Genomic DNA, 142982 nt, shown 5'->3' with positions numbered 1-142982 from the left:
GATCCCCGAGGGGGAAATTTGGGTAAATTATAGGAGGGCTGCGGTGGAAATTATAAATTTAAAGTTTTTGAGAGCGTTTTTTTGGTGCAAATTCGGGAGGCTCATCCCGCCGCACAGCACGGAGACCCGTCTGTGGAGAGAGCGAGCTCAAATCCATCAGAGGAGTGAAATCGTGGAAGATGATGAGATGGAAGACGTGCGGGACAGGGCGTTTTTCAAAAACACTGTTTTTAACACACAGGTGAATGGGGTTCAAAATTTGACTTTCAGATATCACTATAAAAATTCACCAGTTGATTACACACACAAAGACAAGAAAAAAAGTCAATTACAAGTTCTTTGAATGATTCTGTTTACACATGCATATCACACATTATCTGATTTGATATGCGCTAATAGGAATAAATGCCAGAACAGATATTTAAACAGTGAATTAAAAGGTTACTATATATATAGTAACCTTTTAATTCACTGTTTAAATATCTGTTCTGGCATTTGTTCCTTATATTCCTTATTAGCGCATATCAAATCAGATAATGTGTGATATGCATGTGTAAACAGAATAATTCAAAGAACTTGTAATTGACTTTTTTCCTTGTCTTTGTGTGTGTAATCAACTTGTGAATTTTTATAGTGATATCTGAAAGTAAAATTTTGAACCCCTTTCCCCTGTGTGTTAAAAACAATGTTTTTTGGTAATATGTGGTCATAAATAGGTGATTTTCAAAACTTTCCACCAATAGGATTTCTTGGGACTTTTTTTCCCTCACTCAGGACAAACTGAGGATCCAAAATCAGTTGAGTTTGCTTCTCTTGTAATTTGTCCTAGGTTGACCCCAATTTTGGCCTAAAATTACTGGACTAATGCAGCAAAGAGTCGGGGCCGGATTTGAACCCGGTCCACTGCAGCCTAGACTTAATATTACGTGGTACGTGCTCTACAAGGTGGGACCTTCGGGACATTTTCAATCATATCCGGCGGGATAAAGTCAGTAAATCTGAGTAAAATTCAGACTTTAGTTGCAAACGTGCCGCACAAAACACAGACAGGAGGGGAATTTCTAAATCACATGGGGTCCCCAGGTAATACCAGCCCGTTCCGAATAGAGCTTAAGAGTGAATCATACATAATGAATTACATCATCCTAAAATTTGGGTACCATTTTGGATGATCACCTTAAATTTGATGTGAGCGCTGAGGCTGGGGCAACAGAGAGTTCATCTCCTCCTCCGCAAACTGACTTCCTCTCCTGTCGTTTTTATCAATCTTTTATCGAGAGTCTCTCGAGTTTGTCTTTCATCTGCCGCTTTCACAGCCGCACGGTAAGAGACAGAAACAGCCCGAACGGCTTTGTTAAAATCTCCGTGCTAAGATCACCGGGGCGAAACAAAGAGATCACAATTTTTTTTTTTTTTTTTTTTTTGCAACCAACAAAAACCTCCGGAAAGCGAAAAGTATTTCGGCGTCTTCCGGATGTGCTTTTGCAAGCGACTTTTTGATAGATCATGTAGCTCCCTGGTGTTTCTTTCTGTTTTCTGTAATATTTATTTGTTTTGTTTGTGTGTCACAGTCTTTTATGTACAACAAGCTGCTCCACACAAATTGAGCCTAGTGGGATTAATAAACTTGTTTGCACTGTGTTGTATTGCGTTGCGTTCATGCAGGACAACACGTTCACTCGACTGTGAACACACACGGTCCCGCATGAATGACACGTTCACCGTCACGGCCAATCAGAAGCCAATATGTCATCTGATTGTGATCTGTGATCGTCGTGCAGAAAGAGAAAGAGAAAATTAAACGCTAGAATGCATGAATACCCTGACAAGTCATTCAGTTTAATATTGAGTATTTTTTTTTTATTTTTTTTTTTTTACCCCAAACAAATTAAAAAAATCCTCCACTTGAACGAGATCATTTCTCTTGTTTCCAATTCAGTTTCACTTGTTTCAGGATTTTTCTCTTTATTTATTTCACTTCTTTTTTTTTTTTTTTTTCTTTTTATGTTGACACAAGGCTGAATATGGCAGATCAGCACAAGCAGCACAAGCAAGTGTGGGAACTTAATTCAAGACAATTCTGGATTCAAGCTGCATAGCATTTGGAAACAAGTGGGATTATGCCTTTCATACATATCTATATCTATATATCTATCTATATCTATATATATAGATATAGATAGATAGATAGATAGATAGATATTTAAGACTGAATTAAATGACTTGTTATATGTTCTTTTTTTGCAGTGCTCTAACTTTACATATTTATACTGTAATGTCGTGTAGAAAAAGGTAGAAAAGTAGTAGAAAAAGGTGACCTGGTATCTAGTGGAGACAACATAATTGGAAAAAACAAACAAAAAACAAAAAGCTCAATGTTTCGTGTAAATGAGATTGGCTAAATGTCCCAGGAACTGACCCCTGCCTTGCATTTAAAGGCAATAATGACGACATACTTGGCAGCACAAACCGCATCACTACTGCACGGAAAATCACTCACGCAAATTACTTGTTAAACTATCTTTTCCCAAAACCTGATGGGCGAGACACATCGTCATCTCCCGAAGCTCCACCGAGACCCGATCAGCTGTTTCTGATGTGTTATGTGTGATGTATGCACGGATGAACTGAACGATGTGGCGTTCCTCTTTGGTCGATCGATGTGTCATTCCAAAAATGCCGAAAAGCGGCAGTGAGGTGCATCATTTGCCACACTTTCATTAAACTCCACTCATCAGTTTGTGAGATGTTTGACAGACGAGCGATCGAACGGAGAGACGCTCCGAGCACAGTCCTGCTCCCCCAGTTTCATGGTGTGTGTGTGTGTGTGTGTGTGTGTGTGTGTGTGTGTCGGTGTCGGTGTGTGTGTGTGTGTGTGTGCATGCTGCAGTACCATGTTTAAGACGGATCTGGGTTGCGGTGTATCTGACCCCGATATCCTCCGCTGCAGAAGGACTATCAGCAGTTTTACATGCATGAAAAGAAAAGAAAAAAAAAAAAAAACTACACTACTTTCTGTTCTTTCTCTGCTTCTTTCTCTCCTTTTCCAGTTTGGCTTTTCTCCCACAAGTCGTGTTTCTCTCCTGCTGTCATTCCAATTTCACGCAAACATTTGACATGTAATCAAAAAAAAAAAAAAAAAAAAAGAAATGTAACTCAAATGTAACTGTTTCCATCTGCCGGGTTAAAACGAATGCCTCCTGAATGTCAGAAGTCAGAGCCACAAAAATCAAGTTGTTATTGCTCTTTGGCTATTGTTTTAATAAAAAAATTAATGTTGGTATGATTCATGCTTCCAGCAATATCTAAGGCACCAACTAATGATACATAAAAGAGGCTTCTACCTATTAGAAACAACACATATGACCAGTGCAAGTTCGTGAAAATTAATAATGAGTTACAGTTATGAGTTAATTCATTCAAAAGTAATTAATTACTTCACCAATTACTGCATATAACAAATAATTAGTTAACCCTTTATAGGGCACTCGTTGAAATACTTTGAAATTCAAAAAAATAACCCTAGACTGTTATTAGTGAACATGACAGGACTTTATTACTTTTATAAATTTTTTCTAAAATTTTCATTTTGTAATAGAAAATCAAAGCCAATGAGATTGGTCAAATGCCTCAATCATGTGACCTGGGATGTAGAGCGATCTTTGCTGATTGGCTGGGTGAAGACCAAATGATTATTGAACTAACTGAGACAGAGGATGGGCCTGATATGTAAAATTTTTGAAATTACCAAAAATAGTCACTTGCCCGATAAAGTTAAGAGGGAAGGTAACTTTTGTGTTACTTTTAAATGTGTGCTCCACTTTGCTTATCAGTACCCACCGTATATTATTTGAGTGCATGTTGCTTTCATTCTGTTTGCTCTGCATGGCTCACAGACCGTGCAGACGAATTCTTGGGTTTGAAATCCAAAAAATGTTTGGAGAGAGAGCGGCTCCTCCTTGGTCGGCCGAGTCAGCACCGTGAGTCTTTTGTGATTCGCTTTGTGGGAGCGTGTTGTTTGTCGAGGTGCCTCAGAAAAGTCGAAATCCTGTCCTCTGATGTGGATGAAGATCTCACACCTGTGCATCCACTGCAGCTCGCCGCTATATTGTTGTTCTTGATCTGGAGGAGGGAGAAGTAACGTCCATGTCTCTGGGACAGAAAGCTCGCGTTGCCTGAACCGTCGGCCGCTGTGTGCAGTCTCATTATGAAGTCTAAGTACAATGCTGATTGATTGATTCACTCATTCATTGTGCCGCTGTGAGGTTGGGTGACTTTAGATTGTACACCGGATTATCTGGGGAATAGGCTGCGTTCGTCGGCTGTAAAGACAAAAGCAGCGAGTAATGGGCCCCATTCAAATGTCAGTAATTGTAATTGCACTATTTAATTTGAAAAAGTAATTGGAATTACAGTGACATGGTGTTTCCAACGCCGCATGGAAAGTCACTTTTGACCCGTTCTTGCTAACCCTCTGGTTTGCCATTATTTATTTGATAATTGCTCCTCCGCCACGATGTACATAGCACGTATTCTCCACCTTGAGTTGAAATGTTGAGGAAATTTTCTTTAATTTTTGCCATTTTAATTGAGCTTTTCGAGTTCAAATCATCATTTGCAAAAATTTCTGCCTTTATTCTGTTCTCTCATACTCACTTTTTGTTGTCTCTGTACCTCTTAGTCTCTCTTTTTCTTTTTCTCTGTGCTTCTGTCTCTCTCATGTACACACACACAAACACACACACACACACACACACACACACACACACACACACACACACACACACATTTTCTCTCCCTTTTCTCTCTCTCTCTCTCATGCAAACACCTTTTCTTTTCCTCTCCCATCCACACTTTGCCCTTTGCTGCCTTTTCAGAAAATGGCAAACATATGCACACAGCACACACAGCACCACAATGACAGATATGCATGCATGCATGCGTGTAAACACAGACAATACGAACACACACACACACACACACACACACACACACATGGACACAGCATGAGTTGTGTGTCAGTAGAAATGGGAGCGAGCTGCAGCCTGAAGGCAGAGGCAGGATGTGAATATGAGGAGAGGGGTCAGTGTGTGTGTGTGTGTGTGTGTGGGGGGGTGTGTATGTGGGTCTTAGGGGTGAGGGGGGTGTTGGGGGTTTATCTTTACAAACCTCACAGACTGTCCCTTTACTTCTGCTCAGGAATGTGTTGCTGTGTGGAGTTAACAGGAGTTTGTATCTCGAGGGCTGTCAGCTGATGTTCTGCTCCCTCTGGCAGCCATATTGGAGGACATGGACTCTCAACAACAGTGGCTGCTTTTCTAAATGGACAACTAATGATGGCTCAGTCACATTAGTCCCACTTACTCATACCGAGTTGAAAACACATGCAAATGGCAAATAAAATCACATCCAGTAACAGAGTATTTTTTGCACTGAATGCTGGCGTGTACGACAACCTGAGATCACTTTTGTTGGAATTCAAATTTCAATTAACAACAACAAGCGGCCTGGTTGGCAGTCAGGTGTTAGACGGCTCAACAATTGGATTCATTTTGTGTGGCTTCTGTTCTGCATCCCGCTGGTTGCACGTCAGTGTCAGGTTAGCAAACCAGGAAAGTTCCCATCCACGCTACCCGCTCATGTCAGGTCCTGATTTGATGCCTTGAGAAGGTAAAATTCATGGATTGATCAGTTTTGTCTTAGATAATGTCAGTTTTTTGGCTGTAACTGCAGTGTCTGGCAGTGTTCATTTCGTTGACAAAGACTATGACAAAAAATATTCGTCAATGAACCTTTTTCACTGACGAAAACTAAATAAAAACTAAATACAGTGGTCCCTCGTTTATCGCAGGAGTTACGTTCTAAAAATAACCCGCAATAGGCGAAATCTGCAAAGTAGTCAGCTTTACTTTTTACAATTATTCTAGATGTTTTAAGGCTGTAAAACCCCTCACTACACACTTTATACACTTTTCTCAGACAGGCATTAACATTTTCTTACTTTTCTCTCTTGTTTAAACTCTCAAAGTTCAAACCTTTGTATAAAAATAAGTCCAGTATTATAGAATGAACGCATTCTGCACTGCACAGGAGACACGGCACGGAGGAGATTGATTGACAATGGTCTACAGTCCTTTAGCCAATCAGGACGCAGAACACAATGCGCTATAAAAATAAATAAATAAATAAAAAAAAAGCATGCAAAATTGCACTAAAAAAAATCCGCGGAACTGCGAGGCCGCGAAAGGTGACCCGCGTTATAGTGAGGGACAACTGTAATCAGTCAGATATGATGACGAAGACTGCGACGAAATATAACTGACACTTTAGTCAAATAATAAAAACGAGAGGAAAATGTTAGGGAGGGACGAACGGAGAAGAGATCCAGTCAGAACTCCCCTTTTTGTGGCACGAGTTCGGAAGAAATCCGATCAGAGCGAATCTTTTGAGGGCAGGTTGATCTATGCAGAGCAACAGCCAAGATCCACAGTCACAGGAGGAGGAGAAAGACGAGTTTGCAGAACTTCGCATAATTTTGATGTCACATGCATTGCATATCATTCAGGGAGAATGCATATCTTTTTCAGGGAGTATGTATATTTTTCAGAGCAGGCCTTATGCTTATTTTATGTGAGATTATCTTTGGTGAAAAAGCCACGGTCATGTCATTACAACCATTAAATCTGTGTCTGTGTTGCATATTCAAACCTTAACACCATTCCATAACAGACTGATGGAGACTTCCAATGACTGGAAACTCTGTAGAAAAATTGAATCGACTAAAATCTGCTAATATTTGGTCCACTAAAACTAGACTAAGACTAAAAGACTTAAGACTAGACTAAGACAAAACTCTTACGATATTTAGTCAACTAAAACTAGACTAAGACGAAAAGATTTCAGATGACTAAAATATGACTAAAACTAAATGGTGTGTTATTCTAAAGACTAAGACTAAGACTAAATCAGAATTTGCAGTCAAAGTTAACCCTGGTGTCTGGTCAGCTAACCTTCATGACCTGTGGTGAACAGGTGGGATTTGCACAATGGCATCTAGAGCAGTGGTTCTCTAACTTTGACCAAATTCCCGACGAGAAATGGTGATGGTGCGAAACATCATGTAATGCAGTGTTTCTCAACCACTGGGCCGGGGCCCATTGGTGGGCCGCGAAGCACCATCCGGTGGGCCACAAAAATGTTTCAAGTTGAAGCTAACAATCTATACAATCATGCATATACTTCAGCGCCATCTGTATATTGTCATACTCATTCCATATGTATATTTTCACATCTCGTATCTCCTTTCCTTAGGTTTCCTTTCCTTGTATTTTTTGAGTCTTTAGCCTTTATAGTCTCTATTGTATATTTTTAGCCTTTATTCTTTTTTTAGTTAACTTTATTGTATGTTTCTACTGTTGCTGCTGGAACACCAGAATTTCCCTGGTTGGGATCAATAAAGTATATCTATCTATCTATCTATCTATCTAATTTCCCAGCAAGAACTGATTTTAGTAGAGAACAATATTGATAAAACGTATGCTTGAAATTCAATGTTTTAAACACAAACTACAGATCATGAGCTTTTCAACATCATCAGTTTGAAGTACTAAGATAATAGCCTGATTAGAATGCAATATAGATTATATAAAATAAACGGGTGTTGGGCCCCACCCTGTTGAAAATACGAATAGGTGGGCCTTGGAGTAGAAAAGGTTGAGAGCCCCTGATCTAATGTGTCCGACAGTGGACCCTCTCTGTTTTGGGAGAACGGACACAGTCACTCAGGATTTAATCTGTGCTTTTCTGCAGAGTTTAATTGAAACTTGACTCTTTCATGGAGCGGTTCAGTTTTCCACCAGTGCAGAAAGATGAACGCTCAAACAGACGTACACAGCCACACCACGGCAGTGCGGCGCAAACCTGCAGTAAAGAGGCAACATGCAAACAGCTTGACAGCATCCTCCTAAACCCCGCAAATCTCTCCTCTGCTGGCATCCTAATCTACCATATTTTGAAAACTGTGTGATTTTATATTGTATGGCTTTGCAGGTAGATATGTTTTTCTTTCCTACGGTTGTACTTTGAACTGCTTTTTCTAAACACCTTAACTTAAATCTGTGTATCTCTCATGGCTTTACTGTACTTGAGCTTCTTCCAGCGTGAAGGGACTGGCAGCGCGTAAAACTGCACTTTCACAATCGCCGATACGATGGTGTGAAAATATAGTAGCAATCAAGCAAGTTAAATTTATTTGTGGCACCACATGCAAGCCACTCTGTATAAGAATGTGAGCAAATTCATATATATATGTGTGTGTGTGTGTGTGTGTGTGTGTGTGTATGCATAGTTGTTGGTTGTTTAGATTGCTCTGAGCCCTCCAGTTGAAGCCAGCGCACTGATGGCAGCAAGAGCACAAACAAAGTGAATGAAGGATATTAAGGATAATATGTCTGGACACTGGGGCTGTTATTGGGAAGCTCTCTCTATCGTACCATTGGGTCATTATGCAATATGAGCGAGAGAGGGAGGGAGGGAGGGAGAGAGAGAGTGAGAGATGAGAGAGGAGAAGAGAGGGGCCGAGAAGGATGTGTGTCCTCAGATCTACCTAACTTTACCCCTCAGGGTAAAGAGCCGGCGAGGGAGGAAAAGACGGAGAGAGGGAGAGACAGGAGGAGAGAGAGTGAGTGAGGGAATGGGAAGAAAGCAAGTTAAGGAAATGGCAAGAGAAGGGGGAGAAAGAAAAGGAAGGAGGGAGGGGGGGAAAGGGAAGGAAGAGGAAGAAAGGGAAGGGAGATCTAGAGAGACAAAACGAGGGAGGAGGAGGTGGGCGGGGGGAGGAGGGGGTATGTATCCCGTAGGGTTAATTACATCTCTGTTCTCTGTCAGCGCAGCTCTCTCCTCCGTGATCTGAGTCCCTGCTGCAGGCTGACAGGCCACACACACACACACACATACACACACACACACGCACATGCACACACTCAGAAACACGTATACACACATGCATGTGCACACAAACATACAGACACACACAAACACAATCTTAAATGTTCTCCATCTTTCTCCCCCTCTATGTGTCTGTCTCTCCTCTGTCTCGTTCTGTCTGTCTCTCTCCACACACACACACACACACACACACACACACACACACTGTCTGTCCCAAGGGAATATGCGTTCTGTTTTGTTATACACAAAGGGGTCCACAGCCGAACTTGTAATAGCTGCTAATTTTGCATAAATCATGCATAACATGACCCACATGTGAATCACTCTTGTCAGCAGGATATCACGTCCCACCAGCTGATTTCTTCCTCTCTGCAGGAAACCGTTGCAACTTGTGTTTTCTCTGTTTCAACTCTCCCTCCGTATGGCTCCGACTTCAAAAAGTGAAAGCGACACTGGAAAAGCCTGAAATGTGCACGATCGCTCTCATATCTGAGTTTCAGGCCATGAAAAAGGCTGACGTTGTCGTGTTTTGGCTTGATCAAGGTTCTTCAACTTAACATGAAGCAAAAAAAAAAAAAAAATGCTTTGGCTTAATATCGTCACTTAATATATGAAGAAATATTGCAGATCCGCATTAAAAGTGCTACCATTTCATCAGCAAAGGACTCGGATGACTTATTAATCATTAAGTAATTAAAATTAATCTTGCGCTGGCATTTTGTAATAGAACACACATCCCTTTTTTGAAGTAAATATTTCATTTTGAACCAAATAATTCATACTGTATGCATGCATATACTATATTGACATGACATTGAATATAAATCCTGTGATATTCAGTGCGTTCCAGTAGTCATTTTAATTTTTTAAACTTAACTTGTCTTAATTTAAACTACTTCATTTAGTTTCTGCCTCTTCTGTGATGGACTTCTCGCTGTGATTGTGGAATGTATGCGTCAAATTGCAAGACAACCATGAAGTCGTTGCACTTTAACCTTTAGAGAATGACACCAAAACATGTATTATTGATGTATTTTAAAGGAACACACCATTTTGGGGGGGAGATTAGCTTTTTGTCTATCATCTCCACAGTCGGACAAGCAGAATGATCCCAAACTCCTCCCTGTGGGGGGTGAGTTTGGTATCGACCACAATGAATGGCATCTAATCTCCCAAAAAGTGACACATTCCCTTAGGTCACTGCACAGTTTTTGCCACTAAACTCTGCTGAAGCTGCACGGACAATAAACTGATGTGATGTCACACTGTTTTTGTTTGGCCAGTGATCTATGGGATAAGAAAAATCCAAGAACCAGGAAATGCAAATTACACCATGAATAGCATTTTTAGCAGTGTTAACGTGTATCGTCCCTTTAAAAACAGAGCATCTGCCATCAACACATACTCATCAAAGTTGTCTTGATGATTTTATGTGGAAATGGAAAGGTGATAAAACATCAAAGTCCAGGGTGTCCTGTGAAGGCTGGGGATTTCTGACTTCAGGAAAAGAGCCCCCCGCTCCAATAAGATGACAGGTCTCGTAATCCTCCTGACAAATCAGGAAATCTCCCTGTTGTTTGCTCCTTTGTGGTTGAATCCCCATGAGACGTCTCCCTCGAAGCCACGGCCTGCTTTATTAACCAGTTTTGCCTTAATTAGCTAATAGGATTGTTTTAACCATGATCCAAGAAAAGAATAGCCTCCGGGAAGACAAACACCAACTCTGTGGAAGAGTGTGTGCGTGTGTGTGTGTGTGTGTGTGTGTGCGTGCCTGCATGCATGCTCAGCTGCGTGACTCAGTGTGCAACTGCATGTGTGTCAGTGACTCATTGCATTTGTGTGTGAGTGCATGCATGCTTAGCAGTGTAAATTGTGTGTGACTCAATGTGCTCATGTGTAGCAATTTCTGCTTGTGTGTGTGTGTGTCCATGCACATGTGTGTGCATGTGTCATCTAAGGCGCTTCAGTCTCGTTCTCTGCCTTAATTAACGTGCCCTCTTGCAAGAGTTTCACTGGAATATGAAACAATTTTACCTGATGATGCAAACGGCTGAAAACAGAGCTGAGTTAATACTTTGCCTCCTCACCTGACACGTTCTCTTTGTGCGAGAGCGGTAATGCGCACTCGAAGTTTTTTTTTTTTTTTTTTTTTTTTTTTTTTGCATCCATGTATTTTAGCGGTTCTACACTAGCCAAAAGGCTTTTTTTTCACCGGAGGAAATGTATGTGTAAGCAAATTCCTTTGTACTGCACCATGAAAAAAAGCAGGCGGTATCACCGTTTGCCATGTTTTTTTTTTTTTTTTTTTTTTTTTTTTTTTTCAATACAGGCACGCACACACACCTCAGCCCTAATAAAATCCAGGGGAACCTCAAAAAAATGCATGAAACAGAGAAAGGAGACCAAGAATGACAATCATGCAAATTGGAACGACTGAGCTGAGTGCAGTTAAACGCAGTAAGGACTAACATGAACCAAATAAAAAATAAAAAAAAACAACAAAATATATATAAAGTGAAAACTAGAAATACAATCTGTAAACATATCTATGCCTTGCCGTGCATGTGTGCAGAACTGCAGGCAAATGCAATTCAATCCAAAACTTTACTGTCCCCTAAGAGGAATTTCATTTGCAGACCGGGTTCATAATAAAAGAAAACACAATAAAAACACACAATAAAACACATAATAAAAACACTATCACCATAAACAATAAAAGCACATAACAAATCACCACAGCCTCTGCCATACGGGAAAACTGGAGTCGATGAGGGGCTCAATACGGTGCAGTAAAAGATGGCAGCCCATGGTCAGAATAAGCACGGCTTTAAATTGATCTTCCCCTCCTTCCTCTCCTCTTTCTGTTCCAGTGTCGTGCGTTCGCTTCTCCCAGGAGCCTGCGGACCAGTCGGTGGTGCTGGGAGAGCGCGTGGTGCTGTCCTGCGTCGTCTTCAACTACACCGGCATCGTCCAGTGGACCAAGGATGGACTGGCGCTGGGCATCGGGGAGGGCCTTCGAGGTGAGAGGGAGGGTAAATGAAACACTGTGGTGGGATAAGACATTAAAAAAAAAAAAAAAAAAAAAAAACTGTCGCAGGCTTGCAGCTCTAATGAAGTGCATCAAGTGAACCGCAAAAGGGGAAATAATTCAGCCACAGCTTCAGTTCAGTTTCGGCTCTAACAGTAAGAAGAACCCTAACAAAGGCTGTGTCAGTTTTTAACATTAAGGGAACCACTGGGCCTCATCACCATTATCTTCTAAGTTTTTATTTAAATTTGCTCCTAAGAGAAGTCCATGCCAGATCCACGGTGTGTTTTTAAACCGCAGAGTGGTTCACACCTGTGTTCTCATAATGATGAATCCCACTGTCCTTGTAAATTGAAAGCAAATGCCCGTTGATCCTAATTGGCATAGGTAAATGCCCCGCTAATCCCCAGAAAAGGGCATGAGACTTCAGGGCCGTGTGGGCGCCCAGAAACACACACAGACACGGATCGAGTTGAGAGAAGTCAAGAATACCCAAACGAAAGTCTGAAGAGGGTGGAGCACCGGACTTTAGATGTAAAAAAAAAAAAAAAAAAAACAACGACAAACAAACAAAAAACAAAACTTGAGTAGTTGTGAAGTGGAGGTCCAGACCAGTTGTCATATTAGAGGATATAAAGTAAAAGAAGATGCTTGAGATGCTATTTCTTGCTCAGTGAACTCTGTGTCCAGAGAAAGGCTCACAATGGATGACCAAAAAAAAAAAAAAATCTGAGAGGAAAAAATTAAGTGGTTCCCAATTCACATTACTGATGTACACTGAAGTGTTAGTGTAGTGTTTATTTATGTTAAAAGACCTTAATGCTTATAATTATCAATTATATGCGATTGTAATTTAAATCTAATGATAATATACAACTGTGAAACTGAAGAAAACGCAGTAATCAATTATTTTGCACGAACATGTCGGCACTCAAATGTGTGTAATTGTGCTCTCGAGCGTGCATGGATTCTGCTCCTACCTAAGAACAAATCCCAAATAAGAAAACGCTGAATGCTAGAATCTCCTTGAAAAATGTGTAAGTGGGTTTAAAAACCAAATTTCTTATTAAGAGCGGATGGTGAATGAGGCCCATCGATGTAATCTGTATTGTCCTGCAGGAAATTTGTTTCCACCGCCTGTACACACCTCCATTCCCCACCTGTGTCCCAGCACATACACATGTATCACACACACACACACACACACACACACACAGACAAGTCTGGCTCTGTTTTAGGTCAGCGAGTGTGTGGTGTGTTTATTGCTGCTATGGTGCAACTTCTGCTAAATTCCTGTGTGTACGGCCTGACGGCAGCAGAGCGACGTGTGGATTGAGGGTGTGATCGGTGTCATTCATTATTGTGAGTGCACGGCGGGAGTGAATACTGTACACACACAAAGCGAGAGTTTGAAGCCAAGAAGCGTGTGAGTGACATTTTGGGCAAATATGAATCCTGTATATCATGCTGAATTAGAGTAAATCCCTTACACTGCTGACAAAAGCAGACACACATTTACATTTACATTTTAAGCTGACACGCACATCCAGAGTGACTTGCCAGTGTAAGCTGCACTTCTTGGATTGTCAAACATCACAAGTAACCAGCATGAGGAGTTGAAAGGGTCAAAGGCAGAACCAGCCCGCGGGAAGAAACAGGATTTCCGTCCCGTTTCCATCCTTAGAACGACCACGGGTGACCAAGATGTTCCAAAGAAAAACAATAAAAGCAGTTTTTTTTTTTTTTTTTTTTTTAAATGACGTTATCTTTTAGCATAAATAGACTTCTCTTCAAACAATGGACATTAAGAACATGCGCTAAAACATAAAAGAAGCAAAAATAGAAAAGCAAAAGTAGGATTTATTTTAAAATTGATGTTCCTCTCCATGGCCACACCAAGAGTTTGAAAATATATTCCACCATTGCAGGTTTGTAGGGCAGATACCAGCACTGGTGTTTTTAGACTGAAGTCACTGATAGCTGGTATTTTACTTCATGGAAGAGAAAAAAAGTTTATCTGTTGCATGTCTGAAAAGCATCAGAAACAGCATGTAGACTGTGGGACACAAACACCTCCCACTATAAACAGGATAACAATGACACTATAAATGAAAAAAACAATAAACATGCATGCATTGTGAAATACTGCATTAAAATCAGCTCATAGACAATCAGTGGACTACTGATTCACCTCTGCAATAAATGTGTAATCAAATAAATTGATTCATATTCATCATATTAGTGATAGATGATGATCACTGATGATCACTTTTTTTTTTTTTTTTTAGTCAAAGGCCAATATTTGCTGGATATAAGCTGCTGTTTTCTGCAAAATGTTTGGTCTAATCCTAGTTCAGACATATTTCTGAGTCTGGGATTGGTTAGTAAAACAAGGAGCAGATTATTCGCTCCTGCCAGCTGATACAATCACAAACCTCACACTCCTCGTTTGATGGATATTTTGGTTTCTATTTCTATTTTGGTGGATATAATGATCTAACTAAGCTCCTGTGTTCGATCTCCCTCGGTCCAAAGGGTCTGACAGTCTCACAGTTTGATACTGTGACCTTTTTTTTTCTTCTGACTTTCTCTTGATGAGTCGATTTTCTGTAGGTGGCGCTCTTTTCTTTATCTGCTCCCAGCATCTGAGTGTTGATCTCCATTACAGCTGTTCACTGTGATATCCCACACTCTGTCTATTAACTCATCTCCATTCTCTGTGCTTGGCAGGATGGCGGTCTTTGTTGTATTTTGCATTATGTTCTGTATATTTATGGTAATCACTGTCACTGACCTATATTTCCTGCGGCTCACTGTCCTATTGGCTAATTACCTGCTAGATGAATTTGATGAATCTATAAGCTGCAGGTGTGTGCAGTCGGCTTTTCAGAGCTGAATTTGGTGTGAATCTGAAACATTTTTTTTCACAATAGCTTGCTTTTTGTTTTTTGCACATGTAAATTAATACATGTTTTTGCACTGGTAGATCTCGTTTGAGACTGTATCTTTATTTTCAGAGCAGTGTGCAGGTTTCTGTCATTTTTCCTGCAAGTTCTTCTGCAACCAACACACCTACAATCTGCTTCTTCAGGATTATGTGAAGAGCGTAAACTACTCATATGGAAATTTCCATATGGAAATATGGTACATACATGGATCAAACAAACACTTACAGACACCCAGACACCAGTGGTGTGCGTGTGCATGTACACACACACACACACACACACACACACAGAGTCACACAAGTGATAATCTGACATGTGATGTGAAGCCCGTGTTCAACTCAATTTAATTCACAGGTTTAGTAAAGGTCAACATCTCTGTCTCTCTCTCTCTCTCTCTCTCTCTCTCTCTCTTTCTCTCTCTGTCTCTCATCCTCTCTTTCTCTCGCTCTCCTTCGTCTCTCAAATTCCTATCCTCCCACTGCATCATGTTTTATTACCACCTATCTCTTCCCTCCGATCTCCCCTGTTGCTTTCCCCCTTCTTTCCTCTCCTCTCTCTGTTCTCTCATCCCTTTCCTCCTCCCTCACTCTTTCTCCCTCTCCTTCTCTGTCGATAACGCTCTCTTTGTCCTTGCAGCCCCTCACGAGTGCCGTTTCACTGACGAACATAGCAGTGTTTTTGATAAACATGTTGTCCTCCCTGTCTTTCTCCTCCTTTTCCCTCCATCCATCACCCTCTCCCATCTATTTTTTATTCCTGCGTTCCCCTCGTCTCCCCTCCTCCATCGATTCACATGATATTCTCTCTGTTCTTTGTTTTTCCGTGTTGCTACCCCTTACCATGTCAGCATGCGTGTAATGTGAAACTCCAAGTTTTCGACATGTACCAATAAAAAAATCCTGTCGGTTTAATGTGCAATTATGCAAATTCGCATATAACAAGGTGTTGCTGGCCTCTGACGTATAGGAGGTTTCTGCTCTGTGACCATGTATGATGATTTTATGCAACTGTTGGTGAATTTGTAGGTGTGCAGATTGTGTGGTAAATGCATACCTGCAGTACACACACACACACACAAGGTCTGCATTTACTCTCAGTCAAAAAAAAACAAACACACATTTTAAACCACATTGTGTGCAGATATTTACATAAAAAATCCTCTATGGGCTCGAGATGGAAATTAGCTTACGCCATAATGCCGTATGATGCAACCCAACTCACATGTTTATCCATGTTTATGCATCAGTTTCATACAATCAAATGTGATGCAATGTGCTTCACAGTTTACTGAGAGGGAGAAAGAGAGAGACCAAGAGGGAAAAAAAACAAAAAAAAAAACACAGCAAAACACAAGTAGAGGAACCATTCGACATATTTTTGTCATACTCCAGCAGAGGAACAATCTTCTGTACAAAAAAAAAAACAAAAAACGATTGGATGAGGGTGTCGATATGCAAATAGTAATAATGAGACTTTATTCAGGTATACACAGTATGACATCACTGCATACTTTCATGTGTACGCACAAACACAGGTAAACAAAGGATGTGAGACAAACACACACCTCCCCTCCATTCACTACCTGCAGGCATCAGCGGTGGGTGCTCCTCCTCCTCCTCTTCCTCCTCGTCTTCCTCCTCCTTCTCCCTCTCCTTCTCCCCGGGGTGCTTTCACCTCTGTGGTTGCTATGCTGCGAGGTGCTGGAGTGGATGATGTAATCTCCACTAATACTTTTGTACCCCCCCTCCTCCTCTTCCTCCCGCCCCAACTGCCTGCCTGCCTGCCTGCCTGCCTGCCTGCCTGCCTTTGCCATCTGAATCCATGATGTCATGTTGGGATCGGGCACAGAGGATCAATGAGTGCCCCCTAGTGGGACGTCACGCTCAATTATGTCTTTGTCTGGAATGCGAGGGCTCAAACAGAGAGAAAAGGGCTTGTTGTCCGGCGTTGCCTCTAGTTCTGCAGTTTCTGTATCATGCACAAATTGATGTGGCGCGTGTTTGTGCAATGATGCTGGATTGATGTTTGTGCAAAGCCCTTGAGCTATTGGTTTGCCTGTCTGTGCTACTGGTGTGTGTGTGTGTGTGTGTGTGTGCTTCTGCATCCACTACCTATCTCTGCCTTGTTTGTGTACAAGCACACACTATTATGTTCACCGGATGCATGCTTTTATGTAATCCTGTGCGAACCCATTAAACAGTGTTACCTGAAATTAATGTCTCCTAGAGTGTAGATTAGATATCAGAAATTTTCCCAGATAAAAATGTTGGTTCTGCTTCTCCGATTGATGAAGCACAACAGGGATTCGGCCTCAGTTCATGACAGTTTTTATTTATTTATTTATTTATTTTTTTAACATTTGCTATTTTTTCTAAACATGTCAGGTCATTCTTTCCCTGGAAAAATCCTCTGCCGCACAGGAAATGATGTGTTTTATGTTCCCACCAGTAGCAGCAACAGCGTTTTGCAGAGAATAAACAGAGGAAGAAGAAGAAGGAGAAGAAGTACTGCGTAGTTGGCACCATCGGCTGGTGCTGGACTGAGGAGATAAAGAAAAGAGCGCCACCTACAGAGAGCCAAACTCGACAAGAAAACAGAAAATAAAAAGAAAATAGATATCACAGATACACCGCCCACGCTGTTTGATTGACAGCTGATCCCTGAGAGCTGCAGTGCAGAAACACCACAGAAACGACTGCTCGGCACTACAAAAAAAAAAAAAAAAAAAAAAAATCATCTTACAGATTACCACGTAAACACATTAACATTTCATTAATGTTTTAAATTACAAGCACACATTAGATGCATGTGTCCTGTTTGCCACAAATCCAGTGTGAGGACTAATATGGAAATCTCACCGAGACAGCTGTTATGTGTTGCAGAGCAGGTGGACCCGAAAGCAGGGGAAAGCAAGCAAACAGGAACTGAAAAGTAGTGATTTATTACAAACTGAAGGCAGGAACGACGCAGGAACACGGCACAAAGAGGACAGGCAGGCAAGACTAACAAATGATCCGGCAAAAACTGAAAAAAAAAAAAACAAAAAAAAAACAGCAGGCTTTAAATACAACTGAACCAATGAGAGAGCAAGGAACAGGTGGCAAGGCAGGAGAGCAGGCGAGGAGCTGATTGGCTGGGGAGAACAATGGGAACAGGGCAGGGCTGGCAAGACCGACGCAGGGCAGGTGTGGAAGGAAACGAAAAATACAGAAAACACACCGTCCAAACTGCATCGCGACAACATGTGTGGAAAGTTGAGTGTGTTGATGGTGCAAAGATTTTCACGCCTGAAGGAAAATATGTGTGAAGGCTCTAAAACACTGCCGGGTTAGATTGAAATAGCGAGACATACTTTTTTTGAGACATTGCCAGTTGAATTTAAATCACAAAGTTTCTATCGATTTTCCAGCTCAGCATTCCAGGGTTTTCCCAGGCCCACATTTCTTTGCTGAGCTGATAGCAGCTGGATAGTATGAGTGTCTTCAAAGCTGTGTGTCACTATGTGCTGTCGCTGAAGACAACAAAGAGGTGTCACAACACAGTGTGTGAGAGAATGTCAGCTCTACATCGTGCATGAAACATGTGGCCGGGACAACACAAGTTTTTCATCTTTGCCCGGTTCTCAGACTTTTTCAGTATCTGGAAAAAGCTTCATCCCAAAATGCCAGATATTCATTTTTTTCAGTTTCTGTTCACTTTCTAAAACAAAGACAACTTTATGCTGAGAAACAAAAGTATTGTGAAAGCAGCAGTCTTATGATGACTCATGACTTGAATAGCAGCTCGTAATAAGTTTCAGATGGACGTCCCGTTTTGAAATAAAACTCCAAATGGTGGTGTTCATTTCTCATGCTCGGCAGTCTTCCCACTCTTGCAGCGGTTCCTGCTATGATGCATGGTTTACTGTAGAAATTCTGCAGAAATTTCAACAAACAAACTGGAAGCCCACAATGTTTTGTAAGGGCTTTGTGTGCACTGATTTAACCCGAACCCCCGGTCTGTATCTCCCCCAGCCTGGCCGAGGTATCGTGTGCTTCGAGTTCTGGACATCGGCCAGTACAACCTGGAGATCTCCAACGCTGAGCTGTCGGACGACTCCCTGTACGAGTGTCAGGCCACCGAGGCTGCCCTGCGCTCCAGGAGGGCCAAACTCAACGTGCTCAGTGAGTCGATGTGCCGGGGGCCCCACCACCTACAGTGCTGTCTGTATCGGGCTTTTTAAACATGAACTCATAAAGCTTTGTTAACCAGACACAAAGGGAGGGAGACCTGAGGTGGTTATTAAACTCAGGAGAGCAATCTTAAAACAGAGAGCGAATCACATGATAAATTAGGGATCATACACGTTCATTTTCCCGGCTGATTGAATTGATTCATCTACCGACCGAGCTATAGTGGTGTGTGGATGTGATGCATCGCTCTTCTAGTGAATCCGCCGAGTCATCGTCTGATGGAGACTTGAAATGTTCCAGGATCCTTGGCGTTCTTTGGTTTTAGAGTTGTGTTTGGCTGTTACACATGTACAAGAATGTACAAGAACACATTGAAAAAGACAAGTCAAGACAACAGCAGCGAATCTACTTACAGACAGAATTACAAAAAATTGATTTCATCAGTTGTAAGAGGAGCAGAAAGTGAGTGAAGTGAACGGTTAGAGCCTGGAGATCGGGGAGGCAAACCAGAAGGTGTAAAATCAAAAGGTGTTTGAATGCTTTGACTCGTTGGGCGAAAAATGCGGCAGGGGGAGTTCACTAACAACTACCATTGAGGAGCCCTTGAGCAAGGAATTTATTTCACTGGTTTTTAGTCTTGCTCCTTGGCATCCACACACCTGCTGGTTTTCACTCCAGGCATATAATCAAGTAGTGATTTACACTCAGGATGCACAGCAAACACAGTCAGTGAACTACCTGCTTACTTGGATAGAAACCAGGATGCACTGTGAAGCCGGGTGTTGCTTACAAAAGTACCTGCATGCTCAGTTGACTTTCTCTAGCTAAATAAATGTAATGCATAAATAAATCCATATATTTAATATTTATGTTTGATTTGCCCTTGAAAGTCTACTTGGGATGAATGACAAGTGAGAGAAAGAAGATGAAATTATACAAGTTAAACGTTTACATTTAGGATGTTTTTCTGTAAGCCAGTCTTAACACAGTCACCTAACTTAGAGTGACGGCAACAGTAAATTAAGCATTATTTCCCAAATTGTCCACATTTTAAGCAACCATTAGTTAGGAGGCCAGAGGTTAGATCCACTCTGTGCTGGGGAAAAGGTTGGACAACAGCTCAGGATGTCACATCATAGTGTCAGGCTTTAGTAAAACCCCTCAGGGCTGTGTGGTGTGCATGTCTATGCATATGCTTGTCTGTATGTATGAGTGCACATATTCATGAATGTTTTTTTTTTTTTTACAGTATGTGTATGCGTGTGTGTGTCTCTAACATTCTCTGTGTGTATCCCGCCTCCAGTCCCCCCTGAAGACCCGGTGGTTGACGGTTCCCCTGAGCTGCTGCTGATGGCCGGGACGCCCTACAACCTGACCTGTGTGACCCGCGGGGCCAAGCCGGCAGCACACATCCAGTGGACTAAGGATGGAGTCACTCTGGAGGGAGCCCACCAGTCTACAGTGAGTCACGTACACACACAAACACACTCACAAATACAAGTGCACACACATGCAGAAGATAATAAAGCATGCAAGATACAAAAAACACATTAAACCGTAAAGAGCTTGGCTGCAAAATGAGATATCCGCCATTTAACAAAGCTGACGCCTACTCCTTCCAAATAATTGGAGCAGTTTTAGCAGTTAAGTACTAAAAGTTGCAATGCTTTTTGACATCTGCACTGCTCAAGGGTTTTACAACATGCACTGTTTAGACCGCACAGAACCCTAAGAGCCTATATTTCAACTCGTATCTAACATGTATCTTTGCATGAGGCAAATATAATGCGCGCTGTGTACAAAAGGCAATATGGGAGAGGTCAGACGAGCGTGAGTGATTCTCTAATTGCAGCGGCTAGTTTAACGCATGAATTAAATATTTTGTTCAGCAATTCTGTCGGTTGCAACAACGCTGTGCTGCCGCAGCACTTTGGAGTTAAAAAGTGGAGTTTTTAAAGTCAACATAGGCTCACTCAGTCCAATCATGCACACACACTCCACCCCGCCGCTCTACCTGCGCACCCACAAACAGCCGGTGCACCTTTTTACAACACAGAGCTTACGTTCTTGGTTTAGAGTGATCGAACTGTGTCAGACTGTGTTTCTGTGGTGGGCCGTTAACACAGCCGTATGCTTTAAAGCAGCTCATTCTGATCTACCCGCCTGCAAACGTGCCCTGTTAGACATGGATAAGGAGTGGATATCTGGTAGGAAGCATTCAGAGTGTGTTGCCCAATTAACATGTGTTTTGAGGAGTGTCAGTGGTACAGCTCGGAAATGGAGGCCATAATTGAAATTGATCACTCAATCCATCGATTTACTAAACCAAAACGCGTCAATTTCAGCACTAATTGCCCTTGGTATTTAACGCTCCGAGGCAGCACTTTCTCTCACTCTGAGAAAGCAATAGCTGTTGTGTTGTTTGTTAAAAGTCACAACAGGCAGAGAGGAAGTCTTTGCAGTCCTCCATTTGAGAATTACTCCCTTTGATATGTCAGACTGTAGGATGTAAACAAATTATAGGTTGCCAAGGCATACTCTCTGCAGTAGAAATAATAAAAATGTTATTATTTTACTATTGCTTGATGAAATAAAAACCAAACCGCAACCTCAGACCAAGAGAAATCAAGATGAAGAGAGGGAGCTGCATTCCTTAAGTCGGAATTGAGCACACCAAATATGGCCTTGAATCTTTGTTTTGGAGAAATAATATGAGAAATTATATTTAGTTAATAGTTACAGGTGACATAATTTTGTATTTGAGTGAATCAGTTCACATTTACATGCATGGTGTTGTTTCCTGTGCAGAAACTGTATTTTTGGATTACAGCTCTAAACCAAATGCCATATATAAAAATACAGGGGTGTGTTCAGAAATGCACAGATGCACAGGAACGTACACATGGATACACACACACACACACATACATCACCACACACACCAGTGACTTCCTACCCTTTACATGCTGCACACCTTGATGCCAAAATATACCAAGAAGAGCTTAACTGACACATAACACTCTTCATAGAGGAATGCAAACATGCAGACACACACACACACACACACACACACACACACACACACACACACAGATAATGTTTACTATTGTGTGTCTGCAACAACATGCAGAATAATATACAGAGGCATGAAATACATATACACACAAACACGGAAATACATTATGCACTCATATTCCCTCAGGCTGCTATACACTCTCCCACACACATGAAATTATGCCCGTGAGCACACTCTCTCTCTCTCTCTCTCTCTCTCTCTCTCTCTCTCTCTCACACACACACACACACACACACACACACACACACGCTTGCATATGCACACTCACGCTCTCGTATGCACACATACATCAGCAAACACTGAGTCACACACTCAAACACAGATGTTTTAGAGTCTCATGCAGCCAGCCCACCCCCCCCACACACACACTCATACATATTACATAGGGCTCTTATGTTACCGTGTTACTGACCACGCATTTACACAACAGTGAATGCTGTACACACTTTTCTTGCCAGATTTTTTAGCTGCATTGCGAAAAAAATAAAAAAATAAATAACACTCTACCCTCTCTTTCGGTCAAGCATAAAGTGGGAAATCCAAACCCAAACTGACTTTTAGGCTGGCATTCTGCAGAAGTTGAATTTTCCCATGATTTTTATGGTTTTATACAACTTTTAAGCTCTCAAGCTCAAGGCCAAGTCCGATGACATTATAAAACTGCATTGCCTGAGATAATTTAGAGAACATTTTGTGGACGGTAACTTTGCCATAGCTATATTAAGCAAGATTAAGTTGGAGGTGACTAATATAAGCACAGGAATATGGATGTCCATAAAAATTCTACTTTAAAGTCAATTTCGGTGTAATTCTCTTTAAACATTCCCTTTCATCCACTCTGCCTCTATTTTTTTTGGCTTATTTCTGCGTCTCTGTTGGCTTTTTGATTGATGTTTTTTATGGGTTTTTTCCCTCCTACGCCCCTTCTTTTTGCTCTACTCCCTCCATTTTCCCCGCTGCTCCTCTCTCTCCTCCTGCTTCTCATCCGCTTTAATCTCCCTCTACCTACCCGCTCCCTTACTGCCAATCACCCCTTAACTCTACCTCACCTCTAACAGGAAGTGTTACCGGACAGAAAGAGGGTGACCACCAGGAGCTACCTGCCCATCACGCCGGTCGACACCGACACCGGCCGCAACTTCACCTGCGTGGCCAGCAACCCGGCCGTGCCGCTGGGCAAACGAGCCACCGTCACCCTCAACGTTCACCGTATGTCGACATCGGCTCAGCGCTGACACAAAACCACACCTATCAGGGCTCATTTAACACTTCTGACAGCTCTGAGCTCCCGCCAACGAGGCCACATCCCCTCCACGAGGCAAACACAACAACTCAAACTACTGAATATCAACAGTAGTTTGACACCTGGCTCATTTTCATCCTCTAAATAGGATCCAATCCGTGCCTGAACAGGAGGAATTGGAGTTGTTGGGGTTTACACTGATCGGTGCCAGGGGTTGGGGTTTTCAGTTCAATTCAGGATGTGGATTTTCTTCAGCATCTGGAAAATTGGAAAACCTTTTGTGGTAAAAAAAACAAAAAAACAACAAAAAAAGGTTCTTCAGTCCCATTCTTGCAAAAAATTGTTTTAAGTAGCCGTAGCAAGGAATAAGAGCAACACTGTGGTTTTATTATGTGTTGTTTTTAAGTCAGTGTAAGTGTAATGGGTCTATCTGTGGAAAAGTTTGATCAAGGAATGGCACAAGTTTCTGAGGAATTGATGGTTTGAATGGTATGGGAATCAGCTCCAATTCAACTTGACACTGTTGAATCACACCATTTTTTATTTATTTATTTTTTTTCTTACATTTTTGGTGGCTGCAGTGTATTCCCTTTATGTAAGGCTTCACTGTCCTGTTTGTGTCTCCCCCTTTCCAGACCCTCCTACAGTAACTCTGTCCATCGAGCCTCGCTCCGTCCTGGAGGGGGAGAGAGTCACCTTCACCTGCCAGGCCACCGCCAACCCTCCCATCATGGGCTACAGGTCGGCGGACTCTTTGATGAGATTAATCTTGTTTGTCACAGAGCCAAGAGCCAAGAGAGAGTTCTGAAATTAATATCTGAAAATCATAGATACGGCCACAACGCGACGGCGAATAAGAAACACCATCAAGCAATGTCCTTACCTCGCTGACTGGGACAGTTTTGTGGCGTCTTTTGCTCCGTCAGTTGTCATGTTTTTGTCTTTCTCTCTCTTGGCAGCAGTTCTGTCAGCCAGTCTAGTTTGGACTGGGATCCAGTTCAAGACATAGTGGACTGTTTGACGCTGTTGCCATGTTTTCAGCTGTTTGACCCCCGACAGCTGCAGCCTGCTGACGAATTTCAGGCTGTGGCTCTGTCTTTTCCAATAGTAATAGTGTTTTTATTTTATTATTTTATTTAAATCCAGGTGCATCTGTTGTCTGGAGGTGACGCTGAAACAAAGTTTTTTACGTGCAAAACACATTTGGAGAAAGTATCGAACATTGTTAAAACTCAGGTCTGAATTTAGCATTTCTCAAGAGCAGCACTGGAATTGCCGGAGTTAGGGGTTCAATCCCCAGCGGGCCCGTTCGCCTTGCTTTTTGGTCTTAAACTCTGGAGAACTTATGATATCTGACAGTACCTGGGTGACTGTGACTTCAAAGCACACAGAGCGCGCGAACCTCCGCCAATGCTGAACAATTCCCCCGACTTCCTGCTTCACCCAAAGACATCCTCCCTGTCACTTAAAATTTTTAAGTTAAACTGATTTCTTGAGCTTGCAAAAATACCCCTTAGGATTTGGAATCGAGTCCCTATCTCTGTTAGTTTTATAGCTGTGACTACGATAAGTCTACTCCGGTGGAAATCGCAGATCTGGATGCCCACCAGTAACTAATCAGCTGTTCTTTTGCCTTTTGGTCCAGCAAATTTAATAAAAATCCAGAGGTAGTAATGGATTGTGAAGTTTGAAGATATAGCTGTTAAATGGTTTGTTTTTGTTGGGCAGGTGGGCTAAAGGTGGTGTGCTGCTGGAGGGGGCGAGGGAAAGTGTGTTTGTCACCACGGCGGATCACTCCTTCTTCACCGAGCCGGTTTCCTGTCAGGTGTTCAACGCCGTGGGAAGCACCAATGTCAGCATCCTGGTTGACGTACACTGTGAGTCGCACGGATGCGCCGGAGAGCCGCTTGTATTTCTGTTGATGTCTGCGGGCCTCTCCTAACAGTAAATCAGACAATGTATTTGTCTGAATGGTACTTTGCTGCCTCGCCAATATGAATGCATTATTCAGAATGAGCTTGGAGTAGATGTGATGAATCATGTTCTCTACTCTCTCTCTCACACACACACACACTCACACAAACACGCATACTCACTTTCACTCTGTCTCTGTCTCCGTCTCTCTCGCTCTTTCTCTCTCCCTCAGTCGGTCCCATCCTGGTGGTGGAGCCCCGGCCGGTGACGGTGGACGTGGACTCGGATGTGACGTTGAACTGCAAGTGGTCCGGAAACCCTCCGCTCACGCTCACCTGGACCAAGAAAGGCTCCAGCATGGTGAGAGCAAACCATCAAAACTGACCTTTTGACCTCTGAGCCTCAACCTTAAAAAAAAAAAAAAAAAAAATCCCAGCACTGCTTCATGCTATAAATTTGTTGAATACCTGACAGTTTAAATATCTGTTTTAAATGTCATTTTTTAGTCTATTTTAATTGAATCCACTGCTCTGTTTTGCATCATTGTGTACTTATGCACTTGTTAGATGTGGGTTTATGTGGTTATTCTTGTTTTCATGGTCTAGGAAAATGAATTTCTCCTGGAGAGATAATAAAGATGACCTTAACACTGAACACTGATTTTGGAGAGATGAGCAGCACTTAACACTGGCACAAACGGCACGGGGACTGCATGCGGCGCTTTGGCCCACTGAGTTAGGCAAATTAGCCGTCGCACTGCCCTAAATTTCCTGCAAAAATAATTCATGATTATACTTATAAAATTCACATTACAGTGCAGCTGAATGATCACCTGCCCATGAGGGTGAATTGTGGCCTTGCATACGACTCGATTGCTTTTTATGGAACAGAATATCGTTTCGTATTGCGGCGGTTGTTTAGGTAAGATACCACATTCAGAAATGATTTAAGAGGACGTCTTAAGTCAACGCTGCAAAAAAAAAAAAAAATTGAAAATCTGTGATGTATTTAGTGTACGTTTGTAGATAAGCAAGGCAACGTTACACTGCCAGATTTTCGCATGTTGTTTGGCATCCTCTCCCGTTGAAAGAGAGCGAAAAAGAAAAAGCAGCTCAAACAGGGATAAACCCCTTCCCCTCGGAGTAAAAGCAAACATACTAGAAAACCCCAATCCCAACCTTTATGAATGCCTAAGACCCAGACTCCATAAATGTTTCCTTAGTTGTGAAGCAGACAGTTAGAAGTGAGACATCGTCTTCGTATCCTAAATCTTTAATTCATGCTTAACGAGTTAAGAAAGGCTCCAGGAAAAACTAATGGAGCCTGCTGTGAAAATCAACATGTTTTATGAATTAAATATAGATCTCCCTCCCTCTTTTTAACATCTCTCCTCTCCTCTCTCTAATGTCTGTCTGCCTCCCCCTCTCTACCTCGGAAACCTACTACCGTGTTTGTTTTTTTCATGGGTGTCTGGCTGGAATTGGTGTGTGTATTTATGTGTGCCTGTGCGCTTGTGTATGTGTGCATTTCTGTGTATGTGTGTGTGTGTGTGTGTGTGTGTGCATCCAGGTGCTCAGCAACAACAACCAGCTCTACTTGAAGTCGGTGAGCCAGGCGGATGCAGGCCAGTACGTCTGCAAAGCCATCGTCCCCAGGATCGGCGTGGGAGAGACCGAGGTCATGCTCACTGTGAACGGTCAGCTAATATCCACTGACTCTACCAGCAGTAACAATACTGACGTTAGCCATAATGATGCCACTATATTCACACTGAACACTAGTAATATAGTAAAGTGATTAGGGGTGTCAAAGTGGGGTCCCTCAGGGGTCCTTAAGGAGCTTCCATGTTTAATTAACAGTTTCATTTCCCTATAATTCACTAGAAATTATTAATGATGTACAAAAAAAAAAAAGGATTATTTTAACATTATGCTTTAATCTCACTTTGAGTCTCTTTGTCACATCTGAACAATTCATACTTAACACAAAGGAAAATATCTTGACAAATCAGTGTGTCCTCATGTCGTGGTGTTTTCTGGCCCATGTGAGTGTAACACACACCGGGTTTGCTCCCTTTTGGTCCCTATTAGGATTTGCTTACTTTTCTCTGTTCATATCATTATAAGATTAGTACTTTATTTTTTTGTTTGTTTTTTTTTTGCTTTATTTTTTATGTTTATCATTATTTTTGACCCTCTATAGACCAAATGATTAATCAATTAAAAAAAAAAAAAAAAATGTATTGAGTGAAAATTATTATTACTTGGTGCCCAACACTTTGCCTGAAAAGGGGTTGTAGTATCTGTTTTCTTTAAAGGTGCCCCATGTTGGATTTTTAAACATCAGCGTACTGTGGTCAGAGTAATGGTGATTGTCTTGATATAATTATTGTAAACAAATGAGACGATGTTGTAGATGATCGTTCGCTTCTCTCTCATGCCGTTGGGATTGCCAAGACTACATTTCCCATGAGCGCCGCTGCTTCCTGTCACAAAGTGTCACAAAGAGGATGTTGCGTCCTCATTTTGAAGTTTTCTCTTTGGTTTTGCTGTTGGAAGTGATTTTTCCTTCGTATTTTCTCTGTCTGCCACTGCGACAAAACCCTGAAAGCTTCTCTGAAAATTTGCAATGGAAGAACAGCGCCCTCTTCCTGTTCTGTGCTGTAAAGCAATCCGTAACACAGATTTCACGCCAAATCCGACCTGGTGTCTCACAATGTAAAATGCAATGTTTGATTTTTTGCATTGAAATAATCAAACTTTTTGGTTCATTTTGGTTCATAACCCTCCCTACCTCCCTGCTCTCTCTCTCTCTCTCTCTCTCTCTCTCTCTCTCGCCCCCCACAGGCCCTCCCATCATCTCCAGTGATCCGGTCCAGTACGCTGTCAGAGGCGAGAGAGGAGAGATCAAGTGTTACATCGCCAGCACCCCTCCACCCGACAAAATTGTGAGTCCACCCTCTGAAGTTTGCACTTTTTAATCTCCTGCAGTGTCATGTTTTTTTTTCTTTTTTCTTTTCTTTTTTCGTCACAGCACCAAAGACAAAGTGGTGCCTATTCACCTCCTATAGGCTTAGGTGTAAACACGCATAATGATCAGCTTTGAACTCCTGCGATGGTTTTATTTTCCATTTTCATGCTCTTTTACCTGCTTAATTACTGCAAATTGCCTAGAGCGGCATTCTCCAACCATGTGCCACTGAGAGCCGTGTGCATGTAGACTTTCATTCCAGCCAAATAAAACTCAGTTCCTCCTCTCTGCTTGAGACTGTGCTGATCAGTGAAATCAGCTGGTATCGTCTGTGGTGGGAACGAAAACCTGTGTACAAAAAGGAGAGACATGTTGTTCAAATATCCCAACGAAAATTTTTAGCAGGTGCTGGGAGCGTAGTAGCTTGTAAGGATTCAAGAAAAGGATGAACACTACACACCGCTTCCGATGTTCCCAACATTTCAATTTTTTTCCAGAGGAAACATAACATAGTTGAAGAAAAATGTCGAAATGTTTCATGCAATGTGTAGCTTCCTCCATTTTTAGGATTCGTGGATTGAAAACCTGCCAGTGCTTAGCATCGATGGCAAGTGGTTTGGGATCTTCTTCTGGGCTAAAGGTCAAACATATTTACTATTTTACAAAACCAATGCATTTATTATGAGCCTTAGAAAACATATTTTTTTTTGTCAGAAATAGATTTTTTTTTTCACTCACACCCACTCAGCTTTAAAATCACTCACCTAATGTGCCAAATATCTGTCTGTAAAAATATAAACAGGGACAGAGAATTGGAAACAAAGTCTTATCCTGCCTGAGATGCCCTTGAGCAAGGCACTGTTCTACTGGGCAGCTGTCAGGGTCGAACAGGGTCGAGGAGTAACGACGTTGTGAATCAAATTGCAAAATAATGTTCTTAATGAAAATGTTGAAAATAAAGGAATTCCTAGTAGATCGCCCACAACTAACAGTAAAATGTTAAATATAACTGAAAAAAAAAATTAAAATTAAAAAGTCTTTAATTGTCCTTTAAAATCAAAACATCACAAGCCTAATGCGTTTGACATTTGAAGAACTTTAATCACCGCCTGGGTTAATTATTTAGGACCGTTCAGTTGAAAACATTTGTTTAAAAAGTAAGCAAATGTCAAAAGTTCAGTGAAGTTGCTTTGGTGAAGTTATTTTAGTAGTTGCGTTGCTTATTACATTATTGAAAGGATAACTTGTAATATCCAGCCGATTATATTTCAAAAGTAGCCGTTCCCACGCGGGGCGTCAGGGTGTGTTGTGTGAATGTGAAGCGAGGCTCTGATGAAACACAGCAGTGAAACCTTACCGGGCTAAATAAAGGTTTGGGTGGAAAAAAGCAGATCTGCGTTAGTCCTCCCGGTTTATTTTGAGCCCCAGCAGCGTGAAAATATTCCTAATTCTCATGCATGACTTCTATCATTCATCCACTCAGTGATACAGTATGTTGAGTTTCATGGATACAAATGAATAACTGGCTGCAGGTTTGTTCATTACTATAGATTAACTTTTCATGTATCTCCGTCCGTGGTTTGAAAGTGAGGTTTGGGGTCACCCGGGGGTCCTTCAGGGGCTTCCAAAGGGTCCTCCGCAAAATGGGAAATAGTTTAATTTCCCTAAACCTTAATTCATTAGATGCTATTATAATGCAACAAAAATGTATAAGTGATTATATTAACATTATGGTGTTAATCTGACTACTTTGAATCTATTTGTTACTACATTTTAACCCCTTACCATCCCTCCTCTTTCTTTAAACCCATTTTAGAGGAGGGGATGGGATCCTCAGGGGGGAATAAAATGTCAAGAAGAAGACGAAGTGGTGAACATCCTTTGAAAGCTGGGAACCTGAAGATTAATTTGAGATTTTTTGAGGCGACAGGTCAAGGGACCCCTTTGAAAATGACCATGCCAGGTTTTCTGTCTACAAACTTTGGAGCAACATTTCACCCCCCTTGCCCACAACTGAGAATTACATGCTTGGGATCAATGGATTCCTTAGGTTCTCCAATTCCTTATGATATCTTCACTCTAGCTTTAAAACCCCTAGCTTCTAAAAGACAGCATGTTAGCCAGGGCGTCTGACAGGCCATTGAAACATTAAGGGGCTAAACCAAAACATCTTTTCATATCAGGGTCTCCAAGCCCAAACCAGTTCAAATGGGGGTCCAGAGCTGAATGAAAGTCAGTTTGGGGGCTCTAAGCTTGGAAAAGTTTGAAAACCTGTGATGTAAGAGACAAAATGGACCAAAAACAGCACGGGTCGCAAACAACAGGAAGGAGTCGGAAAATGGAAATACCACTTTTGGATTTTGGTTTGAAAGCTCGAGTGAGACAAAAAGTGTTGGGGGTAGGGTAGGGATCAGGTGGGGAGGGGGGTTGAAATGAGACTGAAATGAGAGAGAGAGAGAGAGAGAGAGAGAGGGGGAGAGAGAGAGATGGAGGGAGAGTAAAATTCTGTACCTTTCAGCGTCAATTATCCAATTGTGGAGCGCCGACATGACAGAAATCAGAGCTTTTAGAAAGCCTCAGCCCCCTGCCGCACTCGCCCAGAGCTCCGAGCGTATAATGTGATACGACATTATAGTCCCGGCTTAATGCAGAGACACAAGGACTTATCAAATATGAAGCATGATGCTGTGTGTGAGAGAGAGAGAGAGTGTGTGTGTGTGTGTGTGTGTCTAAAGGCTGTAATGAAAGAGCAAGAGGGACTGAGAAAGAGAATCTGAAAAAGGGAGCAATTTCTGTGAGAAAGAGTGATATTTGGGCAAAAAAAAAAGACACATTGTGATGGATTAAAGTGAGACAAATAATAAAAATCTATAATATGTAAACAAATCAGGACTTATTTTCTTCTATCTGACCTCTTCTTCATCAGGTTTGCCATTTTGATTTTTTTTCCCATCCAGGTTAAAAGGTACATTAACACAACATATGGGTCTATGTATATTTGATATTGTCCTGCTTCATATTTAATAACTTCAAATTTCTACTGCAGCAGATTTTAAGTAGAAAGACCTGCCTGACTCTATTGCTCGTGTGTGTGTGTGTTCCTTGTGATGTCCAATCTTCCTGTGACTGTAAACAAAATGGAATTTTTTTAGTTTGATATTTTCAAAAATATTTTAAAAAAGTCATTTAATTTACTGTTTAAACTATATTTCCTTTTCAAACCCGCTTTAGTGTGCTTTAACCTTTCTTAACACCAGTTTATATGTTTACTGAATGTTTACGTGTGTGTGTGTGTGTGTGTGTGTGTGTGTGCGTTTGAGTCTGCTGCGGCCATTACCATATTAGATAAGATAAGGTGAAATTAACATTATTGATCCCTGAGGGGAAATCGGGTCGTTGCAGCAGTTAAGAATCGGATATAGATAAAAATCCAACAAATTAAACGTATGGAAGATTAAAGCCGTCTCCCTCACAGCGCGGTGACACACACATTTCCCATCTTGTGAGACGTCTCGCTGCGCTGACCACTCACAGATGTTTGCAGTGCGCTGATGTACAAATTTACCGTCAATTAATGCTCAAATAGCTGAAATACTTTGTTGTGTGAACTGGATTGGAGGATTAATGCTGGAGACAGTGGCCAGGGTTATCTATGTCTGATAGCCAGTGTTGAATTGATTACTTGATTAATTTCTCGGTGACTTGACAAAAAAAAATGAATCGATCACATGCTTTTTACACAGATGCTATGATTCACTTGCTTTTTCTGGGTCATATCATAAACACTTTGGGTTTTTCTTGGCTGCTGGTCAGACTCAGGAGGCAATTTTAAGACACCGGTAACTTGTGATGGGCATTTATTGTTATTTTGAATGTTTTGTGGATGAAGTGATTAAGCAGCTAATTGAAAAAATAATGATTTGATTAATCGACAAGGAGGATAATCGTTTGTTGCAGCCCTGATGGCGGGGCAGCCCCACGTGGCGGAGCCGCTTTCCTCTGTCAGTGTTAGTATTCACCTCGGCGCAGGAAGTGTATTATTAGTCCCGCCCTCCGCCCCCTCTCTTAATAAAGCTCCCGCCCCGCCACCTGTCACTCCTCTTGACGAGCTGTCTGTCCTGACACCGAGCTAAAGCCGAAACACCGGAGGCAAACGCTGAACTCTGTGATGAAACAAAAAGCAGCACTGTGGTTTGAAACAAACCTTGTCTGCTGCACTTTTTTTGTCTTTTCTTGCTGCTTTGTTGTGGCCTCACCTCGATGGCCACAGACACGCCCACCATGAACCCCAGTTTCATGCCAGTGGGGGAAATAATCAAGGCGTGAACCAAACAGTCACAGATAGAAAGAGATTGATAATTTAGGGAAGTGGGGGTTTCAATACCTGAAGCCGATGATGATATTAAGAGAGCAGGGCGGCCAATGGTTGATATATAATGGTGATAGCATCATATCATGTTGTTGTTGTTGCTGTTATATTGGCATCTGATAAAATAAAGCAATTTCATAATAATAATGTATGAGACACCGAATTGGCTGAAAGCAATGAGCATTTCTTTAACACTAATGTCACTGTCTGCTTTGTCTCTGTTGCCTTAAGTAGATCTGCACTCTGTCTGCAACTCAACTTTGTAAAGAAGAAAAAAAAACCCTTATGAATGACAAATAAAATAAAGCTTTAGTGCACTTATCGGCACATAGCAGCATCTCTTTGTTTCCGCGTTTCTGAGAGAGAATGAAAACTTGTAAACTTACATAAATAAATGAAAAAATAAATAAACAATGCTAGTGCACACAGTAACAGCCGGCAGCATCTTTTTTGTTTTCGCTTCCAATGAACATTTATTGTACACCGTTATTCACCTGAACACAGAAAAAACATCTGAAAAAAAATGTGCATTGTCTCTGTTTGCTCGAGCAGATCTGCACTCTGCAATCTGTTTATTATTTTTAATACATTTTCAAAAAATGGCAACATGAGCGCAGACGTCGACCGATGCCGATTATCTCAAATTGCCAGATATCGGCCTAATTAAGCAGCGGCTGATTAATCGGTCGACCACTAAGTGCCATATCCTATTTATTCACTGGTATTTTAAAGTAAAAAAAATATATATGTTGTAGTTGAACCTCTGGAATATTTGACTTTTACACACCTTTAAATTCAACTTATTCAATTGAAATATGTTTATGCGTATGTGTACATGTATTAGGATCTCTCTCATCCTCTCTTTCTTTTTTCCTCACGTTCACTCCTTTGCTTTTTCACTGAATGCGTCCTCCCATACATCATGCTGTGTCATGTTATTTCCAAGAACAATGAGGCAGTGATAATGAGGTTGATCGAGAAGGCCAGACAGAAGCAGTGTAAAAAGGATAATACAAGGCGCGGTAACAAAAACCAAACAAAACATAACATACATAGTGTTCAGCGTCTTTGCATCGGCACCTTGCAGTAATGAGGAATGGCAAGGTAAGAAGTCCATTGTGAAGAAACTGAAGTTCAGATTGGCATTGAGACATTTTGCATTTATGAATGAAAAACTTATTCCCTCCATGTCTCATTCTACTATTTTCCATTTCAGTGAGGCATGTGGCGGCGGTGTACCTGCCCAAATAAATGAGATTAATGCATATTTATGTGTTACGGCAAACTGCTGTGTGACGCTCCCTGCACGCTTCTTCTTTGCTTTGTCATCTCTTTACATTTTAGTTATTTATGTGAAGACAGAGATCAGTGATTTGTAACAAGCGCAACAGCAGAATAAGCTCCAGTGTCTCCATCACCAACGTTACGTGCAACAAATAGAAACAAGTGCAAAGTTCACAGCTGTAGAGCCCTGGTAATATTTCTGTGAGCCTAGACTCATCGTATATGCGAGATGTACATGATGAGGAAAATAATAAGACAGAGAAGAGCTCAGATATTGCTGACTGATTTCAGTGAAACTTAAGGGAATAATGCATCTCATCATTATGTTTTGACATTTTCAAAATTACACGTTTGGCTGAAATGGGGAGCTGTATTATTTGTTTGCTCATCCGTGTGTCAAGCATAATATGTCAAACAACACTAATGAAATTTTGACAAATCTTGGAGGAAGTGAGTGCACCTCGCCACTTTCCTCTGCCATTTCCAGTTTTTGTGTGTGTGTGTGTGTGTGTGTTTGTTTTGCACAAGTTGTCTCAAAGGAGCGCTGCAGTTGCATGTCAAAATAAGGTGGCATGTTTGTTACTGATTGGTGCGCAGATTGACTGCATCACTCATGTGGGGTGACATGTTTACCGTTGCCTTGTTCAAAATCAGAGCAAATTAGAGTGAGTCGAGCAGGAGGCTGCGGCGGGGAGGGTGTGACTCAGAGGGGAGGAGGTGATGTGAGGTACTTCTGGAGGAGATGGAGCAGAGATGGTTGTAGGGTCAGAAATTAACAAACGCCTTGAGGAAAAACGCAGCTTGAATGTTTATTAAATGCCTGTTAAATTAAAACCAAGGGTCAAAAAATGTCTCAGATAATTAGGAGTCCCTTTTTGCAGTTCACCCTGTTCACATTTTCGGAGTTGAGTTGTCAATTATTCCCGCGCGAGTGTGGCAACAGTCCCCTCAGGGCCACCATAGGTGACTCGTCGGAGCCTGTCACTCGGCTTCTGGGTGAGAGAAATGGAACGGTTATTGATCAGAAAACAGCCGAGCACACAGCCTCAGGCGGGAGAAAATGCCTCTGAATCTTCGTGGTAACAAATTGAGTGTTTATTTGCCAGTACGCAAAGTAAATGTGTTATTTTATGGGTATAAAATTGCCCGAGAAAAAAGGAACAAAATGCCCTGAGGGTCCCAAAAGTGCCTGCTGGAAAAGATCCAAATGGGTCATTTAAAAATGTGTTTTACAGGTCTGGGCATGGAAGGAGAACGTGTGGGAGAAGGAGAAGGGGACGCTGATGGAGAGGTACACGGTGGAGCAGAGCAAGCCTCCGTCCCAGGGCGGCGCCGTCCTGTCCACCCTCACCATCAACAACGTCATGGAGTCCGACTTCCACTCGCCCTACAACTGCACCGCCTGGAACTCCTTCGGGCCCGGCACCATGATCATCACCCTGGAGGAGAAAGGTACGGGAGCACACATCCTCTCGCCTTCTCGCTGGAGGTTTGAGGCTCGTTACCGCCGCCCGAGAACAAGGGGAGGGGAACGAGGTTTTGGGGGCATCAGCTGGATGGGGCTTTAGGCTGCTTTCACATCTTAAAAGGAATATCATCTTCTCACTGGGACGTTGTGCTCGTGTCAACATCCAGCGGAGAATTACCACAAGGAATCTCATATTTTTCTGAGAGCATTATATCTAACTAGGTGGTGAATATCATTTTACAGATATTTCTCATGGAAGTATTATATCAGGTGCACCTCAGTGTTAAAATAATAAAATAAATCCAATTTACTGAAATGCTGCTCAACATGTTTTTATTTACCATTAACAAACTCTGTCTACCATAAAACACAACTTATTTTTTGTTAAATTACTCTGTAATAGTTTTACCTTTTGATAAAAACTTGCAATGTGTAGAACAAGGATCAAGCAAAAATCTGTGGGGCCCCTTTGCCAGATTGTTTTGGGCACTTTTCATGTATCTCATGATTTATTATTAATGATATTTTAACTCTATTATTAATAGCGTTGTCAGGCGTTGCTGCACTTGTCCTCAGAAAAGGAGCTGACCAAAGCAGATTTCAAACTTTTTTTTTTTTTTTTTTTCTATTTTTGTTGGAAAATGAGCGTATGATGCAAGGATGTTGGGGTTAGGGTTCTATAAATATGTGGCCTTAAGTGAGATTTACGCTCCGCTCAAGTGCCCTTGAGCAAGAAATACCCTGAACTGGCCACTGCAGTGCTAGCACTAATATGGATTCTGGTATCCATTTCAATGCCGATGATACTGGGCTCAAATTTCATATTTACCCAAGAGTAATATCCAATATCCAACAAAAAAGCTCTGAGTAACATGTAAGAAATAACTGTCATGATTCTCTCTATTTTGGCACACAGACTATTTCTGAAATATTAGGAAAAAGAAGGATTTTATGTAAATTATTTTGTCCAGTGACTCCAAACTAATGGTCCAAGTGAAAGTAATGTGTGTATGGTGTCACGTGATAGTTATGGTTTTATACTCTGTCTTTAGGAAATCAGCATCATCTAAAATGTCTCCAAAACAGAGCTTGGATTTGTCTTTCCATGTACCCCAACAGTGTTCTTATCCCTTGTCTGGCTGTCGCTCCTTATCCGTGTTCCCAGCCCTCTGAGTTGCAGTTTTGCACTCAGCAAGGCCAAAATGAGATTTATGCTTGCAGGTTTCCGTGACAGCTGTCCCTCAACCCCGACCCTCTCGGTTTGTGTTTGTTTCAGAGATTGTTCCAGTGGGAATTATAGCCGGTGGGACGGTGGGATCCTCCATTCTGCTGCTTATGTTTCTACTGGCACTCGCCTTCTTCCTCTACCGCCAACGCAAAGGCAGTGAGTGCACACACTGGTTCTCGATTGTGTGTGCGTGTTTGTGTGTGTTTTGTGCATGTGTTTATTTGTGTGTGTGCACGTGCACGCGGGCACTTGCGCATATGTGTCTATCAGTCTTTCTTTCATCCCCTCTGCCTATCTGTCATTCTGCCACTCCGCGTTAGAAAATGAAACTTACGCCAGCCGGTATAGCATTTTATTCAAATGAGATTAATGAATATTCATATAATATGGCAAACTGCCTTAAAACGCCTACTGTACGTTTCTCTTTTGATTCTACTGACACGGAATTGTATTGATTTTTTTATACGCCTTATTTATATGCTGCTCATATACTAGATTAAGTACATAAATAACAGCACGGAGAACAAGAGCATTTAAAGGTGAATAGTATTTAATTTATGAATCCCTATATGTTATTCCTACAGCCTAGGGGAGTCCAATTAGTATTTATGAACACAAACCGCTCTTACCCAAAGCCAGAAATGGGAGAACTAACATTTGAACATGTGGTGGCATCAAGTGGTTTAATCTGAAGCTGCTCCATAGCGAATGAAGACTGGGGAAAGACAGTGAAGGTGACTGGGAGAGTCCCCAGGGGGATTTTCTGGGGATAAGAGTACATTTTCTGGTTCAGAGCTGATAACACTACTGTAGGGGAAAAAAAAAAAAAAATCTCATTTGGAAATAGAAACTCAAACAAACATTGTGTGGCTCTGTATAAGCAGTTTTTCATTTGTTGTGTATGCTGCTCACAGGTTTATATTTTACTTTTTCTGGTTCCAGGCAGCGAGTTGTTTACTGTGTGTTTGCCAATATTGATTGGACTGTCCCGGTGTAGAAAACAGAGATATATGAATAAAACGCAGCGGCATTATCATTTAAAGCAGGGCTAGGCGAGAAGATTTATGCATTTCAGCCAAAATCACAATGTTTGGCTTCGCTCGAGAAAAAACCATCCCATCTCCCTTAATTTGGAGAATGCAGCTCCGCGCGAATCGTCGTTAATTATTACTGTCAACCCTCAGTGTGAGCAGAGGTTGTGCTTTTCTTTCAGGTCACCGCGGGGTCACCCTGGGCAAACCAGACATCAAGGTGGAGACGGTGAACAAGGAGACCCACAGCCTGGAGGAGGAGGCGGCTAGCGTCTCCACGGCTAACCGTATGGTCAAGGCCATGTACTCCGTGAGTAGACACCCATCTGAGTCACCGGGGGCCGTGCAGCGGAGGCGTATGGGTCACTGGCCTTAAATATAGAGATGCTTAGACACTAAGGGCGGCATGGGAGGAAGATACAATTACACACACACACTCATGCACTCTATGCACTGAGAAAACACACACACATGCATATGAGAGTACAGGCATGCACACATACAGTCGCATTCATACACATTAAAGGATCATACTACTTTTTGCATATTTTAGCCCATTTACTACACTGCACACATACTTTACATTAACATTTGCCGAAGCATACCGTGCATTTTAATATGAACCTGAATACCCTGATTTTCCTTTTTTTTTTTTTTCAAATATTTTCAAGATTTTTTTCAGCCAAATGTTTTAATTCAGGCCAACTTTAAGATTTCCTGATCCTCCTGTTAACGTTCATGCATGGGTTTACACGTCACGGATGTATAAATTTAGTTTGTAAAACAATCTTTTCTTCCGGGACTATTTTCTGGCAGGCGTAAATCTGGTTGTGTGGGCTTCCAAGTGCTGCAGAGAGGAAGGGTGCATTCACATGCAAATGAATATACTTGAAAAATAAATTTCCTACTTGGACGCCAGACTATCTAACTTTTTTTTTTTTTAAAGGAAGAAGAAGCCAAATGCACAAGGTTTTTTTTTTTTTTTTTTTTCATACCCTTGAAGTCCCAGATGAAGCTTCCCACCTGCACATGAACACACAAGAAAGACTTCCAAACTTCTCAAAACAATGTGCTCAAATAAATGACTCTGCTGGTGATAAAATAACTTTGACAAAAATAAATCCTGGCAGGATGTTCGCTGTGATGGATTACCCGTCTGTGGCGAGTGTCAAGTCACTGCACGTTGATTTTCAGACTCTGCTGAAACGATAGGAAACAAATGACTGCCTGGAACAGTACGGTATGCTTTGGAAAATGGTCACAATAATGTAATGTATATTGGCAGTGTGGTAAAACATGCAAAAATTTTACAGCCCTTAAAAATACGCACATAAGCACATGCATTACCATACCTGAAAGTACTTACCTGCACATACAATAGATAAAAGCACACAGAGACACACACACACACACACATACAAGCAGGAAAACAGATCCACTGACACATGCACAAATGAAATCACATACAAATCACACTCACACATTACCGCACATTAGAGAGCAGGCAAAAAAAAACATGCATATTGTCATACTTGAAAATAGTCACACACAAAAGCACTTACACATACAATAAGGATAAAAAGATACACACACACACAGACACACACACAGCGGCGGATAGACTGGGAAGTTTTGACGGCCATATTGCTTTGTGGAAAGAGTTCCACCCTGGAAGTGCGCGAGAAACAATACGAAGAGGCTGCTCTGTTACTCCTGTCATCCCAGGTTCTAAAGCTCCGCCAGAAACCTTTTCCAAGCACTAACCGTTTTCGTCTTCTGCTCTCTGCGGATGAAAAACCTGAAACTCTGTTTTCCTCTTCCCTCCCTCCCTTCCTTCTCCTTTCCTTTCTCACCCTCCCTCTTTCCGTGTGTGTGTTTCGTTGTTTGATGGTTTAGTTTCTGCCCTCTGTCTCCCTCTCTCCCTCCACTCAGCCGTTCAAAGACGACATGGACCTGAAGCAGGACATAAGGAGCGAAACCCTCGACAACCGGGAAGAGTATGAGCTCAAGGTGAGATGGAGCGATTTCACCATTTCACATTGTACTCCTATGATAATCATCTGAGAGAAAAAAAGACATTTATGCAGCCTTACAACATTATATTTTGCATGGAGCATGGTTACATCCTCAGACATACTCTGTGTCATGAGCTTTGTGATCATAACCATCATTCAGTGCGGCCAGTTTCATGAAACAAACTTGGGAAAGTACAGACAAAATGATGCACGTTTTTTTTGCAGGTACTATAATACAAATATTCTGCATTTAATCTTTCCTCTGTTCCAGCCTTTGCATTGGACCTCTTGTTTTAACCTGGTTTTCACAAGAAGACAGCTCTTACTCAGTTATCTGTGTTACTGATTTTCCCCCTAAAACAAATGTTGGTGATTCTCCCTGCATCTGTTTCTAACTGAGTGGATTCATCAGCTAAAAGGTCAAAGTTTCATCTGCAGGTTGTTGTCTTGGGTCTGAACTGTAGTGGAATTAGACTTTTGATTTCCCCCAAACATATGAGGCCTGAGGTTGTCTGAGCACGCACGGCACTTTGATTTTCTGAGCCCATATAAAAAACAAAACAAATCCTAACAATGTTTTTTTTTTTCCTTTTCTTTTTTGTTGTATCCCTTCTCCCTCAACACAAACTGTTGCATTTGTCAAAAAATGCTGTTGCCTAGATAAGATAGCATGCATTTTGTAGTTTATTAAAAAAGAGAGGAAAAAAAGAAGAGGCTTAACACACTGAGCCCAGCACAAATCAGGTAAAAATGCTGAGATTCAAGCCTGAACCAACCCAGACTGATCAGGACCGTAATAAAAGTGGAAAATGAGCCTAGGCCTCTTCTAACAGCATATCCCCGTAAAACCTTGTGTTTCAGGGTATTTTCTGTAGTTGCTTCAGATCACATTCTTACTCCTAACAAACCGCACCACAGTTCACTTGTAGTGCACTTACTGGGGCCACCGAAAATCAAATGGCATTGCTCTTTCTTGCCCAAACAAATTAAACTAAAAAAAAAAAAAAAAAACTCTCCACAGAACATAACAGTACTTTTCTCCCAGAGAAAGCCGTAGCCCTGGGTGGTGCTGCTCGGCCAGGTTTTTATCGGCAGAGAGGAAACTGTATCATGATCGCTGTGGTCATACACATAACTGTATGCTGCATTATTCACACACCATCACTTTACTCCACATGTAATGACGCATGACCAATAAGCACGTCACCAATTGCGCCTGCATCACCAAGCACATCAGTCTGCCATTAAACAATATGAGCCACATGTTAATACTCAGTACATCACAGGAATGCCAGTGTTTGATTGTTTTTTTTTTTGTTTTTTTTTTAAAGAAAAACGCCAGAGATTCGGGTGCTTAGTTAGTCCCCCAAGGCTTTCCATATGGTTGTCACCCTTAGTTAGTTACTCAGTTCTGCCACATAAAGGTACACACTGTAGTTTTCCTTGGCTGTGTTTAGATACTTGATTTTGAATTCATTTCCTACCTGGAAAGATTAATTTGGAATATTTTGAAAGTTGCATTGTTCATATCAGTGTGTGTAATGTGTCACCCCTGTCTCGTGGCATGCTGGAAGCATGTGCTGTACAGGGGCAGCTTCTATTATACATTATAGCACCACTAGTGGTCACAAACTATACTGTGTACCTTTAACAAGCGTCTGACAGCCGAGACATTTAAATGTGTGCTGTGCCAGGCCAACCAGAGTACAGAATAGATGTTTTTTAGCCTTATTTTTAGCTCATATAATTGAACTGAAACGCTAATAGTCTCCCCTGTCAACCCAGGATCCAACCAATGGCTACTACAACGTGCGGGCCACCACCCATGACGAGGCGCGCCCCCAGTCCCGTGCCATCCACTACCAGGGAGAGTTTCGCTCCCCGAACCCGAGCAGCGGGCCGACCGGCGCTACATCCAGCGGGCCATCGGCTGCCGCCAGCGGTGCAGTGCCCCCCAGTGGAGTGCCAGGGTCAAGGGCTGGCTGCTACGACCCACGCCCGCCTTCCAGGATGTCCCACGCCAGCTACGCCCAGTTCAACACCTTTTCCAGAGCGGCGCAGAGCCAGCAAGCGCCACCCAATCCGGCACTTCAGTCTCCTGGCGATTACCCCGGAGACTGCGGTCTGTTGGACAGCAGCACTCAGCTGGCCTATGACAACTATGGATACCCCTCCCAGTATCCCAGCTACCGCATGGGCTTTGCCCCGCCCATAGAGGAGGGCCCAGCCTATGAGATGTATCCAACGGGACAAGGGGTGGGGCAGGGGCCCGGGCAGGGGCCAGGGCCGGGGCCGGGGCCAGGGCAAAGTCCTGAAACAGGGCTGGGGAAATATGGAAGCTCCACTCGCTTCTCCTACTCGTCTCCACCCTCTGACTATTCCCACAGACACACACAGAGGATGCAGACTCATGTGTGAGAAGCTCACACACATGCGCCCACGTGGACTGTTTATTGTGCAGCGGTACACACACACACACATTTAAACACAGACACACGCACTGTTTGAAGACAAAAGACGTAGTTCTACCCTTCTATACATACTTGAACATTCAAGATTCGGAATGCTGTTGCCATAGCAACCAGTGCATGGAATTTGGTTCCGTTTCCCAACACGAGAAACACCAACAACAACGATACATCAACGTGCAGTAGTGAGCAACATTGCATACAAAATTGTTAGCAGCAATACATACACACACTCCCACACTTTGGCTCAGACCTTCTATTGTGTGCACTGTTACGCTCCAGCAACAGCAACAGCAACAGCAACAGCGAGAGCCACAATCAAGAGAAGAGAAGCAAAAAGACAAAGAGAGAAAGAGAGCACTTTGTAGACAAGGGGGGGGGTGGGGGCCATTAAGGAGGGCAGAGGAACCCTTTCCTCCCTCGATTCCTCCTCTGGCTTTTGGACCATCTCCCTGCATCACCCCTTCCTCCCATCCCATCTCTGTAAATAAGCGAAAATTGGGTCCTTTTTGGAGTAAGTATTATTTCCTTGTACAAACCTCTCCAGTATACAGTGCGATGCAGTACAGTGACCTACAGAAGACCTACCTGTAATCCACAGCTTTTGCAATCTCTGACTCTCACACAGTCCAAACACACACACACACACTTTAAAAAACAAAACAAAACAAAACAAAAAAAAAACACGTGTTTCTATGTATTGCAGCAATGGGGCAGCTTGGACTCTATATATCAGGCACTTTTGAATCCCTTTGTCACCGTACGCACCTAGAACACTGCCCAGCAGCCATGGCATACAAGATCTACCTTTATGGGACAAAGGTTCAAAGTGGGACAGAGGTTTGTAAGGCGGTGCAGTGACTGACCAGAGTGCCAATGATTATGTGCCAGCACGCACAAACTATAAAAGTGTGTGTCTCCCTTCGCTACGGAGAGGACAGTGTTCTTGGCAATGACAGGTTTTGTATATGTCACATCTAAGAGGACAGGAAAGGAGCGGTAGCAATTGTCTCAAAATGCTCCTTCCCTCATCTCTCATTTTATACACCATAATACATTTCTATATTCCAGCGTTTCATTCACTTGAGGTCTATGCTGTATATTTGTGAATTGGGGCAGGGGGGCAAAAACGCGCTTTTGCATTGAGTGAATTTCTGCAGTTTGTACAAAAAAAAATACCTCCCCTACCTTGAAGTGTCAAAAAGTATTTGTTTCTCTCACTTGCACAGTAGAGTAGGACTTTTTTTCCATATTTATACCGAAACTTATAAAAAATTGCATTCAGAAACATTTTATAGTATTTTTCTAAGGAGTTGTGGACCAAAGGTTCAGAGTTTTGGGTGACATTCACTTTTTTATGTTTAAAGGTTTCTGTGTCGAAGTGATTGTTGTCGGAAATGTTGACTTTCTTAGAAGTGATGGGTGGTGTTTTTAAAGGGGATGTTGTAGACTTAAAATTAGACTTTTGAAGAGTTCCAGTCCAAAACGCTGCATATCCACTTTGATGGGCGAAAGCTCATCATTCAATACCTCCAAATTATAGACGGTCCAGTTGGTGAGGTGTTACGGCATGGACCTAACTTGATTCCATCCCACTAAAAATCAGTATAATTTTTGGCTGTCAATCATTTTGTACGAGTAGGTGTCACTTCATTTAAATGATGGATACCTCACTTTGGAATGAAACTCTTCACTTGATTCCCAGCCATCTGACTGGGCTGCCTTTTTCAAACGTGTCGACGACATTCAAAATGATGGATGGATGGCTAGCTGTTTAAAATGCCCGCTCACTTTGGGGACTGTTGTGACCCGCTTTTAGAGATGAGGACGTTTAAGTGTAGCGTAACATATCAAAAGGAAGGTACGTTAATCATGGAAGGCAGAGGATTCAATCTAGCTCATGCGGTACTTTATGCATTCATGTGTAAGTATGTTGGTTTCCTCACCACAGCAGAAAATTCAGACGTATTTTGTTTCCAAGATTTACCCAATATATCGTATTAGAGTAGGTACGTACCACTTATACAGGTACATAATAATCAGCATTTTTAAAATATTGGTGCTCTAACCTGAACTTAAAGATGCAGCTGTACAAGTCCCAAGTTTACTCAATCATCACTACACTAATGCTGAAGTGTTTTCCTCTCTGAGATGAAATCAAAAATTTGGTTCAGCCTTCAGAGACATAAGGCAGAATCTGACAAGCAATTGTTGGAAACACAATCGTTTGCATTACAGTAAAATTATTCTGGTGAACTATATAATATCCAACTCTATGTTTACACTGCAAGCAACTTTTTTGATGGGTCGCTCCATTGTGACTGATTTTTTATGCAGTGCCAGAGGCTCCAAGAGGCACCAATGTAGTAATCTTAGTTGGTTTTGCCTTTTGTGACATTTCGATCAATAAATATAGCTAAATAGGTAGCATTAGTAGAACAAAAATTGAAATAAATTACTCAACAGTGTTTACCATTGTAAGCACTGCTCTTGAAGATTTGGTTTTTGTGGACAGTCGTGAGGTGGCAGCTTTTAAAGTCCATAATGAACTTCTTGTCCATTTCGCACTTGCTTGTCAGAACTATTGTTCATCAGATGAAGTCACATCAGGAAGGAAACAACGCAGCGCAGAAATCTGATTGGCCATCGACGACCAGTGACTGTGAAAAAGCAGCCGTTCAACAAATCAGTTGAGTCTGCTGGTCGAGGACATGAGTGGACTTTCTGTGACCTGCTTGTGTTGCTCGCAGTGTGAATGTGGAATAGCAAACAACCGGCCATGCAGTTACTGTGGTACTAATGAAGGACAAGTGGACAATGGAGGGGGGTGGGGCTTCTACCAGAGCTCCTACTGGCTATAGTAGTGATTTATTGTGGTACTTTTATGCCTGTGAATGAGGGTGGATTCAACTCTGGTCATCACACCATCTCACAACTTCACCTTGGACATTGACAATCATCGCTCCATGGCAGCAGCGTCCGTCTTCACTATGAACCGAGCCTGAAATTAAAAAGGCTCCATCTCCGCCTGTTGTACCTTTGAGGTAGGAAAGCAACAACCTATCCATATCCCACAGAGTCAAACTAGCATGACCTTTTTCAGTTGCAGTCAGTTTGTAAAGGGGCATTGAGTAATATATTCATTCAACCTCCATCAGCACCACAAAAAATGTTCAACTTTTTTATGGTGTTTTTATGGCCTCTCTGCTTTACCGGACTGTCAGAGGCTAGTGAAGAGTGACAGGCCGCACAGAGAGTTTCAAAGGCCAGAAATGTCAGCACCTGGCAAAGTAATTGTTGAGTCATGGGTATTGATTAACTATCCAGTCAGCCCCAGGCAGACACTGTATATTCTGTTTTTTGTGCTGTCAGGCAGTAAAAATCATACTTACTGGCTGTCTGAATAAGCACTCTCACAAATCTAACCACAGCCACATAAAAGGACGTGTTTGCGGGGCAACATTATGTCAGTAAGGAAATTTTTGACCAAAATATCAGGTGGAATCTTACAGCTGCAAGGTCACCATATAAACCGTTTCAGTAGTTGTGGAAAGAGGAACGGCAGATGGAGCGGAGCACCGTTTTAAATTTATATGGTTCTCACAGCCTTGGTACTGCATACTATTACCTCTTTACAGCCCTTTTACAGTGTTGTAACTGCAGTGTTTTGCATCAGACTTGCAATGTCACGATGACCTTGTGCAGGATGAGTAAATTCGACACAAAGCACTGGGGCCAATAGATGCACATCCAGGCCGTCCGGGTACTTGCAGGTACAGCTGACTTGGTAGTGATGCTACCAAGTCCTCTTTAGGTCTGTTAGCTGTACAAACTTATAAACTGTTACCTCTCTTACTGCCTGTTAACACTGCAAAGACATTAGAGACAAAATGTTGTGGCAAATATCAGGACAGGCAAAACAGAGGTCTCAATTTGGTTCACCAATTTAAACCCACACGGTTTGGACTCGACATGCATCTACTCTAGGTTGTTAAGTGTGTTGCCTGCTTCCTGGTGTATACCTATCAACAAGGTGTCTTCGAATACAATTTACTCTCCATCCTTTCCTCTTTCCCCAGTGATATACCAATAGCAATCTCCCACCTCCCAAATTCAGAGGTTGGACTTCAGCGTTTTGAAAAGCTCATCACAAAATCTTAAACCTTTCTCTCATACCTCTCTTCCGAATCTCACCTTTTTTCTTCCAGAAAACATATGGAATAGGTCAGCGCTCTAGCTTGTATATAAATGTGTGTATGTTCTGGGGTGGGCATGGGTGGGCTGGGTTTGGACGGGGAGGGGGGGTTCTCTGTTAGAGAATATATAGCTTCATGAGCTTATGTCATTCCATCCTCAGTGTTATCTCATGAATGCCTTTCTTACTCCAAAAATCAATATTTAAATGTTTTTTTTTTCTCTCTCTGTTTGACTTTATGGTATTATTTTGTCTCTGCTGGAGGAAATGATTGTGGTCAAAGTGTGTTTAGTTTTTTTTTTTTTTTTTTTTTTTTTTTATATATATATATATATATATATATATATACACAGGATACTTTGTTTTGTATGCGTTGGATTGGGGGTGGGGAGGGTGGCGGGGTGAGGTTCAGATCAATCCAACCGAAAAGGAGAGGGGACTTGAGCGCGTCTGTGGCCAAAGTGACTGCACAGCCAGGCCACAAATAGCCAAAAGTCTGTCTGAACTGGGCCAAACCCAGGCTAGAAGCAGGCCAGGCCCACAGCACGGTGGTGCTTCAGACTGTCCGTTCCATGCTGTGCTGAGCTGTGCTGAGCTGTGCCAACCCTGGCCAAGAGGCTCGGTGTCTGTTTTTACATTTGGAGTCTTCAGTGGGTGCCAAAAGACTGTGCAAAAACAAAAAAACAAAAAAAAAATGAACTGAGCAGACAAACAAATGCAGCAGCCATTTGTGTGTTGAGTATATGTGTGTGTGTGTGTGTGGGTGTGGGTGTTAGTTTTGTATGCATGTACCTGTATGTATTGATAGATGTGTATGTGTGTCGGTGGCAGCCACCTGTGACCCCGGTGCATTTTGTCTCACCTTAAAAAGTATGGAGGAAACACTTGGCGCCAGAAAGCAGGAGTCAACTGATATTGAGCTTTTATAAAATATTGACTATTGGCTAATCAGTGTTTGTCACTGCTGACATGACGGAGGCTCCTCCCAGGATGATAACAACATAAAGAGTCTGAAAAATGGCAGTAAAATTGAATTTTCCTTGTAAATTATTTTATTAAACTTTCCAGTCCTGTATGATTCATCTCCCTCTTGTGGCAGAAGATTAAATGCTGCTTGGGAAGTACACCTCTGGGTTGCTTTCAAAGAAAAAGAGGAGAATAAAAATAACAGTTATACAGTCATCTGATGAGGTAATCAGCCATCTTATAATTTCAATCCAATTCCAATAGAAATTGTGACACATGGTTGATGTAAAAAAACAAAAAAAGGAAAAATAAAATTGACAGGGGGCAGCTGTGTACCAATATCACTGCAGATCCCAGCTTCGCAATACTACAATAACGCAAAATGCAGCGAGTTTCATTTTCAACAATTCAATTTGATTGAAGTTTCCAAACCTTCTAAAGTCACTAAGCCAAATCAATGATTGAGGACACATGTGCAATACTGTAAGACTCTCCATTCTCCTCTGAAATGTAAAAAAAATAACATCAGACAACTGAAATACTCATTACATTATTTTAAAAAATGATGGACAATAATTTGCAGTTATCTGGGTTTCAGTGGAGATTCTGAATGCTGTCACCGAGGCCCAGCAACTCTCCGGGCACAAACACTGAATATCTGTAATTTTTCGCCATGAAATTGGAAAAACGTCAAGGTGTTTTGCAGCTTCACTACAAAATATTTCTTCAAAAAGCCATATCAGTGGAACCCTAGCAGAAAGCGAGGGAGGAGAGCAGGACAGATGGAGAGACAGCAGAGTAATGGAGACATCATGTGGCCTTAAGACATGAGGAGCGAGTCGACCCGGTCGGCCCGTCCCTCATCCAGATGTTGAGCGTGTTCTGCTTTCTAAATGAGCTCCTACAGTGAGTGGGGTTAATTGATTTTGCTGTTTTCTGCTTGGCATCATTAACGATATGAAGACAATGATCCACAATATGAAGGATTCATTATCATTGCACTTGAAAGTGTGTGAAGTGGAGGTGTGCGTGAGGGAGAGAGGGAAAGTGTGCGTGCCTGTGTGTATGTGAGTGTGCGTGCGTGCATTTGTGCACACATACCTAGAAATGAGCATATATCCTCCATATCATTCTTGTCACGTTCTTATTTTTTATCCTTAGCCTATACATATTGTTCATATCTGTATTATGTGTTCAGTACTTGTTTCTTTCCCCGTTATTCAAGACAAAAATGTACAAAACATACGAGATATTACTGAAATTTTCTTTTATTTTCATGTTATCTTTTCTGTTTGATTTAACCGATATTTTTTCAAATTGTATGTAATTATTTTTCCACAGTATTACAGAAAATAAAAGAAGACACAGCTTTCATAAGAACCCGTGTGAAGGCTCTTTTATTTTGAAATGTATCTTATTGCACCATGACAATACTTGACAAATATAAGTTTACAGAGGCCTAAACTGATGAAAGATCTTCCTTACTCCTATTGATAATTTTATTGTTATGTTTTTCCATGGAAATTATTTTATCAGCCAATCAAGCACCAAGTGTAGAAAACCAAGTGTAAGATGAGAGTGAAGGATGTGTTTTTGCTAAGAAAGCCGCAGGATGTGGTTGTAAAATACGTTTGGCTTTAAATTCACCTCCTTGTGTGTTTGTGACAATCACACGGGGCTTTTTTCAGGTCAAACTATGAACTAATGTGCCCAAACAGTTGCAATGACAGTTTCACACTTTCTAAGTTGTGCAACCTGCAATGGAAAGTAAGTGTGTGTAGCAAACCAGCGCAGGGGCGTATAATGCAGTGTTTACCTGAATGTGAGTATGACACAACACCATGGCAAACCTCTGCAGAGTCACACTTTGGGCACTCATCTAAAACTCATTTTCCCTCCTTGCAGCCCCTCATTTTTCTCCTCTACTCTCCTGTTTCCTTCCTTTCCTTTCCTTTCCTTTCCTTTCCTGTCCTTTCCTTTCTTTAGCCCCTCTCTCACCTCACTTACTCTCTCTCTTCTTTCTTCCACCCTCCTCCTCTTCCCTTGCCTCCTCAACCCCTCACCTCTTTTCGTCATTCTCTTCCTCCTCCTCCTCATCCTCCTTTCTCTCACATCATCTCCTCAGTCCTCCTCGTACATTTACTGCCCTCCTCCTCTGGCATCTATTCTTCTCCTCAACTCTTCTGCCCTGCTCTCCTATCTTCCCCCAAGAGTATATGAGTGTATGGGATGAGGAGAAAGGAGAAAGGATGGTAGACGTGTGGAGCGAGCAGACGTCTGAATGACAGTAAAAATGAGGGTGAGAGAAAAAAAGAAAACATTAAAAACTGGACAAAAAACACAGAGGGAGAGGACATGCAGACAGACAGTCATGCAGGGAGTATTAGAGGCTCCCCGCCTCATCCCAGTTAGTGCGATAGTGATTATCCTCTCCCGTCTGCTCCTGCTCCCGCCGAGGAATAATGTCTGGAATAACCTTCAGCATTGCGCTCCCGACTCCAAAGTGGACCCCCCCTCCTCCCCCGCTTCCCATCACCACCACCACCTCTTCCATTTTATCCCCATGTTCCCATCTGAAGCAGTCGTTGTATGGATTATGGCCCCTCTCATACTTGGCACCGCTGCACTCAGCGGCAGAGATATATTATCATATTAGTGGAGAATGATGTAATGCGTTTCAAGACATTTGTCCTTCGCACACCCTCTGTCCCTCCGCAGATGATGTCACTGGCTCTGTGTCTTGGAGGGAGAGAAAGTTGTCATATGGAGGGGTTTTTTTGTTTTAGGCTGTCGCCATCTTGTGGTGGAAAAGTGCTGCTACCCTCTTAGTGAGAGGAGAAAAAGGGCTGGGGAGGAACTAGAGATGCAGGCAATTATTTTACAAATTGAAAAGAGGTATTAATGCCGTGAACCAGTGGATAATGTGATTCATGATGGATGTCTTTGCTATTACTGCGCTCTTTCACTCAATTGGGTCAGTGAGAGAGGAAATGAGACACAGTGGGAGACTATATAGAGTATATACAGACCTATGACTTTTGTGTGAATGTGGTATTTCATGCTGATATGTATTAGCACCATTCTCATATCTAAAAAAAAGAAGAAAAAAATCCACTATATTAGAATTCAGCATTGCCACAAGAATATTATTATATCAGACTGGACAAATTATCCACCCAAAGAAGAAGAAGAAGAAGAAGAAGAAGAAGAAGAAGGAGAGCATATTTATGCATTTATGTGTTATCTGATTAAAATGTCACATTAGAAACAATTTGGCTTGACAGCATCCTAAAGACAGCCAGTGCACTGTTGATTAGTCACAAAATATGAATGTGATCAAACTGTGTCACATCCATAATATCCAAGGTTAAACTAACTCTTACTAGCCAATATCTAAGTTTTAATAATAGGCCAATATCAGCCCTAAATATAATGACTATGAATAGGAGTGTGTAGCATTCAATATTTTGTCAAAAAGGGAAAACTGACTTGGAAAAAAGCATATAGGTAGCATATAAATCTTTATTCACATAATCTTCATCCTCAGTTAACTCCTGTATTGCTGCACTGTGATTGGCTGTTTGTTATATCTCAACAGACTGTGTCACCATGACGTTACAGTCTAGTGCTACACTATTGCATCACCTAACAGTCAGCAGATGTTCAAGTGATAGACTGTAGCCTGTCATTGGTAAGTTTAGTATCAGCTTTGGCCTGTCCAAAGCAAGTGCACCCAAATGTTTTTTCAAAAGTCAGACATTTGCACATGAAGGATGGCTCTCTGATTTGCCGATTGGTATAAATACGCTGCAATAGATTAAATTTGGCATAGAGACAAAGCCTCTGCAAAATTATTGGTGCACAGTTGTCACGTGCAAAGGTATATAAAAATACAAAAATGTTATGACTGTGGGCTTCAAACATGAGAATATGTACGTTTATAAAATGACCACAGCTTCAAATTTGAACAATTGAATTGTGGATCTTTCAAAACTGTGTATACCTTCTCTATGGCAATGCTGAAATTATGGCAAATCCTCCATCAATTACGCAACGATGCATTACTCTTCAAATCAGCACTTTTCCCATCATGCTCTGGACTATTAACATAAGAAGGTGCATGAGGCCCCCAAAGAATAATAAGACAAATTCAGACAATAATACCTCACTCAAATGACCTTATAAAAGTTTTATGTACATTTTATGCAACCATCTACATAATGCAAAAGCCCATTACAAATAAATGCATATCATACATCATCTCTCCGTCAGCCCTATAATTGAAACTACCACAGGTAAGCTTTTAAAAATCAACATGACATTTTTTAGTATTTAAGAGCACACAACCAAAACCTCCCTTATAGCCTATTCCACCTCAAATATTAGTCAGTAATGTAGTAGACAGATGGATATGATGCCTCTTAGTACTATGTCTGACATTTAAAACACTGTCAGATTGCTGGTTTGTCCTAAATCCAGCTCTCCCTTCTAATCACACTGGCTGGCTTGATGGGGGGCGCTAAAAATAAAGGTCAAAATTTTGAATTCAAATAGAATATCTAAGACTCCAATAGTCAGATTTTAATGAAACATGAAATGATAGTGTGTTGTGGTATTTAGAAATATACTGACTGCCCTGATGGGTGTATTAAAAGTTAAAAGTCTAAATCCAAAGGCCCTGAGCTGCTGCACCATCAAACTGAGTCTGATGAAACTTGGAGGGGCTAGTCATCATTTGTTGAAGATAAAATATTTGTATAACAGGCCTGCATATCAGTGAAAATCTTTTCTTAAACATCTTATTAATTATTTGCCACAATTAATGAAGGCAACATTTCAAAATTTAAATACACAGCATTCTTACATATGGAACTTTTAGCTCAGTGATTTTGCTCCCACATTTTAAGATATATTTCCGGTACTGTGACATAAATTTTGCATAGAAATGTATTCAGGATGTGATCCAAGTTGCATCCTCGCTCTATATGCAGATGTTTTATTTGAATCATATTCTAAAAACCCCAGGCTGATTGGTGGAAGCATTGTCTCTTGAGGCAGATTAGTCCTCCTGAATGGTAAATGCTGCTAATGCCTCTCCTTTGATTTTGGACTCATGGATGCAGACTTGCCTCTGAGGAGACTATAGTCTAACCAGTGTGTCAGTGTCTGTGAGCTGCTCTGGTTTTAGTCCAAGCTTTGGCAGGGCAGGGGTCCTGCCTTGGGATATACTGTAGATTGCTGCTCCCTTTAGATAATCTGGCAGAGCTGGATCCTTCAGCACCTCCTCAAACTCATGCACATGCACCAACTGAGTCAATATCAGTATAGAGTGCCATTGAGACTTCCCAATGTCACACAAAAAAAGATGAGATTTTCCACTGAACTCCATATCCATTGTATAAAGTAGACCTTAAGCTGTTAGAAATGCATGTTGGTCAAGCTCCTGCACCTTTTATAAATTGACTGCAAGCATAGCGAATTGCAAAATGTGTCCACCCTGTCATGGGACAATTTCTAAATAGAGTAAATATGTTCTAATCATATATTGATTACAAAATGTACATTTTCAGAAAGGTATTTGGTCCCTCGTTCAGGAATATATTTTAGTTTCTGGAAAACATCTCTCAAAAATACAGAAATTATGGAAAAATATGTTTGTATATGTAAAATCTGTTAAAGTTGCACTTTCTTTTCTGAATAAACTCTATAAATAAAGGTATCTGGTCAAACTTTGAAATAATACTGTTTGGCCCTAATCTCTTAAGAGCAAAATCACACAAAAGGTTTTGATAACTTGTGAAAATAATTATTTATTCACATAAAACATGAACATGACGGGGTGGACAGTGGCATGACAGGGTGGACAATAGTGAAGTGCCTCATATATATTTAAAGGAAACAATGTTACAGTTTTGTCAACAAATGTTTTTTGTCAAAACATGACTTTTTTCACCTACTGTATTTTGAATTGTGCACAGGTAGGCTACATTTGGAAATGACACTCAACAACAGCAAATATAAATAAATAAAACCTTCAACTAGACGAAAAAAACAAGATTAATATAAACAAAACAAAAACATGTTGGTCCCTAAATGTAGGCCTACCACAAAAAAACACCGAAAAACTTATAAAACTGTTATAAAACTAGACTTGATGACGGGGTGGACAATGACAGGGAGGACGTTTTTGGCTGAAGTTAGCATTTAATGAGCACATGGTGGGCCATTAGCTAGCAACATGTATCCGTTAGGAAGGTGATTGTGTATACTTTAACAAACATATTTTGAATTTCTGAAAAGCATTTATATAGATTCATTTTTTGCAATGACAGGGTGGACACATTAAGATTGAACACATTCAAGTTCAATCATAAAATGATGAAAATGTCAAAATATAAATGTTGATATGTACTCTCTCTGCAGGAGCTATTCTTCACTCCATTTGTAAAAGACAAAGCAGTGGTAGTGATGTCACTGATTACAGCAGGTGGTTTCTTTTAGTGGCAGTAACGACCTAATGACGGGGTGGACAGCAAATCCAGGGACACATGCAAAACGTTTATTATTATTATGAAATTAGACCATAAATGATCCAATTGACTCATTTTATTCAAGTACTTGATGAGAGCAACAAGAGCATGTAAAAGGTTTGTACATTGTATATCATTTATCTACTTATTTCACTCAGTGAAGTTAGTAGAGAGGAGTTTGGGACATGGCAAAATCACATGCATCTAATCATAGAACATTTTTTTAAAATATGAAAAACACCCTTTTAAAGATGTATCTCTGTACCAATGTGTGTTTAAATGTTTGGCCATTTATAATAAACCCTCAGAGTTTTGTTATTTTGCAAATTTTTCATGAAAAGTGAGTGATTTCTGCCTGGGACACCAAATGGTACCCTATAGTGATATTGACTCAACTGCGAAATAGAGGAGACACACAAAAATACAGCAGATAGATTAACAGGAGAGCTAAAACAGTGAAGGAGAAATGCAGGCATGGAACAAATTCAGCCAAAAAAAAAAAAAATCATGCTGGCTTTCCTACCTCGACTGAAGCCAAGAAAGACTTGTTCTTCAGCTGCATGCTTCTGAGGTCTGTGGATTACAGAATGGAAAAGGCTATGAGAGACTAGATGTCATTAAAATGCAGGTGCATGAAGGCAAAATCTGTTATTGCTTGTAAAACAACAAAATGGATGTGGTTTCTTATTGTGACGCTGCACGTTAGGTTCAAATAATTTTTCCACTGTAAGTCAATGGATGAAGATGTTGTGAAGTGCAAGTGCCAGAGACACTAAAAAATGGAGAGCCAGGCCCAATCCCATAATTCAAATACTTTATTACAACTACTACAGTAACCCTATTACCATTAGCCTTGCCTTAAGATCACTCTGTCTCATAAAGGTTTAAATACTGTAAGGTTTGAAATGTTGCCAGGAGTCAGATGTAGCCAAGATAAAAAAAAAAAAAAAATGAGACACTAAACCAGGAGTACCTCCAATGTGTTTTGGTCTGATGAGGAGAAAGTAGAGGATGAGGTAGATGAGGAAGACAGGCGCGATGATGTCCAGGAAAATCAGGGTTGGACCCAGCAGAGACTTGAAATACTGATAGGCCAGTTCCTCTGTGCCTGACAGAAACAGAAAGAAAAATTCTAGGGTTAATCACTGCAAGCTGCAGAGTTGATATTGTCAACCTTTTATTTATAGATTTTGTCGAGCATGGTTGGTCTTTCTCTGCACCGTCCTGACTCACATTCATGTGAGAAGGCACTCAGTAGAGCACAGACCTCGGAAAAGGTTGAAGCTTGAAGTTACGGCCCTGTTTGCCTCCCCCTTTCGACAACACTGTTGTGATAGGACATGCCCATTTTGGCCAGTTACCATGGAAAAGTATTCAATACTGCCTTGACCCATGAACCACCATCCCACCAGGTTCTGTAATGCTATGCTGATGCGTTTAAAAACTGTAGTCCTGTTTGTGCTAAGTCCCGGCCCTTGCCATGCCTCCCTTTAGGCTGATTGGCCTAAAAAGTTAATCGCTTCTTCACTCGCCTAAAACCAAACTTCCCACCAAGTTTCATGCAAATCTGTCCCGTATTTTTTGTGTCATCCTGCCGACAGATGAACAGACAGGGGCAGTGACAAAGACATGTGGCTGACACCTATTGTTGTAACTGTAAAGGTAAAAGAACAATCTTAAAATGGTTTCATTCATGATCATACTCACACACGTCGCTCATGCGTCCCCAGCGGCTTTTAGCACTGACCAGGTTGCTTGCATTGCAGACCACGATGCTGCCGCTCCCAGTGACAGACATGACCAGGTGGGGCTTCAGGAGGATCACTTGGTTTTCGATACAACCAGCCGAGTTGCAGGTGTAGGACACGTAGCTGTCCTCAGCCGAGCAGGTGACCGAGACGTTGCAGTAACCCTCGGTGGAGTTGAAGTAGAGGAGCATCATGTTAAAGTGCAGATCTGGGACTGCCTCTGAAGGAACGACAGAGGACGTATAACATTGAAATCAGCCCCACTCATTAGTGTTAAAAACATACTGTACCTGAAACTATACATTTTCAATCATTTACTCTCTCAACTGTCCAAAAAAAAGGCTGTAATCACCTTAATCACCATGCCTCATGGAGAACAAATGATGTTGATCGTTGACTTCAGCAAACAGCAGCACAAATGATATGAAACCTCTGAAACTCTTCCTCCAGCATAATCCAAAGCTTGACTGTCCATTTGTATGTTCAGTGTTTTACAAACCAACATGCTTTTGCTGAAACTTTGCTAAATAAACCACTTTTGGAAAATTCACTTGGCCTGCACGTTCACTGAACTGGAGACCCAGCTCTGGCTTGTTCATTGGTCCGCAGTCCTGCTCTCTCATTCGCTACACAACTGCCTTTTGTTTGGGCAAAATTTGAGAATCTGAAACTGACATTCTCATATCCTGCATGCTGATGTTTGTTACATGCAATTAAAGGCATGCAATTAAAAATGTTTGTCCATTCAGATTTCAAGACCACTTGGGGTAAGTAAATGACACAAATTATGTAATTTCTGAGTAAAGTATTCATTTACTATACTGATTTAACAAGACAGTCAGTCTCAGTTGAGATGCCTTGTCAAATGATGATGAAGCAGCAAGTCTTGAGCTACTGACAGTTTGCAATTTTGACAATTTATTGACAATTTAGATGATTTAATGGAGACACAGAAAGGTCATACCCCCAAATATACATATTACAGCTAAATTTTAAAATGATCTACCATGGCAATAACTGTAACCCAAGCTTGAGATTCTCCAGCAACTCCTTACATAAATACACACCAGTGCCTGATTATTCTGGCATCACACCTTTACTATTGGCATTTGAGCAGATCCACTAGGATTAAGCACCTTGGAGACAAGGCAATTTGTTTTAGTTGTTGAAGGAAAAGTTGCTGATACTCTTTCCCCACCTGCTGTCAGAATTTGCACCAGCAAACAGTCACAACCTCGCTTCTTTAAAACCTCAGATGACACTGACTTGGGCCCAGTGATTGGCCAATACCGCACCATTCCCAACATTATAGCCCCTCCCTCCTGGTCCCCTGGAATAGACTCACCATAAACCACCAGTGTGTACTTGGCCACATCTTTCTCGTAGCCATGGTGGTCCATAATCCTTGCACTGTACGTGCCATTGTCCAGCTCTGTGAGGTCACTCAGCAGCAGGTTGTAGGTTTCAGGGTCCACAGCTGCCCGGTTGGCATACTCCTTGTATACTTTGAGTGGGTTTTTGGACTCGTTGCTGTATTTGACCACAGGCCGCTCGGTGTTGAACCTCCAGACGATGTAGTCGATGTCCATCCCAGCTAGAATGGCTTGAACGCTGAGCTGCACTGAGCCTCCCTTCACAGCCAGGACAGGGTCATCTGCACCCCGAGCTGTGACAGGTGACATGGAGATCAGTTAGCCTCCTAAATGACCGGGCGACTGGTTTTCTCAGAAATATGAATAGTAATGCTCAATGATCGGCTTTTACACCAAATTAGTGCTTTTTTCCCTCAACAGTCATTCACGCTTTTATTCCCTCTCATCTAGATTAGAGCAGCTCTCTTTGTTGTGGCTTAAATCAAATGTCGCTGAAATGTCACCAACTTGTACGGCAGCAGGCAGGATTTACTGTAACTGCTGGCAATAAAAGAAATCACATCACACAAATTTGCATCACTTGACTGGTTATGTTAGCTGCAGAATTGATTTTAACATTTTTCTGATCTCTTTAAATGTCACAGTGAAATGACAAACGACTTTTGGACTGCACTCTGTACACCCATTTAGCAAACAAATGCCCCCAAAATATCGAAACAGGCATGCATAATAATTCCAAGCAATAATACATCACAGGTTTTTGAACATCACCTATCATATAAATCCTGCAGCTTCACAGCTTTCAAAGTGACGCCAGTGGCAAGGTGGTACGGGATTGCATTTGAGGGATTTTTGACCTCACATTGGTGATGAAATTCTTCTCCTTTTTTATTTATAGGAGGAGGAGGATGGTCTCCTTCACTGGGCCTCAGTTATACTTGAACCTGAGCTCAACTTGAGCTAAACTTATACCCGAACAGGACCCTTCTGATCCTTCCTAAAGCTAGAGTAAAGGACATCACACTTCCGTCTTTTAAATCACTTCTTAAGGTGTGCTTCCAGAGATGGGCCCCACTGTCATGTCTTTTTTTACTGCCCTCTTCCTTGCTTGCATTACCTTGTTTTTTCTTCTTATTTCCCTGGATTGTGATGTATTTTGTAAGCCTGTTGCCAGAGAAGAGCAGCACAAAACTTATTATAGCTGTTATTGTCACCAACATAATTGGATTTGCCGATAAGAAACCCAGTCACTGAGGTCCATGACCAGTCAAGAATGGCTGTTTATCACAAATGATTGTTTCATCTGCCAGTTTACAAGCAGATTATGCAGTTTCAAATGTGAGGGTGCACCACTTTGCTTGCTAATGTGAAAAATGAGGCTGAGGAAGGATAAAACCCCTCAGGTTCATGTCAAGACTAACAACCCATAGAATTAATGGGACACCTTTTAACTGCAGGTCTTAAATAAAATGTTTTGATGTCAGCTGTACACAAAAACAATATCCACCCTCTTTCAAACTGCATAGTCTGCCTTTAAGCACTTTGATATCATTTGTGGAACCCATAATCTGCAATATGTCAAAATAAATGTCTCTTTTCTACGCTGTTGTTGTGTGATATATTGCACAATGGTGATTCAGCCTATACCCGCTTCTTGAAGACTTCTGCATTTGCATTAATTTTTACATTTTACACCAAGTGTTGGGTTGTTCTGTTCTGGGAAACAATCACCTGGTGCACCAGAAGTGATGTGATTTATGTTTCCAGCAGCTGCAACAGCACATTGTTAGGAATAAACCGAACAAAAGTGGTTTACTCCAAAATAAACAATAGAAAAATAAACAAAGGAAAAATAGTGTTGCATGAGCAGTAATAGCTCAGTGGCGACTGACAGGTGGGAAGTACAGTGCAGAAACACCACTGTAATCACCACATAGCACCGCAGATTATTCTGAAGGAAATAAAAGAGGAACTTTGAGATTACCACTAGAAATGTTTAGTTAATATGGTCTTAGCAGTGTATCTGCTATTGTCAGGTTAAAACAATTGAAGTTGTATTTCTGCTGAACATCTGATTGTTGAAAAAAAAAAAAATGATTTCACTGTAAGACAAATTACGCATCTGGAACCAGCCCCTTTATTCAACAGGCTAAAATAAATATTGATGATAAGCTACATTTATGCAGATAAGTGTCAAAAACACTGGATATGAATTTAGAGAGTAGGGAAGATCCCACAAACAGAACAGGACTGGATAAAACAAGATCAACACAAATTATATTTTTCTGCTTAACAACCTATTAACAATAGCAACAGCAGACCATGTAAAAAAAACACATACTATTATAATTTACTTTTTCCAATTCTATTTTCTCGGTACGCTTCTATCCATAATTGGTGCCATGTTTGTTGCTTATTCATTTTAATTTTTTTCAATTAAAGGTGCACTACAGAAGTGTCAGTTGAGGTGAGGACCATTTAAAACCAACTGCCAAAAAAACAAACAAAAAAAAAAAAAAAAACTGACAAAATTAAAAAACAAATACAAAGTGAGATGAGGACATAATTTGATGGCTGAGTCTGTGTTTCTCACCGTCCGACCGACTCATGCCTGTTCTGTGCTTTTATCAGTTGAGTCTAAACGTTCCCCTCTCCATCGACGTTTGGAAATTTTACATAATGCACCTTTAAACGTGCCACCCGTATACAGTGTAATTTAAATAACTCTAAAAAGTCCTACCCTGCAGCGGAAACACAGAGGCACTGCTGATCCTAATGCTAACACATGCTACCTAAATTCACCCCCTGGCCCGCCGCTGCTGAGTCATTAAGACTTTTTTCCTCCCCGTGCTGAAAGATCTGAGCCCTTGCATAATTATGACTCCGTGGTTATGCAAGCAGAGTCTCGAACAAGGGCGTCCCTTATCGTGGCGTTTCAGCAAAGGGGACAGAGTGTGCAGCGGGATGTGTTTTGAGGAGCGCGGGTAACGGGGCCACCTATTTTTAGCCCCGTGCTAATGATAGACTGCAGGGGTGTGGCGGCAACAAGCGTGTTCCCCCAGATAACAGCCTTTACATCTGGACTCACACGTGCCTTTACACACTCGGACACATGTGAGAGAGGTGCGCACGTTGTTGCTACCTCATTTGAACTCTGAGGATTTGAATTTGAACTCATTTTTGGAATTTTTTTTTTTTTTTTTTTTTTTTTTTTTTTTTTGGAGGGGGCTCCAGCTGCAAGAGAGTAACATCCTACCTAAATGAGATTTCCTCCTCCTCATTTTTACTTTACATCCCCTGGATACAGAGGAGGTTAGTTTTACTTAAAATCCATGTGTGATTATTTTCTTACATATGATAACTGCTCGTGAGAAACAAACCTGCAGCTTCTCGCTTCACTCGTTTGTCCTTGTTTCTCCCATTTTGCACATTTTCAGTTTTTAATGTGTCATTAAGGAGAAACACCTCAGCGATCTCTCAGCAATCTGTGAGTGTGAGTGTAGCCGTCCACTAATGAGCCATCATGCTCCTCTTATTTGTCTGCAGCCCTGCTTGCAGTGAATGCAGATGTAAAGCATGTTCTCATTAGCATCACTATATTGCTCCTTCGGGAGAAAGAATTCAGATATCAGTGATCCTACATGAACACAATTTGAGATGAGCTGTATTTCTCTGGTGATAAAGAAAAGGATATTTAAGGCTCTCAACTCTGCATGGTACTCTTTGCTTTGCATTCTGTTTGCCTTTAAAACACTTGCTCAGCTTTTTTATCTTATCCAATAGATGATTTGTATGCCAGCAATTTTTTTTTTTTTTTTTTTTTTGCCTCTTTCCTGGCACAGACGTTCATATTATCCTCGGTAGATAAACCTTTATATTGGCTATAAGCTGTTAACAACATCAATATGTGAAACACCAGGCGGTCCAATTCAACTACAGCCAGGGCTCAACATCAGACTCAAGTCCACAGATCAGAATATGCACTGCATTTACTGACAAGCATGTGATATAGTTTTTATTAAAGAGCTTCTGATTGAACCATATATTCACTGCACTGAAATAAGGACAAAGCTGAAAAAAAAAAACAACTGCAACGTGTCACAGCTGCATTACCACCACCTCTCCCTCATCTCCCCCACTGGACCCCCAATCCTGTGGCATTAGCAGCTGCCTAATCACCAGAAAACAAACCACTGATTAATGCAGATCACAGGAGTGACACTTTACCTGCTTTCAGGATGCCTCCTGTTGACGCAACGCTGAGGAACAGCAGGAGGCATTTCATCTTCTGAGGAGTGAGGCGAGACGGAAACCTTTCGGCCTGCAGGCCCGTTAACTACTGATTTCAGATAAATATTTCTGTGTTGTAAGCGTTGAAGAGCGAGCGGCAGGAGGCAGATAAAAACTGACAGCTAAATGCACAGATTCTTGCCTTTAGCGCAGGGAGGAGGCCATGTGAGACGCCCATGTGAGGTGTTTTGGACTCCCCGACCTCAGTGTTTAGGAACAAAATGTATCCTCAGTTAACCTGCAGGCCAACCTCTGTTTTTGTCACACAACATCTGTGCAATGCAGACTGCTTGAAACATGCAGAATGTCAAGCTGAAGAAAGTATGCAGCCTGCAGTAAAAACAAAAGACTAATTATTTAGTGATTATTTAGTGACTTTGCAATTTTCTGTCAATTCCATCCTTGTTTTCAATGCAGAGTGAAACATTACCGTGTTAAAGGACCTTCTTGTGCTCCTTTGTCTTCTCATATTGTGGCACAAAATGCTTCTTTTGTGTGTGGAAAATTACATTTTAGCAGTAAAAAGCAAGAAATGGTAAAAATGAGAGCTAGAGTAAAGAGAGACAGGAACTTCAGTGTGCAATGCAATGCAATTGTAGCGAGACTTCAGAATTAGTTTACAAGGTAAAGTAAACACAATACTAAATATATGAGCTTCTATAATCTTTGGTGCACCTTTCCACCTGTATATTATGCTATTTTTTTTCTTTTATCATATTTATTCTGTACAATGTAAACGCTTAGAAAAAACCCTTGATTCTTATTGTATAAAAAATGCATTCAAGACAAAAAAAATCAAGAAAAAGATATATTGATGTCTTAATTTTTATTGTGTTTGTTAAAATTGACTTCATGTTGATTGCACTCTAAGAAAAAAGTTCCTCTTTCTTAAAATGGGCATGAGAGAGTTTACCAAAGACATGCTGCTGTATTAATAGAGCAGCTGTGACTGCTGTAATGAGGCAGAGTGAGACACTGTGCACAGCGGCTTCTTCATTAAATGTTGGATACGGTGTGTTGGAGAGTGTCTGCTCATTACACAAACAACCCCAAATCAAAACAAATGATTTGTACAAAACGGATTAACAGAGATTATTAAAGAGCACACCTTTTATCACATGATGCCTCCTGCTGATGCAACACCGATAAACAGCAGGAGACGACTAATGTCTTTCATGTGCAAAGAGAAAAAAAGTCTGTCATGTTTATGGCACAATGAAATACACTAAGTAAGTAAATAAAGTTTAAATGCGTTTTTATGGACATTATATGATGTTCCTGATGATTTTCTTTTGCTTATTTCTTCATTTTCTCACGGCTGTTGCTCTCAGGAGGAAGTTCATTTTTGAATTTGTGGCTGAATGTCAGGCTGTGTGAAGATGATCATGACCGATGTTTGTCAGTTTCCACCTCAGAGTGAAACTCAAAGAAAGCTGAAACAGGAAATAAAATACTATTTAAACTTACTTATCGTTAATTTATTATTTAAATCAACTCACACCTGCAACAATATCAGATTACAGGGACCTGAAGCTGCCTTATATCCTGCCATAATCCTCATCTAAGAAAAGGACAGGACTGATATGAATTGTGTGGTGATAACTTGAGGTAGCTTCAAGTAAATTAGTTTTTCCTCTATTAATATGCAAATGTAGTGAAGCAAAGTGTTCCAAAATAAATTCAGATCATCTGCTTTGCAGGGGGAACAACAATGACACATCAATGTCTCGACACACAGGCAAATGCTAACATGGCAGAGGTTTGAAGGGTTTTTCCACATGCACCGTGGTATAGGATCTAAAAACCACTGACTTTTACACGTTGCTGTCTCGATCATCTTCATCCATCTTATATGAAAAACCCTAACACACCTCAGTGTTAAACAGATGTGGGCAGTGTGTGTTTCTGGATCTCTTTTGTGGTTTGTTGGTGATGTCGCAAATGTGACAGCAGATGGACCCAAATGCAGAGAAGAGACAACAGGCAGGTGTAAAATCAAACTGTGAAAAAAATAAAATAAAATAAAAATCAAAGGCCAAAACTGAGAACCCAACAGGAAGAGAAAAACACTAGAAAGACTGGGATCACAGACTGGGAGAGACCTGCAAGTTCAGGTAAAGACTGGGACAAACAAACAAACTCTGCAGAGAGGAGCGGTAAGAACAGGTGGAGAGGGGTGACAGGTGAGGTGACAGGTGACTGGGTGAGGTTTGGTGCAGGAGGGGGGAGAGCAGGGGAGGGGAGACAGATTTTTGGGCTCAAACAAGGAGAGCTGGGAATACAGGACCTGCAGAGGGACATAAAGAACCAAACACAAACAGGCAAACACAAAATAGAGGAGATAAAAAAAAAGGAAGTGTATTTTTAATGTGATTATAATATTTGGATAAGCTATAACAAGTGCAGATGACATGACATGAGGTTAAAATATTTTCTGTACAGCTTCTGTAGAGTTAAAAATGAGGTGTAAAATCTCTAAGGGGTTATCCAAAGTTACTCTGGGAGACTGAAATAGACATAGACATAGACAACAAACAACTCCCAGAATGCACTGGACATGACAATTACATTTGACATTTGATCAGTGTAAGACTATGTGAGAGAAGTTTTTTTTTTTTTTTTACTTTAGGAAGTTTGTGTATCTTAAGAATGTAACCATTAGATATTTTCTCTGCAACATTTTTAAAGTTCATGGTTATCAACTAATTATAAGAGTAACAACAACAGTTTTACAGTATAATAGAGGGCTTTAGAGCATCAGAGTGGTTTAATGATGTTTTTAATATTGCTGGAAACTCTAAAATGTATTCATAGATTTGAAATGCTTTTTCTTTAATTTATTTTCTCTTTCTTTACATTTAAGTCTGGTGCAACAGTCTGTGGGTGCATGTTGTGCAAGGTACAGTCATGACAAAAGTCTTTTCATGTGTGACAAACACATGCAGGATTGTTGACTGTTCAAGCTGCTGTACAGATAAACGTCTGAATTAATTGCAGCGTTGTAATTCTAATCTATGAGCATGTAAACAATAAGATGTATTTTGGAAAGTAAAAGATGATTTTTTTGTTGTTGGATCCTGTGCATTTATCAAATCTCTCTTGACACAACCTAAGTAAGATGACGCTTGATAACCACAGTAGCCTACTTACCAAATATCTGTGTGGTTTAGACAGGAAACACTTTGGACAAAGTACTGCGTCTGAAGTGTGTTTGAAAGAGTAGAGCAGAAGTCAGTCCATCGTTTCTTCAGGTTGTCTTCCTTTACCAGACTAAAGACTTGTACACAGAGCAGCAGAGACTCTGTCATGTTTCTCTTCTTGATGTTGGGACTTCTGGTCTGCTCAGAACCACCAGGTAAGACGAGAATCCTCCTCCTAACACACATTATAGGAATAGATAGATAGATAGATAGATTACTTTACTCACAAGCAGCAGCAAAGGGAAGAAATACATGACAATGGAGAGAAAAACAACACAAATCATGGGACACAGAAGTAAAATACATAAAAACACACAGTGATAATAGATAATAAATATGTTGATAAAAGGTGCGTGTAAAAAGGTTAAAAGTGGGAAAAAAAAAAAAATTAAAAAGTTACAAGGTGCTGGGTCCAAGGTGCTTATGGTGAATTGAGTCAGAAGGAGGAGTTGTACATCTGTATTGCGGTGGGTATAAATGATCTCTCTCTTGAACAACGGGGGAGTCTGTATCTGTGGCTGAATGTACTCTTGAGACTGTCCAGTGTTTTATGGAGGGGATGGGTGGTGTTGTCTATGATCCTGAGGAATTTTGCCCAGATTCTGTCCTCAGTCACCACCTCCAGAGTACTCAGCTTCACCCCCACAACAGACTGGGCCTTCTTCACCAGCTTGTTGAGCTTGTTTGCCTCCTAGTCCAGTAATTTTAGGCCAAAATTGGGGTCAACCTAGGACAAATTGCAAGAGAAGCAAACTCAACTGATTTTGTATCCTCAGTTTGTCCTGAGTGAGGGAAAAAAGTCCCAAGGAATCCCATTGGTGGAAAGTTTTGAAAATCACCTATTTATGACCACAAATTACCAAAAAACACTGTTTTTAACACACAGGGGAAAGGGGTTCAAAATTTTACTTTCAGATATCACTATAAAAATTCACAAGTTGATTACACACAAAGACAAGAAAAAAAAGTCAATTACAAGTTCTTTGAATTATTCTGTTTACACATGCATATCACACATTATCTGATTTGATATGTGCTAATAAGGAATATAAGGAATAAATGCCAGAACAGATATTTAAACAGTGAATTAAAAGGTTACTATATCTATAGTAACCTTTCAATTCACTGTTATGTAGTAACCTTTTAATTCAAGGTTACTATATTTTTTTTCTTGTCTTTGTGTGTGCAATCAACTTGTGAATTTTTATAATGATATCTGAAAGTTAAATTTTGAACACCTTTCCTCAGGATCATAGGGGCAGGTGCTGAAATTTGGGGCAGCGATAAAAACAGCGGCTCTCACCCGCGACTCAGTCCCTGTTTGTGCCAAAGAGCCATTCAAAAGAATTGGATTATTCGCAAACGTATCATCACCAACCAGATTCAGTTCAAATCCTTTTTATTTCTATAGTGTCAAATTATAATAGAAGTGATCTCAGTCTTTGGTTCATCCGGTGAACCAAAATCTGCCCCATGAGCAAGCAACTGGTGACAGTGATGAGGAAAAAAACACTTTAACAAGGGAAAGAACATGGATCTGGGTGGGCAGCCATCTGCCTCCATCATTTGGACTGGGAGAGAGAGATAGAGAGAGAGAGAGAGAGAGAGAGAGAGAGAGAGAGAGAGAGAGAGAGCAGGAGGACTGAGTATAAGGCACAACATAGTACAAGTTCCACATAAAGATGTAAATCAATAATAAAAAATGTGATAATATAATAACAATAAAAATAATAATCATAGGACTGATCATAAAAGGACTAAATAAAGATTGAAATGGGGTTCAACACACACTGTATACATGCAATGAAGCGTCAAACTTGCAAGCAACACCAACAAATTCAAATGCAGATTTGATTCAAAATAAAAGAAAAGCACTCTCTCTAACCTTCACAGGGTCCAGTTGTGTGTTAATTGATGATTCAATCTGTCAGTAATGATGAGTTTTAACATTCATTATAAACTCATTAACCATACACATCATTTTGATTATGTTATCTTTTTTGTTTGTTTGTTTGTTTTTACAGGTTCCAGTGCTGTGACGTCTCGGTTTGTGCTGAAGGGAGAAGATGTCACTCTGGATGTCCAGAAACCTGATATTCAAGAAGGAACTATATTTGCATGGAGGTTCAAGAGAGAAGACAATGTAGTAAGATTAGTTAATGAAAAACCAGTAGTCTCTAAAAACTACAGAGGAAGGATTGAGTTTTCATTAGAAGATTACTCTTTGCTGTTGAAGAGTCTAACAGAAGCTGACAGTGGAGTTTATTCTGCACTGCTGTATGGGGACAAAGAAAAGAAATTGACTGAATATGAAGTCACAGTTCAAGGTCAGTTCCTGAATGTCTCAGACTTTGATAGACAGCAGTAGCTGCTGCCTGTTTTCTAAAGCTCTTCAAACCTCTTTCCTCCAGAGCCAGTGTCTCCAGTTCACCTGACAGTGAAGCCTGTCTCCTCCAGCTCAGACTCCTGTAACGTCACTGTGACCTGCAGCAGTCAGGACTCTTCCATCAGCAGCACTTTGACATGTGATGGAGAAGACTGCTCTCTGGAAGGAGGAGAGAGGTCAGAGGTCACAGCCTCAGCTACCACCTTCAGAGTCCATGTGTTTGATGGGTCAGTCATCTGTAACCATAGCAACCAGGTCAGCTGGAGTGAGGACAGGATAGAGATTGATGCTCGCTGCTGGCTAGATGTTGGTAAGACAATCACTGTGATGAACATAAGCAGCATTGTTCTCACTGCCTTTTTTTCTGGTGAGACATTTTCACAAGCATCTCGTTTTTTATCATTCTATCTAGTTTTTTTTCTTTTTTCTTTTTTTTTTTTGCCAAAGTTGCAAAAGGTTTATATGAAGGACAAGTACTAAATAATGGGAGTAACAGGACTGTAATTTGCCAATTCTTGTGCTGTGATGAAATGAGCTGCTCTCCTGCTTGTTGTGTTCCAGGTCCACAGAGTCCCTCTGGTGTCTCTGTGTGTCTCGTGAAGACGGTCGTGCTCTCGGTCGGTCTGATCATCATGGTGTCTGTGGTGATCGGCGTCAACCTCCTGGTCAGGCTCAAAAAGAAAGAGTGAACCATCACTTCTCCAGTGGCCAAACTTTCATCTCCCTATTTACATTTGACATTGCAGACATTTAGCTGCACCCTGAACATACCTGACAGAGTATCCCTGTGACTGTAGACTGATCATGCACAGTATAATAGCGAGTGCTTGATATAGAAAGTGAAGTGTCAAATTAGCAATGTCCTCGTTTTGCCCAAATGGTAGGTAACACAAAAAATCTCTTCTGTGGATTGCCATGAGCACATTCTCACTCTCCTGAGAGCAGATTTGCATGACCTTTCATGGAGTGTCACACTCAAAATTTGACAAATTTACAGACAAGAAGAGCACTGAATGGTCTAACATGCAGTATTTTTCATATACCGACACCTGAGCATTTTCATGTTGTATTTTAGTTCATGTTTAAAATATTTCTTATCATTTGCAGCAGTTTGACTGTAGCAATTTCTGTTTCCCTGTGCTGGCAATGTACTGGCAGTAGTGGTAGTACCAGAGGGCTCCAGCAGGGGGAGCATAGGGTTGCCGAAAAATCTGTTACCATTAATCTGTTAAATTTTGAGTTAGTCTTATAAGTACAATAAAAACATGCTGAGCTTATTTCAGTTTATTTTGTGATTTGCTTTATTGTTTCATTTCATCACCAATACTCAAAGTGGGAAACATTAATGCAAGTGCTACTGCTAAGCAATGGCATTCTAATTCATTTTGCTGTTGGATGTGCATTTTCACTGCGGAAAACTGTGCATATTGTTACACTGGTACTAGCATATGCATATGTATTTTTTGTATGTTGTATTAAGAATTCAGTCATTACATACACGACTTGAGGAAAGTTTGTGTCCATGTGTCTTTCTTACACTTCACCATTTTCAGGGCTTTTACAATACCAGCAGATAAACTGAGAACCCAACAGGAAGAGAAAAACACTAGAAAGACTGGGATCAGAGACTGGGAGAGACCTGCAAGTTCAGGTAAAGACTGGGACAAACTGGCAAATGACACAAGGAAACAGACTGGTGTATATACTGGACGGACTGGAACTGGAAACGTGGGTGTGACAAACAGGCGGGCTGACCGGTGACTGGCTGACGAACTCTGCAGAGAGGAGCGGTAAGAACAGGTGGAGACGGGTGACAGGTGAGGAGACAGGTGACTGGGTGAGGTTTGGGGCAGGAGGGGGGAGAGCAGGGGAGGGGAGGCAGATTTTTGGGCTTAAACAAGGAGGGCTGGCAATACAGGAGCTGCAGAGGGACATACACACAAACAGGCAAACACAAAATAGAGGAGATAAAAAAAAGGAAGTGTATTTTTAATGTGATTATAATATTTGGATAAGCTATAACAAGTGCAGATGACATGACATGAGGTTAAAATATTTCCAGTACAGCTACTGTAGAGTTAAAAATGAGGTGTAAAATCTCTAAGGGGTTATCCAAAGTTACTCTGGGAGACTGAAATAGACATAGACATAGACAACAAACAACTCCCAGAATGCACTGGACATGACAATTACATTTGACATTTGATCAGTGTAAGACTATGTGAGGGAAGTTTTTTTTTTTTTTTTTACTTTAGGAAGTTTGTGTATCTTAAGAATGTAACCATTAGATATTTTCTCTGCAACATTTTTAAAGTTCATGGTTATCAACTAATTATAAGAGTAATAAAAATAGTTTTACAGTATAAGAGAGGGCATTAGAGCACCATCAGAGTGGTTTAATGATGTTTTTAATATTGCTGGAAACACTAAAATGTATTCATAGATTTGAAATGCTTTTTCTTTAATTTATTTCCTCTTTCTTTACATTTAAGTCTGGTGCAACAGTCTGTGGGTGCATGTTGTTGTGCATGGTCCCTGACCTCTGAATAAATCCCTACAATTAAAAAATAAATAAATAAATAAATAAATAAATAAAAAAAATTAAGTAACACCCATCACTTATCCACTACAGTGATGAATTGTAGTCTCTAGTTTTCTACGTTTTGGTTGTTGCTGTTTTCTTGTTTCGTTTTATGTCCATTTACATTTATAAAGGCCTCTTGTGTTTCCTCCAGTAACACAGGTTACACAAAGGCACAACAAAAGCAAAGGATGTTTTTAAGATTAAAAGCCAAGTTCTTGAGGGATGCAGTGCAACATCACAGTCTTCCTCCAAATGTAAGTTCAGAACGAAACTCTTATTCTTGAAAAGGGAAGTCATTTGGTTTGTGCCATAAATATAAGCAAATGTTTATGCGGTCTAAATAGAAGAAAACATGTGACAAAGCACTGGCTCTGTGGTATCTGTAAAAGAGCAGAGCAGGACTTTCTCTGCATTTGAGCGTCAGGATCAGAATCGGCTGCAGCTTCATGTTAGCCTTCAAAGCCTGATTATCACCGGCAGAACTGACCACTGTAACGCTGTAATGCTGTAATGCTGTAACGCTGTAATGCTGTCCCTTCAAGTCTGCTGAAAAAGAAAAGGTACAGTCATGACAAAAGTCACGTTGATGTCTGTACACTGTGACATCTTTTCATGTGTGACAAACACATGCAGGATTGTTGACTGTTCAAGCTGCTGTGCAGATAAAAGTCTGAATTAATTGCAGTGTTGTAATTCTAATCTATGAGCATGTAAACAATAAGATGTATTTTTTAAAGTAAAGGATGATTTTTTTGTTCATGGATCCTGTGCATTTATCAAATCTCTCTTCACACAACCTAAGTAAGATGACGCTTGATAACCACAGTAGCTTACTTACCAAATATCTGTGTGGTTTAGACAGGAAACACTTTGGGCAAAGCTCTGACTCTCCAGTGTGTTTGAAAGAGCAGAGCAGAAGTCAGTCCATCGTTTCTTCAGGTTGTCTTCCTTTACCAGACTAAAGACTTGTACACAGAGCAGCAGAAACTCTGTCATGTTTCTCTTCTTGATGTTGGGACTTCTGGTCTGCTCAGAACCACCAGGTAAGAAAAGAATCCTCCTCCTAACACACATTATAGCAATAAAACCTGAATAGAGCACTGGATTCAATTTAGTGATGGGAGTTAAGGCTCTTTGACAGGAAGCGGCTCTGTTCTTTTTAGTTCAAAAGGCCGGCTTGTGGCTGCTCTCAGTCACCTCATGTAAAGGGGAGTGAATCGGGGCAGGCGCTGAAATTTGGGCGCAGCGATAAAAGCAAAGGCTCTCACCTACGACTCAGTGTCTGTTTGTGCCAAAGAGCCATTCGAAAGAATTGGATTATTCGCAAATGTATCATCACCAACCGGATTCAGTTTTATTTCTATAGTGTCAAATCATAACAGAAGTGATCTCAGTCTTTGGTTCATCCAGTGAACCAAAATCTGCCTCATGAGCAAGCAACTGGTAACAGTGATGAGGAAAAAAACACTTTAACAAGGGAAAGAACCTGGATCTGAGTGGGCAGCCATCTGCCTCCATCATTTGGGAGAGAGAGAGATAGAAAGAGAGAGAGAGCAGGAGGACTGAGTATAAGGAAGAACCTAGTACAAGGTCCACATGGAGATGTATATCAATAATAAAACGTGACAACATAAAAACAATGAAAATAATAATCATAGGACTGATCATAGTAGGACTAAATAAAGACTGAAATGTGGTTCAACACATACTCTATACAAGCAGCTGAAGTGTCAAACCTGCAGGCAACAGCAACAAATTCAAATACAGATTTGATATAAAAGAAAAGAAAAAAGAAAAGCACTCTCTCTAACCTTCACAGGGTCCAGTTGTGTGTTAATTGATGATTCAGTCTGTCAGTAATGAGTTTTAACATTCAGTATTAACTCATTTACCATACACATCATTTTGATTATGTTATCTTTGTTTGTTTGTTTGTTTGTTTGTTTTTACAGGTTCCAGCGCTGTGACATTTGTGCTGAAGGGAGAAGATGTCACTCTGGATATTCAGAAACCTGATATTCAAGAAGGAACCACATTTGCATGGAGGTTCAAGAGTAGATACAATGTACTAAGATTAGATAATGATAAAGTATTTATCTTTCCAAACTACAGAGGAAGGGTTGAGTTTTCATTAGAAGATTACTCTTTGCTGTTGAAGAATCTAACAGAAGCTGACAGTGGAGTTTATTCTGCACTGCTGATTGGGGAACAAGACGAGAAAGTGGCTGAATATGAAGTCACAGTTCAAGGTCAGTTCCTGAATGTCTCAGACTTTGATCGACAGCAGTAGCTGCTGCCTGTTTTCTAAAGCTCTTCAAACCTCTTTCCTCCAGAGCGAGTGTCTCCAGTTCACCTGACAGTGAAGCCTGTCTCCTCCAGCTCAGACTCCTGTAACGTCACTGTGACCTGCAGTAGTCAGGACTCTTCCATCAGCAGCACTTTGACATGTGACGGAGAAGACTGCTCTCTGGAGGGAGGAGAGAGGTCAGAGGTCACAGCCTCTGCTGCCTCCATCACAGTCTACCTGTTGAATGGGTCAGTCATCTGTAACCATAGCAACCAGGTCAGCTGGAGAGAGGACAGAATGAAGATTGATGCTCTCTGCTGGCTACATGCTGGTAAGACACTCACTGTGATGAACATAAGCAGCATTGTTCTCACTTCCTTTTTTTCTGGTGAGACATTTTCACAAGCATCTTGTTTTTTTATCATCTTAGCTGGAAAACACTTCTGCAAAAGTTGCCAAAAGGTTTATATTAAGGACAAGTACACAAAACACTATTTAATGGGTGTAACAGGAATAACTGTAATTTGCCAATTCTTGTGCTGTGATGAAATGAGCTGCTCTCCTGCTTGTTGTGTTCCAGGTCCACAGAGTCCCTCTGGTGTCTCTGTGTGTCTCGTGAAGACGGTCGTGTTCTCGGTCGGTCTGATCATCATGGTGTCTGTGGTGATCGGCGTCAACCTCCTGGACAGGCTCAAAAAAAAAGAGTGAACCATCACTTCTCCAGTGGCCAAACTTTCATCTCCCTATTTACATTTGACATTGTGGACATTTAGCTGCACCCTGAACATACCTGACAGAGTATCCCTGTGACTGTAGACTGATCATGCACAGTATAATAGCGAGTGCTTGATATAGAAAGTGAAGTGTCAAATTTGAAATGTCCTCGTTTTGCCCAAATGGTAGGTGACACAAAAAATCTCTTCTGTGGATTGCCATGAGCACATTCTCATTCCCCTGAGAGCAGATTTGCATGACCTTTCATGGAGTGTCACCCTCAAAATTTGACAAATTTATCAAATTTACAGAGAAGAGGGGCACTGAATGACGTAACATGCAGTATTTTTCATGCACCGACACCTGAGCATTTTCATGTTGCATTTTAGTTCATGTCTAAAACATTTCATATCATTTGCAGCAGTTCAACTGCAGCAATTTCTGTTGCCCTATGCTGGCAATGTACTGGGAGTAGCGGTAGTGCCAGAGGGCTCCAGCAGGGGGAGTGTAGGGTTGCTGAAAAATCTGTTACCATTAATCTGTTAAATTTCAAGTTAGTCTTATAAGTACAATAAAAACATGCTGAGCTTATATCAGTTTATTTTGTGATTTGCTTTATTGTTTCATTTCATCACCAATACTCAAAGTTGGAAACATTAATGCAAGCGCTACTGCTAAGCAATGGCATTCTAATTCATTTTGTTGTTGGATGTGCATTTTCACTGCGGAGAACTGTGCATATTGTTACATTGGTACTAGCATATGCATATGTATTTTTTGTATGTTGTATTAAGAATTCAGTCATTACATACAAAACTTGAGGAAAGTTTGTGTCCGTGTGTCTTTCTTACACTTCACCATTTTCAGGGCTTTTACAATACCAGCAGATAAACTGAGAACCCAACAGGAAGAGAAAAACACTAGAAAGACTGGGATCAGAGACTGGGAGAGACCTGCAAGTTCAGGTAAAGACTGGGACAAACTGGCAAATGACACAAGGAAACAGACTGGTGTATATACTGGAGGGACTGGAACTGGAAACGTGAGTGTGACAAACAGGCGGGCTGACCGGTGACTGGCTGACGAACTCTGCAGAGAGGAGCGGTAAGAACAGGTGGAGACAGGTGACAGGTGAGGTGACAGGTGACTGGGTGAGGATTGGGGCAGGAGGGGGGAGAGCAGGGGAGGGGAGGCAGATTTTTGGGCTTAAACAAGGAGGGCTGGCAATACAGGAGCTGCAGAGGGACATACAGAACCAAACACAAACAGGCAAACACAAAATAGAGGAGTTAAAAAAAAAGGAAGTGTATTTTTAATGTGATTATAATATTTGGATAAGCTATAACAAGTGCAGATGACATGACATGAGGTTAAAATATTTTCTGTACAGCTACTGTAGAGTTAAAAATGAGGTGTAAAATCTCTAAGGGGTTGTCCAAAGTTACTCTGGGAGACTGAAATAGAGATAGACATAGACAACAAACAACTCCCAGAATGCACTGGACATGACAATTACATTTGACATTTGATCAGTGTAAGACTATGTGAGGGAAGTTTTTTTTTTTTTTTTACTTTAGGAAGTTTGTGTATCTTAAGAATGTAACCATTAGATATTTTCTCTGCAACATTTTTAAAGCTCATGGTTATCAACTAATTATAAGAGTAATAAAATAGTTTTACAGTATAATAGAGGGCTTTAGAGCATCAGAGTGGTTTAATGATGTTTTTAATATTGTTGGAAACACTAAAATGTATTCATAGATTTGTAATGCTTTTTTCTTTCTTTTGTTTATTTCCTCTTTCTTTACATTTAAGTCTGGTGCAACAGTCTGTGGGTGCATGTTGTTGCGCATGACCCCTGACCTCTGAATAAATCCCTACAATTAAAAAATAAGTAAAAAAAAAAAAAAAATTAAGTAACACCCATCACTTATCCACTACAGTGATGAATTATACTCTGTAGATTTCTACGTTTTGGTTGTTGCTGTTTTCTTGTTTGGTTTTATGTCCATTTACATTTATAAAGGCCTCTTGTGTTTCCTCCAGTAACACAGGTTACACAAAGGCACAACAAAAGCAAAGGATGTTTTTAAGATTAAAAGCCAAGTTCTTGAGGGATGCAGTGCAACATCACAGTCTTCCTCCAAATGTAAGTTCAGAACGAAACTCTTATTCTTAAAAAGGGAAGTCATTTGGTTTGTGCCATAAATACAAGCAAATGTTTGTGCGGTCTAAATAGAAGAAAACATGTGACAAAGCACTGGCTCTGTGGTATCTGTAAAAGAGCAGAGCAGGACTTTCTCTGCATTTGAGCGTCAGGATCAGAATCAGCTGCAGCTTCATGTTAGCCTTCAAAGCCTCATTATCACCAGCAGAACTGACCACTGTAACGCTGTAATGCTGTAACACTGTAACGCTGTCCCTTCAAGTCTGCTGAAAAAGAAAAGGTACAGTCATGACAAAAGTCACGTTGATGTCTGTACACTGTGACATCTTTTCATGTGTGACAAGCACATGCAGGATTGTTGACTGTTCAAGCTGCTGTGCAGATGAAAGTCTGAAATAACTGCAGTGTTGTAATTCTAATCTATGAGCATGTAAACAATAAGATGTATTTTTTAAAGTAAAGGATGTTTTTTTTCTTGTTGGATCCTGTGCATTTATCAAATCTGTCTTGACACAACCTAAGTAAGATGACGCTTGATAACCACAGTAGCCTACTTACCAAATATCTGTGTGGTTTAGACAGGAAACACTTTGGGCAAAGCTCTGACTCTCCAGTGTGTTTGAAAGAGCAGAGCAGAAGTCAGTCCATCGTTTCTTCAGGTTGTCTTCCTTTACCAGACTAAAGACTTGTACACAGAGCAGCAGAGACTCTGTCATGTTTCTTTTCTTGATGTTGGGACTTCTGGTCTGCTCAGAACCACCAGGTAAGACGAGAATCCTCCTCCTAACACACATTATAGCAATAAAACCTGAATAGACCATCTTTACTTTACTAATTATAAATGGAATAATGACGACATCAGGCACGGCAGGAAGCGGCTCTGTTCTTTTTAATTCAAAAGGCCGACTTGTGGCTGTTCTCAGTCACCTCATGTAAAGGGGAGTGGATCGGGACAGTTGCTGAAATTTGGGTTCAGCGATAAAAACAGCGGCTCTCACCCAGGCCTCAGTCCCTGTTTATGCCAAAGAGCCATTCAAAAGAATTGGATTATTCACAAACGTATCATCAAACACTGGATTCAGTTCAAATCCGTTTTATTTCTATAGTGTCAAATCATAACAGAAGTGATCTCAGTCTTTGGTTCATCCGGTGAACCAAAATCTGCCTCATGAGCAAGCAACTGGTGACAATGGTGAGGAAAAAAACACTTTAACAAGGGAAAGAACCTGGATCTGGGTGGGCGGCCATCTGCCTCCATCATTTGGGCTGAGAGAGAGAGAGAGAGAGAGAGGGAGTGAGATGGAGAGAGAGAGAGAAAGAGAGAGAGAGAGAGAGAGCAGGGGGCGGACTGACTAAAAGGCACAACATAGTGCAAGGTACACACAAAAATGTATATCAACAAAAAAAAGTGATAATATGAAAATAATAAAAATAATAATCATAGGACTGATCATAAAAGGACTAAATAAAGATTGAAATGGGGTTCAACACACACTCTATACATGCAGCCGAAGTGTCAAACTTGCAAGCAACAGCAACAAATTCAAATGCAGATTTGATTTAAAAGAAAAGAAAAGAAAAAAGAAAAGCACTCTCTCTAACCTTCACAGGGTCTAGTTGTGTGTTAATTGATGATTCAGTCTGTCAGTAATGATGAGTTTTAACATTCATTATAAACTCATTAAGCATACACATCATTTTGATTATGTTATCTTTTTTGTTTGTTTGTTTGTTTGTTTGTTTTTACAGGTTCAAGTGCTGTGACGCCTCGGTTTGTGCTGAAGGGAGAAGATGTCACTCTGCATGTCCAGAAACCTGATATTCAAGACGGAACCATATTTGAATGGAAGTTCAAGAGAGAAGACAATGTAGTGAGATTAGTTAATGATGAAGTATTTGTCTTTACAAACTACAGCTACTGTACAGCTACTGTAGAGTTAAAAATGAGGTGTAAAATCTCTAAGGGGTTGTCCAAAGTTACTCTGGGAGACTGAAATAGAGATAGACATAGACAACAAACAACTCCCAGAATGCACTGGACATGACAATTACATTTGACATTTGATCAGTGTAAGACTATGTGAGGGAAGTTTTTTTTTTTTTTTTACTTTAGGAAGTTTGTGTATCTTAAGAATGTAACCATTAGATATTTTCTCTGCAACATTTTTAAAGCTCATGGTTATCAACTAATTATAAGAGTAATAAAATAGTTTTACAGTATAATAGAGGGCTTTAGAGCATCAGAGTGGTTTAATGATGTTTTTAATATTGTTGGAAACACTAAAATGTATTCATAGATTTGTAATGCTTTTTTCTTTCTTTTGTTTATTTCCTCTTTCTTTACATTTAAGTCTGGTGCAACAGTCTGTGGGTGCATGTTGTTGCGCATGACCCCTGACCTCTGAATAAATCCCTACAATTAAAAAATAAGTAAAAAAAAAAAAAAAATTAAGTAACACCCATCACTTATCCACTACAGTGATGAATTATACTCTGTAGATTTCTACGTTTTGGTTGTTGCTGTTTTCTTGTTTGGTTTTATGTCCATTTACATTTATAAAGGCCTCTTGTGTTTCCTCCAGTAACACAGGTTACACAAAGGCACAACAAAAGCAAAGGATGTTTTTAAGATTAAAAGCCAAGTTCTTGAGGGATGCAGTGCAACATCACAGTCTTCCTCCAAATGTAAGTTCAGAACGAAACTCTTATTCTTAAAAAGGGAAGTCATTTGGTTTGTGCCATAAATACAAGCAAATGTTTGTGCGGTCTAAATAGAAGAAAACATGTGACAAAGCACTGGCTCTGTGGTATCTGTAAAAGAGCAGAGCAGGACTTTCTCTGCATTTGAGCGTCAGGATCAGAATCAGCTGCAGCTTCATGTTAGCCTTCAAAGCCTCATTATCACCAGCAGAACTGACCACTGTAACGCTGTAATGCTGTAACACTGTAACGCTGTCCCTTCAAGTCTGCTGAAAAAGAAAAGGTACAGTCATGACAAAAGTCACGTTGATGTCTGTACACTGTGACATCTTTTCATGTGTGACAAGCACATGCAGGATTGTTGACTGTTCAAGCTGCTGTGCAGATAAAAGTCTGAAATAACTGCAGTGTTGTAATTCTAATCTATGAGCATGTAAACAATAAGATGTATTTTTTAAAGTAAAGGATGTTTTTTTTCTTGTTGGATCCTGTGCATTTATCAAATCTGTCTTGACACAACCTAAGTAAGATGACGCTTGATAACCACAGTAGCCTACTTACCAAATATCTGTGTGGTTTAGACAGGAAACACTTTGGGCAAAGCTCTGACTCTCCAGTGTGTTTGAAAGAGCAGAGCAGAAGTCAGTCCATCGTTTCTTCAGGTTGTCTTCCTTTACCAGACTAAAGACTTGTACACAGAGCAGCAGAGACTCTGTCATGTTTCTCTTCTTGATGTTGGGACTTCTGGTCTGCTCAGAACTACCAGGTAAGAAGAGAATCCTCCTCCTAACACACATTATAGCAATAAAACCTGAATAGACTGTCTTTACTTTACTAATTATAAATGGAATAATGACGACATCAGGCACGGCAGGAAGCGGCTCTGTTCTTTTTAATTCAAAAGGCCGACTTGTGGCTGTTCTCAGTCACGTCATGTAAAGGGGAGTGGATCGGGACAGTTGCTGAAATTTGGGCGCAGCGATAAAAACAACGGCTCTCACCTACGACTCCGTGCCTGTTTGTGCCAAAGAGCCATTCAAAAGAAGTGGATTATTCACAAACGTATCATCAAACACTGGACTCTGTTCAAATCCGTTTTATTTCTATAGTGTCAAATCATAACAGAAGTGATCTCAGTCTTTGGTTCATCCAGTGAACCAAAATCTGCCTCATGAGCAAGCAACTGGTGACAATGGTGAGGAAAAAAACACTTTAACAAGGGAAAGAACATGGATCTGGGTGGGCGGCCATCTGCCTCCATCATTTGGGCTGAGAGAGAGAGAGAGAGAGAGGGAGTGAGACAGAGAGAGAGAGAGAGAGAGAGAGCAGGGGCGGACTGACTAAAAGGCACAACATAGTGCAAGGTACACAAAAAAATGTATATCAATAAAAAAAAGTGATAATATAAAAACAATAAAAATAATAATCATAGGACTGATCATAAAAGGACTAAATAAAGATTGAAATGGGGTTCAACACACACTCTATACATGCAGCCGAAGTGTCAAACTTGCAAGCAACAGCAACAAATTCAAATGCAGATTTGATTTAAAAGAAAAGAAAAGAAAAAAGAAAAGAACTCTCTCTAACCTTCACAGGGTCCAGTTGTGTGTTAATTGATGATTCAGTCTGTCAGTAATGATGAGTTTTAACATTCATTATAAACTCATTAACCATACACATCATTTTGATTATGTTATCTTTTTTGTTTGTTTGTTTGTTTGTTTGTTTTTACAGGTTCCACTGCTGTGACGTCTCGGTTTGTGCTGAAGGGAGAAGATGTCACTCTGGATGTCCAGAAACCTGATATTCAAGAAGAAACCATATTTGAATGGAAGTTCAAGAGAGAAGACAATGTAGTGAGATTAGTTAAAGATGAAGTATTTGTCTTTACAAACTACAGAGGAAGGGTTGAGTTTTCATCAGAAGATTACTCTTTGCTGTTGAAGAGTCTAACAGAAGCTGACAGTGGAGTTTATACTGCAGTGCTGTTTGGGGACAAAGACATGAAAGTGGCTGAATATGAAGTCACAGTTCAAGGTCAGTTCCTGAATGTCTCAGACTTTGATAGACAGCAGTAGCTGCTGCCTGTTTTCTAAAGCTCTTCAAACCTCTCTCCTCCAGAGCCAGTGTCTCCAGTTCACCTGACAGTGAAGCCTGTCTCCTCCAGCTCAGACTCCTGTAACGTCACTGTGACCTGCAGCAGTCAGGACTCTTCCATCAGCAGCACTTTGACATGTGATGGAGGAGACTGCTTTCTGGAGGGAGGAGAGAGGTCAGAGGTCACAGCCTCAGCTACCGCCTTCAGAGTCCATGTGTTTGATGGGTCAGTCATCTGTAACCATAGCAACCAGGTCAGCTGGAGACAGGACAGGATAGAGATTGATGCTCGCTGCTGGCCAGATGTTGGTAAGACACTCACTGTGATGAACATAAGCAGCATTGTTCTCGCTGCCTTTTTTTTCTGGTGAGACATTTTCACAAGCATCTTGTTTTTTATCATTTAGGTTTTTTTTTTTTGGTTTTTTTTTTTTTGCAAAAGTTGCAAAAGGTTTATATGAAGGACAAGTACTAAATAATGGGAGTAACAGGACTGTAATTTGCCAATTCTTGTACTGTGATGAAATGAGCTGCTCTCCTGCTTGTTGTGTTCCAGGTCCACAGAGTCCCTCTGGTGTCTCTGTGTATCTCGTGAGGACGGTGGTGCTCTCGGTCGGTCTGATCATCATGGTGTCTGTGGTGATCGGCGTCAACCTCCTGGACAGGCTCAAAAAGAAAGAGTGAACCATCACTTCTCCAGTGGCCAAACTTTCATCTCCCTATTTACGTTTGACATTGTAGACATTTAGCTGCACCCTGAACATACCTGACAGAGTATCCCTGTGACTGTAGACTGATCACGCACAGTATAATAGCGAGTGCTTGATATAGAAAGTGAAGTGTCAAATTTGCAATATCCTCGTTTTGCCCAACTGGTAGGTGACACAAAAAATCTGTTCTGTGGATTGCCATGAGCACATTCTCACTCCCCTGAGAGCAGATTTGCATGACCTTTCATGGAGTGTCACCCTCAAAATTTGACAAATTTATAAAATTTACTGACAAGAAGAGCACTGAATGACCTAACATGCAGTATTTTTCATGCACCGACACCTGAGCATTTTCATGTTGTATTTTAGTTCATGTTTAAATTATATTTTGTCATTTGCAGCAGTTCAGCTGCAGCAATTTCTGTTTCCCTGTGCTGGCAATGTACTGGGAGTAGCGGTAGTACCAGAGGGCTCCAGCAGGGGGAGCGTAGGGTTGACGAAAAATCTTTTACCATTAATCTGTTAAATTTTGAGTTAGTCTTATAAGTACAATAAAAACGTGCTGAGCTTATTTCAGTTTATTTTGTGATTTGCTTTATTGTTTATCTGAATGTTTCATTTTATCACCAATACTCAGAGTTGGAAACATTAATGCAAGCGCTTTTGCTAAGCAATGGCATTCAAATTCATTTTGCTGTTGGATGTGCATTTCACTGCAGAGAACTGTGCATATTGTTACACTGGTACTAGCGTATGCATACCGGTATGTATTTTTTGTATGTTGTATTAAGAATTCAGTCATTACATACACGACTTGAGGAAAGTTTGTTTCCATGTGTCTTTCTTACACTTATCCCCATTTTCAGGGCTTTTACAATAACAACAGATAAAATGGAGAAAATATTCAAAACAGATAAAATCGTTTAAATAGTTTAAATAACAAATACCATCAGTTAAGAAAAGGTTGTCCAATAAATGTAGGTTCTATCAAGAGATTTTACAGAGGAGGTGAGTTTGCCTGCCTGAGGTCTCCATGCAGGGAGATCCACAGCCGAGGAGCTCCAGCAGCAAAGGCCCAGTCATGTTCAGGGGCCAGTGCAGATTTTGGCACCGCAGGAAGAACCCTGCCAGAGGATCTCTTGCAGTGATCGGTTTCACAGAGAGTTTGCAGATCACAGATATAGGGCAGAAGGCAAGCAGTGAAAAATATCAAAAACAAGCAGCTGAATCTGGGTTAAACCAAACACACAACTTCAAACAGGTGTTCCAGGCACATCCACCTGGGAAGAGGCCCCAGAGCAGACCCAGGCCACGCTGGGGGAAATATGTCTCCCGGCTGGCCTCGGGATCCCCCAGGAGGAGCTGGTGGATGTGGTCAGGGAAAAGACCGTCCGGGCGGACTGGTCAGCCTGCTGCCACCGCAACATGGCTCTGTACAAGCGGCTGAAAATTGATGAATGAATGGACAAAGGCTACTTCGTGGGGACTTTATTTTCTTTTCTAAAGTTTATGACATCTTAATTTTTTCCCAAATTATGAAAAGAAGCTTAAAAAAGATATTTACTTCCACCAAGGTTTTCAAAGCTACAAAGTGCGGATTTATCAAATAAAACAAAACAAGAAACTCAGCACTATTTTAGTGCAGATAACACTTCACAGAAATTGTGATACATGTGGGGCACATGCGGTGTAAACATGGAAGTGGTACCTCGATAGAGAGGAGAAAACATATTCACCACACTGCCATGCAAACTCTCTTAACTATCTGTGCTAATGTATAAAATTTAGCGGCAATTCCAGTTCACAGAGAGAATAACATTCATTCCCATACCGGCTTCACAGACCGCAAACTGTGCACATGTGAGGTTTTCAGTCAACAATCATCGGCAAATCCTACCAAAACAACAGCATAAAAAACATCAAATCGCATTGAACCATTAGGTTACAATATTGTATAAAATACTCTCAAAACAACATAAAAATCTTGGTGAATGTTCTCACCACTGGAGCCAGAAGGCATCCAGAGAAAAAAAGTAGCTCAATATCTTGTACTTGACTGCTCAAACAGACATACACTCCTAGAAATAGTGGTTGGGCTACAGGCCTACCAAGAATTGTGTTTGCCCCACCTCAGCCCCACTATGGAACAACCCAGGAAACTACAGTGCAGAATAAGCCAGGTCCGCTGCTTCCACCTGCCCGGGCGAAGAGGACATGCAAGAGGAAGAGGAGATGGAGCATGAGAAGATGGAGGAGAGGGACTCGCACCGCCAGCCACTGCCAGCAGCCGAGCCATGCTAATCAGTGTAGTGCTAGAAGTGACATTAGCCAACGACCTGGGGACAGACCCTGGCACCCAATCAGGAGAAACCTTTCACGGCCCACAGGTAACCAGCAAAGATCTGGTTTGACACTTACAACTAACTGGAATATTTGGTTGAGATGGATTCAGATTTCTGCTTGGCCTGCCAAACGTTTTTGTGTGGCGGGCAGTGGTTCCATTTGGAGCCTGTTTTTTCTAGTGGACATGTATCTCTTCTCACGTCTCAGTCTGATGCACAGAGGAAAACGGAGGCCTTATTGCTGAACAGTTTGTATTACTTCTCACACTTTTCAAGGATCTGTTTTGGGCCACGGCATTCATGTCTGCACACCTCCAATCTCCCAATCCTGACCTTTTGTCCACAATGGACTTGGCAGACTTGGGACACCAGACAGTGACGTTGTGGAGGGAAATTCATGACAGAGAAACGGGCCTGTGCACCAAAGCCAGTGCACGTCAGAGTGGGACACCCAAAGTGAGACAGGCACATCCTCTTCGACATCTTGTTGTTGAGGCCCCAGTTGACCACATCCCCTGACTCCCTGTGCATGCATTGTTTCTACCAGGAAATTGACAGACTTGTAGGTGAAATGAAAAGATGTTTCTGTACCGAGGCCAGCGGTGTCCGAAGTGGAGACAAGAAATGTCTGCAGCCCATGGTGCAGTTCAGGTGAGTGACAGAAGAGAACCTGATCGCAGACCTACAGCAGGTTAAGTGTCTGCTGGAAAGAAAGAAAAAACAGGGGCATGTAGTGAATGACATGACAGAATTTCTAGCTTTAATGCGACCCTACTAGGATGCTTTTACGGACTTAGACAAACTCATCTGTATCTCAGTGACCCTGCCGGTGACCCTTGCTTTGTGCGAACGCAGCTTCTCTTGCCTCCGTTGCATCAAGAATTATCTGCAGGGCAGCCGTGATGCCCAAAACAGCAACCTGGTCCTGTTGGCCATCAACAAACACAGGACAAAGGCTTTAGTTGTCCAGCGCATCATTGATAAGTTTTCCTCCAACCCCAACAACCAGCAGATTGTGCTCCTTTAAAAACGTCAGTGGTGAGTTTGAATATATTTTTATAAAAAAGGTCGATATGGAAACCTTTCTGACTTTCTCACATTTTTGTGTGCTCTACTAATTAGCTCTCTCTCTCTCTCTCTCTCTCTCTCTCTCTCTCTCTCTGATTGTGTGTTGGTGTGTTTTTCTTAAAGTAAATATGTACAGACTTGATGTGAGAACTAGTAGAACAAAAAACTTCAACTCATGCTTCAGTTTTCACTTGTATAAAATATTCACACACATGTCATCTGAATTTGAGTCTTAGTTAGCAGCAGCTGGACCAGCATGGAAAATCCACAGTAGGTGGAGCTGTAGGGTCTCAAGTGAGCTCCTGTCATATTGTAATGGTTGGCTGTAAGTTCATGAGTTATTTGAAATAGAGATAATCATGGAAGTAGGGCTGCGTGATATGGTTAAAAAAAATTTAAATAAACTAAATAATAGTCTAAATCAACTAAAAAGATCAAGACTTAATTCCAGTAAGTGTTTTCCTTAAAAAAGTAACAAAAACAATGAATGAGACTGCACCAGATAGTCTGTCAATGACAGTTCATGAATAGCACTTTCAAGGCTTTTATTATTATATGAATATGTACATCCATAGATAAGAACAACCTGTTTCAGTGAACTTGTCTTTTTGTGAAATGACATGAAAGCTTTTATTGTGAAATAGCAGAGGAAGTTGTGAGACTGATGTGTGCTTCTGTTTATGTTTGGAGAAGTAAATGTTTTTGCCGTCCTGATTCAGGACACGGAGCCTCCGCGATATTTTGTATATTTATTTTTATATAACACACACAAGTTATGGGCCTTGGAAAACCGCTGGATGAAGGCTGCGCGCCTCGGCTGTGTTTGGAGGAGCCCTCCACATGAAACAGCTTTTCACGACGTAGCAGAAACGCTCTTCTCACTGTGAGGTGAGGTCTGACAGTGGCTTCGTTTCTCACTCCTCTTTAATCTACACAGAGGCAGTAATGCCACACATTTAGATCATCTGTCTGTATAACTTGTTGGTTAAATAGTCTCAAATCAGTCTGATCATGTATTTTCAGCATTTTAGGTACACAACACATTTATATTGCTGTGTTTTTCGTCTCTAGGAGGCAGCTACAGTGAGTGTGTTATTAACCAAGAAGCAAGGGAGGCTGAGTTGAGCTGCAGTGTTGTGGACATTAAAGGTGGGCTGAACAAGGCTGACCCATAACACATTGAACTTCATGGACTTTCAAACTTTTTAAAATCAGAAACTATCTGAGCTGCAAAGCATTTAAGCACTGAATAAAGCAAATAAAATGCCTTGCAGAATAAAGCTCTTAATGCGTGTATGTGCATGCATGTGCATATGCAGAAAATGAGAAAGAGAGTGTAACTACTGGTCATCTGACAAATGCTTAAAAAATGTCTCTACCAAAGTTAAATTGAAAAGTTACACCCTAATTATTTACTGAGTGTTTGTGTGGTTTGGACAGGAAACAACACTTTGTACAAAGTGAAGTGTGTTTGAAAGAGCAGAGCAGAAGTCAGTCCATCGTTTCTGCAGGTTGTCTTCCTTTACCAGACTAAAGACTTGTACACAGAGCAGCAGAGACTCTGTCATGTTTCTCTTCTTGATGTTGGGACTTCTGGTCTGCTCAGAACCACCAGGTAAGACGAGAATCCTCCTCCTAACACACATTATAGGAATAAAACCTGAATAGACCATCTTTACTTTACTAATTATAAATGGAATAATGACGACATCAGGCATGGCACTGCAGGCAGAACTGGATTCAATTTAGTGATGGGAGTTAAGGCTCTTTAACAGGAAGCGGCTCTGTTCTTTCTAGTTTAAAAGGCCGGCTTGTGGTTGTTCTCAGTCACGTCACGTAAAGGGGAGTGGATCGGGGAAGGCGCTGAAATTTGGGCGTATCGATAAAAACAATAGCAACAGCAACAAATTCAAATACAGATCTGACATAAAAGAAAAGAAAAAAGAAAAGTACTCTCTCTAACCTTCCAGTCCAGTTGCGTGTTAATTGATGATTCAGTCTGTCAGTAATGATGAGTTTTAACATTCATTATTAAGTCATTAACCATACACATCATTTTGATTATGTTATCTTGTTTGTTTGTTTCTTTGTTTGTTTGTTTGTTTTTACAGGTTCCAGTGCTGTGACGCCTCGGTTTGTGCTGAAGGGAGAAAATGTCACTCTGAATGTTCGGAAACCTGATATTCAAGAAGGAACCATATTTGCATGGAAGTTCAAGAGTAGACACAATGTAGTGAGATTAGTTAATGATAAATCATTTATCTCTCCAAACTATGCAAGAAGAGTTGAATTTTCATTAGAAGATTACTCTTTGCTGTTGAAGAATCTAACAGAAGCTGACAGTGGAGTTTATTCTGCACTGCTGTCTTGGGACAGAGACCTGAAAGTGGCTGAATATGAAGTCACAGTTCAAGGTCAGTTCCTGAATGTCTCAGTCTTTGATCGACAGCAGTAGCTGCTGCCTGTTTTCTAAAGCTCTTCAAACCTCTCTCCTCCAGAGCGAGTGTCTCCAGTTCACCTGACAGTGAAGCCTGTCTCCTCCAGCTCAGACTCCTGTAACGTCACTGTGACCTGCAGCAGTCAGGACTCTTCCATCAGCAGCACTTTGACATGTGACGGAGAAGACTGCTCTCTGGAAGGAGGAGAGAGGTCAGAGGTCACAGCCTCTGCTGCCACCATCAAAGTCTACCTGCTGAATGGGTCAGCCATCTGTAACCATAGCAACCAGGTCAGCTGGAGAGAGGACAGGAAGGAGATTGATCCTCTCTGCTTGCTCAGCTCTGGTAAGACACTCACTGTGATTCCCTCTAGTGCCATCATCAGGCAACATTTCAGTTTGTGCATAGTATTTCAAAAGCTATCGGGTTGATTCCCATGAAAAGTGGTGTGTACAGTCATGCTCCTCTGAAGATGAACCCTGTCAATTTTGGGGACTTTATGACCCTTCCTCAAGAGCCACCCTCAGAGCAAACGTTTGACTTTTGCATACATATGTGTGAATGTAATGGATGAACTGTCAAGTGATCAGGGAATGAACCTTATCAATACTGGCAGCACTCTGATCTGCTGCAGGGCCTACATCTCACTCACCTAGCACTGCTTTCAGTTCGCGATAAAGAAAGCTTTACCCTTAACCCTTCATGTTAAACTCCTAATCCAAAACTGCTAGCCATCCCTGATCCAATGGGGATTGCCAAAATTGCCAAAACTGTACAATCCAAATCTCTGGACTCCAGTCAAATGGTCAGTACTATACAAACACATGTATTTTCACTAAAATCTTGCTGCAAAAGCAACTGCCTGAAGATCCTCTCATGCGCGGTCATGAAGCATACATGCACAAGCTTGTCCATCCAAACTGTTCATCTCAGTTGTGCTTGCACACCTCAAGATCGCACATCTTTACCTCTTGGAACTACTTCAGCGCATTTCTGTCTTTTTAGTTTTAATTGATTAAAACACTGAAAACTGATGTGCGATCATCTCTCTGGCTCTGGTACAGCTTGATTACATCAGCGTCACTTGTTCTGCCAAGTGATGCAAAAGCTCAAATTGCCCTGGTCAGTTTTTCAACCAGGAGATTGTAGTGGAACCGGGCAGCACCTGACCCGTATATCGCTCCAAAGGTTTTTTAAAATAAACATGTTTTACTGGTCAAGAGTCGGTGTGTTCCTGTTAGTGAGAAACAAGCTGCTTTGTGTTGCAGGTCCAGTGAGTCTCCCTGGTACCTGCTATCTTGTGAGGACGGTCGTGCTCTCTGTCAGTCTGGTCAGCATGGTAGCTGCTGTGATCACCGTCAATCTCAGAGTGCAGGAGTGAATTAACAGCTCAGTACAGGTGTTCCTGTGCTGACCGACATCACTTGTCAATCAGTAAATTATCTAGAGTTTCTACATGTATTTCCCCATGAACTTTTCCAAAGTTCAGCAAATGCTCAATGACCTTTAAAATTACATCTGTGTTTAGATGAGGCAATGTGTTGGAGCAAAATTACCCCTTGCAATGTGAGAGTCATCATTTATATCTGCACTTTGTTGTGCTGTACAACAGACCTATCACCATCATTATTGTTCTCTTACTAATTATAATTAGCAGTAATACTTGTAATACTGTAAATTTGCTCCATTTGCATTTGGTTGTAAAGGGCTTTGAGCTCGCAACATCCTTTGTTTGAAAGTGTGCTAAAGTTTCTTTATTAGCAAATCACTGACAAGATTTGTGTCTCGTGAACAAAAACACATTTTCATACTGTACACATATTTACTCATAAAAAAAACCCTCATATTTTCACAGAGGCAACTGTCCAGTAATGTAGTTTGTTTACTGGACAAATCAACATAAATGGAACATTTAGAGGAAGGAAATTCAAGTTAAAAAGAATGCTCCCTCCCTCGGACTAAAATGAAAAAAGCATGACTCTCTGCGCACTACACAGATACATTCAGGGTCGGGCATGCAGAGACAAAACCCTCCCACCCCCACTTGCTCACACTCTGCTCCACTCACATGCACCGCACATGAGTCTGAAGGTGCTCACATTAATCAACCCTCTGAAATTCTGCATAGTACACCTTTAAATGAAAGGTGAAATGAAACTATCAGTGACCTCAAATGTACCTTTCACTGAACAAAATAGCTCTGCAACTCTGTTAGCACATCATTTCTCGCAAAGCTAAATTTTGCAGAATTAGAATGACACAGACTGGAAATATTAACATCTGTACAAGTCACCATTTTGGAGCCTTCTGATGACTTGTGGTGTTAGTCTCTGAGTGACCAATGAGAGATTTTGCAAGCACATTATTTTAATATCTATATTTTGAACTGATATTATATAACACAAATCAATTATTATTGTTTTTTTTTTTTGTTGTTGTTGTTTTTTGCTTGTATATGGTTTCTCTTCAACATATAATTTATTATACTTGTGCTCCAAACATCCTGTACTCTCCACATATTTGAGCTTACACGCTGACATCATTAGGCTGCCCGGAGGGACCAGCCAAGCTGTAGATGGTTCGAGACTCGGCCTCAGCTGCTTCCTCTGCTGTGCGGCCCTGAGCCACAGCACAGCCTGGAATGGGTTGCTGAAGGGAAACATACATAACATTGTGAAAAAATGTTATTTGACTTTTTCTATATTTATTTAAAGTTTACTTTTAGTATTGCTCATGGTTGACAGTAACAAAGTACATTTACTTGAGTACATTTTGCGAGTATCAGTACATTTGTTTTTGTTTGTTTGTTTTGGAAAGTTAGGACTTTTATTCCACTACATTTCCAAGACTTATGTTCTACTCTTGACTCTGATTGGCCACACGCTGTGTTCCTCACAGGAGAAAAACCAATCACAGTATCTGCTCTCAGCTGGGTTTGTTGTCAAATTGGAAATACGTTATCTGAGAGAGGTTTAAAAACATTAAAATGACACTTGCCATCCTTTTTGTTGATTCAACTGCAAGTCTGCTCTGAAGTTTGTGTAGCAAAGTGTATTCGTTCAGTGTATTCATTAGGTGGCTTCAGAGAGTTATGAAGGTCCGTTAATGCATCATGAAAACAATGCAGCCTTGCACTGATACTAAAAAGAAAACGCACGTATGAATGTACTTTCAAATACTTTTAAGTTTAAAAACAAGTATTCCATTACTTTGACTCAAGTGAAAATTTGACTTTCACTAGTGGAGTAATATTTGACCAGGAGTATCTATACTTTGACTCAAGTAATGGGTTTGTGTACTTGTTGTGTGTATTACTTCTGTGTATGAACGTTTATCTCATTCAGATAGTGTGGTACATCATATTACTAAGCGAAGCTGTTTCCAAGTGCCTCTATAATGTGCTGTGAAAAAAGTCTGGGCAGCAGCTAAATGGTTGCCTAAAATTATCCTTGGCTACATGGTTAGGTGAAGGAATTTCTCAAGTGCTTCTTTTCTGCACTTTTCTATTTTCTTTCTTTTTTAACCTTTGCACACTGTGTATTTAGAATGTTTTTTCCCCTTGTCTTAATTGGCAAATTTCCCCAAATCTGAAACTATATTCCTCCATGTTGCTGGCAAAGCTCAAAGTTAATGTAAAAAAAGTTGTGGTTTACCTTTGGAGTATCATACACTGTATTCTCTCTGGTCTCTCTCATCATCATCTCTCCCTCATCTGTAGGTCAGTCAGAAAAACACAAAAGGTGTATAATATTGTGCAACGTACTGACACAATGTGGGAATTTGGATAAAACAGGTTTTACTTTTGAAAATAAAAAGTGAATTAAATTACAAAATCTGAAGGTATATCGTTACAGGCCAAGGTCTTGGCTGTTTAGCAATGTACCGGTGCAACCTCCTCATTTTGCATTTTTTTCATAAAATAGCCGTTTTTCCAATTACTTTGTTTTTGTCAACACAGTCACTGTAATGTTTTTTTTTTTTTTTTGAAAAACATATTTTTTACTAAAAGAGACTATTACTTTAACAACTCAACAGCACCAAAGAAACATGTTGTAAGCATATTAATTTAAAACAAATATAACTGCCTCTGACGGTGGTGACAGTGGCCTCATTACAACATACATTTCCAAAATTTATACCACTCAAGTCAATGGCTTCTTGCTTAACAACTTTATTTAACTACCGTATTTCCCCAATTAATAGCCCGGGCGTTTAATATGCAAAATCAACTTGGACCCCAGGCGTTTAAAAGAACCAGGCGGCTATTCGCTGCAGGCCTTTATTTATTTTTGCACAGACCTGCACCAGGCCATTATTGTGATGACAGTTACTGTCCAACATATTTACAGTCAGTCGATTTAAGATTACGGTACACCCTTTTTTCTAACGTTAGCTAGCTCTCTTATTTTGACAGAAAACAGAAGTACCACACAGTTATTGTGCGGAGGTTCTGGAGAATACCAGAACGGCCGGTGCTGCCTGTTGACCGGCGGCCGGCCGGTCTTTTTTTTTTTTCCCTCCCCTTTTTGCTTGTAATCTACTGTTGTTCTATATCCAGACCGATAGGTGGCAACGATGCGCCGGTAGGCCCTGAGATGCGCAGGCTTACTCGTCACTCAGCCATGTCAAAGATACTCATGGTAGTGTGTGCCTGTGTGCCAGTTGAGATGACTCGAGAGAGACCATGGACACCACTCGTGTTGCTAATCCTAAAAAAAGGAAAGAAAATGGTGGAGCTGAGAAGGTAAGCGAGAAAAAAATTAGGCAGATAGAGAGCGAAGCATCCAGCAGGGATGCAAACAGCACGCCGAAAAGCGCTACTGGCTTTTTTTGTGGTCATTTGGGTGACTTGTGTGAATCGTGCAGATCCGATGAGTTTTTTTTTGTTTGTTTTGTTTTGTTTTAAGGGGGGGTGGGGGGTGTGTGTGTGTGGGGGGGGTCGACTTATCAATCACGGAATTGCGGAATTAGCCAAATACAACGGAATCTATTTTTCACGCGGAATTTGACATAACAACTGCACCGGCACCGCACAAGCCAAAAGGCAGATAAACTCTCCAGCTACAGCAGCGCACTGACATAGATTGTGTAACAAAGCGAAGAGTTGCCACTCCGCTCTATTTTCACTGGCTAACTGCAGCACACAGGCTTAGCTTGTCTATTCATAGAAGAGGTATCACTTCGGCTTATTTTTCAATATATTATCACATGCATACTACTGCTCATTCATTGGTAGCTGAATTGTTAGGTCTGTTTGATAAGTAATTTACATTTTTAAAACAAATAATTTAACATATTGTTAAATTATTGTTATTATTATTATTATTATTTAACATATTGTTAAATTATTGGAGTCAAGCTTACTGGTAAACATCTACTCCTTCAAGATAATTTGTTATGTTATACAACTCATAAACATACACTAACACTACATACCGAGTGTTTGACCAGCATATCTCCTCTGTGCAACAGAAGATCCGTGGTAAAAAGCAAACTTACAGGAGCCTGAGTGGTCTTGAAGCATGCAGTAGAGCTGAAGGTTTGAAAAGGGGTCCTCAGGAATGTAATTGACCTTGTAGTTGTAGATTACGGCCCTACCGATTTATCGGTCGGCCGATTTAATCGGCCGATTTTAGCCATTAGAGAATAATCGGTAATTGGCCAAAAGTTGGCCGATTGACACCGATGTTAACACTTATTTTTTTACTAATAAAATGCAGGGAATGTGGTGTTTTTCTTAGAAATAATGTCCTTGCGTTACATATCCAGTAGAGGGCGCTCCGACTCCTTTACTGAGCCGAGCGGTTTGCCTCAATGGTAAGTTTATAACTAGTATGTGAAATAAACAATAACTCAGTAAGTCTCCCATTTCCCATGGCGAGCCTCGTTGTGTCTGTCACGCTTGACTGATATGTTAGCAAGCTAAAGTTAGGATAACCTAGCTTAAATATTACCTTGCTAAGCACTTTGCATGCTAGCAGACTAGATAAGACCGGAGCACATTAGGATAACGCGTCTTCGCCGTGCTTGTGGGCTGCATTCATTTACAGCAGCGCACGGACTGTGTTTTTTAACTTGTGGCGCTGAGGAGGAAAAAGCGTTTCTGGTCAAAGTTATAACTTCATGGAGGAAAGAAAATGTGAACGCACGTTTAGAGGACATCAGAGAGGCGCATTTCAAATCATGTTTTACCAGACTTTTATGACGCTGTTTATCCACCTACCTATTACCTACAGATAATAATTTATTAAATACACTCACTGACCACTTCAGTAGACACTGTGCAATGTAATGCACACCAATAACAGCCCTACCATGAATTCTGCTTTATTAAATGCATTACTTTGTAAATGTTGACACTGTCAGAGAGACTTCTTTATGTTTACTGAGATGATAGTGGGTGTTGCTGTTGGTGTGCAGAGCAGTATATTGAGGGTTGTTAAGAGTATTTTGACCCTCTGATGCATGTAAGTGGTTTTGACAAAATATCAGACACCTCAATATGATGCTCCTCACACCAACACCCACAACCACCTCAATAATAACTGTAAAGAAGAATTATCTGCTTTCTTACAGTCAACAACATTTTAAAAGTAATAGGTTTAGTCTAATGAAGTGGCCAGGAGTGTACACGCCATATTCATGTGAACACAAGTAAGACAAATGCTTAATGTCAGAGTTTCAAAATGGCCCACGTAACTAGACAGATTTGTAACGTTATTTTTTAACTAATGCATATGTCTTACTGTTTTTTTTACAGATGGCAAAAGAACGTGGATGTAGTATGGTGTGGGACTACGTCACCAAGGATGTCACTGGTGAAGCAGTCTGTAATATTTGTGCAGCTTCTGTAAGCCAGGGATCAAGCAAGCAGAAAGCAAAAAACACAACCAACCTTTGGCAGCACCTTAAAGCTAAACATGATGACATGATGATAATGCCTTTTTGCACATCATATTTTTAATTTTTTGTTCAAATTGTTCATATGCTGCTTGTTCCACACAATTTCTGATAATAAAAGTATTTAAAAATAGTAAAATGTTCTCCCTTCAATTTATATCTTTGTAACACGTGTTTGGAACTATATTTAAGCCATCCAAAGCAGGTATGTCGTCTTTTTTTTAACTGAAAAATGAAAAAATGTAATCGGCCGATATATTGGTTATCGGATTTTTTAAATTCCTTAATATCGGAATCGGCATCGGCCCCAAAAAATCCATATCGGTCGGGCCCTATTGTAGATTTTTTTTTTTTTTTTTTTTTTTTTTTATAAATATCTGACGGTGGTGACGAATATGTGAGACACATTTTGAACAACCACAAAATAATAGTAAATATTGTTCAAAACGCATTGTAGTTTTTAATACATATTATGATGTACTCTTTCATGTGGTAAAGATATTATTCAATGAAATTATTACTTTTTGTTTTTTTAATCAAGTTAAAATGATTATCTCCTATCCAAGGACAACTGGTTTTGTAGGCCATGGGCCAGCATAAAATCATTAAATTAATAAAAATTTAAAATAAACCTATAAAAGAACCTAACAAATGTGCAAAGGACCCCCTGATTATACTCTTGATTCTTTTTATTCATTAAAATGTTGTAAATTTCCAACAAAATTGCATTTTTCTTAGTGGGACATGTTTTATCCAAATTCCCAAGAATCAGTGAATACAATGTATAGTGTTTTAACAGCTGCTCCATCTCTAGATAATAATAACAAAAAAATACAGAATGAGAGATTTCTGAGAAAGTCATTGCTGTAAATTCCCATGTAAACACATGGAAGGGGATTCACTCTGCAAACATCTTCAGTTTTGTGGTGCTGACAGAGGTGCAGTGTGTGTATACACAGGCAGGGCCGGACAGAGAAAATCATCCACGATGGGAATCTAGCTCCCAGTCAGGCCACATTTTAAACACGGTGCTCCCTCAGGAAAATCTGAGTTAATGAATTTCCTGCATTCTGGTGTATTTTACTGCATATGAATCACAGAATAATGAGCCAACAGCAAATGAACTTTTAGGCCCTACATAAAACACCTAGGTTATTTATTTATCTAGTTCTTTAGTGATATTTCACAGTGATATGACTATGATCAAACCAACATCAAAGAACTAGCAGTGAAAATCCAACTGTTGCGTTGTCTTGTACCCACAGGTTGATCTGAACTGGTGGGCTTCTCTTGTTCATTTCCCACTACCACTATGGCACTAGCACTGGTACTACTCTCTCCACCTATACAGAAAACAAAGCAAGAGAACATATTTTACATTACATACTTACGTAATGTTTATGCCAGAAATAGACTGTTTTTGTTTTGTTTTGTTTTGTTTTTTGATATTACATTATCCACAGTTATTATTAAATAGTGCAGCCAAAAGAGGGTCTAGTTTCAAGAGCTAGCCAATTGTGTTTCAAGAGTAAAGACTGAGATATTCATGTACTGTATTTAATTCTTACGCACTTTGTGATTGTTTGTGTTGTAATGTCATTTCATCAGAGCTCATTCTGGGCTGATCCTGTTCTACTGTTTCTACTTCTACTTAAAATGTGGCCTGACTGGGAGCTAGATTCCCGGCCTGGATGATTTTCTCAGTCTGGCCCTGCCATTGGAGAAAAAATGAGCGGGGGAGGAGGGGCTGTAGCCAGATCTGACTGAATGTGGCATCCAGAGCGCCCCCTGCTGACAAGACTGTGGGCCAAAAAAACAAAACAAAAAAACAACAACTGCAGACCGATCCAGTCAGCAGGCCAGTCCGGGCCTGTCAGGTATACGGCATCTACTCACCTCTGCTCTTGGGATTCACTGTAAGCTTTTCTAAAAAAATCAAACACAAACAAAGAGATATACAAATGAGCGTCTGTGTAGACTGCAGCCAATGAAATCAAGTTCTAAAATGTTCCTCAGTGTGTTCTGTGTGGTTCTGCAGAGGAGTGTTTTCTGTTCTCATGTCTGGTTCTCGACCAGGCAGGGCATCGCCGAGCAAAGATCACCAAGCTAAGCATGTTGGAGTGATCCCTCCCTGAAGGAGATTTTCCAGGGTCCTCACACATCCCACATCGCACACTGCTCCAACGTTGCCCTGTGGCATACTATTTTACAGTTTTTTTTCGATTGCTTACACACTAAGAACATATGCTTAAACCTATGTGACAAAACTTGAACTCATTGGAACTAAACCTTAAACACAGCGTGGCCATACCTTAGACACATGTGCTGCTTTGAACTGTGTTTGCAATTCTGCAACACACTTCCTCCTGAACACTAGACACTATTTCATACAGAAGACACCTTACTCAAAAATGAAATCATGTGGTAACACTGGGAAAACACTTATGTTCAAAATAGAAAACCTGAGACACACACATGAAAGTACTTACTTAGAAAACTGAACACCAATCAGTCAGGGCCTAAGCTCTACAAACAGGCCCCAGGTCAGCCATTTTGAGCACTTTGCAAGCATGGAGGCGGTGAGAGAAAGAGGCACAGGAAGACATTGTATGCGATGTGGACGAGATTTTATGGCCGGACCCTAACAGACGACAAGATCTGCAGCTCCCCCATCCCCCAGCATAACAGAATTTTCTGCTACTTACTGTGCATAGTTTTTATTTTTGCTTTACATACTATTGTTTTTTTGTTTTGTTTTGTTTTGTTTTTTTGGTGTTGTTGTTTTTTGCTATTGTTTTATGTTTGCTTTACTGTACTGTAAAGTACAGTATACTGTATACTGTATACAGTTTTGAGTTGACACTTTTCTTATTTATTTTTGTTTTTTGTTTATTTTGGAAACGGTTGTTACTGTGAAAAAGATGGTTAATTTCTGTTTTGAGCTTTGCAGAATTCTTTTTGAAGAAATAAATGAAAAGCAGTAAAAAAAAATGCAGTGTTTTGTGTTCAGTGTGTTATTGTGTTGCTGCTGATGTGAAAGTGTGTTCATATGATGGAAATGTGTATCCTTTTGTCATCAGAGTTACATTCTGACAAAGGATTTTTAAGTTTTGATGACAGTGTTTCAGTTTGCCATAAATGTGAATGGTTAATTTCCAGGTGTTGTGTCTTATTTGCTTGTGTTTAGAGTTTTGGCACAGTGAGCAAAGCATTTGCAAAATGAGTTTATTGCCCTGTCTATCAGGGGCAGTCTAAAAAAATACTTCAGAGAGACTTTTTGGGATTTTTAGGTTTGATGCTCATTTATCCAGGTGTAAATGAGTAAACACTGTAAACACTGATTGATTTTATCACCACTATACCCGTTCCTTCCCATATGGTCTACTTGTTGTGTATATTCTGACTGTGTGTGTGTGTGTGTGTGTGTGTGTATGTGTGTGTGTGTGTGTGTGTGTGTGTGTGTGTGTGTGTGTTTCACATCAGCAGCAACAAAATAACATACTTAACACAAAACACTGCATTTTTTTACTGCTTTTCTATTTCTTCAAAAAGAATTTAGCAAAGCTCAAAATAGAAATCAAGCACCTTTTTCACAGTAACAACTGTTTCCAAAATAACCAAAAAATAAAAATAGAGTATACTATACTTTACAGTACAGTACAGTTTTTTTCAATAACTTTTTCCAGTATAATAGAACTGGGATCCACTTTGTCGTCATCTTCACCTCCAAACCACAGCAGAAGTTTTCTTTTGCAAATGTATTCATACCTTTTCATTGGATTTACACATTTTTCACACTCTTTTGCACCTGCATCACTACCAGGGCCGCCCCTCCCTACACGCAGAACACGCAGCTGCGTAGGGCCCCACGATCCATGGAGGGCCTCATTTTGCCCGTGGCATGCGTCGGCCGTGGCACAGGCGCGATGCCCGTGAGACTAGAGAACCAAGTCAGCCCAAGACAGGAGGAGAGAAAAAAAGAGACCTGTAATCTGACAGCTCACCGCACGTGTTGCTGCAATGATTGACAGCAATCTGCATCTGACCAGTGGTCAGATACACTGACACTGCTGCAGGTGAGGAGAGAGATGGCTGCTAAGAGGCATTTTGAATCTGGTGCTACTAAATGGAAAAAAAAATCAAAACAAGAGAAAGCTCCTGCTTCACTTGAAGGTGGGTATGTTGTGGAAATAAATGTAAAACTTTGTGGTGCCGCATAAACACCTTAACTGCTCCTCATGATGAGATAGAAGAGAGACTACTGTAAGTCTGTCATTTGTCTGCATATGCATTCACCTGTGTGAAAAAGGAGTGGTAAATTGACCACTTGGTGGTCGTATATTAGCTAAAAATAAAATAAAATAAAAAAATAAATAAAATGCCGCTTAGGGCCCCAATTTGACCAGGGGCGGCCCTGCATCACTACCCTTTCCACAAATCACCATTCACCAATCAATCAGTATGCACCTACAAAAAAGGGGCCTATAAATTGTATTCTGTATTTTTTTTTTCAAACTCCTTTGAGTTTTTCTGTGTAATACTGTATGTGAACTACAGTATTTCAATTTTTGCCATCAATACAGTAAAATTTCACTTCAAAGTCTTTCTGAGTTTGGATGCAATTCTTTACTGTAAGTTCACATTTGAATGTGCAGCACACAGGAGAACCTTGTTCAAACTGAAAGCTGTATTTTGTATTCTGCTGTCAGCTGTGGTACAGTACAGTAGAGCTGACTGAAGGTCTTCTGCCCTGACCATGTGTGGAACTGAGAACATGGTGTAGACAGTGAGCTAAACAATTTTCCAATAAAAACACTGAAGAGGGGAATCTAGGTCTACGGTTTTTATGGAAATCTTTTTTGTGAAACTGTAAACAACAATACACACAGGAGTACAGAAATGAATAGATATACAAGCCATATTAAACACATGTAATTATGCTCATATAACTGTACACTGCTAACTAAGACAGTTATCCAAATAAGTGTTAAAGGTAAGTACATTCAAGTGATTATATGTAGCGCAAAATGCAACCAGCTTTAACTATAGCAAGTTAACCAGTAAAATAATAATCTTCATTGAAATAATCAACACACTGAATACAAATATATTTAACTGTAATTGTACTCACAGATTGTGCCGAATAAAGAGCCAGAACAAGGAGGATGGAAGAGGATGGAACTATATCCCTCTCCACTGCTGTGTCTCTGGTGGCGGTGACAAAATGTGCTTTTGCTGCATGTTTGAAATGTGTTGCCGTGGTAAGAGCCTTTTGCAAACAAAATGTGTTATTTTGGGCAGAGCACCTCTCTTTAGGCCTGTGTATTTACTGTTTTGAAACCATGGTTTATGAGTTGACAAACATAAATAAACATACATGCATAGTATGTAAAGCAAAAATAAAACAATTCAACAAAATCAAACTACGCACGGCCACAAAATCTCGTCCACATCGCATACAATGTCTTCCTGTGCCTCTTTCTCTCACCGCCTCCATGCTTGCAAAGTGCTCAAAATGGCTGACCTGGGGCCTGTTTGTAGAGCTTAGGCCCTGACTGATTGGTGTTCAGTTTTCTAAGTAAGTACTTTCATGTGTGTGTCTCAGGTTTTCTATTTTGAACATAAGTGTTTTCCCAGTGTTACCACATGATTTCATTTTTGAGTAAGGTGTCTTCTGTATGAAACATTGTCTAGTGTTAAGGAGGAAGTGTGTTGCAGAATTGCAAACACAGTTCAAAGCAGCACATGTGTCTAAGGTATGGCCACGCTGTGTTTAAGGTTTAGTTCCAATGAGTTCAAGTTTTGTCACATTGGTTTAAGCATATGTTCTTAGTGTGTAAGCAATCGAAAAAAAAAACCAAAAAAAAAAAACCTGTAATCCTTCTTATTCCACATCATTTCATTACATTCAACTTAAAACTCCATCTCAGTCAGTTTTGAAGTGACAGATAGCTCCTTCCCTTTTTAAATCTTTCTGTAACAGTATAGATACTGTTAAATGTTCCCTGCTGTTTGATGTACATCAGCCTTTTTCTTCTGTTCTGTAACTAGGAAAACACAGGCGAGGTGTTCTTGTGAAAAGCTGAGCTCTGTGAAAATGTAACTGAAAATCCCCTGAAGCTCAGTGTCTTGAGAGAAGATCAAAGTTTTGATTACATTGTCCTTCTGTGTTGAAATAATTAACACCTGAACTTACCTTTTTTATACCTTCGGCAAACGAGAACACTTAATCCTACGAGACAGACGTTGACGACGCAGACCACTGCAATCACAATGATTGTGGATGTGGGCAGTTCCGTTCTGTTGTCGACTGAAAATAAAAACAAAAGGGTTGAAAATGTTGATCTACTTCAAGCCTCCCAACAGAATAGAAAGCATGCTGCTGTAGTGTTATGTTTTGCAGACCTGTGTTGCTGGTTGGTTGCAGTTTTAGTGATAAAAACACTTTTTGGCGGCAGAGCTGTGTGGTTACTATGGATTTAACAGTTTTAAGATTTCAAGTTTCTCTACTTTACTTCTCAAAACTGAATAATTATTTTCTGACCACCAGAAACATGAATGTAAATTTGATCCCAAAGCGTTTGGTGACAAATCAGTACCAATGATTCTGGTTGATTCTTAAACCATATCTGCTGCTGTTAACACAAACAGAGAATAGGATTCATGTAATTCATATTTCCAGATGTAAACTGGCATGTGACATCATGCAGAAGCCTGACTGACTGAACGAAACATTTAGAGTCTAAGATAAGACAGGATGTTAGCCTACTGACCCTCCAAGATCATGAATCATTGCTATATAAATTAATAAGAAAAAAGAAATTATTGCCTTTTACTGTAGATTTATTATTTAAATTTTGACCAGAGTGCCTTTTTCATTTAAATTAACAGTTAGCTAAAGTGTTTTGTTAAAAAAAAAAAAATCTTTTTTAGTGTTAATGGAAAACAGTACCAATAAACAGGAGTCAGAGATAAAAAAGATGAACTCAATAATACAGTTTCTTTTTTAAATGAACACTGAACCTGACATGCTGACGGGGCAGAGCTTTAACTAGCAAACAGGAAACACTGGACCATGAGATTATTTCTGCCTCCAGAGCAGCTCCACCCTGAGAAAAGTTTGTATAGCTAAAACTCTGAGCGCCACTGACACGTTAATTTGTCTTTATGTCTTACCAACATCTGGCCAGCAGAGAGCATCAATCTTCTCCCTGTCCTCACTCGAGCTGACCTGGTTGCTATGGTTACAGATGACTGACCCATTCAACAGGTAGACTCTGAGGGAGGCAGCAGAGGCTGTGACCTCTGACCTCTCTCCTCCCTCCAGAGAGCAGTTTCCTCTGTCACATGTCAAAGTGCTGCTGATGGAAGAGTCCTGACTGCTGCAGGTCACAGTGACGTTACAGGAGTCTGAGCTGGAGGAGTTCACTGTCAGGTGAACTGGAGACACTCGCTCTGGAGGAGAGAGGTTTGAAGAGCTTTAGAAAACAGGCAGCAGCTACTGCTGTCAATCAAAGTCTGACACATTCAGGAACTGACCTTGAACTGTGACTTCATATTCAGCCACTTTCACATCTTTGTCCCCAGACAGCAGTGCAGAATAAACTCCACTGTCAGCTTCTGTTAGACTCTTCAACAGCAAAGAGTAATCTACTGATGAAAATTCAACCCTTCCTGTGTAGTTTTTAGAGACTACTGGTTTTTCATTGACTAATATTACTACATTTTGTCTACTTTTGAACTTCCATGCAAATGTGTTTCCTTTTTGAATATCAGGTTTCTGAACATCCAGAGTGAGATCTTCTCCCTTCAGCACAAACCAAGAAGTCACAGCACTGGAACCTGTACAAAAAAAAAAAAAAAAAAAAAAAAATGACAGATATCATCAACAAAATCATTTAAATCATTATTCTGTCAATACTGACTGGCTATTTTAACAATATTTACTTATCTGAATCTGACAAACTGAATCCTCAGTTTTCTGGTAGATAGTGGTGGGTCCCTTATTGTGAAAAGGGAGCTGACAGACTTATAACAACAAATATCAGCAAATATCATCATCATTATCATCAATGAGCCGGTTATTGCCCACTGTGTGTTTTGTCATTTTGTTATGTGCTCACACCAACAAGGATCCTTCAAGAACAGATGATAAAGAAAACTAAATTAATCTAATCACTTTCACTGACTAGCTGAACAGTCGAAACCCTTTTCCATGTTCTTCCTCCTAAACTTTACACACTGACATAGACACACTGATTCATTATACTGTCATCACAGTTAATGTTCTCTTTGTTTAGAGGTAAGATATAATTTTGAAGCTTTTTTAAATATTTATACTGTTTTATTGCTGTCTTTACACTTAAACTAATTGTTTTATCACTACGCAGATAAACATAATCTAAAAAAAAATTAACCCATATCTGTAGCTACAGTATGTATTTAGAAGAATCCATCACAATATCAGCATTTACTATAAGGAAATAACGTCCTTCAAAACTAAGTCAACTAAAAGAGTGCACTCCTCACTTTCCCTAACTACAGGCTCTACCCGGCTCTGTATTGACCACAGCTCAGGAGAGACTCGGCAGGTAACTGTTGTTATAAAAATTGCATTTTAATCTTATAAAATTACATTATATTACCATTATTTCCATGACACTATATAGAAGTGTGTAGAGAGTAGTGTTCCACTCTTCACCCAAGTGAGAGTGTAATATGACCTTGTATCCTTGTATTGTAGCTGGATTGTTGAATATTACCATATAAGGATTCATTTCCTGTTAGAATAGAATAGATAACTGTTGATGTGTGAACAAGTGCCTCAGTGAGAGGTCGCTGCCCAACGGGGTAAGCTACTCACTCCTTGCAAGTAAAAATTTACTACTCAACTGGGCGTTGTCTGTCTCCTTTGTCAGGAGGTGATCTCAGAATTTTAGTAACAACTGTACTGCCAAACTCTTTTCAAAATACAAATTAATTTTCTGTATGATACAAATAATAATAGAGTACAGTAGCTCTCCAGCCATTTGTAATTCTTTGCCAGGAGTCACATGGCTTTAGACAGAAACCAGTTTTAATAAAAAGATTAATTAAATAGCAAAATGTAAAATCATTACTAAGATGCCCCCTCCCCAACCCACAGCAGCCAAAATACTGAGGCCTAAAATTATCAGCCAAAATTTTTTTGAATTTTTTTGTGCCCAGACATTTTTAGGCTGATAGCCCCAGTATTTTCCAACAACAGCTGCAGACACACACACACGCACGCACGCACGCACGCACACACACACACACACACACACACACACACACAGAGGCGTGTTATGCATGGCGGAAACAATCAAAAAGGAAGTTCGATTTCATTGCTACATGTTTCAAGTCAGTTAGGCTTTCAGTTTGTGGTTTCCCGTGCAACAACACATGTCATCATTTCTCACTCTTTTCTCACAGAAGCAGCTTGTGCACATACCACTAAAACATTTATCATGAAGCACTTAGACCTTTACATTTAATTTAAGAAAACTTCTCTAAACTTTTACCACACCAATAAGCAGCAGTGCACTGGTTCAGCTTCTACCCTGGCATTTAGTTTTGGGTCCCATCTCATTTCCTTTGTACCAGCTCCCACTGGATTACAAAGAAACATGATGTCTGTCAATCCTCGCCACACAAACTGCTTTAACATCTTCTGAGCATCTTGTAGATAACACCTTTACCACTCAATAAATAAATCAGATATTTTACTCTTTGGTCTCACCGCCTTATTTCAAAACAAACTTGGTTGCTTGTCTTATGTTATGATGTACATCGTAGGTAGCTTATCAAATATGAATCCTGTGGTAGAGTCAGTGTCTTGTTTTAAATCACTTTTCAAGCCACACTTTAACAAACTGATCTGTATGTAATTGTTTCGCCTGGGGCAAATGCTTACGGGGAGACGCTCCGAAAACACTTACAATAAGTACGAAAGATTAAATTCTGTCTTACATCAGTAAAATTTGTAATGAAACCAAAAGTAAGTTCATGGGTCAAGGATTCATCTCAGAGCATATCCAAGTTGTTAATAATTAATGACTTTTTACTTGAAAAGAGGTCTTGAAAACTTTTTTTTTTAAAAATCTCAGAATATTAACCGCCACCCACCCCTCCCTAGCTGAGTATGCCGTCTTGTATGCTGTCAAAACGATCTTAAGCATCCGTCTTATATAGAAACACTGTTTTAGTTTTAGAAAATAAAGAGCACTTATGTGTATTGTTGTTGTTTTGGTTTGTTTGTTTTGAAATGTTGTATATCCCTTGTTTATACTCGTGTAAAAAAAAAACATAATTTAGATTTATATTGTACATTCACATTAATTTGATACTATTATTTGATTTATGGGTTGTAGGAGAGATAGAGATATTTGTAGAAAAAGATTTAAGAAGACTTTACCTTTTATTTGGTGCAGAAAAGTCCAGAGAACTAACCATTTTGCTTCCATTCTGCTATGAAAGGAAACAAGGAAGTGTCTGCCTCTTAGTTCAGGTTAAGTTTCCTCTGCTGTTGTTGTCATTGACACGTAAACTCTGCTACTGACTGTGAGTACGCCATTTTTTTTTTCTCATTCAGAATGAAGCAGCTTTAATTTGATAAACTCATACAAACAGATCCTCCGCACACTGACTCAAACTTTACTATAACACTTTATTTAGAGGGAAATAAAGTGTTATAGTAAAGTTTGAGTCAGTGTGCGGAGGATCTGTTTGTATGAGTTTATCGCTAGTTCCTGCTGCCTTCCAGCACCTGACGACCTGTGGCTGTGCGAGGAGTTTGCACTGATTGCAGCTTTAATTTGATGTTATTATGTTTTACCATTGTTTAATAAATTTAAGTTCATTTTGAGGACATAGTGGTTTCTGTGGTTTCTCAGGTGAGAGAGAGAGAGAGAGAGAGAGATACTAGTGGATACTAGATACTAGATACAAGTGGAAGCTTTTCCACTAGTAACTACTCAGCTCGACTTGGCTCGACTCTACTTGCCTCGACACGGTTTGGTTGGTTTTCCACTACAATTGAGTATCACCTCATTGTGGGCGGAGTCCTGTGGAGTCGTCATAGGCAAGGCGGCCCGAAAGTCCCTTGGCGTCATTTGTGTGCGACACATACACAGCGCAACAATGGAGGACATGGAGGCGATCATAGACATAATATACGTAGACGCCTCATAGGCTGCCGCTGCCTATTGGAGCTGACGTAGCAGCCGGCCGCCATCTTGGATGGGTCTCTAATGCGCTCCCACTGCATTTATTTCTACTGTATCCCCAACTTTAATAATCCATAACTCCCCGAATTTTTACCCGATTTTCCCAGGGTTTGCTTTGTTACAAACAGCAGAGTTTCAGTTATGATGCAGGATGCTGTCACACATTAAAAATACGTACTTTCATGCTGAAAGACGTTGTATTATAACAAAAACATATGGTATGGCATATAGATACATGTAGGGGAGAGTGGGGTAATTTGTGCCAAGGGGCAAGTAGTGCCACCCCTGTTATCTAGAAAACCATAGAAGAAGTTGGTCATGTGACCACATATTTTTGAAGAGGCATCCATTTCACTCACCCTGCAAAGAAGGGAGACACATGGCTTGAGAGGTAAGCACATTTAAGTTCAAAAAACATTTTTTTGCCCTCCAAAGTAAAATTTCCTTGATCGAGGTTTTTTGATTGCTGTGTTTGAACAATTATAGAAAACTTTGAAAACAGTTCACACAGGTTTTAGTACTTTAGTAAGCTACACCATGAGTCTATACAGTTAGCATGATGTTAGCTCAAAACAGCTGGGGGATGCATTTTTTTTCAAAATGGTGGGTTTGGGGTAATTTGTGCCAAAGGGCCTTGGGGTAAGTTGTGCCAGTGGCACAACTTGTGATTATATACTATATATTACTTTATTGTATTTTATTGTTATTGTACATTATTTTCTTACTTTTGATCACTAAAACTATTCAGATTCAGATGAAGATGATTTGCAGGTGCTCATTTTGGATTTTTTATTTTGTTCTGGGTGTGTGTTCATGTGGCGCTAGGCCTTGTTATAGAAAAGTGGCCTGTGATCTTGTTAAAATAATAAATAAATGTTAAATAAATAATTTTGTGTTGAATTTGTTTTGCTTTTGTATAGCATTATCATTTGTGAGATTACAGTTTTTTTCGATTGCTTACACACTAAGAACATACTCTTAAACCAATGTGACAAAACCTGAAGTCATTGGAACTAAACCTTAAACACAGCGTGGCCATACCTTAGACACAAGTGCTGCTTTAAACTGTGTTTGCAATTCTGCAACACACTTCCTCCTGAACACTAGACACTATTTCATACAGAAGACGCCTCGCTCAAAAATGAAAGCATGTGATTACAATTGGGAAAACACTTATGTTCAAAATACAAAACACATCGGGTAATTAGAAAACCCGAGACACACACATGAAAGCACTTACTTAGAAAACTGAACACCAATCAGTCAGGGCCTAAGCACTACAAACAGGCCCCATGTCAGCCATGTTGAGTACTTTGCGTGGAGGCAGTGAGAGAAAGAGGCACAGGAAGACATCGTATGCGATGTGGATGATATTTTGTAGCTGTACGTAGTTTGATTTTGTTATATTGTTTTATTTTTGCTTTACATACTATGCATGTATGTTTATTTATGTTTGTCAAAAGGCTCTTACCATGACAAAACCTTTCAAACATGCAGCAAAAGCACATTTTGTCACCGCCCAATACAACTAATCCACTCACTCACTCACTTCATACTCAACACCAGAATGCAACACAGCCTTTTCAGTCTGAGCAGGTTCAACCTTACTTTTTCCTGCGTGTACAGTAGTCATATTTTTTTGACGATTTACATCGTCACATATTGTAAAGCAAGTAGCAAAAGCCAATATTTCCCTCAAACAACTCAACTTCTGCCCAAATGAGTAGATTCCTTCAGTCAGCTCTACTGTACTGTAACACAGCTGACAGCAGAATACAAAATACAGCTGTCAGTTTGAACAAGGTTCTCCTGTGAGCTACACATTCAAATGTGAACTTACAGTAAAGAACTGCATCCAAACTCAGAAAGGCTTTGAAGTGAAATTTTACTGTGTTGATGGAAAAACTGAAATACTGTAATTCACATACAGTGTTACACAGAAAAACTCAAAGGAGTTGAAAAAAATACAGAATACAATTTATAGGCCCTTTTTTTGTAGGTGCATACTGACTGATTGGTGATTGGTGGAAAGGGCAGTGATGCAGGTGCACTAGTGATTTCATAGAGATGCAGGTGCAAAAGAGTGTGAAAAATGTGTGAATCCAATGAAAAGGTATGAACACATTTGCAAAAGAAAACTTGTGCTGTGGTTTGGAGGTGAAGATGACGACAAAGTGGATCCCAGTTTCATTATACTGGAAAAAGTGATTGAAAAAACTGTACTGTAAAGTACAATATACTGTATACTGTATACAGTTGACAGAGTTGACACCTTTCTTGTTTATTTTTATTTTTTGGTTATTTTGGAAACAGCTGTTACTGTGAAAAGATGTTTAATTTCTGTTTTGAGCTTTGCAGAATTCTTTTTGAAGCAATAAATGAAAAGCAGTAAAAACTGCAGTGTTTTGTGTTAAGTATGTTATTGTGTTGCTTGCTGCTGTGAAAGTGTGTTCATATTATAGAAATGTGTATCCTTTTGTTATCAGAGTTGCATTTTGACAAAGGATTTTTAAGTTTTGATGACTGAGTTTCAGTTTGCCATAAATGTGTATGGTTTATTTCCAGGTGTTGTGTCTTATTTGCGTTGTGTTTAGAGTTTTGGCACAGTGAGCAAAGCATTTGTAAAATGAGTTCAAGCAATCAAAAAAAACTGTAAAATGATCTGTTTTACTTCAATTATCAATGGCACAATTTACCCCAGTGTATTCTCTCTAATGGCACAATTAACCCCGCACCGGGGGCAAGTTGTGCCACAAAACCACTTTTTTTTCAAAAGCTATATTTCTCAAACAGTTTATATAAGATCCAAAGTGATTGTTCCCAGGGATGCACAACATCCTAAACTATATGTGCATATTTTAGTTGGAGGCATTACTGTAATCCCCTCGCTTTAAAGGCACTTTAAGTAAAAATTTGCACTACTTACCCCACTCTCCCCTATAAATGAATTAATTTTATAATTTAAAAAAGAAACAAGTTTGATTGTTCATTTGAATTTATTTCTCTCTCTTTCTCTCTCTCTCTCACTCACACACACACACACACACACACACACACAGAGGACATCACTGACAGTCTGACCCATCCTGTCAAAATCATCAGGCTTGAAGTGCTCACGACAGAGCTTTGACGACTCGGTCGCAACAAAACCCTCCCGTCTTATAGCAACTTCCCACTGCCTCCTCAAGCCTGTATTACTGGGAAACCTTTAAAAAGAAAGAAAAAAAAAAAAAACAGCAAGAGTCAAAGAGAGAGAGAGAGAGAGAGAGAGAGAGAGAGAGAGAGAGAGAGAGAGAGAGAGAGAGAGTACCAGTTCCTGCTGTAATAACGTTACACGTAATTAACGATGATATAATATTATAAATGGTAAAATAACCAAAATTATTGTTCAGTCTTACTTCTGAAAGGTAATCCCACGCGATCTGGTTTAAATCCTGTGCTGGTTATTGCAATTATAAGCTGCACAAAATACCGTCATTTTTGCCAGCTCTCCATTGACTCTGGTTGACTCTGGTGCTAGCCTAGAGTGAGGAGACCCATCCAATATGGCGGCGACGCTGCTCACGTTCCAGCACGTCATGAGGCGTCTACGTATATTATGTCTATGGAGGCGATGGTATACCTGCTGCTCTCTCTATGGTTTTCTTGTCGGCGTCAGAAGAAAACAAGAGAGCCAGAGAAGGCTGCGGGCGGCGTGGCGAAATACGCAGGAAAAGTACAGGAGAGTTTTGGCAGCCATACAGCAGTATGACGAGGAAGAACGGAGGTTACGAGCTAGACGCTAGTTCGCTACAGTCATCGTATATCAGTCCCGTTTACAACGCTGTAATGGCTGAAAGATAACAATATTAGGTAATAACATATGTATGTATGTTGTGTATGTGTTGCAGATTGCTCTCTTGTCGCAAAATTATCGCCGCAGAAACATTGCTGGTGCCTGAACAAATTCGGTTGCCTGACGAAGGAAGGTTCAGAGACATGGCTGCCCATATTGAGAACAGGTGGGGTCTCCCACACTGTGTGGGTGCTATTGATGGCTCCCACATACCCATCATAGCACCACAACACTACCACACTGACTATTTTAACCGTAAAGGCTGGCATTCCCTAATCCTCCAAGGTGTTGTGGATGGAAAGGGCAAGTTTTGGAATGTTTTTGCTGGACTGCCGGGGAGCTTGCATGATGCCAGAGTTCTGAGACTGTCCAAGCTGTTGGAGTTAGCCAGCCGGAGAAACCTCTTCCCTCCTCACACCAGGAACATCAGTGCGGTGACTGCTGGCTATTACATCCTTGGAGACTCAGCTTACCCCTTGCAGAACTGGCTCCTGAAACCATTCCATGACACCGGACGTCTGACAGCAGAACAGCACATGTTCAATCACATGTTTAGTCGAGCACGGGTAGTGGTTGAAAATGCTTTCGGCAGGCTGAAGGGAAGGTGGCGGTGCCTTCTGAAAAGGAATGACTGTGACACCCAGCTGGTGAAGTCCATGGTGCTTACTTGCTGTGCTCTGCATAATCTGTGTGAAGAGCATGGGGAGACTAGGGTGGCCATTTCCACAACACCAAAAAGGAGGACACTTTGGGGGTGGCGATGCGGGCCCGGGGGTGGGGGGTGGGGTGGGTGGGTCGAGTCAGGTCCACCAGTGTTAATTTCATCAGCCATTTTCAATTTAGTTTTAGTCTTAGTGTAGTGTCAAATGCCCTTTTTACTTTTAGTCATATTTAGTCAACTTGAATTCTTTTTTGTTTAGTCACATTTTAGTCGACGAAAAGTCTTGACATTTTAGTCTAGTTTTAGTCGAAGAAAATCCAAAATATTTTAGTCTAATAAAGTTTTAGTCAATATTCTTTTTTAGTCTTTGACCTGCATCATGTTGGCTTTTTTTTTTTTAATTTAACAATATTTTAAATTATTATTTTAAAAATGTAAATTACTTATCAAACAGACCTAACAATTCAGCTACCAATGAATGAGCAGTAGTATGCATGTGATAACATAGACTGAAAAATAAGCCGAAGTGATACCTCTTCTCTGAATAGACAAGCTAAGCCAGTGTGCTGCTGTTAGCCAGTGACTTCAGACTTCAGACAGCGCCACACACACGCACTCCGGCATGAGCACACAGCAGCGCAGGAGGAGAAAAACTAACGCGCATCCAATTAATGCACTTTCTGGATTGTAATTTAAAAGTCTATGACGAAAAATATGACTGATATCGATGTACAGTCCGGGCCAGCGTTGCGTTCAAGTGCAACTCCAAAAAGGAGGACAAATAAGCGTCCGGCTTGAGGCTGTGCCGGACGCCGGACAAGGCATTTAAATTCCGGACTGTCCGGCCTAAATCCGGACGTATGGCCACCCTAGGGGAGACGTATGAGGCATCATGGGATGCACCTGACACAGCAGAATGTGAGCCTGTGGCGGCAGTGGCTCAGGGTGTGGAGGAGGAGGGCAGAAATGTACGGGATGCTCTGATGCAGTACGTTTTGAACAATGGCTAGAAAAGTATTTGTTGCTTTGTTATCAGCATTGTTTTAGTTATCTTGCTTCATTTTTGGAATGTATCTTGCTTCAGAAAAATAAACTTTTATAGATGTGAATGCTGGTGTTTTGTTTTATTTGTGCAGGTAATTTAGCAAGATCTAATGGCAAACTGAGGGCAAAAACATTAAAACGGCTGTCAAAGAATATTCAAGCTTGTTAAATCTGTGTTGGTTTGGTGTAATAGCTATGAACTAATAAAACATGCTAAATTCCCACCAGTGTCTTAACAGACAAGATAGGAAGTCATGACGCAATCACATAAGTAACACAAGTCTTTATTGTTAAAAAAAAAATATTAAAACTGTACAGAGGAGTTAAAGTATAAACAAATAAATTACAGGGGGCTGGGGATCAGACTGTCCGGTTGCTCATAGCCTGCACCAGCTGGCCCGGGGGCCCGTTGCACAAAAGTAGGATTAAGACATCCGGGATAAGTGACTGAGCCGAGCTCAACGAATCCAAAACACTAGCGTCCAGGCTTAATTGGTTGCACAAAGGCCAAGCCAGGATCAGCAGACACGGATTCATCAAGCCAGCTGAAACCTATCCTGGATAAGTGCGCGCACACGGCTTCCTCAGTAGACCCCGCCATCGATCACAGATTCACCGATTCACCATGGCAGCGAGAGCAGCGTATTTCTCCCTCTCTGAGGCAGAAATCCTTATGGAGGCTTACGAGGAGGTGAAGGATCAAATAAAAAAGAAGGGCAACACGGCCACTGTTATCAAACAACGAGAGAAAGCGTGGCAAAGTATTACAGACCGCCTGAATGCGTAAGTAGTGCGCAAATACACACTCACTGTTCCGCTGAAACCATCACAATTAGGCTACAATCCAAATAGTTAATTAACATCTCCGAAAACGTAGTTGTACTCTGATTATTAATCAGTTTAAATTGTAAGTGAAATTGACTGCAGATGTGAGTGAAATTGTGTAAATGTAACTCCATCAGACTGTATAACAATTTGATAAATAGATGAGCTCACTGACTGAATTGAATTTCACTTTAGGATAAATAAAGTTCCACTTATGTTATCCTTATATTTGCCCCTCATGCTCCCTGCTCCTCTGCATGCACATCAATATAAAATCCCCCTCAGGTGCCCATGAGGCGGGTTTTGTGAATAGGAAATCCTTTCACAGCATTAATGTTTAGGTGAACATGACTTTTTGAATTAATGAACACTGTACATTGCTTGTGATGTCAGTTGATTGGTTTAATAGTCTTCATCTTATAATTTCAGATGGTCTGCAATGCTGATTGTCTGATCAGCAATGTTGTGGCAAAGTGGCCTGGCTCAGTCCATGACTCCTGAGTCTTTCAGACCTCCGGAATCTATCAGCACCTATCACAAGGTGAGCCACACAACCTCTATTAATAACCACTTTTTACATCATGGCTGTGTCAAGAATGTCACTCGATTTATGAGGTTGTGATGATGAGATTTTGTATTGACAGGTGAATTCTCTGGTGTGTTGCTGGGGTACAGGGAGTATGCCTGCCAGCCTTTTCTCCTGACACCACAGACCCCCAGGGGGCACAGCAGGCCTACAGTCATGCCCATGCCAGGACAAGGGCCAGGACTGAAATTACCTTTGGCCTCCTGAAGGCACGCTTTCACTGTCCTCAGGACTTAAGGGTCAGCCCTTTGAGGACATGTGACATCACTGTGGCCTGTGCTGTCCTCCACAAGGTGGCCTGCCTGAGGAAGGAGAGGGCCCCCAGAGTGCCATCACACAGACTGGGACAATCCTGCATCTTCCCTGATGACGACAGTGGTCGGCTGCTCAGGGACCAATATGTGCTAAATTATTTTAGTTAACATGCATGCTTTAAATTTAAGTTAAATATGTCCTGCAGTGGCAGAGATGCATACTGTGAATTTCAGTTAAATATGGCCTGCATTGGCAGAGGATTTTTTTTCTTTTTTAAATTCAATTTAAATTGATTTGGCCTCTTATGTTGTTTGGGCTGTATACTGTGTGTATATAAGCTTGCTACTGCATCCATTCATTTGTCTGTTCATTTGTTGTGTATGGATTTGTCCTGCATTTATTTCAGTGTGCAGACATGCAGGGTGCATTACATACAGACCTTTGAATGTGTCTTTATTCTTGTATTGTATAATATGCTTTGATTCTGTGCTTTCTATCATGTAGAGTCACTGTGTGAAGGAGCTGATTGTTTACCTGCTTTGATTTATCCTTATTCAATAAAGGAATGTCATGTTACTCTTTGATGTGTATTTATATGGGATGTGTATTTTATAGTGTATGGGAAACTGTAAATGATCTAATATTGCAACATGTAAAATCATCATTTATCATCAAATTAATGATCACAAATGTTTAAATAATGACAGGGGGTCTAGTTTCGACACCTTCCTAAAATAATCGCCTAAGTCTTTTTTTTTTTTTTTTTTTTTTGTCAAAAATGAGTTGTTTGTCTAAATCATCTCCTCTTGATGCTGGCGACCTCTGGTGAAATCACCAGCATCAGAACAGGTCATGCCATTCTACCCCTGAAGTATAACTGCCTAAATCAATTGTGTGCAAAAACTGTGACTTTGGTAGTTTTATTTTTGCCTAAGGCAAAAAAAAAAAAAAAAAACGTTTTTAGGCTATTTTAAGCATTTCAAGATGGCAGCGGTATCAAGAAGAAAGAAAATTTACTCTGCCAGTGAAGTTATTTCAATGATCCAGGGCTCATCCTCAATTGGTAAGTGATGAGGTTTAGTATAACTTTGGCATATAACATATTACAATTGCCTAAGTCAACAAAGGCATGTTCAGAAATTTGCCTAAGTCATTTATTTCTGTTATGTTACATAATTGACTGACATTGTTTTTAGTATGTCAGTAGTCATCTTTTTTTATATAACATTTTTGAGTGAAATTATCAATAAATATCATAGTTAATTTTTGGTGAATTTTTTTGTGTCTCTTGAAAAACCTGAAAAAATGACTTAGGCGATTATTTTAGGAAGGTGTCGATGTGATAACAATGCGTAGTAGGCAGTGGAATAACTTTTACCCTGCGTTCCAAATCGCATACTTATACTTTTTACTTTTAGTATGTACTGCAGCTGCCCTTACAAAGTATGTAGTTTAGTATGTATTGGGACATACTAATTCTTTTTTTCCCTACTAAATAGTATGGTAGTATGGGTATTGGAACGCAGGGCAAGTTTCCGTTTGTGGTGACTGCTGACTGAGATAAGGGATAAGATTAAATAAATCCTGGAACTTAGCCTGGTCTGGAGCAGGCTAGCTCCACAGAATAAATCTCCATGGTAACTTATATCAAAACATATCCTGCTATCCACTATCCTACTTTTGTGCAACCGGATCAAGGATAAATTAATCCAGGATAACCAAGATATCCCGGCTTAATCCCTTATCCTAGTTTTGTGCAACAGGCCTCAGGACACCCAGGAATGCTTGGTTGAAGGCAGCGGTCTGGGCCATTTCCTCCCTTGCCAAGGCTGCATGTCCTCGTGTCTCTGTGCCTGGCTACGCTCCTCATCAGCCTGCATCTCTGCAAGTACTTCTGTGAGGTCCAGTCTGTGGCCCCTCTTCCTCTTGCCTAAATGAAAGACAGAAATTGGATGTGGTCAGCCACCAGTCCATCCATGTGCAGTCATGGCCACTCACTTGAAATAACGATTAAAAAAAAACGTGTTGTTACTGTTTCTTACCAGTAATAGCACGCTGCTGTGACTGCTGGGTGCTGGAGGTCGATGGAGTTGGTGTCGGTGCCCGAGCTGGTGCCGGTGTCGATGCTGCTGTTGGCGGTGGAGAGGGGGCAGGAGAGCTTGGGGGGTCTATGATGGAGGTGGCATGTGCCTAGCATGTAGAAATGGATTCTAGAACAGAAATAAACACATCTTAAATACACGTGAGTTACCACGGAGTTAGCGTTGATAAAAAGCTAACAAGCTAGCTCGTTGTCTCGATAACAAGCTAACTAGCTAGCCCATTGTCTGCATACACAGTTACCTTGAAAACCATATTTGTTTATGGACTTGTTGGGCAAAACACTCACCTTCCTCGATCATGCTCTCCAGCAAAGCCGTGGCCGAGTCAAGGCCACTCTCCCTCCCGTTGCTCGCCGGTCGGTGCCCATACATGGCGTCCATCTGACCAAACCACTTGCACTTTCTCCGGTTGGACCCACTTCTGCCATTGTGGTCCTTTATGGCTCTGTAGTCGCTCTGCATTTCCTACGCAGCGCGTGTGTGTCCAACATACCTCTGCAAACACACAGAGCAATTCTCCTCCCACCAACGTAGACCCTGTGACGTATGGTCGCTGCTCTTCTGTGGCGAGTGGACGAGTCGTATAGGTGCGGGCACTCTCCAAAGTTTTCAAACACAACCGACGAGTCGAGACACAGTTTAAAAAAAAAAAAAAAAAAAACGGCGCTGACGGCACAACAACAGGAATGTGATGCCGGTTGCAAAGAAATGCCGGAAATAGTGTACTTCGGCGGACCAATCACAGCTCTTGTGGGGCTGCGGAGGGTCCGCGTAGTTACAATTTTTGGGAGGCGCACGGCAAGGCTCTGCGGCGGTCGCACAACCCCCGTAAGCTCCGCACAACCTCCGTACGCTCTTCCTACGCGGAAGCATAATTCAGCCTTTAAGCTTCTCACGACACTGCTTCATTGTCCGCAGATATCCGTGGGCAGCCATTTGCTCAGAGACCTCCTGATGAACCTTTTCATTTCTGGTAGCACCGTCCAGCTCCCTCTAAATTCTCTCGTCCGCCACCAAACACAAAAATGTCTCCACCTCCTTGTTTGTCCAGGCGACAGGTTTGCTTGCCATAATTGTGTGTTGCTTACAACTTCAGTGTTGATAAAGAAGCACGGTCGCTGTTGCCAGTCATTTTAAAAATGCCGGGTGTGTTTTTGTGAAGGAGTCGACTGTCGCGCTAGTGTGTCGTCACTCACTGTCCAATCAGTGGCTTGCATGGCGCTTACGTCACATTTTCGGCTTGACTCAGCTCGCTTGGAACCCAGCTGAGTAGGTCCCAAAATGGGACCTGCTAGCAGGTACTACCACGTAATGGAAAAGCTCTCAAACTGAGTAGAGTCGAGCCGAGTCGAGCTGAGTCGAGCTGAGTAGTACCTATATAGTAGTACCTATTGGCCCTTTTCCATTAGTATCTACTCGGCTCGACTCTACTCGCCTCGACACGGTTTAGGTGGTTTTCCATTACAGTTGAGTAGCACCTCGCCGTGGGTGGAGTCGTTAGCAAGGCGGCGCACCGTCCAGCTCCCTCTGGATTCTTTGGGCCGCCACCAAGCTCAGAAAAGTCTCCACGTCTTTATTTGACCGCGGTAGCGGTGTGCTTGCCATTTTCCGACTTTGACAACTTCACTGACAATCAATGTGCACGGCCGCTGTTGCCGTTTTTTTTTTTTTTTTTTTTTTTAATGTTGGGTTTTGTTTTCGTGCAGGAGTCGCTCTCGTCACTCCCTGTCCAATCAGTTGCCTGCACGGCGTTAACGTCACATTTTCAGCTCGACTCAGCTCGACCAGAGAATCTCTAATATGGGGAGAAGTGCCACTCTCGTCTAACTTCCGGGTCTCGGAAACACGCCTCTGTCCATGTGAGGGCGCTCGCGGGCGAGTGCAGAATGAATGGGAGTCTATGGGGCTACACCCCTAAAAATCCACTTTTCTCTGGAAATAATTTTTTGTCAAGTAATTTGAATACTGTTTTCAAAAGTTGGGGCTAAAAAAATACACTCAGCTGAATATTGGATTTTTTAAGTTCACCTATCTGTTCTAAAAAGCCGTTCAAAAAGTGTGATGACGTCACACATTGAGAGGTGCTGCTTTACGGCGATTTCCAGAGCCCGTCTCCGGAGAGCAGACGGAGACACTCGAGAGAGCCCGCCTGTGCTATATTGGACATTCTCTGTACACACAAATATCAATTTTGATGGAAAAGTCCTCCTTAAGAGTGGGGTTTCCTGTTTCTCTTGGTCTTCGGGTGCCATCAAGTGGGATCCCTCGTCGTAAACAGCCGCAAGTCCGTCACTGACCAATCAGCATTCATTAGCAAATGCTAGCGTGTTATGGCCAACAACAGCCCAAACTGTAGGAAACTGAAAGGATATAAGTCCTCGCTAATTTCACTTTTAACCTATAATCCATACTGGACTTTCAGAAACTACAACAGTATTTGCGATTTTTCAAGCATAAACAGGAGTAAGAGACAAATTTAGCCGTTTAGGTCCATAGAGCCCCATTCATTCTGCACTCGCCCGCCATCACCCCCAGTGGAATTACGGTGGAACTGCAACCAAGTTTGATAAAATGGGAGTGGCAAGGCTCGTCATAGACGGGCTCTGGCTCGACTCAGCTCGCTTGGAACCCCGGCTGAGTAGGTGCTAAAATGGGACCTGCTAGCAGGTACTACCACCTAATGGAAAAGCTCTTAAACCGAGTAGAGTCGAGCCGAGTCGAGCTGAGTTGAGCTGAGTAGGTACTAGTGGAAAAGGGGCATATGTATAGTACCTTTTGGTGAAACAGAGACAGAGGAAATATGAAGAGAGGAATAATAAATGATGACAAATTTTACTTGTACACTGCTCAAACAATCAGATAAAACCCAGAAACAGGTAAAAACAGACAACACAATCAAAATGAAGAACAGTAGGGAAAAGGAAAGAAATAATGATTTAATTCCCATGAAATTTGGTGAACACCCTCATGTTCCTCAGCTGATGAATCCTGCTGATTTTAGTGACTTCATGATCTTCTCCTCTCGCACCACCCTGAAGCCAAACACTCGACTTTATACAACATATTGTATCTCTAAATGTAATGGATGGATTGCTGAGTATAGTCATGCCTCTGGGGGAATTAATCCAAATCTGCTATCACTATGACCTTTCCTCTTAGGGCAAAATATCAAATTTGATATCCCACTATCTATTAGGCAGATTGCCAGGATTTTTAATGACCTCATTCATGCTCCCCAGAAAATGGACCCTCCCAATTTTGGTGGCCTCATGACCGTTCTTGTAGCACCACCCTTAATTTGCACACAAAAAAATATCAAAAAATCTAATCTGGGAATTGTCATGATATTTGTTGAATGCATTCTTATCTTTAATATTATTATTAAGGAAGATTCCTCTCAATTTTGATGAGCCTATCTTTCTCTCTAGTGCCAGCTTGAAGTCAAAATATCAAATTTGATATCTCAAAGTCTGCTGGGTGGATTACCATAAAATTTGGAAATTACATCCATGCTCCCCAGAGGATGGACCCTGCCGACTTTGGCAGGGTCCTTTGACCTTATGACGTTTCAAAATGTACACACCCCATTCTCCCACAGATTGCATTCCCCCCAACATGCACTGAGCCAGTGGGACATCCACAGTGGAAGACCTATGGTGCTCATAACAGCACCACCAGGAGGTACATCATCTGTCATCCTCAGTGCCATCCTCACCCTTGGCGGCCCAGGCTCGCAGAGGGCTGTTGTCATCAATCATGTGGTAGAAGGTGAGAGGCAGGATGAGGAAGGGGCTGTCACTGGACGTGTCCACCTGGAAGGGCACGTTCCTCTGGTCCAGACGCACTGTCTCCCCTTCCTTGGTCAGGGATGTCTGCAGCAGCTTCCCCGTAACCTGGAGGAAACATTATTCAGATCAGCTATGTGAGTGAAGCTTGTTTTACTTTTTGATGTAATCAGGATGAACGTGAAATGTGTTACGACCCTGGCTCGTGGGCCGCAACATAAAGTGGAGACTGACGTCAGATTACACATAATTTTATTTCAATAAATAATATAAATTAAAATCTGGGGAGCAGTTATATCCAGTGCCCAACTCCGAAGCGTACCCCCACCCGGGATAGCCACTAAACATAATAAACTAAAACAACAAAGCAAAATAACAAACAAGTGCTCCGATGGAAAGGCAGCACAGCTACCCAGCTGCAGCACTCTAACTAAAGAGAGTTTGCTCAACCATACAGTGAACCTTAATTTGCCGTCCACAAAACTGACATCCAGTCTCCAGAAAAAGATATCCACGATCCCGGACGAGGCCCCACATGTTACGACCCTGGCTCGTGGGCCGCAACATAAAGTGGAGACTGACGTCAGATTACACATAATTTTATTTCAATAAATAATATAAATTAAAATCTGGGGAGCAGTTCAAATACACAACAGTTTGTGGTGAGTGTGCAGCTCCCCTCAGGAGGCAGTTTCCCTTCCTTTTATCCACTCCTCCTTCTCAGGTGTGGACAATTAAGCCAATTTAGCCCAGGCACCACCCAAGACTCTTGCACTGCACTGCAGAGCCAATGGTTGTGCAGAGGGGCATAACACCTCCCTCCTCAAAAGGGTTCCTCCAGGAGCCCTAAAATTTTAAAACAAAGCTCCTCTGCAGTCTTGTCCTCTCTAATTCACACAAACAAGGAAAAACAGACAGAGGAAACAACTACAAACTGAACTAAATGCTCTCACCAAACAGTTCAGTTAGACTTGCCCAAACAAAGATGTCATGGCATATGAACACGTGAGGATCAAATACACCAATTCACCTGAACACACAACAGCAACAAATGACCCACACAAAGTGGAGCACAACAGCCATAAACCAAAAGGATTACACCAAGTTACTACACATCAAAGTACAAGTAGCAACAATTAATCCTGAACAAAAGCTTACTGTTGTCACCACAACACAAATGGTCACATGCCACCAGATACTGGATCCATGAATCAGTGAAACACACAGGTGACCACTCAAATGGAAAGCCACACCCACACACAATGATCACAACTAGTGTGGCTTACTACCACACTCACAGTAGCTGGGTTTCCATCCAAATATATCGAAATTTTTTAGCGAATTTTGTCAAAATGCGCAAAAGAAAATGCGAATTTATGCCTGTTTCCATTAGTTTTGTTTTGCGATTATTGAGAGGAGAGTGCGCCGTGAGATGACGCTATAAGATAGCGTCTGTGTGTCGACTGAACAACAACAAACACAGCTGACACTCAACAGCTGATCAGGGACAGATTCCTGCTGAACTTGTCAGCTCTTAGGAGAAGTCTGCTTACTATTTTGGCAGCGCTAACTTCGTACCGAACCATCCTAAATAAGGAATAAGAGACTAATAATAATAGTAACAATAACTAATAATAAGACTGTAGCGTAGAAGTGTGACGTGGTATCCGGTCCAGTCATCATTTATTCGCAAAACCTGTTTCCACAGCAAAAAGTCGCATTTTCTTTTATCGATACGCTGAGAAATCCACCTCCTCCAAGCGTAAAAACTTTTTTGCGAATTTTCGGCCGTTTTTCGAATTTCTGGCGTTTCCATCCAAGTTTTTTTTCGCAATTTCTGAAAATGCGAATAAATATAGGTGGATGGAAACCCAGCTAATGTTGCTGCCTTCACCTAGCTAGCAACATCCACAAGTGATCCACAAAAGTGGGCTGACTTCTCCACACCACTAAAGGTCACACACTCACCTCAATATATTCATCTCTAGGCACCCATAAGTGCTGATCTACATGCACACAATGGGCATGTCTACACAACCTGCAACACTCAAACACCACATGCTAGCTCACCCCAAATGTACAGCATTTGAACACAAGACCATCAGTAGCAAATGGTCTCCAAAAAAAAACCTCCAAGCTCATGCTACACCTGAAGGGCTCTGCATAAACCTGTCCTCCCAAAAAGAACAGCTACTGAAAATTTCAACACACAGCAGAGCTCACAAACACACTGCTCTAAACAAACTCCGCAGACAACCTTGAATTAAAAGGTTACTATATAACAGTGAATTAAAAGGTTACTATATATATATAGTAACCTTTTAATTCACTGTTTAAATATCTGTTCTGGCATTTATTCCTCATATTCCTTATTAGCGCATATCAAATCAGATAATGTGTGATATGCATGTATAAACAGAAAATTTCAAAAAACTGGTAATTGACTTTTTTTCTTGTCTTTGTGTGTGTAATCATCTTGTGAATTTTTATAGTGATATCTGAAAGTAAAATTTTGATCCCTTTCCCCTGTGTGTTAAAAACAGTGTTTTTTGGTAATATGTGGTCATAAATAGGTGATTTTCAAAACTTTCCACCAATGGGATTTCCTGGGACTTTTTTTCCCTCACTCAGGACAAACTGAGGATACAAAATCAGTTGAGTTTGCTTCTCTTGCAATTTGTCCTAGGTTTTTTCATAAAATGACTGGACTAGAAGGCTTCTGTGACACAAGAAACATTACAGTACATTTTTCTAAAATTTACGAGGAACTTCATCTGTGAGTCAGTCTGACCTGCTTTCTGTTTTTGTTCTGCATGTTGCATGCTTTTCGCCAGTAATTACATTTAAAATAAGTTTTACAGCTCAGTTCTCTTGTATTGTTTTGGGTGTTGGGTGTAGAATCTGGTGGAAACCCGCATGGTGTGAGTCTGCTCATGATTTCCTGGGGCAAGATCTATCATTCTGAGCAACAACTGACTCATGGGACAGTTTTGGGCTCGGCTCTTGGGTTCCTTGGCTTTCAACTGTCTGTCTATGGAGCTACATCTTAACTTTTTTCAAAAATGTGATGTCTATTTTTGGATATTAGCTATTCATGGATATCTACGTAATTCTGCACTACATGGATTAGCAGTGGTTTTCTTTTTATGTGAATGATATTGCAATACAATTATGCACATAGGATTTCTGTTGGGCGTTTCACCCATCAGGTGTCAATTGTTGATGATTGATACCTCTTCTTTTCTTTCTCTCATACTTTCACATACACAATACTTCACAGAGCCCAGTTGTGTGTTAACTGATGATTCAGTCTGTCAGTAATGATGAGTATTAACATCCAGTATTAACTCATTAACCATTGTCTTCCTTTACCGGACTAAAGGCCTGTACACAGAGCAGCAGAGACTCTGTCATGTTTCTCTTCTTGATGTTGGGACTTCTGGTCTGCTCAGAACCACCAGGTAAGACGAGAATCCTCCTCCTAACACACATTATAGTAATAAAACCTGAATAGACCATCTTTACTTTACAAATTCTAAATATAATAATGACGACATCAGGCACGGCACTGCAGACAGAACTGGATTAAATTTAGTGATGGGTGTTATGGCTCTTTCACAGGAAGCGGCTCTGTTCTTTTTAGTTCAAAAGGCTGGCTTGTGGCTGTTCTCAGTCACGTCATGTAAAGGGGAGTGGATCGGGGCAGGTGCTGAAATTTGGGGCAGCGATAAAAACAGCGGCTCTCACCTACGATTTGGTCCCTGTTTGTGCCAAAGAGCCATTCAGAAGAATTGGATTATTCACAAACGCATCATCACACACTGGATTCAGTTCAAATCCGTTTTATTTCTATAGTGTCAAATCATAACAGAAGTGATCTCAATCTTTGGTCATCCGGTGAACCAAAATCTGCCCCATGAACAAGCTACTGGCGACAGTGGTGAGGAAAAAAAACATTTTAACAAGGGAAAGAACCTGGATCTGGGTGGGTGGTCATTTGACTCCATCATTTCAGCTGAGAGAGAGAGAGAGAGAGAGAGAGAGGGAGAAAGAGAGAGAGAGAGCAGGAGGAGGACTAACTATAAGGCACAACATAGTACAAGTTCCACATAGAGATATATATCAATAATAAAAAATGTGATAATATAATAATAATAAAAATAATCATAGGACTGATCATAGTAGGACTAAATAAAGATTGAAATCGGGTTCAACACAAACTGTATACATGCAGCTGAAGCATCAATCTTGCAAGCAACAGCAACAAATTCAAATGCAGATTTGACATAAAAGAAAATAAAAGAAAAAAGAAAAGCACTCTCTCTAACCTTCACAGGGTCCAGTTGTGTGTGAACTGATGATTCAGTCTTTCAGTAATGATGAGTTTTAACATTTATTTTTAACTCTAACTATACACATAATTTTGATTATGTTATCTTTTTTGTTTGTTTGTTTGTTTTTACAGGTTCCAGTGCTGTGACGTCTCGGTTTGTGCTGAAGGGAGAAGATGTCACTCTGGATGTTCAGAAACCTGATATTCAAGAAACAACCATATTTGCATGGAGGTTCAAGAGAGAAGACAATGTAGTGAGATTAGTTAATGATGAAGTATTTATCTCTACAAACTACAGAGGAAGGGTTGAGTTTTCATCAGAAGATTACTCTTTCCTGTTGAAGAGTCTAACAGAAGCTGACAGTGGAGTTTATTCTGCACTGCTGTTTGGGGAACAAGAAGAGCAATTGACTAAATACCAAGTCACAGTTCAAGGTCAGTTCCTGAATGTCTCAGACTTTGATCGACAGCAGTAGCTGCTGCCTGTTTTCTGAAGCTCTTCAAACCTCTCTCCTCCAGAGCGAGTGTCTCCAGTTCACCTGACAGTGAAGCCTGTCTCCTCCAGCTCAGACTCCTGTAACGTCACTGAGACCTGCAGCAGTCAGGACTCTTCCATCAGCAGCACTGTGACATGTGACGGAGGAAACTGCTTTCTGGAGGGAGGAGAGAGGTCAGAGGTCACAGCCTCTGCTGCCTCCATCAAAGTCTACCTGTTGAATGAGTCAGTCATCTGTAACCACAGCAACCAGGTCAGCTGGAGAGAGGACAGGAAGGAGACTGATGCTCTCTGCTGGCTACATGCTGGTAAGACACTCACTGTGATGAACAGAAGCAGCTTTGTTCTCACCTCCTTGTTCTTTCTTTTTTTCTGGTGAGATGTTTTCACAAGCATCTTGTTTCCTATCATCTTATCTGCACAATCTATTTTTTTTCTTTCAAAAGTTTCAAAAGGTTTTTAGAACATAGATAGATAGATAGATAGATAGATAGGTACTTTATTCATCCCCTCAGGGAAATTCTCTGTATCACATAGCTCATAGTACACACAATACATATACCATAAAAATACATATGCCATAAATGACAAACAGTACATACACCATAAAAAAGGCAGCCATTCACTCAATCAGACAGAGAATAAAAATGTGAGCCTGATATTGTAAAAACTGTAAAACTGTTTAAGGTGCATAGAAAAAAGTGTTTAAAGTGCATAAATACGATAAGAGTCCAACCTGAGTTATAATAAATAAGCTAAAAGAGTCACCAGAGCCTGGGTCAGCGGCCCCTGTCCAAGACTGAACCATTGTACAGCCTGATGGCTGTAAGGACAAAGGACCTCCTGTGGCAAGTGCACAACATGCTACAGTGTGCACTAACAGGAATAGCTCTTCACTTCCTGTGCTGTCGAGTCACAGTCCCTCCTGTTGGTTTGGTAATGAAACGAGCTGCTCTCCTGCTTGTTGTGTTCCAGGTCCACAGAGTCTCTCTGGTGTCTCTGTGTATCTCGTGAAGTTGGTCGTGTTCTCAGTCGGTCTGATCATCATGGTGTCTGTGGTGATCGGCATCAACCTCCTGGTCAGGCTCAGAAAGAAAGAGTGAACCATCAACCTCCACCAACCACACTCTCAAATCCTTGTATAAATTTTACATCGCTGGCTCTGAGCTGCACCCTGTAAATACTTTAAAGGTGCTAAAGATAGGAAGTACATAAAACTTCAAAAGGAAGTACAGGACCACATGAGAACAGATGTGAAGAAGAAGTCTTAGACACATATAACGCTCTTTCAACTATTCTAAAGTCTAAATTAAAGAAGTAATCTGTTATACTGGTGACAGCTTTGTTGCTAATTGCTCATCAGTGTGGGAAGTGCACTACATTTCCCAGAGATCACTTGTCAATCACACAGTAAAGACAGTAAAGAGAAGTTCAATTGCATGCAAAATGTGTCTTTATATAAATGATCTATAAGAGTGTAAGAGAGCACCGTGCTGTACAACAGACCTATTATCATCATTATTGTTCTCTTACTATTTCTCTTACTAATTATAATTAGCAGTAATACTTATTTCTGTAATAAGTATAATACGCATTTCTGTCTTTTTAGTTTTAATTGATTAAAACACTGAAAACTGATATGCGATCATCTCTCTGGCTCTGGTACAGCTTGATTACATCAGCATCACTTGTTCTGCCCTACAAAAGCACAAATTGCCCTGGTCAGTTTTTCAACCGGGAGATTGTAGTGGAACCGGGCTCCACCAGACCCGTATAAATCGCTCTAAAGGTTTTTTAAAATGAACACGTTTTACAGGTCAAGAGTCGGTGTGTTCCTGTTTGTGAGAAACAAGCTGCTCTGTGTTGCAGGTCCAGTGAGTCTCCCTGGTACCTGCTATCTTGTGAGGACGGTCGTGCTCTCTGTCGGTCTGGTCAGCATGGTAGCTGCTGTGATCACCGTCAATCTCAGAGCGCAGGAGTGAATCAACAGCTCAGTACAGGTGTTCCTGTGCTGACCGACATCACCTGTCAATCAGTAAATTATCTAGAGTTTCTACATGTATTTCCCCATGAACTTTCCCAAAGTTCAGCAAATGCTCAGTGACCTTTAAAATGACATCTGTTTAGATGAGGCAATGTGTTGGAGCAAAACTACCCCTTGCAGTGTGAGAGTCATCATTTATATCTGCACTTTGTTGTGCTGTACAACAGACCTATCATCATCATTAGTGTTCTCTTACTACTTCTCTTACTAATTATAATTAGCAGTGATACTTAATACTTAATACTTAAATACTGTAAATTTGCTCCATTTGCATTTGATTGTAAAGGGCTTTGAGCTAGCAACATCCGTTGTATGAAAGTGTATTAAAGTTTCTTCATCAGTAAATCATTGACAAGTTTTGTGTCTCATGTGAACAAAAAACATTTTCATACTGTACACATATTTATTCATAAAAAAAAAAATACTCATTCATATTTTCACAGAGGCAACTGTCCAGTAATTTAGTTTGTTTATTGGATACTTGCTCCTGCGAAACTGTGAACTGTGCCCTAGTTTGAAAGTAAATAATATTCATATTCACATTTATACACTGTAATAGACATTTTCCAAAGAATTTTTAAGATTTTTTAAAAGCTAACACTGGTTGGCATAATTTACAAAGCAATGTAGAAGGAATATTTAGAGGAATTTTTCATTTTATGTTTCATTTGACTGTGGGTGTGATGAGAGGTAGGTGCCTGACTCACTCCGAAGGTGATGATTACAAGCCAGGACAGGGTAATGTGAATGAAAAAGAAAAAAAAAAATCATTCAAATTCAAAATTCAAATTTGTTTGAGCCTCCCCTCGACTCAAGTTAAAAAGTGCGTTCCTTCCCTCAGACTAAAATGACAAAAACACAATCCTCTGCGCACTGCACAGATACATTCAGGGTTGGGTATGAACTGGTGGTGTGGGGGTACCTGAGTGGAAACAGAGCGGGGAGCAGAGACAAAACACTCCCACCTCCACTTGCTCCCACTCCGCTCCACTCACATGCACCGCACATGAGTCTGAAGGTGCTCACATTAATCAGCCCTCTGAAATTCTGCATAGCACACCTTTAAATAAAAGGTGAAATGAAACTATCAATGACCTTAAATGTACCTTTCACTGAACAAAATAGTTCAGAGTTGCAGAGTACTGCAACTCTCTTAGCACATAATTTCTCGCAAAGCTAAATTTTGCAGAATTAGAATGGCTCAGACTGGAAATATTAACATCTGTCACCATTTTGGAGCCTTCTCATGACTTGTGGTGTTAGTCTCTGAGTGACCAATGAGAGATTTTGCAAGCACATTATTTTAATATCTATATTTTGAATTGATATTATATAACACAAATAAATTATGATTATTATTTTGCTTATATATGATTTCTCTTCAACATATAATTTATTATACTTGTGCTCCAAACGTCCTGTACTCTCCACATATCGTGGGTTTAAATCTGACAGGACTTGTTTTTTAATGTCATCTCTCTCCCAGTCTTGCCTGTCCCTCCTTATTTGGACAGATCAAATAAAAGCAAAGTGCTACTAAAACAAAGCAAATCTCTGCTGTGTCATTTCAAGGCGTTGCTAGCTTTGGCCCCTTCCCTTTTGAACTTGAGCTTACACACTGACATCATTCGGCTGCCCGGAGGGACCAGCCAAGCTGTAGATGGTTCGAGACTCGGCCTCAGCTGCTTCCTCTGCTGTGCGGCTCTGAGCCACAGCACAGCCTGGAATGGGTTGCTGAAGGGAAACATACATAACATTGTGAAAAAAATGTTATTTGGCTATTTTCTATAGTTGTTTACAGTAGGGATGCACATGGTTAACCGTTTAACCGTTAACCGATAACAGTAACTCTAACAGATTAATACTAACGGTCAATTTTGTTTTTAAGCTATGTAATTCAATCAACTCATGGGGGCGTGTCGACAGGTGCAACACATGCCATCACGTGCTTTCCATCACAGCCCACTTTACAGCGAAGATGAAGAGAGCAAAAAGGTGTACGCAGTGCTGTTTGAGATGAGAAAAATCCTGATATTTTGTTGTTTTTGTTCATTTGGTTGATGTTTATTTGGCTGTTTTTGCACATTTAAAAATAAATAAATAAAGCCCATGAGAATTTTTTTGTCACGGCACTTTTGAATGGGTCACAGTACTAAAAAAAAAATAAAAATAAAATAATAGGGGAGGCAACCGCCATTCCGACATCCCTCCAATCTATTATTAAAAACTCCTGAAACGGGAAATATAATATGTCTAGTACAAGTATTAATGTAACTCGGGCTAGTGTGAAACATGTTAGATTCATGTCTGAATCTCAGGGATCACTGACTGTAAGCAGAAACACAGTGTCAGTGACCTGTCACAGCAGCCAGCTGGAGCGCAGCTCTCCATTGAGCCCGTGTGTCTCCATGCACGCTGGCATCATATGCAACATTAATATTACAGATATCAATGACGGCTCTGCAGATGACACCTGAAGTCACTGACTAATTCCAGTCTCCTTCGTGTTGTACAGTAGGGGAGGGTGTGTATCCTTGTATGCAATTACGCACAAAACACACATTACATTGAATATTATTTTTTTATCTCCAGACACGTCGCGGGTCGTCCAGGTTTACAGTAAAATTGTTCGGAATGAAGCCGCATCATCCAGATAAACATTGAGCTCCATCAGAACTGTTTAAAAATCAGATTTCAGAAGCTCAAACTTTATTTTGGAAATGAAGCAGAACACACAATTAAAGAAATCACCAGTGCACTCGCTCTCGACATAATTTCAAAAGCAATAGCAGACGATTGAAGCCTACAGTACTGTTAATTATATCTAAAGCTTGTAGCTTTTTTTTTTTTTTTTTTTTTTTTTTTTTACATTTTAGATGAGTAATCTAACTATTTGCCGTCATTGTAAATCTGCAGTTCAGCACCGGACAGCGCCGAGTCAGTGACTCTCTGGGCCCTATCTTGTGCCACCCGCTATCCGCTGCCACTACCCGCTACCCGCAAATTGCGGATTTAGGAACTTCCACTATCCCTAAACGGTATCTTGCGCCACCCGCTACCCGCTATCCGTTATGCCGACTCGTCATTTGCGCCTGGAGGTGTGTCCGTGGGTGTGTTTCATGCGCTATCCCTAAACTTGCTATCTTGCGCACACACTTTAGGGAAAGCGGATAGCGGGTGGTCCTGACCACCCGCTATCCGCTATCCCTAAAGTTTGGGCTGTTACGAGAGAGCGCCCAGGCGGCTTCAATGCGCGCCCCGACGGAGCCTCGCCACGCACACGGTCGGACTGATACCGGGACGCCGCCGGAATGGACTGAGTATATTACTCATATAGACTGTTTAGAGGAAAGACTGTTTTAATTGGACACTTACGCCAGCACGTTTTATTGTTTTATCATAAGCCAGCAGCTGTGCTAAAGCCTGTTTTTATTTTTAATATTTTATTTGCCCAATCTACCTTGTCAATAAATTAGTTTACACATAGTTCCACCTCTGCCTCTTGTGTGTCTGTGGGATTTTACTCAATCAGTAGGCCTACAACCTTGTGACACGTCCACTTGGACACATGTGGCTCCACCTCCCGAATTAACTCGCCTATAATATAATATATAATATGTATATAAAGCCAACTTGCTTTAGCCTCAGTAGAAGCCCTGAGAAAATCTACCTCCCTCTCTCCATCGCGGGTTTAGGATTTAGGATTTAGGATAGCGCAGCCTGCCCTTAAAGGCAATGACACCTGGCACACTGATTGGTTTAACTGCACTGTAAAAAAAAACATTTTTTTGACAGTTTTTTCTAATAAAATTGCATTTTTTTACCTGTATTTGAGGCTCACAGGAAAATGATCTTAAATTTACAAAACTTCACTATTTATTTAAATATGTAATGTGATTTAACAAATAAAATCTGTAAAAATAAAATACACTAATTATCTGTTTTCTAACATATTTTAAAGTATCAATTTACAAAAAATAACTGTAAAAAAAGAGTATTGTTTTGCTGCAAAATATATAGATTTACTGTAGTTTTACCAAAAAAGACTTTGTTTTAGTGATATATCACCTTAAAATACATTAAAAATGTTGTGAATTTTACATTTAAAAATTGTATAAGTGTGGAAAAATATATGACTAAAGAAAGAAATGTTTTGTCATTATGCATAAATTAACCACCACTTTATGTAAATAAACTAAAAAAAAAAGTATTTACTATCCTATCTGACAGTTAAAAACTACATTGTTACAGATTTTAACTTTCACTTTATCACTCCATTTGTATTAATTTAAGGGTTTGATTTGGGACACACTACATACGTCCTCCCTGACCTCCGACCCTCTTGCTCACTTCCGCCGCCATCCGTAGCGCCACATTTGAATGTTGTTGTCAAAATGGCGGTGCTGTTTCATACTGCTCTGTCATCTGTCATATTTCTGATCTTCTGTCTTCCTGTTGCGCCTGCTGTCACTGACTGAGGTGAGTGCAATATGTGTGTGTCCTGTTGTCTTCCATATGTGGGCGTGGCCTGTACACGCAACTCAGTCAGTGCGACGTAACTTCCGCTGCGCAAAGGATTGTGGGTCAAAATGGCCAAAGAAGCATGCTGAAATGCAGACTGTGAAATCTGACTGGATGTAGTAGAACATCCTGATACTCTTGGCATACTGCATCTGACATACTATGTATTGGGACATACTAATTCTTTTTTTTTTGGCGTACTAAATAGTATGGTAGTATTGGAATGCAGGGCCTGTTCAGGTAGATCTGCTTCAACCAATCAGCATGAACCCCTTAAATGGATCAGGTGTGAAAGAGGAGAGCTGAAACAAAAAACCTACAGGACAGGGGGGCCTTGAGGACTGGTTTGGGAACTACTGATCTACAACACAGGAGAAATGCCTCTGGTAGAAACTAGGAAAATAACATGTATTTGCACAAAGGGGTGAGGGGGCAAAAAATGGCCCATCTGCTAACCAATGTTAAAAATTACAATTTTTAAGGAAAATAATGGGCTTGAAAGGTCTAAAAGTCCATAGAATGCAGTATACAGGGATCAAAATATGTGGTTTCAATGGGTTTCAATGTCCCAGTTTTGGGAGTCAAGAACTCTGGAGTATATTCTTTGGCTATACAGCATATTATAGACTTATCATAGGACAAATGATTACAGTTTAAAAATTCAGGAAAAAATACATAACTTTGGTATTTCATGTTCATGGGTAACCAAAATTAATACTATTATAATTATTTTTATGACAAAAGACAGATTTAGCCCAAACATGGTATAAGGGTTAAAAGCAGGCAAACCTTATGTGACCATTCACTTATGATTTCTTATTTAAAAGACATAGACCTGTGATGTAAATTATAGGCAAAAATGCGGAATTCCATATCGATACCACTCAGTCCACTGTGCAAACTGAATAAAATAAAATAAAATAAAATAAAATAAAATAAATAACTGTGGTGGTCATTGATAAGTTTTGAAGGAGAGCTCCATTGATCAGTTTTCTCTCTACATGGCTCTCTGCCATGAGACTTTAAGAGAGCAGGTACCTGTCAATCTTTTTTTTTTTTTTTTTTTTTTTTTTTTTTTTTTTTTAATTTGGCCTTTCGCCCTCTCAATATCTACAGTCTGCAGAGATACAACTAAGCGGCCCACAACAGTTCTTAAACTATATAACGATTGGCGCCATGACCATAAGCAGAAATACATGACAGAAGGAGTCTGCCAACAACATCTTTCAATTGAGCAAATGATTTTCACTATAGTCGATTTGCAGCCAATCAGAGTCGCTCCTGCTGAATCCACGCAAGGTACATGCAGGGAGCACGCACCAGAGGGAGCGCCACCTGGCATGCCTGGACCAGTCCCTGTTCAACTGCGCTGCGGAACGGTTGCTGGCAAGGAGAAGCACCGCATTTGAGAGGTAACGTAAAAAAATAATTTCTCGACGAATGCAAAAGATTTGTAACTCAAGAAAACACCGCAAACGTCTAACTTTCTAGCTAGTGGTGTACATTTTGATGGGCGACTGGAACAAAGTAATATTAGCTAATGTTACGTTAGCTAACATTAGGTAGCAGCTAAAGTTAAGCTGCATTGCTAAAGTTAAGCACATTATCTTCGTATTAGTTTTAGCTTGCACTTGCTAAAATCAATCAATCAGTCAGTCAACTTTATTTATGAAGCACCTTTTATACAATACATGTAGCACAAGGTACTGTGTGTGGCCGTGTGTGTCTAACATTAGCCAGAGGCATGACAGGTATTTAGACCGTTTGCTAGCAGCAACCTTGATTTAAAAATGCCGCGCAGGTGTTACTAGCGGAGGTAATAAGTTAGTGAGTCCGCCATATTGGAGAGAGCAACTGCTGCATCATCTGCTGTCGGTTCAGGTTGGCAGTATCAGTGTGTGCCCGATCGGAGAGTGAAGCGCTCACTATCATTTAGGAAGCATTTTAATCACCAATAGATATTTTCACAGCTGTCATTTTGATATGAAATAGTTAGCAGGGTTTATTCTGCATGATGCTGAGCAGAAATCTATGCAAATATCGGTATGTATCAGTGGGAAACTTGATGTGAGAAGGTGCGTACCTCTCTGCATACTCTGCAGGCGGCGTACATGGATTTTCATGGAGGATGTAGAAAGTCACTGGGAGAGATGATGCGGGAACAATTCCAAATGTGATATTTTTGAAGTCTGTAACAGTCTCTTTTTGTGTTCAAAAACTTTCAGAGCAATATTAATGGGTGATGCTGCATAAATCACAATGAAGGGGATAATTGTTTGTCCTCACCACAGATAAAAAATAATGGCAGCAGTGACAGCATTCATGGAGCTGGTCATTGTAAATGCTAACAAATGGTATAAATGGCAGCCTAAAAATCGATGTTTGTTTCTCCTGCATGGCATTAAAATAAGACAACATTTTGTAAAACCTTCCCCATTCAAAATATTAAAATATTTTGCCTGGGTTATTTGTTAGCTAGTTAGATTACAATTGTTTACCCTACTTTTTAATGTTAAAATGGCTGCTGTAAAAATGGTCTATTCTAACATTGCTATCCACTTTGCTGCTGTAATGCAGGAAATTTCCCCACTGTGGGACTAATAAAGGAGTATCTTATCTTGTATCATAAGTGTAATTGACAACCATTGAGTCACAAAGCTGAAATTTCACATAAGGAGATAAGAGTAACTTGTATTATGCTGTTTATGACCACACAATCTGATAAAACCACCTTTCAATATCTGATCTATTAATTTGATCTACCTTTTCTTATTTATAGTAAGCTGGACTTCTTGACGCTGATCTGGACCCCTTTTGTGACCCTGGAACTTGACAAAGCTCGAACACCTGGAATTGACAGCATTCAGTAGTCTTGGAGCCCTGAAGTAAGAGGTTTACAAAATGGCAACTCCTCTCAAAATGTTCAGATGTCCTACGTGTGGAATTTCTCATACAACGGTGAAAGGATATGTTATTCATCAAGAACTCCACAAAAACGAAGCACATTGGAAATATTCTTGCTGTATTGAGGGTTGCAAATTAAAGTTTACTAAATACAATTCTTTTAAAAGCCACATTTATCGTCACCACAGACAATCATCTGTGACACAGTGCCACATAGTTCCCGGACAACTGATATGTCAAATTTTGAATTGCCGGAAACAGTGTGTTGATCTGAAAGATCTTTTAGCTCATTTGAAGTTTCATGTCTCTAAGAAAGAAAAAGTGCAGTGCCCATTCAAAGACTGTGGCAAAGCCTTCTCCCTAAGGTCCTCTTTTACTGCACACCTTTCTAGAAATCATAAAAATTTAACATCTGTCCAAGTCTCAGATCAGCATATTGTTAACCCTGTGCCCACCCAGTCTTCTGATTTTCAGAATCAGTCAGATCCAAGCATTGTACATGATGAGCAAGAGGATAACTCTGACCCAGATGATGTAAAAGAATTGTATAGGAATAATTTGTGTATGTTCTACATGAAGTTGCAGGCCAAGTACCTTGTACCTTCTTCCACTATTCAGATGATTGTGGAAGAAGTGAACAGTCTCAGTGGTGTGTGTCACCATTACACAACAAATCAAATCAAAGGTGCCCTGCAAGTTAATACCAGCTTGACAGAGTCAGAAATCATAGATGTTTTGAAAGTTTTAAATGACACTAGTTTGCATTCATCCTGTAGCCCTGCACTTTCTACTGAGTATCTGAGAAGGAAATACTTTCAGGAGAACTTCTCTTATGTGCATCCTCAAGCAATCAGGTTAGGTATAGATGAAAACAGAAAAGAGCAATTTGTGCAGTATATACCCTTAAAAGAAACTTTAAAGGCTTTGCTTAAAGAACCTATTGTGTGGCAAGAATGTACAAAGTCTATAGATGACTCCTCTGCACACATTCTAAATGATGTGACAGATGGCTCTGTGTACAAGTCTAATGCACTGTTTATGGAGTCAGGTATAACGCTGAAAGTTATACTTTATCAAGACGCCTTTGAAATCGCTAATCCTCTTGGGTCAGCAAAAAAAAAATACAAAATACTGGCAGTGTATTTTACACTGGCCAATTTTGCTCCTTTTCATCGATCTAGTGTTGAAAATGTACAGCTTTTACTTTTGTGTAGAGAGGTAGATTTTAAGTATTTTGGGCATGAAAAAGTGTTCTCCACAATGCTATCTGATATAAAGGACATGGAGACAAATGGAATCGTGATTTCTGGGAAAGTTGTCAAGGCAACAGTGTTGTGCATCACTGGAGACAATTTGGGGTCTCATAATATTGGAGGTTTTACAGAGAATTTTAGCTCCTCAACCTATTTCTGTCGATACTGCCTTGTAACTAGAAGTGAGCTCCATGATGTTCAAAAAAGTGCCCCACTCCGAACAGTGCTGAATTACAGTGAGGCAGTGGAGCAGCTGCAAAGTGGTGCTCTAACAGAAAACAGAGGTGTGAAATTTGATTCGGTTTTCAATGCTCTCACCTACTTCCATGTCTGCCAACCTGGGTTGCCACCCTGCATAGGTCATGATGTGTTTGAGGGAATTGTTGCATATGACTTGGCCATTTACATCAAGTACTTTGTAAAAATAAAAAAGTTCTTCACCTATACTCAGCTAAACCGGAGAATCAGGCAGTTCAGTTATCTGGGATCTGATGCCACTTCTACTCCTCCTGAGGTTGTTGAAAAGGGAGCTAAAATAGGTGGCCAAGCAGCAGAAAACTGGTGTCTTCTGAGACTGCTTCCTGTTATTATAGGTGAAAAAGTCACAGACAGAGATGATCCAGTGTGGCAGCTTACAGTCCAGCTCAAGGAACTCGTGGAATTAATAGTTGCCCCCAGAATATCTCTCTCTCAAGTTGCTTTGCTCAATGTTCTCATAGTAGAGTATTTAGAGACAAGGAAAGATTTGTTTCCAGGTGACAAACTCAAACCAAAGCACCACTATATTCTCCACTACCCTGCTTTGATCCTCAAGTTTGGTCCACTCATAAGATTGTGGACAATGAGGTTTGAGAGCAAACACTCGTATTTCAAAAGATGTGTACGAAGAACACAAAACTTCAAACAAGTGTGTCAGACACTTGCGAACAACCATCAGCTTTTGCAGGCGTATCTAAATTCAAATTCCTTTTTTGCTCCTAGTTTGCAAGTGAAGGAATCCACCACTTTCCATGCAGAGCTGTACAGTGATGCAGTACGCAGTGCAGTAGTAGAAGCAAGCTTCCCTGAGGAGTGTGATCTAGTTGTCTCTACTGAGATACAGTGGAAAGGCACTCTTTACAGAAAGAGCTTCTTTGTTTGCATAGGTCCTGGCATGCCAACAGTGTTTGCACAAATAGAGCTGATGTTAATAATGGACAATAAGAAGGTATACTTCCTTGTAACGCCTCACAGTTCATCATATTCACAAGATCTGGGACTTCATGAGATTCATACAGCCATTGGGGACTTGAGGTGCATAGATGGAGAGCTGTTGTTTGATTACTATCCATTGCCAGCTTATGCTGCTTGTGGAGGTAAAGTAATATCACTAAAACATAGTGTAGTAGATACTGAGTAGGATAAGAAATTATTGCCTGTTTTATGGTGAGTTGCAACTTCATGAGCAGTAGACAGTGTAAGGATGATTGTACTACTTTCACTATGCAAGACCTCGAAAATGGCACAAGTACTCATTAAATGCTCAAAATTTGAGTTTAAAAATATGAGGTCTGTTATAAGTCAATGACTTCTTAAAACTTTGAAATAAATGGAGCACTATTGTAGGAATACTTTTTGGAATACTGTTGGGAGTGCCATTGGCCTGCTGTCTTTTGATTACTGATTGATTATACCAAATACAGATAGTTATTGTTGGATTACTCCCTTTGTATTATTATGGGATTACTGTTGTAAAAAAAAAAAAAAAAAAGGAAATGTAGATCTGTTGCTGGATTACTATTGGTGCTTGTTACATCTACTGTTCAAGGTGGTGTCATGCATTTAAGAAAAAAAAACTCCATTCACTGGGTGATTGCGAGCACTTGCTTCTCACTCTTAAAAAAAAAAAAAAAAAAACACTCCAGACACACTCTTTCTCTTAAAACAGCTGACATTGCAGCAGGCAGTGTCTCCATTTGATTTTCAAAAACCATGTCATCTTTTAAATGATACTGATGGTACACTGTGTTCGTAACCCTTAATGTTGCTTCCCTCTCAGCCAGGGCCATAACACATCTAGTGGGGTGCAGGGGTGCTGTCTTGTGTGGTGCAACCCCCTTCCTGTTGGTCTAATTCATGCATGGTGAGTATGGTTGTCTGAGTGCTGATCTATGTGGTAGGTGATCCCCCTGGTTGGTTAGGATGAGTGATCCAGGTGGACTGAGTAAACAGCCGTCTTCTGGTTCACTCTTTGTTATTTTGCCTTTTTTATTTTTGAGGTAAACCTGGGTGGAGATTAGTTCTCTGGAGGGGGTAAGCTTTTCATGGTCTTGGTCTGGCAGTCCAATGATCCCTGAAGTTCAGCTTTTAAAGACGCCCCGAGCCCGGCACGCCTCAGAAGATAGTTATGTAGTCGCTAAAAATAGGCAGGTACCAGGTGGGATTGCTTTAGTGTTTGGTACTGCACTCAGCAACAACATTCCCTGTGGTTGTTGGTGGAAATACTATTGCAAAAACATAAATTGAGAGCTATTACTTGATTACTACAAATTATTACTATTGGATTATGTACAGTGAGCGCTTTTTACATAACTATTGGTGCTAAGTATCATGCCCTGTTTTTCTCTCTATTTTTCTTGAGTAATGGATGATGATCTCGCTGGCTTTGTCCAGTCTGTGCTGCCAAACTCAAGTACAATTGAACTGGTGTTGGAGGCTCTACAGACACTTGGTGTGGAAACCTTGGATGACCTGAAATATGTCCAGGAACAAGATCTCGTCAATGTCCTGAGGCCAATTGAAGCAAGAAAAATGATTGAACATATTAAAGCTTTATGTAAGTTTACTTATTTGTGAGTTTTAAAAACTCTCTCCCATAAGTGTGGGGAAAAACACTATCTTAACTACATTTGAGATAATCTGAATGGTAATGTTTTGCTTTGCAAATTAAAGACTGAAACAGCTGTGTAATGAAAAAGCATGATTGCAGGCCTAATTCCATTTGTGTCTCATATGCAGCTAAAAAGGACGCCAGCGAGATTCCTGAGCCGCCCTCCAGAGCTGAGCTAGCCTGTCCCATAGCCACAGCGAGAGGAATGAGAAGTGTAATCACAGGCACAGACAGTTCATCCCCAAGTAAGAAAATGTCCTTGATGAATTTCTGCTTTATTTGACAGCGATAGTTGAGGAAGGATGGAGGAGAGAGGGGGATGACATACAGCAAAGGGCAGGGGTCAGAATCGAACCTGTGCTGTGGTAGTCTAATAATACGTGGTATGTGCTCTACATGGTGAGATACTGGAGCACCCCCAGGGGCGTTTTTTGGACCTGGGGACATTGGGGGCTGAGCCCAGACCCTTGTAGGGAGGTCCGGGGGGATCCTCCCCTGTAAAAATTTTTGATAAAAAAGCTCTATTTTCATGCTTTCTTGTTCATTCTGGCACCTTGTCTACATGCAAAAACTGCAACATATACTTCAAAAAAGTTTCATTTCAAAATTAATCATGAATAATGTAAAAATATTACAAGTTATTAATAATTAGTATCAGAACTGAGTAGAAACAGGATGTTATAATTAGTTAATTGGTTACAGTTATTTACATTTTTTCATTTTTCCTTCCCTCATAAACACAAATATAGGGCTCTATTCTCATAGACCAGGCACAGCATGGGTGCAGCTCAGCTGCACCTCTTAAGTAGACGTAGCCAAATCTTTTTTGCAATTTTGGTGACCCGGCACAGGTGCGCCTGGGTCACGCTTCTGAGCGCAAGAGGGAAGCGGGAGGGAAGAAGTCATGTGGGTGTGATCACAGCGGACTCCATTTTAGCCAATCAGATCAGCTCCTCTCCTTACCTTTAAATGCACTGCAGCGCGGTGCACCGACATTTTCAACATGGCTGAAGACACTGCAGACCAGGCCCGGCTGCCAAACTTCTTAACTAACGAAAAACTATTTTATCCACACTCTCTCCCTGTTCTGCAGCCTGCATGCACACTGGTAGCCTAAATCACCATTACGCACGGCAAGCACCACATAACAGAAAGCCATTTCCAGCTCCATGCCTTTTTATATCATATGAATAAGAATGCAAAAAAATAATCACACATACCGGTTAATTAGGTTTCACAAATCATGCCGAAAGACAACAGGTAAATCATTACGCATGGAGATATAAATAAAGTGCACGATCAGCTCATATAGCAGCTAATACAGCCATCACAGCAGCTCACCTGGCTCGCTCGGCAGCTAGCCTGGCCCCTTCACACCAACCTGCTGTTCCCGGATGCAGTGGAGTGGGAATCCAGTTGCTGAGTCACCGGCTGTAGGCGTAGCTGTGCTGGGGTCCTTTTTATACCCTTTGTGTACATTTACAAAGTTCAAATGACTTGGGTTTGTCTGTAGGGACCCTATCCACTGTATTACTGAGGTGTAATGATATTTTGAGCCTTGTAAGAGACTTCAAGTAGCAATTTATGTTTACGTTGGCGAGATTGCCCCACGGGCTAGCATTATATGCTGTTTCTTGCAAACACATTTTCTGATCTCACTCAAAAATGCTTCGATTCACGTGGTTTTGGTACCGAACCAAAGTTTACACTTGTTGTCGTCTAATAATACACCCTACGTTGTTTTTAGACAGGATTGGCCTTTTAAGAAAGTAGATTATCTGTGTACCTATTTAAAAACCTATATTGGTAGGCAGTTGTCTTTCTTTTACTTTGAACTCCTGAAATATTTTCATTCTATCTATAAGCCAGATGTATGCATCAAATCATTCACATGATAAACTGTTAAATTGAACTGAGTTAAAAACAGAAAAAAACGTCAACCTCTATGAACAATGTTCTGTGTTGCAGAAATAGTTTTTATTATCTTTAGGGCCAATACTGAATGAAAAAATGTATTCAATCACTGTTTTTAAATATTTTCTCTGTGCCTTCTCCAGGTGAATATTGTGCAGACAACTCCAGCTCTCCACTGTCTACCCCAGGCTCAAGTACACCTTCAACGCCTCGTGTACAGAGTGCAGTGAACAACAACTGGCACTTCATTTTTGAGATCCCCTGGAGCAAAATGCCATCAGAATTTAAAAGAAAGCTTGAAAACAGAGAGCGGCCATCAGGACGTGAAAGACGTGAATTCATTCGCCTGATGGTAGGCGAAATCCTACCCATCTGCCCTACACCAGGGAAGAAACATCTTAGTGAAATTGCCAGGAAGATTGTTTCAGCTTATCCTCTGTCATTCAGAGATGTTATTGAAGATCAAGTTGTAGGTAGCGGTTATGACTCTCTTACCAAGCAGCTGCAGAGCAGGGTTGACAACATCAACAGGGGAAAAACTTCCCTCTACCTAAAAAGACAGGCATCCAGCACAAGTGAGGGAGAAGACCCGCCGTCCAAGATGGTGAGACTGGATACCTATGGCTGTGTAAACTGGCAGCCAAAGCGGCTGCCACCACATGAAACTGAGGACACTCAGAAACGTACACAAGAGGAACTAAAGAACATGCACAAAAACAGAAGCAATGACACCAGAAATATTGCCAAGAAAATGGTGGCAACTTTCTACACTCAGAGAAACGACATAATAAGTGGAATGGAAACCCTTGTGTTGGTAAGAGAGTGGCCATATCTGTTTGAGATGTGTGGCATGATTGCTCACTTCAAAGAACTCACAGGTGTGGATGTTGACAGGGAAGCTATGTCAGTTAAATGTGCAAGAGTCGTGTCATACCTTGCATCCCATGAGAAGAAGAGCAAAATAGAAGATATCCTAGCCGGTATGGAAATTGCTAAAGTGAACCATCTAGATGCTGATCTTCCTGGATGTCTGATGCTGCTCTTGAAGCACTTCAATGAAGCCCAGGGCAAGATGTTCCTGGTGGTTGATAAAACATGTCTGCCATCTGAAGTTGGGGTACTTCCAAGCACACCATGCATTGTTGCGTGTGGTATGTTTTTTTTTTTAATTATTATTATTTATTTCTTTACTTAAGATAGTCTTTCTTTGCTGTACGTAGGCATCAATATCAAAAATAATAAATTAACAAGACTATGTATTGGGGGCGGGTGTCCTGGAAATAACAAGGATTAAATGTTAATATTGACCTTATAAATCTAGCACAACAACTGCATGATTGGCTGTTTGACCACTAGTACAAAGAAATATATGATCTGCACCAAATATTTTAGCACTTTGTAATTTCACCATTATTAAATGCAATTTTGGAAAGTCGGAAACTTGAAATATTTGTGATTTTTGTTGTTTCTCTGTTGTGTATCTTAGGGAATTCTCCCTTGACAGCAGGACACTTCATGCTTGCAGTGGACCAGACCATCGTGAATGGCAGCATTCAAAATTTTTGTGATGCCCTTATACTGATGTTTGCATCGTACTACTGCCTCAACATCAGTTATCCAGCAGACCTGGGAGCAACTCTGGAATTCTTGCAGAGGTAAGACGTCAAGTGTAGTTGTTTTTTTGCTAAATGGTTGCAGTTGCTAGGGGATTGGCAGGCGGTTACTATGGTCCATGTGGTTGCTAGGCAGTTGCTGTGGTGTTGCTATTGGTTGCCAAGGCATTGCTACACAGTTGCTATGGTGTTCCTGATAGTTGCTAGGGTGTTGCTAGGTGGTTGCTATGGTGTTCCTGGTGGTTGCTAAGGCAGTGCTAGGTGGTTGCTAGGGTGTTCTGGGTGGTTGCTAGGGACTTGCTATGGTGTTTGGGGCAGAGACAGTGGAGAAAGCGGGACACTCCACACAGCTCAGTTCCTGCTTTCTATAATGTGGTTTTGACCAAAGGCCACGCCTTTTTAGAAGACTTGGGGCAGCTCTAGCAGAACTCAAATCTCCAGGCCGCCATTTTGCTAACCAGGCCTTCACAGCAGCCAATATAGCCATCACAGCAGCTCACCTGGCTCGCTCAACGGCTAGCCTGGCCCCTTCACACCAACCTGCTGTTCCCAGACGGCACCCCAGCACAACAGCAGGGGTAGCGGCTCAGCAGCTGAATGCCCTCTCCATTGTGTTGCTCCCGGGTGGCAGCGCAGCAAGAGCAGCAGCGGCCTCCCCAGTGCAGCTGCGCCTACAGCCAGAGACTCCGCAGCTGGATTCCCACTCCATCGCATCCGGGAACAGCAGGTTGATGTGAAGGGGCCAGGCTAGCTGCTGAAGATTTTCCCTGGGCGCTAGACATTGGCTGTCTGTTGCTCTTAATAGTAAGGATGGGTTAAATGCAGAGAACAAATTCCTCCACATTGTTCAATAAAGTATAACTTACTTTGAACTTACCAGTTGATGAAAAGTTAATTTAAGATCAGTATTACCCTTTGACTTTAAGTTGTAATTAAAGTGTAAAGTCAATTAATGTGATTTGTGATTATTAAAATGGTAGTAGCACTACATTCAAATGTACCTCTGTCTTAACAGATGCCTCTTCAAGATAAATCCAGACAAGGGGACCAAAGTGGAGAAGAAAGAATCAAAAAAACAGCAGTCCATCAATCCCAAGGTTCTTTCACTGATTAGAAACATTGCAGACTTTGAGTGGAGAGAGTAGAAGACATCACACATGCACATGCTCACGTGTGCACACAAACAATCATCTCCCTCATAGAGACACACATCAAGTCACTTTCTTTCATATGATTAGGCATGTTACACAAGCCATTTCAAGTTGAATTTGTTAATTTGTTTATGTTTGTTTGCTAATATGTAATGTTTAAATGCTCAAGTGTTGTAAGACTGCATATTGTCTGGAATTTTGGATATCATATTACCGGCACAAGAGTATCTTTTCCACGTTAACCCTTTGAAACCTTGAATGTTGTCAGATATGTTGTTTAAATGCTTGTAAAAAGGCTGTATTTAGTCACATTTTCAACATCATTTAAGGGTTGCATTACAGTAAAAGATGCAAATGTTCTCATTTGTTCATGTAATAATTGCTCCTTTGGGTTTACTTATCCTACAAAAGACTGTTAAAAATGCAACTGAGGAAATATTTTGTGAAAACACAGAATGATCATTGAAATATCACAATATTGATTTCTACGTTATCTAGGTATTTGGTCAAAAATATGATATTTAAAAACCCTGTGAAATGGACTCTGCACTGTATTTCCTATTGTTTGGGCCCTACATAGCGCAGGGAATGATCATTTAAAAGTGCAAACCAACAGGATGTCATTTAGGGAGAAGAATGCCTTTTTATTTGAAGGCACAGGTGGATGAAAGAGGAACTTTAAAGATATGTATAATATGCTGTTGTGTTGTTGCTGAGGCATTTATGTTAACAATTAAAAAAGTAAGTAAGTAGATGAGTGGTGGTGTCATTTCCTTGTTCAATTTGATGGTTCTTTGCAGCATTTTTTAAATATAACACTTGTGTTTAGATATCGATTGATCGATCGATAGATAGATAGATAAAATTAACAGGTTTTAATTTAATAACACTTTTCCAATGTAAAATTATGTGTTTTTTGTGGGATTTTTATATAAATGGTCCTAACTTTACAGTACTTGTATTAAAAAATCAAGAAATTATAAGAAATTTTAAGTTTTTTTTGTGCAATATTCTCTGACTTTTACTTTAAACTAATACTTTTGCACCATAAAATTACTTCTTTTTTATCTGTTTTATATGTAAATGGTCCTAACTTTACAGTACTTGTATTGAAAAAAACAAGAAATTATAAGAAACTGAAAGGTTTTTTTGTATAATACTTTCTGACTTTTACTTTAAATTAATACTTTTGCACCATAAAATTAAATGTTTTTCATGTGTTTTATATGTAAATGGTCCTAACTTTACAGTACTTTTATTGAAAAAAGAAGAAATTATCTGTACTTAAGCTTTTATTTATCATCTTTTTAATTTTTTTTTTCAATTTTTTACTAGTGTATGACTCTATTGTTACAGTTAATGCATGTTAAAACTAAAGTATTTAATGCAATTATATAAATATTTCTTGTAAAATTACAGTAATAGAGTGTTTTTATGCCACAGAAAATCACTGTTTTTTTACAGTTTATCTGTAGATTTAATTTAACAGTAGTTTTCTGTTTTTTTACAGTCATTTTCTGGCGCCCCTGCTGCCAGAAAATAACCGTTTTTTTACGTTTTTTTTTTTTACAGTGTGGCGTAACGCCCAAAACACGCCTATGCATAAAATAGCGGGTAGCGGAGGTGTTTTGCGGATAGCGGGAGGTGCACAAGATAGCAACTTTTACGGGGGAACGCCTCTTCCTAAATCCTAAATCCGCAAATAGCGGGTTTAGGGAGTCTGGCGCAAGATAGGGCCCTCTGATTCCAACCTTTCCTTACATGGAAAGCCTTGTCGGAATGGTGGGACGTTTGTGTGTCGGAATAGCGGTATTTCGGGATGGTGATATGTCTAAATGGTGGTATGTCGGAATGGCAGCATGTCGGAATGACGGAATGTCGGAATGGCAGCATGGAAGGGCATTTAAATCTTATCAGTTAACGGTTATTAATCGTTAAAGGGCGTCAGTTAACGGTCATAAAAAAAATCCAAAATGTGCATCCCTAGTTTACAGTTTACTTTTAGTATTATTCATGGTGGACAGTAACAAACTACATTTACTTGAGTACATTTTGCGAGTATCAGTACATTTTTTTTGTTTGTTTGTTTGTTTTGGAAAGTGAGGACTTTTATTCCACTACATTTCCAAGACTTATGTTCTACTCTTGACTCTGATTGGCCACACGCTGTGTTCCTCACAGCAGAAAAACCAATCACAGTACCTGCTCTCAGCTGGGTTTGTTGTCAAATTGGAAATACGTTATGCGAGAGAGGTTTAAAAACATTAAAATGACACTTGCCATCCTTTTTGTTGATTCAACTGCAAGTCTCCTCTGACGTTTGTGTAGTAAAGTGTATTCGTTCAGTGTATTCATTAGGTGGCTTCAGAGAGTTATGAAGGTCCGTTAATGCATCATGAAAACAATGCAGCCTTGCACTGATACTAAAAAGAAAATGCACGTATGAATGTACTTTCAAATACTTTTAAGTTTAAAAACAAGTATTCCATTACTTTGACTCAAGTGAAAATTTGACTTTCACTAGTGGAGTAATATTTGACCAGGAGTATCTATACTTTGACTCAAGTAATGGGTTTGTGTACTACTTGTTGTGTGTATTACTTCTGTGTATGAACGTTTATCTCATTCAGATAGTGTGGTACATCATATTACTAAGCGAAGCTGTTTCCAAGTGCCTCTATAATGTG

General features: G+C 40.6%; 8 protein-coding genes across 11 annotated transcripts in view; 7 read left to right on the top strand and 1 right to left on the bottom strand.

Moving 5' to 3' along the window:
- The window catches only part of kirrel1b (kirre like nephrin family adhesion molecule 1b), an 82441-nt gene extending 36024 nt beyond the window's left edge, over window positions 1–46417 (top strand). Inside the window, exons 2-15 of the mRNA XM_030074831.1 lie at window positions 11817–11966; window positions 18936–19085; window positions 20398–20555; window positions 23229–23379; window positions 24049–24154; window positions 25142–25290; window positions 25560–25687; window positions 26897–27023; window positions 28174–28274; window positions 35186–35402; window positions 36695–36802; window positions 37860–37987; window positions 39610–39687; window positions 41478–46417. Of these exons, the coding sequence (XP_029930691.1) occupies window positions 11817–11966; window positions 18936–19085; window positions 20398–20555; window positions 23229–23379; window positions 24049–24154; window positions 25142–25290; window positions 25560–25687; window positions 26897–27023; window positions 28174–28274; window positions 35186–35402; window positions 36695–36802; window positions 37860–37987; window positions 39610–39687; window positions 41478–42110 (2384 nt within the window). The 3' untranslated portion in view covers window positions 42111–46417. The remainder of the gene's footprint in view (window positions 1–11816; window positions 11967–18935; window positions 19086–20397; window positions 20556–23228; window positions 23380–24048; window positions 24155–25141; window positions 25291–25559; window positions 25688–26896; window positions 27024–28173; window positions 28275–35185; window positions 35403–36694; window positions 36803–37859; window positions 37988–39609; window positions 39688–41477) is intronic.
- An 18039-nt stretch (window positions 46418–64456) lies between these two features.
- LOC115375012 (SLAM family member 9-like) lies at window positions 64457–67772 on the top strand. The gene is made up of 4 exons (XM_030074247.1): window positions 64457–64617; window positions 66487–66789; window positions 66874–67158; window positions 67410–67772. Exons 1-4 carry the CDS (start codon window positions 64569–64571, stop codon window positions 67535–67537), a joined length of 765 nt encoding a protein of 254 aa, XP_029930107.1. The 5' UTR covers window positions 64457–64568; the 3' UTR covers window positions 67538–67772.
- A 2631-nt stretch (window positions 67773–70403) lies between these two features.
- LOC115375011 (SLAM family member 9-like) lies at window positions 70404–80455 on the top strand. 3 transcript variants are annotated; one of them, XM_030074246.1, is made up of 4 exons: window positions 70404–70475; window positions 71385–71681; window positions 71766–72050; window positions 79957–80455. In XM_030074246.1, the coding sequence occupies exons 1-4, from the start codon at window positions 70427–70429 to the stop codon at window positions 80082–80084; spliced, it is 759 nt and encodes a 252-aa protein (XP_029930106.1). In that variant the 5' UTR covers window positions 70404–70426; the 3' UTR covers window positions 80085–80455. The 3 variants fall into 3 exon arrangements, with proteins under 3 accessions (XP_029930106.1, XP_029930105.1, XP_029930104.1); XM_030074245.1 differs by lacking the exon at window positions 79957–80455 and adding an exon at window positions 72300–72862; XM_030074244.1 differs by lacking the exon at window positions 79957–80455 and adding an exon at window positions 72300–72862 and having other exon boundaries at window positions 71766–72107.
- A 3770-nt stretch (window positions 80456–84225) lies between these two features.
- LOC115375337 (uncharacterized) lies at window positions 84226–87339 on the top strand. Its single transcript, XM_030074755.1, has 6 exons — window positions 84226–84408; window positions 84592–84669; window positions 84961–85135; window positions 85632–85934; window positions 86019–86303; window positions 87227–87339. Exons 3-6 carry the CDS (start codon window positions 85087–85089, stop codon window positions 87337–87339), a joined length of 750 nt encoding a protein of 249 aa, XP_029930615.1. The 5' UTR covers window positions 84226–84408; window positions 84592–84669; window positions 84961–85086.
- Window positions 87340–88470: 1131 nt separating this feature from the next.
- LOC115375010 (uncharacterized) lies at window positions 88471–118393 on the bottom strand. Of its 2 annotated transcripts, none has more exons than XM_030074241.1 (8): window positions 118356–118393; window positions 117128–117305; window positions 100398–100700; window positions 100035–100313; window positions 99055–99168; window positions 94755–94784; window positions 89612–89670; window positions 88471–88607 (listed from the first exon to the last, which is right to left on the bottom strand). In XM_030074241.1, exons 2-8 carry the CDS (start codon window positions 117168–117170, stop codon window positions 88485–88487), a joined length of 951 nt encoding a protein of 316 aa, XP_029930101.1. In that variant the 5' UTR covers window positions 117171–117305; window positions 118356–118393; the 3' UTR covers window positions 88471–88484. The 2 variants fall into 2 exon arrangements, with proteins under 2 accessions (XP_029930101.1, XP_029930102.1); XM_030074242.1 differs by lacking the exon at window positions 118356–118393 and adding an exon at window positions 117660–117664.
- LOC115375013 (protein ANTAGONIST OF LIKE HETEROCHROMATIN PROTEIN 1-like) lies at window positions 108082–109701 on the top strand. Its single transcript, XM_030074248.1, has 2 exons — window positions 108082–108641; window positions 109474–109701. Exons 1-2 carry the CDS (start codon window positions 108083–108085, stop codon window positions 109608–109610), a joined length of 696 nt encoding a protein of 231 aa, XP_029930108.1. The 5' UTR covers window position 108082; the 3' UTR covers window positions 109611–109701.
- Window positions 118394–120603: 2210 nt separating the features above from the next.
- LOC115375336 (uncharacterized) lies at window positions 120604–123129 on the top strand. The gene is made up of 4 exons (XM_030074754.1): window positions 120604–120658; window positions 121663–121965; window positions 122050–122334; window positions 123002–123129. Exons 1-4 carry the CDS (start codon window positions 120610–120612, stop codon window positions 123127–123129), a joined length of 765 nt encoding a protein of 254 aa, XP_029930614.1. The 5' UTR covers window positions 120604–120609.
- A 6795-nt stretch (window positions 123130–129924) lies between these two features.
- On the top strand, window positions 129925–141041 carry LOC115375009 (uncharacterized). Its single transcript, XM_030074240.1, has 8 exons — window positions 129925–130003; window positions 131371–131476; window positions 134787–134870; window positions 135369–135563; window positions 135746–135862; window positions 137675–138682; window positions 139018–139186; window positions 140160–141041. Exons 3-8 carry the CDS (start codon window positions 134864–134866, stop codon window positions 140287–140289), a joined length of 1626 nt encoding a protein of 541 aa, XP_029930100.1. The 5' UTR covers window positions 129925–130003; window positions 131371–131476; window positions 134787–134863; the 3' UTR covers window positions 140290–141041.
- Window positions 141042–142982: the final 1941 nt, after the last annotated feature.

The sequence above is a fragment of the Myripristis murdjan genome, chromosome 17, assembly GCF_902150065.1.
Source record: "Myripristis murdjan chromosome 17, fMyrMur1.1, whole genome shotgun sequence".
Taxonomy (NCBI): domain Eukaryota; kingdom Metazoa; phylum Chordata; class Actinopteri; order Holocentriformes; family Holocentridae; genus Myripristis; species Myripristis murdjan.
The sequence above is the reverse complement of the archived record's forward strand: the minus strand, read 5'-3'. Positions and strand labels throughout refer to the sequence as shown.

What these genes read in the sequence shown, in the direction of transcription:
- LOC115375012 (XM_030074247.1), top strand. Translation starts at nt 64,569, where the DNA reads ATGTTTCTCTTCTTGATGTTGGGACTTCTGGTCTGCTCAGAACCACCA. An exon ending in GGTCTGCTCAGAACCACCAG is followed by an intron (nt 64,618 to 66,486) that starts GTAAGACGAGAA and finishes TTGTTTTTACAG; the next exon opens with GTTCCAGTGCTGTGACGTCT. An exon ending in TCGCTGCTGGCTAGATGTTG is followed by an intron (nt 67,159 to 67,409) that starts GTAAGACAATCA and finishes GTTGTGTTCCAG; the next exon opens with GTCCACAGAGTCCCTCTGGT.
- LOC115375011 (XM_030074244.1), top strand. Translation starts at nt 70,427, where the DNA reads ATGTTTCTCTTCTTGATGTTGGGACTTCTGGTCTGCTCAGAACCACCA. An exon ending in GGTCTGCTCAGAACCACCAG is followed by an intron (nt 70,476 to 71,384) that starts GTAAGAAAAGAA and finishes TTGTTTTTACAG; the next exon opens with GTTCCAGCGCTGTGACATTT. An exon ending in ATATGAAGTCACAGTTCAAG is followed by an intron (nt 71,682 to 71,765) that starts GTCAGTTCCTGA and finishes TCTTTCCTCCAG; the next exon opens with AGCGAGTGTCTCCAGTTCAC.
- LOC115375337 (XM_030074755.1), top strand. Translation starts at nt 85,087, where the DNA reads ATGTTTCTCTTCTTGATGTTGGGACTTCTGGTCTGCTCAGAACCACCA. An exon ending in GGTCTGCTCAGAACCACCAG is followed by an intron (nt 85,136 to 85,631) that starts GTAAGACGAGAA and finishes TTGTTTTTACAG; the next exon opens with GTTCCAGTGCTGTGACGCCT. An exon ending in ATATGAAGTCACAGTTCAAG is followed by an intron (nt 85,935 to 86,018) that starts GTCAGTTCCTGA and finishes TCTCTCCTCCAG; the next exon opens with AGCGAGTGTCTCCAGTTCAC.
- LOC115375013 (XM_030074248.1), top strand. Translation starts at nt 108,083, where the DNA reads ATGGCTGCCCATATTGAGAACAGGTGGGGTCTCCCACACTGTGTGGGT. An exon ending in TAATCTGTGTGAAGAGCATG is followed by an intron (nt 108,642 to 109,473) that starts GGGAGACTAGGG and finishes TGGCCACCCTAG; the next exon opens with GGGAGACGTATGAGGCATCA.
- LOC115375010 (XM_030074241.1), bottom strand. Translation starts at nt 117,170, where the DNA reads ATGATTGATGACAACAGCCCTCTGCGAGCCTGGGCCGCCAAGG. An exon ending in GCGAGCCTGGGCCGCCAAGG is followed by an intron (nt 100,701 to 117,127) that starts GTGAGGATGGCA and finishes TTTTTTGTACAG; the next exon opens with GTTCCAGTGCTGTGACTTCT. An exon ending in ATATGAAGTCACAGTTCAAG is followed by an intron (nt 100,314 to 100,397) that starts GTCAGTTCCTGA and finishes TCTCTCCTCCAG; the next exon opens with AGCGAGTGTCTCCAGTTCAC.
- LOC115375336 (XM_030074754.1), top strand. Translation starts at nt 120,610, where the DNA reads ATGTTTCTCTTCTTGATGTTGGGACTTCTGGTCTGCTCAGAACCACCA. An exon ending in GGTCTGCTCAGAACCACCAG is followed by an intron (nt 120,659 to 121,662) that starts GTAAGACGAGAA and finishes TTGTTTTTACAG; the next exon opens with GTTCCAGTGCTGTGACGTCT. An exon ending in TCTCTGCTGGCTACATGCTG is followed by an intron (nt 122,335 to 123,001) that starts GTAAGACACTCA and finishes GTTGTGTTCCAG; the next exon opens with GTCCACAGAGTCTCTCTGGT.
- LOC115375009 (XM_030074240.1), top strand. An exon ending in CACAGACAGTTCATCCCCAA is followed by an intron (nt 135,863 to 137,674) that starts GTAAGAAAATGT and finishes TGCCTTCTCCAG; the next exon opens with GTGAATATTGTGCAGACAAC. An exon ending in ACTCTGGAATTCTTGCAGAG is followed by an intron (nt 139,187 to 140,159) that starts GTAAGACGTCAA and finishes CTGTCTTAACAG; the next exon opens with ATGCCTCTTCAAGATAAATC.